Genomic DNA, 144179 nt, shown 5'->3' with positions numbered 1-144179 from the left:
TCACTCATAGGTGGGAATTGAACAATGAGAACACATGGACACAGGAAGGGGAACATCACACACTGTATTAAATGACGAGTTAATGGGTGCAGCACACCAACATGGCACATGTATACATATGTAACAAACCTGCACGTTGTGCATATGTACCCTAAAACTTAAAGTATAATAATAATAATAATAATGTCTTCAACATAAGGTAAAAAGAAATGAAAAGTTTGCGCTTGTGATTCTTTCCTTTAAAAAGTTCTGAGAAAGTTTACTAAAATTAAGAATTAAATGGAGAATTCATTCTAGATTCTTATTAAAGCCTATATCTTTACAAAGAGTAATGACTTTTATGCAAATACAAAATGAGTATAAATCAAAGATTTTACTTAACTCATTAATTAACAGAGGCAACAATAAGATGTTACAACTAGTTTAAAGAAGGAGTGAAAGAATCACAAATATATTGGTCATCAGGGAACGCTGAACGAATTTACAAATAGATGACAGAAAACTAGACAATTGCACTCCCTGCACAGAATTTATTTGCATTTCTACGAAAAAGAATCATTTGCATTAGTATCACTATTCTACAACTTACACAGTTGTAAAATAAAAGGAAGTGATAACTCGGAAAAGTGACCTAGATAATGCTCAGTTTTCTGTTGAAGGCACACAGTAATCTTTTTGTTCCATTTCAAAGTTTTTCACACTATTTCCTTTTGTTCTAAACAAAAGTGCTGAAAAAGAGTAAGAAAGATCTGCTCATGTCTTGTTTTGGATTGCTGCTTAAAAAAATCCAGAGGACTGCCTTGTACACATCTACATTTAGTGTTAAATGATTCTATTGTTTGTTTTTGCACAAATTTCAAATATCGGTCTATACATAAGTTATACATACAATGTTTCTCAGTTTCTTGTAGCTGCTATAACAAACTATCTCAAACAATGTAGCTTAAAACAGATGTTTATTCTTTCAGGACTAAAATAAAATTTAGAAATCTGAATTCAAGGTGTCAGCAGGGTTGGTTCCTTCTAGAGGCTCTAAGAAAAATTCTGTTTCCTGCCTCTATCCTAGTCTCTGGTGGTTGCCAGCACTCCTTGCCATTTGTTCCTTGGCTTGTAGACATACTACTCCAATCTCTGTTTCCACTGTCACGTGATATTCTCCCTGGACGTCTGTGCCTTTGTCTAAATTTCTCTCTCCTTTTAAGGACATCAGCTATATTGGATTTAGGGCCCACTCTCACCCAGCATAACCTCATCTTAACTTGGTTACATCTGCAAAGAACTTATTTCCAAGCAAGATCAGATTCACAGATTCTGGATAGAACTAAATTTGGGGGGGAAACTATTCAACACAGTATTACACATGATGATATCAAACATGGGGGCTGTAAAGTAAGGGTGTTTCTAGCAAGAGATTGCCAAGAAACTCAGAAAGGCACACTATTTTTAAAGGCAATAGGCTTAAATCAGAACAGTCCAATTAAATAGCAATTCTTGTTTATAACCGTGTCTGGATCATCTCCAGAAAGCAAACCAGGCAAGTAAATGTGATACCAGACTTCTGGGCCAATGTTTCAAAGGCAGCAATACACTTATATTCTCCAGAATTCAGGAGAACTAGCTTTTAATTCTAACTTTGCAGCTAATGAGCTGTGTGAACATGGGCATGTCTTCTATCTAATTGTGCCCTACTTATCTCTTTTGTCAAATGAGGGAAATAGACTAGAATATTTTTAAGTCTCCTTCTACCTCTAATGGGCAATGATTTATTACCTCTTTCTTATAAATGCAAAATGTCCAAATCAGTTATCAGGATATGAGCTAGATTGTCTTTTAAAATTGTTCTGACCTACTTGTATCTATCCATGCTTTGTAAAGTTAGAACAGAATCTTTGGGTTCTTTGTTTTTGGTTGTTGGTGTTATTTGTTTGTTTTCCATTGTAGTATACAAAGGTTGGGGTCTTTTGCTATCCTTTTATTTCTATGGCTGGAATGGGTCCCCTGTTTCCACATTTCTTCTATTCGCTTCTTTGCCCTTGGCCACAGCTGCAGGGCTTTCACTTTGTACAATCCCAAGGGGCATTTCCATTGCAGCTTTTGCCATGTTCCAAGAGGTGCTATTTTTAAGGAATAGAGTTATATAGACTGCATTTACAGAGACTCCATTATGAACAGTGCTCTTGGAGCTGCACAGTGGCAGGGATCCTGCATAGCTGATTTGATTAGGGTGGACAATTGGCCATACTGGAATAGCTAGTTCTCTTTCTTGAAAATTTAGAAGTGAGGATAAGATAGGATAACTCTGGGATCGTCTCATAAATTGAGAAATGTAAACCAGAAAGCTACTGAATGCATATATAAGCTAAGCCAGTAGACAGAAAGAGTAGAAAAAAATGCTTAATGTGTAGAGAGAGTGAGAGAAAAAAATACCTGAGATCCCAATGGCTTCTAACTTTTATGAGACTTAGATATATTCCTGTTTTCCTGTCCCAGGACTCTCTTTCCTAAGCTGCCGTGAAGGAATTTTGTTACTTGCAATTAATTTTCTTATTAAGAAATTTTCCTTGTTATGTTAGATTTAATTTATTGTAAATGTCCTTTCTCAATACAATCAAATATATATGAATTTAACTGCCTACAATAGGTAAGTATTGATTTATCAAAGAGGTCAATAAGTTTATTGATCATTTTAAACATGACCGAAATGATCATACTATGAACCATTATCTAACACAAAGTATTTAAATTGAAAGTGAATATATTCTAGGTAGTCCCCACTGCAAGGAACGTAACATTTTGAAGGATAATTAACATCTCTTGTTTAAAACTTTGAATGTCTAAGTTGACATTTGCAAATGATACTTCGGTATCTCCTTCCCATTATACATCTTTGAAATAGACATATTTGACCAAAGATCTATGAAAAGCTAATTTTCATACACCATGTTAGGTAGATATCCAAGAGTGGTGGTACACAAGTTCAAGAAAGATTGTTTCTCCATAGATCACAGGAGCAAACAGAAGAATCTGTGACGATCTCCTACCAAAAATATATTAGAAAAGAATAACAAGATCCCCCAAAATGTATTGGTTAGCCAAATGATGAAGTCAGTCCAAGTGAAGTCAATTGATTAAAACTCTGAACTTGGCAATGCATCATGGAAACCATCTTATGTGAAGAGTGTTGAATATCATGAGGCTCAGCCTGGTGCCTAATTTTACTCTCCAACAAGGTGAGTCCTGAGCAGGTCTCAATGCTCCTACCCATGTTTCCCTTATCCCTAGAGAACATCAGGGGGCTAAAGAAGAGCTGCATGCCTGCCTCAGTTTCTTGATGGTAACTTTCCACAGGTGTTTCTTGAAGTGATCAATGGGACAAGTTAAATATCTCTTAACCTAGGTCTTAATGCTCTTTTGACAGAACCATTCTAAAGGTCAAAAAAATTCCCAGGGTGAAACTTTAGGAACTCTATTCTAAAAAATGTTTCTATAGGAAGGATTCTGTATATTAAATACCTGTAGATAAGTGTTCAACCCTGGACTGCAAGAGCTGAGTGTGTAGAGCACTATGTTTGCTCCTGGGATCTATGGAAAAACCAGAAATTTAGAGGACATTGAGTGGTGGAAAGTGAAGTATTAGTTAAATATCACTAATAAATATCATGCTCCAAAATTTAAACTTTTTATTGAAAATATATATTGCATGCCTGTAATGCACTATATAACAATAAACAGTAGAAGTTAATATTATTTAGCACATACTATATGCTAGGCACTGTGTTAGGTATTTTATATATACATTAATTCTTTAAGCCTACACAAAAATCTTATTGAGTAGAAGAACCCACTGTGATTTAACCACTCCCCTTTCTTACTTTATATTACAAGCATCAAGATGATGTAACTGAACTACCTGTAGTTTTGCAAAACAAGACATTTGATACACAATATTCCTAAATGACTTTTCATCTACATTGCTGAATATATTGTGTTTTTGTTTTAATGTCTATAATGACTGTAAATCTATGACACCTCCCCAAACTCCCCCACATACATATTCATTATGAACCCATTCCTGTGTTCTCCTGGGCCATATTTAAAAGTTTATGGCCCAACCAGGATTGTATTCTCTTTTCACGGTTTCCTCAAACATTTAAAGTAATACAAGAACTAAGCTAGCTCTTAGCAATTCACTTGCCCCTCAAAACTCCCAAGAGTCTTCCCATCCTCTGCCCTAATGTAATGGACCTCTCTCCCTCATCCCACCTCTGTCCCATAGCCTTCTCTCTCTCCTGGGCCAGCTTATTTAGTCTTTTATAACCTGCCCCCAACATGTCAACTCTCCTTGCCATGAAAACACCCCTGGGCTTGAAGTTCTTTTCCTGCCCTGATTGCTTTCTGGAGAAAATTTGCCTTTATTGCTTTTGTGGTTTTTCTCTCTTGAAGAGAGTAAAGAAGGCAAAAAAGCTGACTAGGCAGAGGGAAAGGAGAACACATGAAAATAAACTTTACACTGTACTATGTTCCGTAGGAACATTTCTAGCAGTGCCAGTATAAAGCGACCTCTGACTTGAACTGAGCAGAATTGTAACAGAACATTTAAAAAATTTTTAAATAGGTATTTCAATAGCATGTTATAATTTTCAGAAGCTTTACTTCTAGAGCTAGAAATGAAAGAGCATATATAGGACAATATCTAAATATGATGTAAAAACAAAGGTATGAAAAAAGTATATACATACAATATTGATGACTAGATTTGTGCAAATACAGGTTCTGAGGTCAGATTGTTCAGGTTCAATTTTTGCTCCCTTCACTGATGGATATTCCTGCATCCTCATCTCTAAAATGGAGTAATACTAATTCCTTCTGCATAGGGATGGTGTAAAGGCCAAATGAATAAACAATACTGATTGTAATTATTAACTTAATAATGATATATAAAATGATAATGTATGAACCAACATTTTTAGCATTACTACATGCCCAATTCTGAGCTAAAGTACTTTACACATCATATTTAATTCGTACAATTACTTGTGAGATAGGAATAGTACATATTTAGTACTTAGTAGAGTACCTGTCCTATAATAAGCTTTCAGTAAAGAGTAACTAATATAATAATTATTACTTTAAATGTTATTGTTATGATTAGCCAATGTTATAATAAAACTTCTCCTTGTTGGAAGCATTTTTTACCACAGGTACTAATTATAGAGAATGGATACAGATGTATTTTAGAACTGCAGTTAATATATATTGTTTTCACTCGGGAAGAAATATCAAGATGATAAGGGGTAGGATTTTTAAAAAGAGCAAGAAGAGGTAGGGCCTGAGTCTGCCAAAAGAAGTGAAGAGGCAGGTCTGTGACTTGTACAACCACTGACTTATATCACATATTTATCAAGGTATCAGAGATAAACACTTCCTCGGGTGTTCAGGGTCAGTTTTACCAGCGGCCTTAGCCCAGTCCTCCTGCTGAGTCATTTCCCTGGATCCCTCCACCTCCATCTTCACCATCCCTCCAGGATTCTGGAGATATTTGATCAGAGAGACCAAGGACCGGCTCCTTTAACTCATTCATCACCATCTAGAAAATTCTACAAAGAAAACATTAGATGATTCTGCAGAGCTAGCTGTTGAGTGATTTCAGGGACCCCTTTTTCCTTTTCCCTTTTGCACTGCCTTTGAGTGAAGAAAAAAAAACACAACTATTTGCTAATGCTTGAAATTCATTTGACAAGGTGGGGGTGAGGCAGCATGTGGTCTAAAATTAGAAGAGGCCAATAAAAGAAAATGCATATGTCCGGTGGTGGGGTGGGGGGTGAAAATTTTAATGAGAGTAAGTTTCAGATAAAATGTAACCAATCAATCAAAGGTAAAGGAATGGTACTGGTCATTTTCCTATTTTGATAGGGGAGTTGGAGTGAGGAGAGCCGGAGGTATCAGGAGTTTAGTAGGTAGACCTAGGACAACAAAGGTGAGGAGTCCTTCATAAACTGACCCCACATTCCCCTGAGCTCAATCTGTGTGCATCCAACTAAGCCAGTGCCTGCAGAAGCCCTGCACTGGGCTGTCTTGACCTGTGTCTGGGAAAGCAAGCAGAGCTGCCCTAAGAAAGCCATCTTGTGGCTGCTTAATTTTAAAGCATAGTTTCCTTCTCCAAAGAAATACTAATTGAATGATAGTTGTAGTTTAAATGTAGGCAGGTGCGTATCTGTTTATTTTGGACTCAGAGTTGAAGAATTACCAATAATTTGATGCCAACTACACTTTAGTAATCCAGGAAGTTACAATGTACCAAGAAACAAACTTTTCCTCCACCAGGCACAAGTATTTAAGAGGGAAGAAACCAGGCACTGGGAAGGGAGATGAGTCATAGACGATAATTTGAGATACTTTGACACTACAGAAGATCTTAATTTAGGAAGGGAAAAAAGCTAAAATTTACCCCTTTTTTTTTTTCAGTATCTGGAAGGCAAGAACCAAGTGTTCCTAAATAATTTATCAAAACTTCCTTTAGGTAAAACACACTCCTATTGATACAGGGTTTGAAACTAGCCTCTCTAACAGTCATCGCTAAACTATTTCATATTCATGCTATGTGGGTTGGGATATTTTCTATAGACCATGTACTTCTGTTGTATGGGGCTTTGCTAAAGACCTTGACATATTTGCACCATGATGACAGGAGAGTAGAAAAAGTAGAATAAGTCCAAAAAAAAAAGGTTGCAGTATTGAGAATGAGATAGAGAGGAGAAGAATACGAAGCAAGAGCAATGTTGATGTATTAGTGTGTCAGGCAAGGAGAAAGTATTTTTAACTGAGCAGAGGAAGGAAGAGGAAGAAAAGGGAAGGGTATATTGGACATGCTGTTCGTCTCTCATAGCAGGGCAAAGGAGTTCTGAGAGCATTTCTCACTACTTAACACAGTCTCATGAGGGCTAAGAAAGAAAGTTGTCCTTTTACCCACTGTAAAGCCCATTCAAATGGAAAAAAGAAACTGCTGTCTCTAAGTATAGAGTTGGGGTGGAAAATAGGAGAAACAAAAATTAATCCTTCCAGACATCACACAGTGGCTTTTCTTTTCACCTTTCCCATTCAAGAGCCCATTTTAGCAGCCACTGGAACAAACATCAAGGAAGATACCGGAGTGAGAGAAGTTAAAGGTGGGTAATAGAACTGGTATTTCTGAACATACAAGAAGCATAAAAATTCACTTTAGTTTATTTTAAAATCTATCTCATTATGTGTATAACATTGTGAATGCAAATCCTTACTGTAAAGTGTAAACATATTGTATGCTCCATTTTGTTTTAATTAGGAGTGCAAGTAAACAATAAGCCTAACATAGCTAGGGGTACATTCAAAGGCAATCATGTTTTCACTTTCTCTCAGATATGTAAGATTATCACTTAATTTATAGGTTACATTCCCTGAGTGACTTCTGTGTATATCACAACAGAGGCCAGAATACTATTCTCAGTGAAAGGGCAGCATCTTGGGAGAAGGGGTGGGGGACATTTCCAAATTCTAAACCTGTGAAGTTTGTCAGCTGTAAGACTTGAGTATCCCAGCTCTTCTGCAGAGGATGATGAATGGGACACTGGTGAACTCAGCCTCCTTGCTGGGGATGTGTTTATAAGAAGGAGCATAGGTAATATCTTTTGCATAATAAGTCCACCAAGAAAAGGAACTATGGAACTGCTAAACCTGCTGCACAGAGTGTATTGTTGGTAAGTCTGAAAACAAAAATAAAATAGTTTCCACTGGGGCATGTAATTCTCCTTCGTAAAGAAGAGACTCTGAACGTAAGAACAATTTAAAAAGTTTGGACTAGAGTGGCGATTCCAGGATGCCGCTTGTCAAGTTAATTTATGGCTGCGTATAATTGGGTGGTTGCTTTTCCTCCAGAAAGATGAAATAGCCAAGCCAAGAGAGATGGGTATCTCACTATTTCTAATATAGAGATAAAGATCTTATTTTTAGTGTAAAGTGAAGAAACATGTGGGGGTGGTGAGCAGAGACTAGGCTTTTTCAGTGTTGCAAAGGTACTAAAAAGCAAAAGGAACAGGGATATGTTTTAAGAAATCAGGAGTTTAAGTACTCAAACTTTTAAGAGTTATCTCTTGAATTTCCACCAAATGAGAGGCACTGCTTGTGTTAAATTGTCTTAAGTTGTGTTGAGGTATTTCCTGCAACTAAAAATCAAGTGCTTTTCATTTAAACTGTAACCATGTGGAAGCTTTATTTTTATTATCCCTTTTAAAATGTGCTTTATTCTAGCACCATAATAAACTCTAAGTCCCAAATAATAGCCACAATTAATCAAAAGAGTTGGTTATACAATATTAGACTGATTTCAAATTAAGTCTTACTTCAGTGTCCATAGGAGAGGAAATACTTTTGGTTAAATCAAAATTTTACAGGAATGGGAGTCTGGGAGCTACACCAGCTTCCCAGGCTGAGCTCTTCTTCAGAAAAAGCGTCTGTTAATTCTGCTGTAAAAGGAACATCAGTGGCTAGAGCCCTGCTTGGCAAACTGTGACATGTGTTGTTTAAGCCAGAGAGCTTTGGTATATATAAAAGAAAATTAGCTCTCGGCAGTGGGAAAGCTGGGACTTTAGTGGCCCCAAATGTCAGCTGCCGGAGAGAGTTTCCAATCTATCCATGATATATTGGTCTTACATTAGATTCTTTATAAACTGAAAAGGTCTCGCTCAAAGACCAAATACAATATCGTGGGCGTTATGAAGAAAATGGCTGTGACACAATCACTGAGATTTCCTTATTGCTGTAGAGGAACTAACTTCCCTATGACATGCTGCCTCTTGGGGGTCTCCTGGTAACACTCCAGACATCCAGTTGAAATCAGATCCTGTGCCCCCCTCTAACTGAACTGTCAGATTAGGCTGGATATAAAATGGAAGCTTGCTTCGAACATTGGGAATCTCAACATTGCGAGGATTCTTTTACTTTAAAAATGTTCAAACAGAAAACAATAGACTAAATGACTGTTCTGGGGTCATTAAGACAGTTAAAAGCATAACCAAAACTAGAATCAAAACTATTACTGGATATTTATTGCAAATGAAGTTTCATAATAAATACTGTTTAGATGATCTCACACAAGGCATAAGAAAAATGAAGTTATGAGAAATGAAGACCATTTTTATTTGTCATATACTCTTGAATATTAAAAGAGCTACCTACATTCTCATTCTCATCAGTAGGTACTGCTTTTTATCTTTTTTTTAATTTTGTTAATATTTAATTTCCTAAAATAGATAACGCAACTGAGCAAATATAAAAAGAGGTCCCTACTTCTAAGAAGTCAGTTCTAGGATTCCTTTTACTTTCTCCTCTGCCCAGAAAAAGCAATTTAAATTAAGACTGTTTCTGGACCAGGACTATTGAAATATTCTTTCTCATTCAGATGGTATTTTGAGACCTGAAGACCCTCACTCACTTTTTGTTATTGTTCTTAAATATTTACCATATAAAGATGCTCAACAGCAGAAACATTATGACTCAAAGAGGCTGTGGTCCAAGGCATGACTAGCATTATTTTCAGCCCTAGCCACATCCATCCTGACACCATGGTAGCATCCCACCTTCAGATTAAGATGAGTAACTTAAAATGAATATAGAACAAGTGCCAATTTGCTTTGTTTTGTTTTGTCCTCAGGCCCTGTAATAATATTTTTTTAAAAGAAAAATAGCCTCTGCTTTAAGAATTTTGGTTTAATGAACACTAAATTCGGTTTAGTGGGATAGAAATAAAAGGTAGAAAAGGTGTTTTTATAGCTCGAGAAGTAAACAAATGAGTCAATCACCTGAACTCTCGAATTGTATCCTGAAGAGGCCAAGGCACATTGTCTTGAGCTCAACAGAGAGGAATCAATTATCATCAATTCCTATAGTGCCCCAGCATGCCAGGATATGTGTGTAAGACTTAATTCCTCAAGTTGAGCCAGTTGAAGCAAAGGCAGCAACCAGACTCTCTGATGACTCACATGACTTGTTACAATCTAGAAAAATCTCCTAGACCACCCAGATATTAACTAAACTTTGGCTACTATTACACAGAGATTCCTTCTATTATTCTTCTAATCATTTGAGAGCCATCAAGACAGTGATAAATTTATTATGCAAGTATTTAAAAGGGATTTTCCTTATCTAGAAATTGCCAAGTACACACATTTTTCTTTTCCAGTATTTTCCTATCACATGGGTAAAAGAAGAACAACAAATATAACCTCCTTATTACTGTCACCATATAGATCTCTAAAACCATTCTCTACAGTGATTTTAAAAAAGGAAAACTTAAATATTGTCTAAGAGTTAAGACATATCAAATTCCTATGACCTGGATCTGTTTTACAAAGCTTGAGTTAACTAATTTAGGGAATTTTATGGAATAATTGGGTGTCATAAGCCTCCATTTAGATTTTACAGTTAGATTCTATAAAAGAATTCTTACTAATCAGAAGAGACTTGCTGTGTTTGCACTAAAACCTAAATTAATGTTTAAAAGTAATGTTTTGTCTAATAAATATATTATTATAAAATACCATTTATGATTTAGCTTAACATTAAATATCAAGTTAACAAAAAGTAATAGTTAACATTTATTGAAGAATTACTACTATGTGGCAAGCATCATATTAAAAGCTTTACATGGATTATCACACACATAAACCACATAAAAGAGATATTACAATTTGATCACTTCATTATCAGAGAGGTATAGATGGATGAACACAGCCTTGGGCTTGAGTGCTCATCATTCTATGATGAAACCATGGTGGAGACTATGGATAATTGGTGCAATAGTGCCTGCGAATCATTCTGGAATTAAAAACTGGTTGTTTTTTCCTTTGATATGCAAGCCAAAAAGTTTCTGAGGTGCATCTCAATCAATTTAGAGGTTTATTTTGCCAAGGTTAAGGACCATGGCCAGTGAGACAGCTTCAGGAGGTCTCGAGAACATGTGTCCAAGGTAATTGCATTACAGCTCAATTTTATATATTTCAGGGAGACAGAAAGTACAGGCAAGGACATAAATCAATACAGGTTAACGTATACATTGATTTGAACCAGAAAGGTGGGACATTTCAAAGTGGTGGGCTTCCAGGTCAGAGGTGGATTCAAATATTTTCTGATTGATAATTGGTTGAAAGAGTTAAGCTCTGCCTGAAGAATTGAAGTCAGCTTGAGTTAAGGTAAGGGGCAGGGGTGGTAGGGGTTGTGGAAGCCAAAATTCTTGTCATGTAGATGAAGCATCCAGGTATCAGCCTGCAGAGAGAATAGATGTGAATGTCATTTATTAAACCTAAAATGGTGTCAGTCTTTCTGGAAAAGACCAAGTAAGGGAAGGAGATTCTCTACAGAACATAAATTTCCCCCACAAGAGACAGCTTTTCAGGACCATTTCAAAATATGTCAAAGAAACATATTTTGGGGTAAAATACTTTCTTTCTTTCAGGGCCTGCTGTCTGTCATGATATTATATCAGAGTCTGGCTGGAATTTGGTATCTTATTGTTACAGAGGGTCTATCTTGTCAGTCTCAAGATCTCTGTTTCAGTGTTAATGCTGGTCAGTTGTGTCTAAACTCCAAATGAAGGAGGGTAGAATGAGGCAGGTCTGATCCCTCACTTTTGCTGTCATGGCCTGAACTAGTTTTTCAGTTTTTTGGAGGGGCGGTCCCCTTGGCCAAGAGGGGCTTGATTCAGTCAGGTGGGGGGCTTAGAATTTTATTTTTGAGTTACAGACATGTAGATGAAAACCCACTCTGTTATTCTAAAATTCTTTTCTTAAAAATATTAGAATCATATTTGTTGAGTTTTTCTCTTATCTGCAGGCTGGCAGTGTTTGTTTTTTTCATCTCAGATACATTCTACATTGGTCTCTATTTAGTACGTCTGCTCTTGCAAGGCTTACAAGCATTTTTAATTGGGGCTTTTAAATCTTTTCCTTGCCCCATTGGTGATGGATATTTTCTGAACACAGTGAATGAAATAGCATGCAGGTCTTATAGCCTTTGAGGTTATTGTCATTTCCCCTCTTCCCATACATAATAAATAAATTAGAGAGTGTTGGAGCCTTTAAATTAACAAAAGGTTAAATAAAATTTTATAATCTCCCTTGCTGATATCCTGGCTAGTACAACATTTTGAGTAATACATTATTAGAAAAATCACCCCTGATGCATGATTATAATATTATGATGGGAGAGTTGTTACTTAGAGGCACCTCCTTAAATAGACTGTTAGCCCCAAGAGCCTTTAAAAAGGGAAGTGAATTTCTTCTTTCCAAGGTTGCTGAGAAAGATATTCAAAAGGTTCCAATAAATGCGACAAAGTTAATGGATTTAGGGGACCCTTTCCCATTAACTTAGTAAGCCTGAGGCATCAAATGCAAGACCTTGGCTTGTCAAATGATATCACTATTATCTTGCAAAACATTTCAATGAATTTAGTTCAGTTTAAAGAGCCAAGACGTATAAATAAGTAGAAAGAAGAGACTTGAGGTTTAAACTCATCATATGTATAAAAGCTGAATTCAAATCTCAACATCTGCCCTACCACCAGTGTAAAGGCCTTCAAATTAGCATAGGCTGTTTAAGTGAAAAGGGTTGTTGAGTAATATACAAGATAAAGATTTGAGACATTACTAACAGAACTCAAATATAAGAGAGTCACCTAACATAGTGAGGCAAACATCACTACCTTTTTTTAAATAAATATATTCTTTGGCAACATAGTCTATTTTTGGATTTGACTTTTACCTTCCCTCTGCCCATATAGGCAAAGAAAAAAACTATTTTATCCAATGTTTCCAAGATATTTCTACCTGAACATGAGCACCTGTGCCAAGGAAAGCAGAATTTGGAGCTCTGGGGGTTTGTTTCAGTCTAAGAATTTCTCTGCCCACAAAACAGTAAATTAGGAGACTTACCTTTATTATCAAATTCACATTTTTGCAGAAAGGGGAAGTAGAATTATTAATCACTTAAAAATGTTCTTGCACTAAAAGGATATGTATGAACGTACCCTAATTTTCAAAGTTCAGGTTTTTCAAAAAGAGAATCACTTGAAATATGTATTCTAGTAGCTCAAATGTATCACTGGGAATAATGAATTTTTTTTCCCAGAGCAACTGTAAAAGTCAGTCAACTTAACTCTCTTGCCTTGCTTTTATTAAGCTTTTAAAGTACTTATCAAAAATAGGGTGATATATTTCTTGTAACAACCCTGCGAGCCTTCTTTATTCACTCTCCACTGACAAGGAAAGGTGAAGACAAAAAGTTAAATGCTTTTGCTGAGGTCACAAGGCAAAACTGGGAAGGGCGAGCAAGGGTACAGCCAAATCCCTAAATTGTTTTCCAGTAATCCTTCCAAGAGAGCACAAAATCATATTCCTTTTGCCACAAAAATATCTGACTAATCATCAGACTGTGTAGACTTAACCAAAGACAAAAGATAGGGTCTGAAAAAGACAGGGATAACAGATAATTGCCTGCCTGACGTCACTTTTATTTGGTTCTAAAGATTTCAGTGAGACCACAGACCATGCCAAAGACAACACTTCAGCACAATCAGTAGGAATGGGAGGCAGTTTGATTTCCAGATTAAGATCAGTTAGGATTGTTCAGCCGTGGCAGATAGTACAAAGGTTTTCAATGTAATACATACGAACTACTCAACTTTTACTGCTTCCTTTGTTAATATCTTCACCACCAATAAAGCAGTGATGAATGGCATGACTCTGAAAGAAAGAGTTGTTGCAACTAAGAAAAATGGACAGAGGGGGGATAAAAGTAGTAGAGTAGGGAAGTAAAAGAAATGAGAACAGTTATAGGAGGTTGACTATAAGTGCACAAAGATGGAAGGGGTTTCATTCAATATTTTGGCATTGTTTCTACAAGTTCTGCCCTAATTTACAAATTTCCTCTGTCCTCACAAATGCCCTTTTGGTTTAGATTTTGATATTACACATCTATAATTCCATTAAGAGAGAAAAGATGTTATGAAACTACATTTGTAGTATATTTAAAGGGGGAAAAAGCAGTGGGTAGGAAAGGAAAGAGAGCAAGGGAGAGAATTAAAATGTGTTGGAATAATTTCTACTGTTTACTGAGGACCTACTATATACTAAACATCCTGCTAGACACTGTCCATCTATTATTTTTAATTCTCAAAAAGCCATGTACTAAACAAATTAATTCTTAATAATAACCCCAAGGGAAGGATATCTCCTCCCTCTTCCCCCAACCTCCTTTCCTGTCTTTGTTGAAGAACAAAAGATCAGGCAGATCAAATAACATTCAGTTATTGCATAGCTTACAAGTGGTAGAGCTGGGATTTCAAACTAAGTTCATCTTATGTTTTTCTTTCTATACCACTTAATGTTGAGTTTGTATTTAGATGAATATTAGTAGAAAGAATGAAGAATGGACTGTTAATAATAATGTATGTTACCCATGATCAAGCCAGATTGTTGTGTTTTCACTTTTAAATAGATACTTAGGAAAATACAATACAAAAGTGCTACTTCACTTTTTAATAGCATGGTTATTACATGAATAGCTTGCCAAGATCCTAATTCAAATGCTGGAACAGAAACATCAGTACAATATTAAGGATACATGGCTATAGTGCATATTGAAAACACAAACTCTCTATTTGAGATTTTATTCATAACTTAGTAAAACAATTCATTCCAGAGATGGTTGAATATTTAATCAATAAACAATTCTACCTCTCTGAAGAATAAAGGATTTATGAGCATCTGCCATTAGCTTCACTGACAAGAGTTACAGGTTACTTAGTATAAAGCAGGTGTTTAGTTCAATGCCTGACAAAACATAGGTCTCAGATACTTATTGAATGAAATAATTAATGAATATAGTTCAAAAAACATATTAAATGAAACTTCCTAACTTCATCTACAATCTGGATAAACACATGCTTCATTGATATTAAAATGCCGTTCTTAATACATTTTCCAACATTGGAATAACAAGTGATTCAGGAGAAACTATGTTAGGAATCGTAACTTTTCCAAAAACAGTAAACCAGAAACTCCAGACAAATGCCCTATTTTTAAATTTTTTATTACGTGTATTAGCACATTGAATTACATGCACAGAGTCTGTACATAAACTTATGGAAACATTACCTTTTCTGCTAAACTATCAAATATTTGAACACATAGAGTTTTGTAAATAAAGCAGGAAGACCCATGCAGAGGGAGTCAGTTGGGAAGGCAGTCATTCATCAAATTACCTATGTTCTTGATCAAGTCACTCTAGCTATATGTGGCCTTAGAATACACAGGAAAATAAAGAGTTTGCTCTAAAATAATTTCAATTTTCCATAAGTTTTCATCTTTTTTAAAGGGTATGGTTGAAAGAGAGACTGATACTCTCCATTCGAATCTTTGTTCATAGCCCCTCAATATTGTGTTCAAATGAAAGTAAAACTATATTCTTCAGCCCCTCCTGTGGATAGGGATAATCAGTTAAATCTAAGTGGTTTGTGGAGGGACATCCAAACATCTGATTTTGCCTCTTTGCATTCTCCCTATTTCTTGCCTAGAATATGATTATAAACGTTGATGCTCCAGAAACCATATCATGACCCTGAAGATAGGAACCCTGAAGACTAAGCAACAACAGATGAAACCTGGCTTCTTAAAGGCTTCTTGATATTATCATACCAGTTCTGAACTGATGTTTAATTTTTAATATTCGTGTTTATTAATTTTATTTTAACTGTGAACACAAGGTACTCTGGATCACAGACTGAGTTCTTATAAATTACCTCATAGTAAATAAGTTTATCACCTCACTCCCCTTGACCCTAGACCATATTCTGCGAGTGACTTGGCAAAAGCCAGGTCAAATGTTCTATGCTAGCAGCTGGATACTCCATAGGTGAGAAGCAGACAACATTTTTTTCTCCATTTATGTTCAGAAAAAAGGCAGCCATCACATTCCTCCTGAAAGAAGAGAAAAAAATTTTGCGGAGAGAATAATGATCCCTTTGAGATGAGGTAGAAAAGATCCTGACTTCTCACTCTAACCTTTCAAAATGTAAATACATCCTTCTGGGTGCTAGATAAACCACTGGATATCTTTTAAACTTCTAAGACACAAAGGTGTCTTCGAGGTCTGGGCTTCATCTTTCCTAAAATGGAAATACTTTAGAGAGATATTGTTCTAGTCTTCCTGACACCTTTAGTCTTAATGTAAAAACCTAGTCCAAACTATAACCATTTGGCACTCTCAGATCAGAGCAATCAAGTAGATAAATGGCTACAGATCTAATTCTCATAAGTGAAGAGTAAAATATTCCTAGGGAAAGTGAAAACATTGTATATACTGTAAAATGTCTATGAGTCAGGAAGCTAGGACATTATATAAGAGTACTGAGGAATACAGAGAGCTTTTATTTCTCCACAACAGGCTACATCTAGACCTCTACCAGAAAATGTTTAAGCCATTGTAATTACATATCTTTTATTAGCATCAAAATATAACTCCAAGTTCATAAAATGTTTGACTTTAAAGTAACAAAAATTTAGATAAAATCTAGCTTCCAGCTCAAAGGACTAGTGACTATTACAGTGCTAGAAACATATGAAACAATCAATACAGGATTATTGAATGCATGGAGAAATCAATGAATTCATAAAAAGCAAATAGAAGCCACCCAAAATAATCCACATTACACAGCCAGCAAAGGTAGAAGCACAGGACTCAATATAACTGTTGCCTGAATAAATGCTTCCACTTTTACTGTCCTGTTTGGATTGCCCCTACTGTCTTGGTTTTATTTCAATACTAATCCCACACATTTGCATTTCTCTTTGAAAACATTCAATACTACCATCCTCAATATTCACCTAATTCAGGAATCAGCTTAAATATAGCTTATTCAGGGACAAATTGCAAGGTCATCTTAACTAAGTTAAATTATTTTACTATTTATTGCTTTAATACTGTTCATTTAACTTTTAGCAGCACTTATCACATTAAAATTGCCTATTAAAATCAACTAACATTACAGCTGGGTTGAAAGCTTGGTAAGAACCAGGGACACATTCGTGTTACAATTGACTGAATTCCCAGCATTTAGCTCAGTCAGTGCCTAACTTCTTTATTTTTTAAAAAATTAATTCCTCTGTCTCTTTTATTTTTCTTTTACAAAATGTTATTCATTATTTCCTAACAACAGTCAGCAAATGATCTGCTGTAACTTTGGTGGCATTTTTAAAAGTGCATTATTTTCTAGCCATGAATCATTGTCCTACGGTTGTCTACTTTGTGACATAGCAGTGGACAAAATTACACTCCACAAAAAAAGAGACGAAAGCAGATGATACAGCCCTGGAGAACTGATTTCCTGCTTCAAATACGTTTCCTGATTGAAGATTGCACACCTAGGAGGTGAGATGAGAGAGCTATTCTATAAAAGTGTCCAGCAGATGTACTGCAGTAATTCCCACTGTATTCATCATTTACGGAATTGCTCACACACCAGAGGTATAATCCAATGGAAATGATCTCATCACCCATCAGTATGAGGGCTCAAAAATTCAACTTGGCCTCAAGCTAAAACTTGACATTTCAAGGTTTTCAAATCCACAGTAAGTAAGCAGTATGTTGATGACTTCCAAATGTCTCTTCTGAAACGGCACCAGCTTTTGAGAAATGCAGGTGTTTGGGATCTAGAAATAGAAGTGGCCAGCTGCCCTTGAGGTACTTGGGGCACAGTTCCATATTTCCTACCCCTGATTTGGCCCTGAGAAAGGAACATTTTGTGCAGAAAATAATAGAGTTGACACCATTTGCATTCTGCTCATACAAATACTGAAGAATGAAATTTAAAAGGTTCATTTTAAAAGTATCCCTTCTTGCAGTTTCACTGGCATTGCTCTATGTGGAAGACATAAGGCATTCTCATGCCGTGAAATCAGAAGAACACAGAGACTATTCAGATTGGCAGAGAATTTGAGAGACCAGGCATGCATGAACACACTCCAAATAAATGGGTATTGGACCTGAGGTAAGTTCACTAGCCCTTCTAAGTTGTGTTTCTTGAACTATGAGAGAACCAGGCTAAATCATTTTAAATATTCTTTCTGTATTTAACATTTTCTGATGTCATGATTCTGGCCAAGATTACACTCAGAATAATTTCACTCAGGAACATTATTGATCACCTCCTTCATTAATTCCATGTAAATTTTGTGGTATATTTATTGGACAAAACTTTGGCTTCTCATATATACCTGCAATCTAGGTTTTCTTGTACCATACTACTACCCAGCTGTGTGATCTTGATCAAAACACTTATTCTCCTAAAGTTTCAGATTTTTCTTTTACTGTAAAATGGAAACAAAAATAATGCCATAAGGTTAAAGACAAAACCAGATGATAAGTTCCTGGAGATAGCTGATTTTTCAAGAGATGTTCATTCTTTCTTTACCACAATCCCCTTAACAACTTGTATTTTCAAGCATCTAAAATATATATAAAAAATTACAATAAACACATTTTTATTATGTATTTAACTTATTTCTAGTGGCTCCTGGGTTTTTTCCATTGCAAGCTGCATTGTCTCACTTCCTTATCTACCCCCTGATTGTAATTTACAGCATTACTTTATTCTACAATGTTATGCCATAATGTTAAGCTCATCAGTCTTAGCTCCAAATGACAGATAATCAACTTAAATTACCTAAGAATAAAAGGGGTTAGGGTGTTTATTGAAACGACATTGTAGTGGCCTGACAAAGGAAAATCAATAGGTACTAAATAACTCAAAAACCTATGGTTTTAAAATCTCTCTTTCTCTTTCTGTCTCCCCTCCACTAGCAGTTATTTCTTATCTTCAGGATTATCCACATTACAGCAAATAAGGCTGCTGGCAATTCTTGTCACATTCTTATAACTAGTTAACAGGAAAAAAAATAGAACTTCTCTTTCCTAGTTTCAGTATTTAACAAAAAATGCAAATTATTCTGATTGGTCTAACTTTGATCCTATGTTTACTGCCTGGACCAATCACAGAAGTCAGAACTGTGATCTTATAAATGGCTCAACTTAAGCTACACACCCCTGTAGCAAGTGGAGATACAGTCTGTTTCAGTAAGAGGTGAGGTAAAATGTGCAAGATAAACAACACTGTCAGGTGTTCTTGGAGCTTTGTGAAGTGGCTAATTGCAATCCTAGCTGTGGACCTCTAGGAGAATAAAACTAAATATGTACCAAACAGAATTGCTTATAAAAAATCCTATATCCTACTATCTCCTTATGATTTGGAAATTATAATTGCGGGAGAGCATGGATATAAAATGTTTGTGTTTGTTATTGAATATTATTTTTCCTTTTTGATATGGTAAACAGGAAAAATAACTATAGATAGCCATTTGTAGAAACATGCCTTAATTTCAAGGACATAAAGAAAACATTTTACTTCTTCAAATGTTTCCTCACTAACATCTAAATTCCCTTTAGTGGGTAAACTCAACAGTCCTGATTTTACATGAAATAGATACTATCCTAGAGGATATAGCTCACTGAGAAATTCAAATAAAGGTAGAAATGATTGAGTCAACTTCTTTTCCAAAAAGGAAGTGTAGATGAAAAGAAGAGGAGAGTCTGTACAGGGTTACTTAAAAAGGAGTGGTGCGTGGTATACAATTAAAGATATGATTGAAGATTTGAATGGGAATAGAAAAAGACTGTCTTATTAATTGACTGAAAATAGTTCTGTCCATTAATATCCAAGGATGCACTGAGCTTTCTAAAACTATTGCTCATTTTCTAATTAAACCCAAAACTATTCTTGTGAAGTGTCTGAAAGCCAGCGGTAATTATCCCCATTTTGTGAATAAAGGAACACAGTGCCTGAAAGGTGAAGCAGTTTAAGTGTATAATCAAATCAGTAACACTTAAGAACAGACTCGGAAGGTGATGAATAGAGAATACCTTTTTATTTTATTTTATTTTATTTTTGCATGTAGAGATGCCAATACATAGGCAAGTCAGCTGGAGTATGGAAGACAGAAAGTTGGAAGTAGAAAACTTAGATTTAAGTGCAGTTTTCCAACGTGCAAAGACCAGAACTTGGGCAAGTCACTTTCACTTTATTTCATTATCTATGAACTGGAAATAACCGATCACTTTATAGCACTGTAGAGATAATTAAATGAGACATGGAGAAGAGGTGATGGGGAACTCATCGTTCCTCCTTTTCTTGCCAACTCTTCCTGCAATGACAGTGTTCCTCTTTGACCGGGGCCAAGAAGTTATTTCAGGCCTGAATCTTAGCAGGTGGCACTTCCCAAGGTTTCACAAGATGTAGTGCCCCTGCATGTTACAGTTTCTAGCCATGACCTGAGCACTCTAAAATGTGAAGTCTGCCTGTTTAAATATAAAGATCTTTTTCTTCCTATATCAGAACCTTTGGGACAGTTTAAAGAACATTCTGGGTAAGTTCTAAGTCAATTTTCTTGACCCTTTCATTTTACAGACATGGAGGCCCAGAGAGGGTACGTGTCATGTCATACCCAACTTAACAGTAAATTAATGAAAAAATTAAGGCCAATTAGATATCCCTTTATTCTAAGATCATAGTCCTACCACACATAGTTTTTATTTTTAAAGATAATCTTTCTCCAGGTATATGAAAGTATTTTATTCCATTTACATTACTAAAAAGGAATACTTGAGGCTGGGTAATGTATAAAGAAAACATGTTTTTTTGGCTCACAATTCTACAGACTGTACAAAAAGTGTGGCACTGGCATCTGCTTTTGGTGAGGGTCTCAGGAAGTTGACAATTATGGTGCAAGGTAAAGGAGGAGCAGGAGCATCACATGGCAAAAGGGGGAGTGAGAGAGAAAGTGGGGTGCTACACTCTTTTAAACAACCAGATCTCAAGTGGACTCAGAGTAAGAGCTCACCCGTTACTGTGAGAAGGGTACTAAGCCATTCATTCATGAGGGATCTGCCACCATGACCCAAACACACCCCAGTAGGCCCCACTCCAACACTGGGGATTACATTTCAACATGAGATTTGGAGGGGACACACATCCAAACAATCTCAGTAAGGAAGATAGGTTGAAGCACTTTTAGTAACACAAAAAATAAAAGTTCAGCATAGGCTCCCTGAGCCAATTATATTTCTCCTTGCTAGAAACTAAACTAGCAAGAAGTCTCACTATAGTATCTCAGCTCCATACTCTACAATACAAAAAATGGTAAAGACAGCTGGAATTGTGCCAAGATGCCAATAGAAAGTCTGGCACAAAAGCCAAGGGATGTATGTCATACACATAGATTCCTCTGCATGGTACAGTCCAGCTCATTAGAATTTCACTTGTGGTTTGAGGTCAGAACTTTGAGTATTAATGTTCATTTGTGTAGATTCTCTCTCATGTATCTTCTCTTCAGAGCCCTTGTAGAAGTGGGTCAATATCAAGAATCAGGTAATCCTTGATCCCAGGACTAATACCAACTTATAGCCCTAAATAGAACTAACATACACAAAAACCCCTTGTGAAACATAAGGCATAGCCTAAAACTTTACTCCTAAATCCAGGCTTTCCCTTAGGCTTTCTCAGCTTTAAGGAAGAAAGTGAAATGTTTTCATTTCCTGTAACATTTTCATAATGAGCCAATTACAGTTCCACCACTCAGGGAGTACTGGCTGAAGATATTCGCTCTTATAATGACACAAAGGAAAAAGGCTGGTGAACCTGTGTAGACCATAATAAACCAAACCTCCAAATAGGCTGATCCAACATCAAAATAATTTCCAAAAATGACCTAATGTTTTGAAAATTTAAAGTAATTCTTTTTCTGCTAATTTTCTGTTACTCTTTATTTTCATCTATTTAGTCCACACCATTTGGAAGAGTGATGATTAAGTAGAAGGACACAAATTGATGAGATAAATTCTTAGCCTTTGAATTTCAAAATATGAGTTTGAAATACATGACAGAGACAAATTTTTGAAGGAAAATAGCTCTTAAGTTGTAAGAAACTTAGCTTTGAATAAAAAGACCAGAATCCTGACAGATTCAAAGCATAAAGTCTATACAAAAACAATAGACATGGAAGAATAAGTGATCAGTATGATAGTGTTTTTTGCATGAACTCATGCTAAATGAAGAATTAGAATTTAGACAGAGCCAAAGGGAAGAGAATTAGATCTTTGTGTATGCCCAAAGAAAAGTACTTGCACTCTGTCTTTTTCTCATGTCTTCCCTAGACTGATTCCCAGGGTGATGCGGGCAATGAGACTTCTAATTGAATTTTAGGATGCAAGAACTCAAGGAGCCACTGAACTTCAACCTGGGTGAATTTCTGAGACTTTTAAAGTCTTGATAAGCATCCTTCTGCCAGCATGGTGTACAGACCTATAATGGTTTCCTAGAACTGTTCTGTCAAAATACCACAAACTGGGTGACTAAAAGCAATAGAAGGGTATTATATCACAGTTTTGGAGGCTAAAAGTCCAAAATCAAAGTGTTAGCATGGCCATGCTATCTCTGAGATTCTGAGTAGAATGCTTTCTTGCCTCTTCTTAGCATCTGGCAGCGGCCAGCATCCTCGGTGCTTCTTGTCTTTGTAGATTCATCACTCCAACAGCTACCTCTGTCATCACATGGCTGTCATCTACCTGTGTGTCTCAGTCTTCACATCATCTTCTTATAAAGACACTAGTTCTACTGGATTAAGGCCAATTCTAATGACCTCATCTTAATTGGATTACATCTATGAAGACACTATTTCCAAATAAGATGATACTCATAGATACCAGGCAGGGTCCGAGACTTATATCTTTTGTGGGGAATATAATTACAGGGTCATAGAATAAAAATGTTTGTCCTATATGTTTATACAAAGGTCCTTTCAAACCTGAAGAGAGTTTTTGTAGGCCAGAGGAAGACTTGAAAACAATTATTTCTGTACCCCCACCTCAACAGTAATATGGAAATAGCAACAGACAGGTTTGGAACTAGTAAGGACTCATTAACAGGATAAAGTACATGTGGCTGTCATTTACGCGCCCAAAGACCATTTGACAACATGAATTTCTCAGCAGATTAAAGCACACAGACACTGAGGCCCACAGATAAGATGGGATAATGTAAATTTAAGAGAATATCAGTATGGAAGATAACTAAGAATTATTAGATTCCGCTATACTTAATTTCTCTTAATGCCTTCATGATACTTGAAGCCCTCTAGAAAGTAGACCTTATATGGTCCCTAGAGAGAAAAAGCTTTCTTTTTTCTAAAAAAAAAAAAAAAAAAAAAAAAAAAAAACGGATACATGTGCAGAACGTGCAGGTTTGTTACATAGGTCTATGTGTGCCATTGTGATTTGCTGTACCTATTGACTCATCCTCTAAGTTCCCTCCCTCACTCACCACCGCCCAATAGGCCATGGTATGTGTTGTTCCCTTCTCTGTGTCCATGTGTTCTCAGTGTTCCCACTTTTAAGTGAGAACATGCAGTGTTTGGTTTTCTGTTCCTGTGTTAGTTTGCTGAGGATCATGGTTTCCAGCTTCATCCATGTCCCTCCAAAGGACATGATATCATCCTTTTTTATGGCTGCATAGTATTCCGTGGTGTATATGTGCCACATTTTCTTTATCCAGTCTATCATTGATGGGCATTTGGGTTGGTTCCATGTCTTTGCTATTGTAAATAGTGCTGCAATAAACATACATGTACAGGTATCTTTATAGCAGAATGATTTACAATCCTTTGGGTATATACCCACTAATGGAATGGCTGGGTAAAACAGTATTTCTGGTTCTAGATCCTGGAGGAATCGTCACACTGTCTTCCACAATGGTTGAACTAATTTACATTCCCACCAACAGTGTAAAAGCATTCCTATCTCTCCACATCTTCTCCAGCATCAGTTGTTTCTTGACTTTTTAATAATCACCATTCTGACTGACATGAGATGGTATCTCATTGTGGTTAAGATTGCATTTATCTGATGACCAGTGATGTTGAGCTTTTTTTTATATGTTTATTGGCCACATAAATGTCTTCTTTTGACAAGTATCTGTTCATATCCTTTCCTCACTTTTTGATGGGATTTTTTTTTCTTATAAATTTAAGTTCCTTGTAAATTCTGGATATTAGACCTTTGTCAGAGGGTAGATTGTAAAAATTTTTTCCCATTCTGTAGGTTGCCTGTTCACATTGATGATAGCTCCTTTTGCTGTGCAGAAGCTCTTTATTTTACTTAGATCCCATTTGTCAATTTTGGCTTTTGTTGCCATTGATTTTGGTGTTTTAGTCATGAAGTATTTGCCCATGCCTATGTCCTGAATGGTATTGCCTAGGTTTTCTTCTAGGGTTTTTATGGTTCTGGGTTTTAAATTTAAGTCTTCAATCCATCTTGAGTTAATTTCTGTGTAAGGTATAAAGAAGGGGTTCAGTTTCAGTTTTCTGCATATGGCTGGCCGCTATTCCCAACAGTATTTACTGAATAGGACATCCTTTCTTCATTGCTTCTTTTTGTCAGGTTTGTTAAAGACCAGATGGTTATAGATGTGTGGTGTTATTTCTGAGGTCTCTGTTCTGCTCCATTGGTCTGTATGTCTATTTTGGTACCAGTACCATGCTGTTTTGGTTACTGTAGCCTTGTAGTGTAGTTTGAATTTGGGTAGCTTGATACCTCCAGCTTTATTCTTTTTGCTTAGGATTTTCTTGGATACATGGTGTCTTCTTTGATTCCATATGAAATTTAAAATTTTTTTTCTAATTCTGTGAAGAATGTCAATGGTAGTTTAGTGGGAATAGCATTGAATCTATAAATTACTTTGGGCAGTATGGCCATTTTCATGATATTTACCCTTCCTATCCATGAGGTTGGAATGTTTTTCCATTTGTTTGTGTCCTCTCTTATTTCCTTGAGCAGTGGTTTATAGTTCTCCTTGAAGAGATCCTTCACATTCCTTGTTAGCTGTATTTCTAGATATTTTATTCCCTTTGTTGCAATTGCGAATGGGAGTTCATTCATGATTTTGCTCTCTGCTTGCCTATTGTTGGTGTAAAGAAATGCTTGTGATTTTTGCACATTGATTTTGTATCCTGAGACTTTGTTGAAGTAGCTTATCAGTCCAAGAAGTTTTTGGGCTGAGGTGATGGAGTTTTCTAAATATAAAACCATGACATCTGCAAACAGAAACAACTTGAATTCCTCTCTTCCTATTTGAATACTTTATTTCTTTCTCTTTCCTGATTGCCCTGTCCAGAACTTCCAATACTATGTTGAATCAGAGTAAGAGAGGGCATCCTTGTCTTGTACCAGTTTTCAAAGGGAATGCTTCCAGCTTTTGCCCATTCAATATGATATTGGCTGTGGGCTTGTCATAAGTAGCTCTTATTATTTTGATATATGTTCCATCAATACCCAGTTTATTGAGAGTTTTTAACATGAATGATGTTGAATTTTATCAAAGGCCTTTTCTGCATCTATTGAGACAATCATGTGCTTTTTGTCTTTGGTTCTGTTGATGTGATAGATTACACTTATTGATTTGCATATGTTGAATCAGCCTTGTATCCTAGGGATGAAGCTGATCATGGTGGATAAGTTTTTTGATGTGCTGCTGGATTTGGTTTGCCAGTATTTTTGAGGACTTTGTATCTGTGTTCATCAGGGATACTGGCCTGAAGTTTTCTTTTTTTGTTGTGTCTCCTCCCGGTTTTGTTATCAGGATAATGCTGGCTTCATAAAACGACTTAGGGAGGAGTCCCTTCAATTCTTTAAAATAGTTTTGGAAGGAATGGCACCAGCTCCTCTTTGTATTTCTGGTAGAATTCAGCTGTGAATCTGTCTGGTCCTGGGCTTCTTTTGGTTGGTAGGCTATTAATTATGCCTCAATTTCAGAGCTTGTTATTGGTCTACTCAGGGATTCAACTTCTTCCTTTAGTCTTCGTAGGGTGCAGGCATCCAGGAATTTATTCATTTCTTCTAGATTTTCTAGTTTATTTGCACAGAGGTGTCTATATTATTCTCTGATGGGAGTTCACATTGCTGTGGGGTCAGTGGTAATATCCCCATCCTCATTTTTTATTGTGTCTATTGGATTCTTCTCATTAGTTTAGCTAGCTATCTATCTATCTATCTATCTATCTATCTATCTATCTATCTATCTATACATATATTTTTTTTTCCAAAAAAGCAGCCCCTGGATTCATTGATTTTTTTTTTTTTTTGGAGGATTTTTCATGTCTCTATGTCTTTCAATTCTTCTCTGATCTTAGTCATTTTTTGTCTTCTGCTAGCTTTTGGATTTGTTTGCTCTTGCCTCTCTAGTTCTTTTAATTGTGAGCTTAGGGTATTGATTTGAGATCTTTCTAGCTTTCTGATCTGGGAATTTAGTGCTATAAATTTCCCTCTTAACACTGCTTTAGCTGTGTCCCAGAGATTCCGGTACATTGTCTCTTTGTTCTCATTGGTTTCAAAGAACTTCTTGATTTCTGCCTTAATTTTGTTATTTACCTAGGAGGCATTCAGGAGCAGGTTGTTCAATTGCCATGAAATTGTGTGGCTTTGAGTGAGTTTCTTAATCCTGAGTTCTAATTTGATTGCAGTGTGGTCTGAGAGAATGTTTTTTATGATTTCAGTTGTTTTGCATTTGCTGAGTAGTATTTTACTTCCAATTATGTGGTCGATTTTAGAATAACTGCTATGTGGCACTGAGAAGAATGTATATTCTGTTGATTTGGAGTGAAGAGTTCTGTAGACGTCTACTAGGTCTACTTGATCCAGAGCTGAGTTCAAGTCCTGAATATCCTTGTTAATTTTCTGTCTCATTGATCTGTCTAATACTTGTGGGGCATTAAAGTCTCCCACTATTATTGTGTGGGAATCTAATTCTCTTTGTAGGTCTCTAAGAACTTCTTTTATGAATATGGGTGCTCCTGTATTGGGTGCATATATATTTAGAATAGTTAGCTCTTCTTGTTAAATTGTTCTCTTTACCATTATGTAATGCCTTATTTGTCCTTTTTGATCTTTGTTGGCTTAAAATCTGTTTTGTAAGAGACCAAGATTACAACCTCAGCTTTTTTTGTTTTCCATTTGCTTGTAAGTTTTCCTCCATCCCTTTATTTTGAGACTTCTTGTGTCTTTGCACCTGAGATGGGTCTCCTGAATATAGCACACCAATGGGTCTTGACTCCTTATCCAATTTGCCAGTCTGTGTCTTTTAATTGGGGCATTTAGCCCATTTACATTTAAGGTTAGTATTGTTATGTGTGAATTTGATCCTGTCATCATGATGCTATTTGGTTATTTTCCACATTAGTTGATGCAATTTCTTCATAGTATCATTGGTCTTTATATTTTTGTGTGTTTTTGCAGTGACTGGTACAGGTTTTTCCTTTCCATATTTAGTGCTTCTTTCAGGAGCTCTTGCAGGGCAGGTGTGGTGGTAACAAAATCCCTCAGCGTTTGTTTGCCTGTAAAGGAATTTATCTCTCCTTCATTTATGAACTTAGTTTGGCTGGATATAAAATTCTGGGTTGAAAATTCTTTAAGAATGTTGAATATTGGCCCCCAACGTCTTTTGGCTTAATAGAGTTTCTGCTGAGGCATCTGCTGTTAGTCTGATAGGCTTCCCTTTGTAGGTGACCTGGCCTTTCTCTCTGGCTCCCGTTTACAGTTTTTCCTTCATTTCGACTTTGGAGAATCTGATGATTATGTGGCTTGGGGTTGATCTTCTCATGGAGCATCTTAATGGGTGCTCTCTGTATTTCCTGAATTTGCATACTGGCCTGTCTTCCTAGCTTTGTGAAGTTCTCCTGTATAATATCCTGAAATATGCTTTCCAGCTTCTTGCATTCTCCCTGTCTCCTTATGGTACTCCAATCAATTGTAGGTTCAGTCTTTTTATGAAGTCCCCTATTCCTCAGAGGCTGTCATTATTCCTTTTTATTCTTTTTTCTCTATTCTTGTCTGCATGTCTTATTTCAGTAAAGTGGTCTGCAAACTCTGATATCCTTTTTTCCACTTGGTCAATTCAGCTCCATCAGGTCATTTATGTTCCTCTCTAAACTGGTTATTCTAGTTAGCAATTCCTCTGTCCTTTTATCAAGGCTCTTGGCTTATTTGCTTTGGGTTAGAACATGCTCCTCTAGCTCAGCGTAGTTTTTTATTACCCATCTTCTGAAGCCTACTTCAGTCAATTTGTCCACCTGATACTCCATTCAGTTCTGCGCTCTTCATGGAGAGATGCTGCAGTCATTTGAAGGAGAAGAGGCACTCTGGCCTTTTGGGTTTTCAGCATGTTTTCATTGATTCTTTCTCATCTTCATGAGTTTGTCTAGTTTCGGTCTTCAACACTGCTGACCCTTGGATGAGGATTTTGTGGGGGGCCTTTTTTGTTGTTGTTATTTTTGATGCTGTTGTTGTCACTTTCTCCTTCTTTTTCTTTCAATAGTCAGGTCCCTCTTCTGTAGGGCTGCTGCAGTTTGCTGGGGATTCACTTTAGGCCCTATTCATCTGATTTGCTCCCGTGCCTGGAAATGTCATTCAAGAAGGCTGGAGAGAAGTAAAGATGGGTGCCTCCTCCTTCTTCTGGGACCTCTGACCTCAAGGGGCACCAACCTGATGCCAGTAGAATTGTTCCTGTATAGGGTGTCTGACAATCCCTGTTTGGGGATCTTACCCAGTTGGGTGGCACAGGGAGCAGGACCCATTTAACGAAGCACTTTGTCCCTTGGTGGAGAGGGTGTATTTTGCTGGGGGGAAAACCAATCATCTGGGCTGCCTGGAATTCCTCTGAACTACCAGGAGGAGAGGCTAAATCTGCTGGTCCACAGAGACTGCGGCCACCCCTCCCTGTAGGGGCTCAGGCCCAGGGAGATCTGAATTTTATCCCTGAGCCTCTGGCTGGAGTTATTGGAGATCCTGCAGGGAAGCACCACCCACTGAGGCAGGATGAGTCAGGGTTAGGCCTAAAGAGGCACTCTGGCGGCAGACTGCCACAGCCAGTGTGTTGGGCTGTGGGGACAAGTCTTGGGACAGAGCCGTCCAGCCTCCTGGCTCTAGCAGGGGAAAAGCACAGCCTGGAGCTATAGAAATGGGTGCTACCCTTTCCCTGTCCAGGGAGCTTAACATGTTATGCAGTTGGGAGTCCCAGTGCTGGCTGGTGCTCTGCCCCCAAGGAGCTCAAATGGCTTAGCTAGCAGGCAGCTGCAGCCAGTGCTGGTCACCCCTCCCCGCCCGGAGTTCTGTAGGCTTAATCAGAGTCCAGCTGAGAGGCTGTTAAGAATCTGCACATTCTGGAGTTGGGATGCTAGGCCCCAGTGGCATGGGTTCAAGAGTGGGATCTTCCAATCCATGGGTTGCAGAGTTCCATGGAAAAAGCACAGTTTCCCCGGCTGGGTAGTGTGCTCACTTGCTGCCTTTCTTGGCTCGGGGAATAGGGCTCTCCTTCCCTGTGTGGCTTGCAGGTGGGCTGCCGCACCACACTGTTCCTTCTCTCAATAGGTCACACCAGCCTTCTTGTTAATTTTTATGAGAACCTGGATACCTTGGTTGCCAGTGAAGGATTCACAGGCTTATTATGGTTTTTTTCAATGGGAGCCTCCAAACACGGCTGCTTCTAGTTGACATCCTGGCCCCACCCCTGAAAAGCTCTTAATTAAATGAATGAATTTATACCAGAATGACTAAGATTAAATATTTTCCCATTAGATTAAATAAGAAGCCCAAGAAAAAAACTGCGTTCTTACCGAGGAAACAAAGAAAGTGACATTTCTTGTCAACTTTAATTTGTGATCTGAGATTTATGTGTTACCAATATAATGAGAGGTGAAAAAACACTCTGGGACCCACTTAGGCAAAGCTACATCGATACAAAACTGTCTTACATAGGACACGCTGCCAATATAAAAATAAAGAACATATTAGACAGAAACACTGAAACATGGAGACCTATAATTTCATGGGAATCCTGTGGGCTCTAAAGTGTGTATCACAGAGGTAAAGACTATAATCAAACCTGGTTGCTTTTATTCTGGCAGTACCTATCATTTTCATTTTGACAAGGGAAGATCGTTTCACTACATTGATCACGATACGGTTTCCAAAGGCTGATTCATTGCACACACACAGCTTGTGCCCCATGAAATTGTCAACACTATATAATGATGCAAGAAAAGATGGCATGTTTGTGAGTTGAAACATTATGTAGATAAAACCACAATAGGTTTGTGGATACAGAGTTTAGATAATGAGAGTGACAGCTTTACATATGACAAATTTATGTTTCAGCCTCAGTCTCATGCTAGCTGATTGATCTTGGGCAAGTAACTTGATATTTATAAACTTCCGTTTCCTAAGGTGCCAAATGACCATGATAATAGTACAGATCTCACATAATCAAGAGATTTAAATGAGATAATACATATATAGCACTCAGCAGTGTCTGGCACATAGTATGCATCCAACAAATGAGTTATTATTTTATTCATTTTTTGCTCATCTAAATCAAGCATTGTCTTTAAAATGACATGTGAAATAAAGGATAAAGTTGCATTTTTGCCTGTTTTAGAATTTATCTAATTATGTAATATTGGGTTTATTAATGGAGCTATTTTTCATGTGCAATTTAACTAGATCAGATGCTGGGTGTAGATTAGATACTTGGTGACCTCTAATGCCCTTTCCATGTCTGAAATTGTGCAGTTTGTAGGGATAAACAGTTGATCTGATATAGCTGACTCCAAATCATACCATTTTCTACCTCTAAAATACTTTAACAAGTATCTGTTATTTAACCAAACCCAAGAATCGGTAAGAAAATAAGGCCCTGATCAGTCAACTAAGCTACCAATTACTTTCCTACTGTTTACTGACATTTTCCACAATCTCAGACGCACTGCTCTTGATTCTTATTTATTATTCTTTGGTATTAAATGCTAAATTAGAAGTCTCAAACTAATCATTTAGTTACTACATCTAGTTGTGCCAGAATGTCAATATATTTCCTGCTAGGTTAAATATCACAATTAATAAGTATAATTGTTGTCCCTTCATTCTGCTTTTAAACACATGGAGTGCAAGAATCTATCATTCTGAATTCTGTGGTCATCATGGTCTTCTTATGTATATTTTCTTTTACCTCTAAGACTCAGAGATATGAGACCAGGGCCCAGCATTTATTTATCCTTATCCCAGGTACTCAGCATAATACTTGCAGTATAATAATTAATGAATATTTGTAGGATCACTTAATAGGAATATGCGTGTGTGTGTGTGTGTGTGTGTGTGTGTGTAAAATAATGAATATTTGTATGCTCACTTAAAAGGTGTGTGTGGGTGTGTGTGTGTATTCAACTTATTTAGTTTATCAAGGTTTAATCAGATGAAATTGACTTTTTCCACTTAAAAAAATAGAATAAAAAATTTTAACCTAAATGGTAAATGCCCATTATAGACATAATTTCTAACTCTCATTTAAGTGAGGTAGTTATCAATGTTGATGAAAACAAGTTATTCAATTCATGGGTTTTTTTTTTCATCTCACTTAATCTCCTTCTTATTTCTATCTTAATCTGCTTTTAGGACTATGTCTTGATTAAGTTCTATTCTTTAGTTCACTCAACCATTCATTTGAAAAATATTTATTGAGCATATTTGCAACAGGAACACTAGGTTCTAGGGATAAATTTATGAGCAAAACTAGTTGGGGTTCGTGTTCTAATGAAGACTTTAGCCTAGTGAGGTAGACAGACATTAATCAAATAATCACACTTATATAAGCTGAAAATAAATATTGTTTTAGAAGACTGCATCAGAAAAGAATTGATCTTGCCAGGTGCATTACTCACACCAGCAATTACAGCACTTTGAGAGACCAAGGTGGGAGGAATGTTTGGGCCCAGGAGTTTGAGACTAGCCTGGGCAACATAGTGAAAAACCATTTCTACAAAAAATTAAAAAATTAGCTAGGCATCGTGGCACACATCTGTAACTCCAGCTACTCCAGGGGCTAAGGTGGAAGGATCCCTTGAGTCCGGGAGGTCAAGGCTGCAGTGAGCTGTGTCCACTCAAGAACAGATCCTAACTGGTAAGGGTAAATATTGGCTTCTCAGAGGAAGTGACCCTTATATTGAAAATTAAAGAATAAATATTAATAGATGCCACAACAACACTTCTGTTTATAAAAATTGAGCCACTAGATATTGATATTCTAAGCATAGCTCCAGTAAATCTAGCCATTATATATTTAAATATTTTATAATAGATTGAGAAAGAGAGAAAATAATTTTTGATAGTGAACAATATATACAAAGTAATGGAAAAGAAAAAGGCACATATGAGAAACTGAGAGAAATATGGTTGAAGGATATTTGATAAGACTAGAAATGCATGCAGAGACTAGACCATTAGGGATTTTCATCATAATCTTCAAAGAAGTGGAAGGATATTAAACGCTTTAATTATTGGTGCACTTTTATATCACTCTGGCTATAGCATATATGATAGCTGGGGGTGAGAAATGCAGAAATTCAGTTAAGTGGACTATTACAATAGTTAGAGAGATGAAGTAGTATTAACTACCATGGTGGTAATGGTGGTTATGAAGAGAACTGTATGAACTTGAGAACTTGTTTGGAATACACATTTAACAGAAGACAATAGTAGATTGATTTTGGTCATTAGGATGAAAAATAAGTCAGAAGTAACTGAAAAATATTTTGGGGGGAAAATGTTATGAGGTCACTTGGACACGTTTAAGTTTTGTTTTAAACTTCCTTATAGAGATGTTGAGTGTGCAATTAGGTAACCATATCAGGAACCCACAGTTGAGGTTTGATAAACTAAATAAGTTGAATACACACACACACACATAGTCCTTTCACTGTTTCACGACATATATATATATTGTGTATGTGTATTCACTATATAGTGAAATTGTGTGTGTACGTGTATTCACTATATAGTGAAATTGTGTGTGTACGTGTAGTGTAGTGTTTATGTGTGAGTAGTGTGTGTGTATGTGTAGTGAAATTGTGTGTGTATTCACTATATAAACAGTGAAATAGTGTCTCTGTATTCACTATATATGTGTATATATACATACGTATATATGCATATATATATACACACACATATGTGTATATATACACATATATATGTATATACACATATATACACATATATATGTATATACACATATATACACACATATATATACACATATATACATATGTATACATATACATATATAGTGAATACACGTGTGTGTGTGTATATATACGTATCTATATATATATCTCTATAGAGATATATAGAGAGAGATATATATATAGTGAAATAGTGAAAAGAATTGGGGAGAGATCATTATGAAGTAGATGACAGGTAATGCCTATAGTGTAGATGAAATTGCCTAGGCAGCAGGTTTCAAGTAAGACCTGGAGGAATTTAACATGTTATTAGTGTGAAAGAAAAATAAATAAGAAGCATTCATAGATAAATACGAAAGAAGAGAGAAGTTTCATGTTTCATAACCCAAGAGAAAACTAGGTTTTCAGAGGTAGAGTGCTTCCCTGTGTCAAGTTTTAATTTTTATTTTTTTTTTTTTTGAGACGGAGTCTCGCTCTGTCACCAGGCTGGAGTGCAGTGACATGATCTTGGCTCACTGCAACCTGTGCCTCCTTGGTTCAAGCAATTCTCGGGCCTCAGTCTCCCGAGTAGCTGGGATTAGAGGCATGCACCACCACACCCAGCTAATTTTTGTATTTTTAGTAGAGACGGAGTTTCACCACGTTGGCCAGGATGGTCTCAATCTCCTGACCTCATGATCCGTCTGCATCAGCCTCCCAAAGTGCTGGGATTACAGGCATGAGCAACTGTGCCTGGCCAAGTTTTTTGTGAGATCAAGTAAGGTAAAGACTTGTAATGTTCAGGGGTCTCCAGTGGTCCTAGTTGACCAGATTTCCCAGGAGCAACTTTCCCCCTTCAATCTCATTTGTGCCAAGTATGTGCTGTAAGCACCATCTCATGTTCAGTTTGTTTTGGCAGCGCTTTCACAAGATAAACAGCGGAAGCAGGTCAGTGGCATGAGCCAAATGCAGTCAGGGGGTCAGATGACCCAGTGACTGAAGTGTCTTCATCTGGAGACCATTCTAAGAGTTTATGGGATTCATCCCCTCTTCTTATACCTGTACTCAGTCTGGGTCCATTACCAGGTGTTTCTTTCATAAATGGAATTTAAGCACTTTTTATAAGGATAAACTTTTTAAGGTTTATGAAAGTTGCACCTGTCCTGAAGTGGCCTGGTCTCCTAAAATCCCCAGGCCAGGGTTGGAAATCCCAGGGCCAGGTTGCACGATACTGTAAGTGACATGTAGTGTCAATCTGGTGAGACACTTGAGTGGTCCTCATGGCTATCATTAATCTTAGAGCCATGATATGTCTCTTACAGTATACTACAACTATAAAATATTTATTGACTGATTAATTTAGGTCATGTGTCGGCATAGGGAGAGCAGTTTTGATAGTGTCAGTTTAGTAGATCAGGTTATGGAGGGAGTAAGCTGTGAGAAAATATACACTTCAAGTACAGGTAATTTACTGAGGAATTTTCCTTGGGAAACACTGAAGAGGGAAAAAAAGGACCTAGGTTGAAAAGATGTGCATAGAGAAGAAAGGGTTTTTTTTTTATAGAATAAACTTGTTTGAAGAGATGATACACGATAATACTTACAAACATACATATACAGATTGTAAGTATAACAATCCAACTGAAAATAAGAGAGGAGAAGGTCAAATGATAATATAAAATTTCTGAGCACTCAAGAGAGAATATGGTTGGAGATACAAGTGAAGGAATTGAGAAAAAGATGTTAGATAACAATATAAAATATATACAATAATGAAAACATTGATATATATAATAATGCTACTGTGATGGTATGGTAAAGATGACTGCTATTACTTAATGCTTATTATGTGCCTATCACTATTCCAATCACCTTTTGTGTTGGAGGCAGATATATGTAAGTTGTAGGGTTGCTGCCAAAAAGCTGAAAGCATTTATTTCTGATGATTTTATTATTCACTATATAGCAAAAAGCAAAGTTTTATACTAATAGTGATGGCGACAGTGGGCTTTATAGGGAAAGGTTGCTAGAGACCTAAGGAGCATGGGAAAGTTTGAAATTATTATTATAAAAATGAGAGAATGAATTGAAAACAAGAAATATAGTTAAATTGTCAGGCAACGTTTTGGACATACTTGAAGCAAGTGATCATGAATTTATAGTGATTATCAATCTGCTTTGTGGTATCATTTTCTCCAATATTGCTCAATTGCTCAGATTTAATTAACTTTAAATCAGCCAACATTCATTGATGCCTATAGCACAATAGGGCAGTTTCAGATGCTGTGGGGAAAGTCTAGGCCTATCTCATAGGCCTAAAGCTTGGTTTTACTTACCCAAGATAATTAAAACTCCACATCTTAAGATTCTGGTTCTAACTTCAGTGTAGCTGATGTTGGACAAATCCACTAACAAATAGTGATTGTAAACTCTGGACAAATATTAACACATGTATAATAACTCTTTAAAGGCACTGGAAAGCAAAGAATATCAGGGAGAAAGTACAAGAAATTCAATCTTTCCTAGAAGTAAATTGCACAAGGTGAGAGCTATACTAATTCAGCCTTTCTCTTTAAAGCACTCAGCAAACTACATAATAAGGGGTCTTTTGCACTCAAACAGAAACTCACAGTCTTATTCACTTGAGAGGTCAAACTACTGAGTTCAGGCCACAAAAGAAGCTAGCGATTGAGGTTTTAAATACTAGGAAGAGTGATCTGAGAGTTGGGGAGCAAGCCTAACTCTCCTAGAAATCTCTCACATATTTGAAAGACCCTTGAATTATATGTGGAAAAAGAATCTGAGGACCCCAGCTGAATCTGGACATAAGCTTCAGTTGTCATCCATCACAGAAGACTGTCTGGAACTTGCATATCACCAAGTTAGAGTGGCTTGGATATTACCTTAGAGTTTTTACTGATGGAAACTATATATACCACAGTCAAGAGAAAAAGCAATCAACACAAACAAATCTCAAGAGAATTTATATTCTAAAACAAAAGAACAAAAAAGAACACAACTCAAATTCTAGTATTTAAAAGGATAATATCTGAAATAGATACATTTCTGAATTAAATTTGTAAAAACTTGGAGACAGCAGAAGAGATGTTCAGTGAACTTGAAGACATGTAAACATAAATCATCCTATCTGAAGAGCAGAGAGGAAAATAAATAAAAAAAAAGAGGAACAGAACTTCAGTGACCTATAGGACAACATTAAACTAAATAATATACGTGGAATTGTAATTCCACAAAGACATATAAAGTGCAAATGAGACAGAAAATATATTTTTAAAAAGAATGGATAAACATGTATCAAATTGGATGAAACACAAACTGCATACCAAGGAAATTCAGCAAACCCCAAGTAGGATAACAATAAGGATAAGCATCCCCAGATGCATTAAGGTCAATAGGTAGGAAACCAAAAATTATTCAAAAGGTCTTGAAAATGGCCAGAGGAAAAACACACATAATATTAATCATAGCTAACTTCTCATAAGAAACTATAAAGACAGAAGACAATGAAATCATTTAGTAAATATAGGTTTCGACAAACCCACAATTCTATATACAACCTAATTATCTTTTAAATGAGCTGATGGAAAGAATTTTCAGCTAAGCCAAAGGTTAGAGAATGTGCTGCCAGCAAAAGTACATTATCAAAAAAACCGATAAAAATAATAATAAAAAATACACTAAAGGGTCCATATTGTATGATTCTTTTATATGAAGTTCAAAAATAGACAAAACTTACTCTGGTGATCAAGATCAGAATTATTGTTACCTTTGGGGTGATGGGCCTTGATTGGTAGGAAGCACTAGGAAATTTCAGATAGGCTGGAAATAGTCTACATTTGGATCTGGGTAGTGATTACCAGGATGTAAAAATGTATTGAGCTGCACATTTTAGATTAATGCATTTTACTAAATGTAAGTTGTACCTCCGTGAACCATGCTGCTTCCCCTATGTAAAAAAAAAAGAGTTCAGAAAATGACATATATAAAGCATACAATGCTTGGTGCGTCATTGGAACTCAGTGTTAGCTTCCTTTCTCTCTTTAAAGGTATCAAACCAGGTACCACATTTAACAGGACTATTAACAGACAAGAAGGCATCTAAATATAAATAAATGCCATTAAAAATAAATCAGTATTCACATATTCTTAAATGAAATTAATGAAAAGAACTGAAGATATTGCTTTAGAAAACACTTAAGATAAACTAACAACATTTTCCAAATAGTTGAGGCTCTCCATGTCAAAGAGGGAGTGGATTTCTTTTCAGTTTCTAGAGTGCCCAGAACTAGTGAAGGAAACAAATTGTCACCATCTACCTCTTAAAAAGTGATCTTCCCTCACTAGAGGCATTCAAGTAGCAGCTAGAAGACAATATCAAAGATATGATAAGAGGGTGCCAACTCAAGTTGTTTAACCCTATGTTTTCAAGATACTGAGTAATTAACAAAGAAGGTCAGGCAGGGTGGCTCAAACCCTTAATCCTAGCACTTTGGGAGGCTGAGGTGGTGGATAGCTTGGGCCCAGGAGTTTGAGACCAGCTCTGGCAAATGGTGAAACCTCTTTGCTACAAAAAGCAAAACAAAAACAAATAATTAGCTGGTTGTGGTGGCGCCTACCTGTTATCCCAACTACTTGGGACTACCTGAGCCTGGGAGGTTGAGGCTGTAGTGAGCTGTAATTGCACCACTGCACTCCAGCCTGGATGACAGAATGAGACTCCGTCTCAAAAAAAAGAAAGAAAAAAAAAAAAGAAAGAAAAGAAAAAAAATGAACATAGAACTCTCAGAAAGATGCAGAATATTCAGTGTCATCGAAGCATCCAAGGAAGCATATACTTGTACCCATTGCCTCCAATAACATAACCCAGTTTTCTGAATACAAAGAATTTTCAGGTTCGTGAATATACAATAGACAATTTACAATTGAAGGTAGATAACTTTTGTCCAGTGGGAGGGGAAGTTGACAGAAAATAAGTATGAAGGAAGCATCATTGCATTTGGTTCTGTCTGTCAGACTGCAAGGAAGCAGGGGGCTCATACTATCTTAGATGACAATGGTTTATTTTAAGGATTCCTGGAAAGTGAGAAAGCACAAAGAAATTATTTGAAGGTAGAATAATTAGCACTCATGGAGAATGAAATGCCATTCATAATCTTCCATAACATGGGTTCCATAAACTACTCAGAAATTCAATGAAAACTTTCTTCCATTTTGATTTAATCTTTTTAATTATTAAACCTTCCATGTCTTCTTCAATAAAGCTATATACCCTATAGTAAAACAAAAACAATAAACTAAGCTAAAGCGCAGTGAAGCAGAGGATAACCATTATGTGAACCAGTTAGAAAGATTAAATGTGAAAAATATATCAAGATCACAGAACAATCCTTCCAATAATAGCAATGAAGAGGAATAAACAGAATGTATGTTTGGTCTAAAGATGGGTATATGCTTTTGTGGCTCTGACCATACTGTCCTATAAAGTAAATTAATACAGCTATATATTTCCTATGATAACCAATGAGTTCACTTAAAATATTGGTTGGATTACCAGAGTCTGCCCAAAATACTCCATTCATGCTGCAAAATTCATCCACTGCCTCGGCATCAATTTTCAATGCTCTATCTCCCACAGTTTAAGGCAGTAAATGTGTCTTCATGTCTTTGATAGAGTATGGAAAAAGATAAGAGTTTTATAAACTCTCCTATAGTTTATGAAAGAAGAAAAGAGGAGGCAACAAAAATCTGTACTTTATTTGCTGATAGAAGAAACTTAGATTAGATAAAAAAGCGCAAGTGAAGAGCGTCAACATTTGGTCCAACTTTGTAACAGGAAGCAAATACTGGACTGCTTTCATTAATGGTTGATAAATTTCTTTCTATAAAGAATAAAACTTTTTATTCAGCAGGCATAATGAAATGCAAATATTCTTTGGAAGAAAACACAAGGACTTAATTTTCTACTGACATTTAATGCATAGACATATAAAAGCATATTTGGATGGATTCCAACAGGATACCTAAATGTTTCTACCTTGTACCCAGTTTGTCTTCATGCAGACATTGCTTTAAATCACTACTATCTGATTTATTCCAGAAAGCAGGCTTTAGTAAAGATTTCAGGGAAAGAAAAAATAAGGATGCAGAAGATCTGAAAGTGTTTAATGGAGTGCTTGGGTTAAATAAGAGGAAAAACAATACAAGAAGCTAGGATTTTCTGTTTCTCTATTTTGTTCTTACTACTGTCCCCCATTTAAGGAGTTTTAGAATCTATTTTAGAAGAAAGAAGCAACATTAACTCTTTTAATCTGGTAGGGTCTCACTTAGTAAATTAAGACCAAAACCACCAAATGGAATGTAATTTCATTACCTTCTTAAGTCAAACGTGTCTACTAAAATCTGTGAGTTAAAATAGTGTAAGCTACAGTTTGAACATCATGATTACATGCTGAAAATGTCTAAGAAATTCTTCCAACACCAATACAGTTACTATGTGAAAAAATACTTGTATACACATAGCATCAGACTTTTTATGATGACTCATTATAACTTCAAACTGCCCTTGAGCCAAAACTTTAAACTTTTTTTCATTTCTGAAATATCTACTGCCACTTTTAGCCTTCACACTTATCCTTCATGCCTGAAGAACATTTACTCTGCGTCTTTTCTTTAGGTATTCCCAGGAGCTATTGGGGTAATTGCTGCTCAATGTCATTTCAATTACTCTAGTACAAGATTTAATGAGAATAAAATAATATATTGCTATTGTTTCATGAGTTACCAGAATGGTTATTAGTTTTGGCATCCTTCAAGAATTCCCATGATGTTCTATGGAAAAAATAGGAATTAATTTTAAGACTTGATCATAGCCCAATATAAAAAAGGTTACTTTATTATATTGTTTTTCACTGAATGACTTACAAGTTCAGACGTGTCAATTCACCTTCTTGAAGATGAATAATAAATGTGTACGTCTATTTGCTTACTGAGAAAAAGACACAATAATTCTCTAAATTACATTTAAAATAGCTTGGAATGTTATATTTCTATTTCAGAATGTTTAGAAAGTTTTGAAATCATTATACTTGAATAACCTTCTTAATTGCATCATGAATTAATATGTCCTTATCAGATAATTTGAGCTAAACTAATATTCTCTCTATTAAGTACATACCATGATATTTCATGTGTTCTATTGTTAGGATGATAAATGTAATTATTATATTCATTACATTATGAAATATATAGGCAGTGCACAACCACTGTAATCATAAAAATCTTAAAGTAATTCCATCTCTATCCCATATCAACTGTAATCTAAATAGTCTAAATTCAGTATACTATATTCATAGACTGAAAGAGATTACAACTCTCCTCTATGCCTTTTCCAAGTAGATAGTAGACACAAATTTATATAGAGTTATCATAATATTACTGTTTCATGTAAAAACTTTCAGAAATAAATATTTCCTTTCCCATATGTAATAATAGGCATGCATCTAGTATACGTCTATATCACTAGAATAAAGCAGTTGACAGTTTTCATCTGCTGGACTCTGGGATTGCTTCTGCCTGGAAAGTCTTTTCCCACTCTGTCAACCTGGAAAACATCTACTTATTGATGAAGAATCAGCCTACCCAGAACATTTCCTGGGTATTGATCTCGAAGTAACAACTTAGAGCAAGGGTATACAAAAATGTAATATAGGGTATACAAAAATTGGTAAAACTCTATGCTCTCAAAATGATATCAGTTTGTCTGAGTTTGTTTGTGAACTTCAGCAAATTACTTATATTTTCAATGCCACAGTTTCATCAACTTAAAATGAGAATAAAATAGTACCCATATGAGAGGAGTGTTTGGGATGCTATTTAAGAATATATATAAATTATTTTAAAAGAAAATCAAATACATAATATCCAAAAAATGATAGATATCAATAATAACATAATCATAAAATTAATGCATAAATATATTTAAGAGAAAATATTAAATGTATAAAAAGAAAAGGACAAAGGAATTGCAGTGAGGATTTAAAAATAAGAAAAGGCTATGATAATCAATAATCAGTAACTAGAGTTTATATCTCCAAACATGACAACTTGAGATACCCGTAATTAGTATTAGTTAATATTAAAAGACTAAATTTTCCTCTTGAATACATTTCCCAAAGTGTCTTCTTTGGGTTTCTTACTGAAGTATGCCGGGGTGAGGCAACTTAGTGTTTGGTGAGCAAAATTTGCTAATATTGTTTCTCTAACATGCTAAATAACTTGCTCATCATGGCAGATAAGGAACTATGCCTATTCTAGCACTATCCTCATTCCATATCACAGCTAAGATGTATTCCTATTTTGTTATTCATGAATTTTTCTACATATTAGTGATCACTTGTATTGTAGATTGTTGGAAATAACAAACAATTGGTCAAATCATCAAACTTTGTGTATAGATGCAGCCAAAATCGGACTTTTTTTTTTTTTAGGTGCTTGGGTTGAGCAACTCAGAGTTCAAAGCTTACACCCATTTATTCTCAAAAGTTACTCTGTGAAGAAAAATCCATGCTATATTTTACAGATCTACTGTAAGACACATTCACTTTTTTTGCATATTTTTAAATTCTGTTTCCTATACTTTCTATTATTATCTGGATAGCATTTGAGGAAGAAAACTTTAATCATAAAATCAATACTTTAGATCCAAACTCATGAATTCATCACCATAGACCAGTGAAATGCATGTCTCAGGCCCTGGAAGTTTTCATTTCTGTCCCTGATACTGACCCATGCATCCATTAAAGTCTTCTTTTTCAGCCTTTACTAAATTAAGATATTTAAAATGGACTGATGTATGTGCTACATGAGAAAAGTACTATAAAGCCAAGGAGCCCAATCAAAGGAGTCTGCAAAATAGATAGCGACTATTAGACAGTCTTCTGCATTCAATTGTGCCACAGTGTTCACTACAAAATTTTATTAAAAACTGAATAATTGGCAAAGGTACATATGCTTCAGGAGGTAAATGTAATGCTAAATATGCTCTGTGTGCTAGGGCTATGGATTTATATAGTCAGAGTATACTTTTATAATGAAAATGCCAGAGCACACACATGGACACACACCTACTTGAGATTAAACTGATACAAAATTGGGACAATAAGCTTTACAACTATATTAGATCTATATCTCCTTTTTTCCACACTGAGAATCCTGGTTTTCTAGGTTAAAGTTAGAATAGATTAAAATTTCCCATGATTAATAATCTATATTAGATCTATATCTCCTTTTTTGCACAATGACAATCCTGTTTTTCTAGGTTAAAGTTACAATAGATTAAAATTTCCTGTGATTATTTGCTTTATTTCATTTTATGACTTGAACTGTGCCTCCCAAAAGATGTTGAAGTCATAACTGCCAATACCTGTGAATGTGGCCTTATTTGGAAATAGGGTCTCTGCAGATGATGAAGTTAAGATGAGGTCATTAGAGTGGGCTCTAATCAAATACGACTGTGTCCTTAAAAAAATATGAAATTTAGACACAAAGACAGAGAAACAGAGAGAGAAGACAATGTGAAGACACAGGAAGAACCCCATCTAAAAGCCAAAGAAAACCTGGGGCTAGCCAGACGCTAAGAGAAACCATGGAACAGTCTTCCTCAGAGACTTGAGAAGGAGCCAATCATGCTGACACCTAGATTTCAGGCTTCTAGACTGAAGAAATGTGAGGCAATGAATCTCTGTTGTTTAAGCCAACCAGTTTGTGGTATTTTGTTTTGGCAGCTCTAGCAAACTAACACATTCTGTAATACCAAAAAACAGATATGAAAGTTCAATATTGGCCAAAAAAACACATGAAAAAATGCTCATCATCACTGGCCATCAGAGAAATGCAAATCAAAACCACAGTGAGATACCATCTCACACCAGTTAGAATGGCCATCATTAAAAAGTCAGGAAACAACAGGTGCTGGAGAGGATGTGGAGAAATAGGAACACTTTTACACTGTTGGTGGGACTGTAAACTAGTTCAACCATTGTGGAAGTCAGTGTGGCGATTCCTCAGGGATCTAGAACTAGAAATACCGTTTGACCCAGCCATCCCATTACTGGGTATATATCCAAAGGACTATAAATCATGCTGCTATAAAGACACAGGCACACGTATGTTTATTGCGGCACTATTCACAATAGCAAAGACTTGGAACCAACCCAAATGTCCAACAACGATAGACTGGATTAAGAAAATGTGGCACATATACACCATGGAATACTATGCAGCCATAAAAAAAGGATGAGTTCATGTCCTTTGTAGGGACATGGATGAAACTGGAAAACATCATTCTCAGTAAACTATCACAAGGACAGAAAACCAAACACCGCATGTTCTCACTCATAGGTGGGAATTGAACAATGAGAACTCATGGACACAGGAAGGGGAACATCACACTCCAGGGACTGTTGTGGGGTGGGGGGAGGGGGAGGGACAGCATTAGGAGATATACCTAATGCTAAATGACGAGTTAATGGGTGCAGCAAAACAACATGGCACATGGATACATATGTAACAAACCTGCACATTGTGCACATGTACCCTAAAACCTAAAGTATAATAATAAAAAAAAAGAGAAAAAAAAGAAAGTTCAATATTAATATTACTATGTCTTTTATAATACCTGAAACTAGTTACATTTTTGTATACCTTCTTCCTCCCCCATTTGTAAATATATCATGATTTCTATATCATAAAAAATATATAGTCATCACATACTGTACTCTGTCTCTATTAATTTAACTTTCATTTATTAATAGTTTTATAAGTAACCATATAGTTGATACTCATGACCTATTCTTAAGTCTATCTCTCTCTATTATTTTGGTTGTCTGAAGCTTATTATCTAGTAGATTCCTGAGGAAGAGTTCATTGGGAAAATATTCCCTAATTCATTTTACTTTAATAATGTTTTGATTCTACTATACTAGAACATAGATTTTGTTAAATATAAAATCCTTGGCTCACATTTTTTTCTTTGAGTATTTTAAATGTGTTGGTTCCATGTCATCTGGAATTATTACTGTTAACAAGACTAAAAGTTACTAAATTTTCATTTTCTTATAAGTCACCTTTTCTTTTTGCCTAGATATCCAAAGGATATTTTTCCAGTTATTTTACTAGTTATTCACAGAATATCTCTTGATGTTGGTCATTGTGGGGCAATATTCTCAGGTATGGAGTATGCCATTTCATATGTATGTATATGTCTGTGTGTGTGTATATATATACATAAAATGTTTATATATATATCAAATGACATTTTAGTTTTTTATTGTACTTTAACTTTCTTCTGATACATCTATTATGTATATGAAGGGTCTTCTTAGCACATATATTCAATAATTGCCATTTTCTCTACTCCTTGTCTATTTATAAAAATTTAAAAAAAAACAAAAAAAATCAATGTACCCAGTATGTTTGAGCTTATTTCAGACCTATCTCCTCTTGAATCCTTAAGCCAAATATTAACATAAGTTGGCAACTATGTTCTTCTTTTCCCAGAAGTGTTTTCACTATCCTAGGTGACTTGCATTTTCATACAGATTTCAAAATAAGTTCATAAATAAATATCTTCAAGAAGGCTTGCTAGTATGTTTATTGAAATTGTGTTGTATCTATAGAATAATTTAACATCTGATATGGTTTGGCTTTGTGACCCCCACCCAAATCTAATCTCAAATTGTAATCCCCATGTGTCTAGGGAGGGACCTGCTGGGAGGTGATTGGATCTTAAGGGCAATTTCCCTCATGCTGTTCTGTGATAGTAAGGGAGTTCTCACAAGATCTGTTTTTTTGGTTTTTGTTTTTGTGGGGTTTTTTTGTTTTGTTTTTGTTTTTTTGTTTTTTTGGTAAGAGTCTGGTGCTTGCCCCTGCTCCCGCTCTCTCTCTTCTGCCGCCTTGTGAAGACGGTGCTTGCTTCTGCTTTGTCTTCCACCATGATTTTAAGTTTCCTGAGGCCTCCCAAGTCATGCAAAAGTGTGAGTTAACTAAACCTTTTTTATTTATAAATTACCAACTCTTACCTGAATGTGGTAAGTCTCAATTTATTTAGGTCTTTATTTTTCTGAGCAAAATTGTATAGTCTTAAGGGCTTTTAAATAATTTGCTAAATTTATGCCTAATTATTTCAGTTTTATTCCACTGAAACTGGTATCTTAAAAATTTAATTTCTGTTTATTCATTGCCAGCATAAATAAATACAACTGGACTTTCTCTCATTGACCTTGTACACCATGAGCTCAGTAAATTAATTTTTTAATTCTTGTAGCTTTTTGGCAGACTTTTTAGCACATATGCATATATGATCATGTCACCTAAAAATTTTTGAAAATTATTTTATTTCAAAATGGTTTGCTTTTTACTAACCCCCCTTCCAATTTTTAGTGGGCTAGGATGCTCAGTATAATGCTTAATAGAAAAATGAGAGAATATGTACTTATCTTGTTTATGATATTAGGAGGAAAACATTCCTTTTTTTTTAACTATTAAAGATGATGTTAGCTGTAGATGTTCTGTAGATTCTCTTTACCAGATTGAGGAAATTCTCTTCTATTCCTAGCATAAGGAAAGCTTTCCTCATGTATGGATATTAAGTTTTTCAAATACTTTTCCTGTCTTTATTGAGATGAACTTTTTTTTCTTTTTCAGTTAACATGATAATTGCACTGATTTTTCATTTAAAATAAAGCTAACTTTTGATGTTGGATGTAAACTCCACTTGAGCATGGTGTGATTTTTTAAATATATATTGCTGCAATTTGGTAATATTTTCTTAACAAATTTTAGTACTATGCTTGGAACAAAAATGATATATGGTTTCTTTCCTTTTGATTTTTTAAATCTATTTTTAGTATCAGGGTAATGCTGTCTTCCTAAAATGACATGGGAATTGGTCCCTCCTTTTTTATGTTTTGGAAGAGTTTGTGTGAAATCAGTATTATTTTTTATGTTTGGTAGAACTAGGAAAGCTAGAGGAACTCATAGTTCCTCCCCTTCTGAGATGCCAATTACCTACATTTTGGATTATTTGATAATTTTCCCACTGGTCACTGAGATGTTGCTTTTTTGTTGTTCTTAATTTTCCTCTGTGTACTTTATTTTAGATAGCTTATTTGCTTATATTTTAAAGTGCACTGATTTTTTCATTATTGTTTTAATCTCATAGAGAGATTTTTATTATAAATACTGCATTTCCATCTCTAAAGCTCTATTTTCTTTTATTTTGCAGTTCCATTTGGCTTTTCATTATATTCATATTTAATTTGGAGGATATTGATTATATTTATAACTACTGTTTTAAAATTATTGCCTGGGCTGGATTCAGTGGCTCATGCCCGTAATCCCAGCACTTGGGGAGGCCAAGGTGAGTGGATCACTTGAGTTCAGGAGTTCAAGACCAACCTGGGCAACATGCCAAAAGCCCCACCTACTGAAAATACAAAAATTAGCTGGGCATGGTGGTGTCCACCTATAGTCCCAGCTACTCGGGACATCGAGGTGGGAGGATGGCTTGAGCCCCAGAGGTAGAGGTTGCAGTGAGCCAAGATCGTGCCACTGTCCTGGGTGACAGGGCCAGACCCTGCCTAAAAATAAATAAATAATAATAATAATAAATAAAATAAAATTCTTATCTGAAATTCTATCATTTGTTACATCTGAGGCATGATTTATATCTCTCCCAGTTGGGGGTAACATTCTCCCACTTTTTGGCAAAACTATCAGTTTTGTCAAAAATAGTTTTGATTAGTCAATATTTGATTGGTGAGTGTTAAGCATTGCAAATATTACATTATAGAGTGTATCAATTTTGTTTTCTACTCTTAAAATGTCTTTGGCTTTGATCTCAAAAGCAGTTAAACTACTTGCAGCTCATCTTTATTAATTTAATGTTTGTTCTTAGTCTTTGTTGTAGAGTTTTGGCTATGCTCTACTTTAAGTCTAGTTGTAGTCCTAAAATAGGGCATGATGATTCTGGGAATCTGTCACAAACCCTGGTCGATCAGTGAGGATTGTAGATCCTGACTTACTGAAGCCCTAAGATTACATTAATTCCATATTTTGCAATAAGAGTTGAAAATTATTAAACTTATAGCTGCCCTGTCGATTTTTGTCCAACCTTGTGGCATTTCATGCTATTCATTCCTGAGTCTTAGTCCCAAGACGTCCCAGTGCAAATTTTAGGTTATTTTTTGTTTTTGGTTTTGTTTTAATGTGGTAGCTCCTTCTTTTCTGGAACTCTGATCTAAAATATTCAGCCAGTTCAACTTCTTAAAGTTTGATCTCTGTTTCCTCAACTGAGTAAAACTGCTGTGCTCTGTTTAGGATACCCCTTCATGCACTGTGGTCTAGAATGTACCTTAGGCAGGAATCCAAGTCAATTGTATGGCTACCTTGTTTGTTTTTCTTCTCTCAGGAATCATAGTTTTCTTTTTCCTGCTTTCTAATATCTAAAATGAATTTTTAATGTATCTTATTTTCTATCTACTTTTTATACTAAGAATGTAAGAATGTAAGTCCAATTCTTGTTAGTCCATCTTGGGTAGAAGAAGTTCTCTCTCCCATTTCTCTTTATTTTTTAGAAATTTCCCCCTTTTCACATTCTATTTCTCTTAAGTCACTCTCTGTTCTATTTATTTGGTCATGTGTTTTCTCTAGTTTAGTGCTCACTTATTAAAAATTTTTATTTCATTTCTAATTATTAATAGACTTTTGTTATCTCATTTCTGAGGATTTTTCTGGTTGATGTTGGTCTTTCCGGTTTTGTGTTATTTTCCTAATATCTTTTAGTTAACTTAACAAATGATAGGCTAGAGTATGGATTTCTTTTGGGTGTGCCTTGCTTTCTGTAGCACTTTCATGGTAGAAATGCCATTTTACTCTTAATTTTCTTTTTCCTTATGATGACTTCAAAGGAAATTTTACCTCAATACTTTCCTATTGTTCAATGTATTTCCTGAACTTTTAAGTGGTGACTTGTTAAGGATACCTTTTCCACTTTCACAAAGCTCCATTTTCTGTTGTTTTCACAGTGTTTAAAAAACAAACAAACAAAACTCCTTGCTTTCTAGCCTTCTAAAATTTCCTACCTTTGTAACCCTCCTTCAGTTTTACATGGTTGTTCTCTTTCCTTCATCTGTCCTGTCCCCATTCTACTTAATTTTGATACCATTTCAGCAACTACTCCTCAGTGTGGTCCTACATCATGTAAGAGAAACCAGGCTGGTTAAGGTTTAGGAATCATAGGGTCTGGTATGCTTTAGCCCCTTCAAATCTCTTCAGTGTCCCATGTAACCACCCTATATGAGATCGGACAAAATTCATCCCAAATTACCTCAAGATCTGGTAAGATTTCCTAAGACTCTGGCCTCAGATTCACCAATGAGGATTTCCATGGAATATCTGTTGATCCTTTTACAGATCTCCTGTTCTCAAGTCCTGCACAGACTCTAATATGACAAGAGTCATGTAGCCAGTAGTGTTTTATCCCTTATGTCTTATAATCTGTGATTCACAAGGATACTTTGTCACCTAATTGTGTTGCAAATGTTTTTCACTCGTTGTTGGTATTAATATCTGACTGACCTGTCTATTTTTATATGAGGATTTGAAGTCGTTCAAAATCTGTGTTGCTACTACCACCATACCCCTAGGATCCTCCAAATCAGTAATTTTTTGAATGAAAAGTGGTGATATTAAAAGTTACTCTATAACAAAAGGCATAGATTGGAACTGCTCTAGTCAAACTGAAATGTATGGCCATTCTATCCATAGCCAAAGGATAAAATTCACAAGCCTTAGAGTGGCCTGCAATATCCTTAAAGATTTGGTCTTTACTTACCTCTTCATTACATTTCCTTCCATCACTGACTCAAATATATTCTATGCATTAAACATAATAACCTATATACAAATAATAAAGTTTCACAAACAGTGTTTCACGGTTGTGGTGTTCTTAATTGCACCAAATTAACCAGAGTAATGGAGGAGTTTTAGTATGAGCCACTATCCCTGAAAGACCCTGAACAACTCATACATACCCCTTATGATACTGAGTCTTAAGCATTGTTGATGGAAGCAAGGGGCAGGGAGGGTGTTACAGTGTTACATTATCATCAGTTTCTTTTGGAGGGGCTTAAGACACCAAACCTCGCTCTCTCATCTTACATAGTATAGTATATAACCTTAGACCAAAAGCTGAACTCATGTGAGTTAATGGCTTAAGTAGTAGAAACAGCTTTTTTCTTATATCACTAACCAAATTTACCTTGGTGCAGGCAAACTAAATTTGTCACTCTGTATATTCAGGTGTTTAAAAGTGGAAGCTTATTTGTTAGGAGACATACTGTCTAATCTCCCAACTTGGATTCAAAATCAAAATACTCCCACCGTGTGGGAGACTCCAGTTGTCAGAGAATATAACATCAGTGACTTCTCTTTGACAATGCCTTGACTATTGCTTAGCCTCTGTCTCTCACAGCTGGTCCAAGGGGCTGAGCTGAGTTTCAGAGCATGAAATTAAAAAGTAAGATATACATTCCTCAGGCCAAGCTTATGATTATTGCTCAATTGATTAAGTTTCTTTGTGTGTGCTTCTGCCTATATAAAGAGGCTTTTCTCATTATTGGTCCTTCTTATTCAATTATAGTACAGAAGTCATAACTTATTTAGAATCAGTTTATCCACTCCTAAGACTAGTTTATTATCAAGATAGATATCTCAATCTTAGTGAAGCAGAGTTTATAAGCACTGAAGCAAAACAAGGAAGCACTTACTTAAAAGAATAAGAGTTTGTCTAATTTCTTCATTTAAAGGAAACATTTCAAGCCTTAATATTTTAACTTTATTGAAGATTATTTCTCCCTTTCCCAAGACAATAAAATATTATTTAAGAAATCTATCTATGCTGTCATAAACACTTCCATGTTTTCTGTAAATTTTATTCTATCCTTAAGATTCTTTAAAGACTCTCCACCTAGTCCTTCAAATTTGTAATAGATATTTCTTCTTTATCCACCAAGATTTCAATAATTTTTCCACCTTTTGTATGCCCATAGTACTTCATTAATACATCTGTATGTACATCTAATTTTATTGTGGTAAAGTAATTTGATCAGATTTTTTTCTTTCTTGCTAGCCTCTCTCTTACTTCCTTATGAATAGAGGCTGTACCTTATTCATCTTTGTATCTCTGAGCACAACACAGTTGCCAGACATACGGTTAGCATTCAAAATATATTTGTTGAATAATATATTATTTAATTAGTAAAAATGATAACTAAATTTTAATAAGCACATGTACTATTCTGGGGACACTGCTAAATTTAGAACAAATTTGCAAAGTACATGGTATTATTTAATCTACCTCAAACTGAAGAACATGAGGCCCAGCGAAGTTTAAAAAATTGCTTACCATAATATGGTTGATATAATCTCATATAATTGGCTACATAATCTTAACAAAGTTACTTAAGAAAAATATTTCAAGGAAATGAAAAAAAAAAATGTATGGGGGTAGGCATGCTTAGAAAAAGTAAGTAGACCTTGCATCCATCAGGGCCCATTCAAGAAAACTGAAACCTTACCAGCCATTTCCACAGAAAGAATTTAATATTGAGAATTGGTTACACAGGCATTGGGAAGCTGAAAGAGCCTAAAGGAAATACTGAGTAAATTCCAAGATAGCAATTGAAGATAATAGCTATTAACTGTATTATTTGGGGAACTAAAGAGAAGAAGTGAAATCACCAAAATTTAGAAGCTCAAAGAACAAACTCTATAGACAGAACTATTCTCAGACCTCTGAGGTGGAAATACCACTTAGCTGCTCCTACCTTTGAGGGGGCATTTGGTGCTGGCATTGGGAATCCTGAAAAAGCAGGAATCTGAAAAAGAAATGTCCTTTCTGCCTTGCTGCTGTCTTTCAATCTTCCTCTAGTGTCTCTTATTGACAGAACTCAAAAAACAGAAGCCACTGGGCAAGGAAATCTAAGAAATGTCATTTTCAGAGTTCCAGCCGCAGCATCATATAGCAGTCTAGAAGTGTGGGTTTGGAATTCAGACAATAGGAAAATAACTGACATGCCTAATTTAGATATAATTTGAATTTTTTGATGAGTTTATGTGCGAGGGAAAAATTCAAAAGGTAAAAATGACTCATTTTTTCAAATACCTGCTAAGCACCATACAACATGTTAAGCTCTTAAAAACGCTACTTATTCAATAAACATTTATTGACTGTATACTATTTCCAGCCACTGTAAAAGACCCTTTAGGTGCAATGGTGCATAGAATGACATTATAATTTTTTCATGGATTTAGAGACTTGAAGGAAAAATGGGCAAATAAATATGTGTTTATAACGTGTACCTATATAACTTGAATCATGTAACAATCTTGACAAGGAGTCAGATAAGAAATTAAGAATAAAGAAGTGATTTAAATTTTCAAGGGCTTTAAGGACTAAGGAGCACAGACAGGATCTGAACATTGAAATATAAGAGCTGAGGTCTATGTCTGTTCCCAAGGTACCACTCTTCTTGGTGAGTGAGAGGTCTAGAATGGCATCTTGACTGCTGAGTTCTGCAGGCTCATACAGGGAAAAGCTAAAAAATAAGTTAGTTGATTTTACTCTTATTCTTTAGCTTCCTCAAAAATTGCAAATGAATATCTTACATGGATACCATGCCAAGAGAAAATAAATTCTCATTAGTTTTATCAACATGTTTATACTTTACATTTGTAAAGCCACATTACATGTGTGTTTCTGCACTTCGGACTAACTAGACATCCTGTTGATCAATAGGGTTGGGAGAAAAAAAACCCTTTATTTCATCCTGCAGTATGATTTCCTGAAAAAGTATGGTACTAAAATTTCAACTACAAGAGGAAGAATTGCTACAGGTTATAAAAATTCTCTTTTGTGCTAGATAAATGATGTTGAGTGTTTTGGTTGTTTTGTTTTATCATTTAAAAACTCTATTAGTTATTTCTTATGACTGCCTAGTAGCTATGAGCTGTATGACCTGAGTCACTGGGAAAAGAGACAGAGCAGAATTCATTAGAGCTGAAAGAATCTTTAAACCATTTGATTTACACATAAAGAAACTGTGACACTGGAGAAGTTAAGTGACTTCTCTCAGTCTCCCATTATTAGCTTGTTAGGGGGAAAAATCTATTAAATATTGAGATCACGACCACAGGTCCCAGCCCTTTCCACAGTGTCATATGTGTTAAATATATTTAATTCTTCATAAAAGAAAAACAGCAGTTAAATGAACTGGTGCAAAAGGTTTAAGAGCACTTTCAGACTTCAGTAATGAAGATATTGTTTAGAAATTCCTGGGACCTAGGAAGTAACTCCCAGTAATCTCATCATTTGAAGCCACTGATTTGAAAGATAATTTTGGTTGGAAAGAGGATTCACTGTTAATAATTTAAAATGGAAAACACAAGTTGGTGGGATTGCAAGATGAGAACATTTTGGCAATGTAGATTTAGGTAGTTTCATAGAGCCCAAGGAAATTCATACCAGCATCTTGGCATAAAACTCTGACACTTGTTAAGTGCAGTACAAGAGATTGAGAATATTAGGGAAAGGTGGATGTGTCCAGGGTAGAACCACCTGATAGGATCTAAGTGACTTTAGGTGAGATCTTCATGAAAAGAGAAACATTGAAGCCTAAGTTTCATAGTCCTATATGTAGCTCCTGGAGGTTTTATTGACTGTAAATGCTATATTGACCAGTAGAATAAATTTGCCTGATATTTTCTCTTTGCATTTCCCAAATAGTCTCTGAGTGAACATGGAAAAATATAATCAGTTACTGAGATACTAATACCTGGCATAAGCAAACAAAACCTAAGCTTATGCCATAAAAGAAGATTCTGATAGGCTAAAAACAAACCAGGAAGCAGAAGCCCATTATGAGTCCTCCTATTCTAAAAATAGAGTGATGATCTCTACAAGTGGAGACCATGTGTTCTATAGTGTCTCCAAATTCAGCCCAATTTAAGGAGTATTGTTCTGTCTTTGGTTTTTGAATCAGAGCTAGGTTTCAATCCTGGAACCTACATTAAGCCAGTGTGACTTCAAAGAATTTACCTAATTTTCTGAGTCTTACTTTAAAATAGAAATAATTGGCCAGGCACAGTGGTTCATACCTGTAATCCCAGCACTTTGGGAGGCCAAGGCGGGCAGATAACTTGAGGTCAGGAGTTTGAGACCAGCCTGGCCAACATGGCAAAACCCTGTCTCTAATAAAAATACAAACATTATCTGGGCCAGGTGGTGCAGGTCTGTAATCCCAGCTACTCAGGAGGCTGAGGCAGGAGAATCACTTGAACCTGGGAGGCAGAAGTTGCAGTGAGTCAAGATCGCGCCACTGCACTCCAGTCTGGGAATAATCAATACGGTTCTTAAACAATTCCTATTACATTTTTTGAAATAAATGAAAAGAAAATTTTAGAAAGAATAGTGCCTGATATATAATAGAAATCTGACACACCAAAATTACTGAAGTTATTTCAATATGATGGAAAAGATACATATGCAGCAGGCAGTTTGCTGTCTAATGTTCAACATAATTTGATTACTTTTAGCACTATGACTGGACTTCCTAAATAGAAAGGAGAAAATCATAAATAGCTCTCATTCTGAAAAGAATAGATAAAAACGTACTGTCAGATAAGGAATGAGAGAAGATGAAGATTGTTGTGGAGATTGACCAGCTATAATATTTCACACATTAATTAGCTTTTGCTTGTTACTTACTGCTTCCCTAAGAATATAGGTCTTATCGGACACCTGAAGCCAAGTCAAAGAAAGGGCATTAAGTAGGTCAGGCGAAGAACATTTAATTGACTTTATTTAATCATTCCGCATCATATACACATATCAAAACATCATACTGTGCCCCATAGACGCAGACAACATAATTTGTCAATTAGAAATAAAAGAAAAAGAAAATATAAATCTTTTTAAACTTCGAGAAGAGAATAAAATGAGTTTTATTCATGCTTTCATTTATTCAATATTGTTAAGCAACTATTATATATACTGGAGATTTCATGGAAAACAAAAATAGTCATGTACCTGACTTTCTGGAGCTTATAGTTTAGCTTAGGAAACAAATAATAACCAAAATCCCACAAATGTGTAATTATAAACTAATGAATTCAATGATGAAAAAATACAGAAAATGTAGAGAGTATTTTTGAAAAACCTGAGTAAATCCAAAGGCCAGAAGGACTCCCATGAGGAAGAGACAAACTGGCTGATATCTGAGAGATATAGAGGAGTTAACCAGGTGAAATGGTAGGAAGAGAACTACCGAGGTCTAGAGGGAGGAAAGAACATGGGAACGTTTAAGGAACTACACAAGAGGTATTAGGCTGGAGCACAAACAAAGAGGGGCATGGAGGCAAAATAGGGTCTTGGATGCAAAGAGAGAAGCCAGATAATTTAGATCATGTAGATATTGGCAAAGATTTTATTTCTTATATTAATTAATGAAAGGCTCAAACAGAGTAGTGACATTATTGAAATTGCGTTTTTAAGTGCTGACTATTCTTAAAGAATGACCTGGAGAAAGATAAAAGTTGTTGCTGAGAGAATTATGAAGCTCATGCCATTGTTCAGTAAACAGATATGATAGCTTCATCTAAGACAACAATAAAAACAGAAAGAAGTAGAGAGATTCAAGTTGGGAAGCTGGTTTATGTGCTTAAACTTCTTGGTAGACTAGATATGGAGGATACAGATATGGAGGGCAGGAGGAGGTGGAGTGACAGCTGAAGGTTTGATCTGGGTTAGAAGAAGGGAGATAGAAAAGGCAGGTATAAGTGTAAAATTACCCTTACCAGTTGACATTATGCTCTGACTGAGATGTCCTCATTGCTTCAAGGAATCCCTACTGGGAGAAAGTAGGAAAGCATATATGTAAGCAGGATGAGTTTGGCCCAAATACACTGCCCTTCTTGTCTTTTTCGGATGAATATGAAGAATCTGATGGTCTAGATAATCTTCTGAGTATACAGATGCAGTTTGTGGTGGCCAGCCTACACAACATCCCCAAAGGCCCTGTAGCAGGAGAATCTAATACTTGAGACCCTATAGAACAGATGGTCTCCTCTTGTAGAGATCATCACTCTACTTTTAGAATAGGAGGACTCATAATGGGCTCCTGCTTCCTGATTTGTTTTTAGCCTATTAGAATCTTTTTTTATGGCATAAGCCTAGTTTTTGTTTGCTTATGCCAGGTATTAGTATCTCAGATATCTGGGTGATGGTTAATACTCAGTGTCAACTTCACTGGATTGAAGGATGCAAAGTATTGATCCTGGGTGTGTCTGTGAGGGTGTTGCCAAAGGAGATTAACATTTGAATCAGTGGGCTGGGAAAAGCAGACCCACCCTTAATCTGGGTGGGCACAATCTAACCAGCTGCCAGCATGGTCAGAGTAAAAAGCAGGCAGAAGAACATGAAAAGATCAGACTGGCTTAGCCTCCCAGCTTACATCTTTCTTTTGTGCTTGATGCTTCCTACTCTTGAACATCAGACTTCAAGTTCTTCAACTTTGGGACTTGGACTGGCTTCCTTGCTCCTCAGCTTACAGATGATTTATTATGGAACCATGTGATCATGTGAGTTAATATTCCTTAATAAACTCCTCTCTCTCTCTCTGCCTAAACTCCTTGCCTCTCATGAGCGGTGAATCAGGAGTGTTAAATGCATTTATTTTGCATAACTTTCTAAACAGTTAATACCAAGGACTATCAGTGTTCTGTGTGTGTGTGTGTGTATGTGTATATATATATATATATACACATACACACACACACACACATATATATATATATATTCTATTAGTTCTGTCCCTCTAGAGAATCCTGACTAATACAGATTTAAGTACCAAGAGTGGTTCTAGAGGAACAGAATATTAAAGGTGGAGTTCCTTTGTGGTTTAGGGGTTTCTAGAGTTGGCTGCTTAGTATGATTAGACCCAAAAATGCTAAGGACTCTACTTCTAATAGTCTGGAGAACACTGATAGTCCTTGGTATTAACTGTTTAGAAATATATGCAAAATAAATGCATTTAACACTCCTGATTCACCACTCACGAGAGGCAAGGAGTTTAGTGACTCTATACATAATACCTTTGGCTATATGTGGAGAACCAAGGAACACAATGAAGCTGGTTGGTTGCTCCTAAGTTCACTGGACCGTGATGAAAGAAAATGATGAACTCAGGGATTCTAACTCCTGGCCTCAGAAGCAGATATTGAGTGTCAAATCTGCTAAGATTGCCCTGAGTGAGAATCTTATCTCCTGTAGAGAAAGAGCTGAAATTGTGGAAAATCAGACACTAGTTCTTATCCTGCAAGTGGCTGACCTGCAATGAAAGGTGCATGCACAGCCTCACCAAGTGTCTACTATTAAAGTGAGGGCGTTGATTGGAAAAGAATGGAACCCTACAACTTGGAATGGGGATGTGTGGGAGGACCCTGATGAAGCTAGGGACACTGAGCTTGTAAACTCTGATGTACCTTCTTTTGCCAAAAGAAACAGCTTCCCCGTCCCCAGTAGCGGCAACATCCCCTCTAAACCCATGCTGCCATCAACGTTTCTACCTTTGTCTGAGGAGATAAACCATGTGCTGCCTGAGGTAACAGTGATGGCCTCTCCTGAGGCAGTTTCCAGGCAAGATAATGTTGATTCTCCTCAGGAGCCACCCCTAACACCTCTGTTTGCTTCTAGACCTATAACTAAAGTCCTAGCAGGCCCCTAGAGGTGAGGTTCAGGGTGTGACCAATGAGGAGATATGCTACACTCAAAGAGAACTGCTTGAGTTTTCTAATTTAGATAAGGAGAAATCTAGAGAACACGCATGGGAATGGATACTAAGGGTGTGGGATAATGGTGGAAGGAACATAGTGTTGGATCAGGCTGAATTTATTGATTTGGGCCCACTAAGCAGGGATTCTGCATTCAATGTTGCAGCTTGGAGAGTTAAAAAAAAGTTCCGATAGTTTATTTGCTTGGTTAGCTGAAATGTGGATTAAAAGATGAACCACTGTGAGTGAGTTAAAAATGCCGGATCTCCCTTAGTTTAATGTAGAGGAAGGCATCCAAAGGTTTGAGGAGATTGGGATGCTAGAATTAGTCACTTGAGACCTACTCATCCCAACTGGGAGGGTCCAGAAGATATACCCTTAACCAGTGCTTTGTGAAATAGATTTGTGAGGGCAGCACCTGCACCTTCAAAAAGCTCTGTGATTGCTCTTCTCTGTATGCCAGATCTAACAGTGGGAACCACAGTCACTCAACTACAAAATTTAAATGCAATGGGAATAATTGGATCCTGTGGTGGCACTCAACCTTCAAAGGCAAGGTGGGTGTAGCTACCATAATGGACAGCAGAGGCAAAGCGGCACTCAGAATAGTCTGCCTTATGTAGAGCTCTGGCCTTGGCTAATTAATCACAGTGTTCCTAGAAGTGAAATTGATAGGAAGCCTACTGCATTTCTCCTTAATTTATGTAGGCAGAAAACTTCCAAGTTGTTTGGACAAAAGACTAATTTGAATTATAAAGGCAAAGAATCATGGCCTCTCAATTAATTTCCAGACTTGAGCCAGTTTACAGATCCTGAACTCCCAGAGTGAAGGGGAGGCCAGGTCCCCCTGAGGAAGGACCCCACTAAACTACCAACAATTTATGCTACTAATCTTTCTCCCATCCTTCTGCAAGGAGACCTCCAGCCTTTTACCAGGGTAACTGTGCAATGGGGAAAGGGAAATGATCAGACGTTTTTGGGACTACTGGACACTGGCTCTGAGCTGACGTTGATTCTAGGGGACCCAAAACATCATTGTGGTCCTCCAGTTAGAGTAGAGGCTTATGGAGGTCAGGTAATTAATGGTGTTTTAGCTCAGTTTCAACTTACAGTGGGTCCAGTGGCTCCCCAGACTCATCCTGTGGTCTTTTCCCCAGTGCCAGAATGCATAATTGACACAGACATACTTAGCAGCTGGGAGAACCCCCACATTGGCTCCCTGACCAGTTGGCTGAGGACTATTATGATGGGAAAGGCCAAATGGAAACCATTAGAGCTGCCTCCACCTAGAAAAACTAGTAAATCAAAAACAGTATCACATCCCTGGAGAGATTGTGGAGATTAGTTCCACCATCAAGGACTTGAAAGATACACGGGTGGTGATTCCCACCACATCCCCGTTCAGCTCTCCAATTTGGCCTGTGCGGAAGACAGATGGATCTTGGAGAACGATAGGGGATTATCATAAGCTTAGCCAAGTGATGACTCCAACTGCAGCTGCTATACCAGATGTGCTTTCACTACTTGAGCAAATTAACACATTTCCTGGTACCTTTATGCAGCCATTGACTACTTGGCAAATGTCTTTTTCTCTATTCCTGTCCCTAGGGCCCACCCAATGTAATTAGCCTTCAGCTGACAAGGCCAGCAATATACATTTACTGTCCTACCACAGGGGTATATCAACTCTCCAGCTTTGTGTCATAATCTTGTTCGAAGAGACCTTGATCGCTTTTCGCTTCCACAAGATATCTCACTGGTCTGTTACATTGATGACATTGTGCTGATTAGATCCAGTGAGCAAGCAGTAGCAAACACAATGTAGTTATTAGTGAGACATTTGCGTGGCAGAGGATGGGAAATAAAGTCAGCTAAGATTGAGAGAACTTCTACCTCAGTAAAATTTCTAAGGGGCCACTGGTGTGAGGCCTGTCAAGCTATTCCTTCTAAGGTGAAGGATAAGTTGCTGCATTTGGCCCCTCCTACAACAAAGAAAGAGGCACAATTCCTAGTAGGCATATTTGGATATTGGAGGCAACACATTCCTCATTTATTATTCACTCAGCCCATTTATCATGCAACCTGAAAGGCTGCCAGTTTTGACTGGGGTCCAGAACCAGGAGAAGGCTCTTGGAAGCAAAATATCCAGGCTGCTGTGCAAGCTGCTCTGCACTTGGGCCATATGACCTAGCAGATCCAATGGTGCTTGAGGTGTCAGTGGCAAACAGGGATGCTGTTTGGAGCATCTGGAAGGCCTCCATAGGTGAATCATTGCAGAGGTATCTAGGATTTTGGAGCAAGGTTCTGCCATCTTCTGCAGATAACTACTCTCCTTTTGAGAAACAGCTCTTGGCCTGTTACTGGGATTTGGTGGAAACTGAACTTTTGATTATAGGTCATCAAATCACCATGAGACCTGAATTGCCTGTCATGAACTGGGTGCTTTCTGACCTATCTAGCCATAATGTGGGTCATGCACAGCAGCATTCCATCATCAAAAAGAAGTGGTATATACATGATTGGGCTCGAGCAGGTCGTGAAGGCACAAGTAAGTTACACAGGGAAGTGGCTCAAATGCCCATGGTCTCCACTCCTGCCACACTGTCTTCTCTCTCCCAGCCTGCACCAACGGTCTCATGAGGAGTTCCCTATGATCAGTTGACAGAGGCAGAGAAGACTAGGGCCTGGTTCACAGATGGTTCTGCACAATATGCAAGCACCACCCAAAAGTGGACAGCTACAGCACTACAGCCCCTTTCTAGGACATCTCTGAAGGACAGAGGTGAAATCTTCCCAGTGGGCAGAATTTTGAGCAGTGCACATGGTTGTGCACTTTGCATGGAAGGAGAAATGGCCAGATGTGTGATTATATACTCATTCATGGGCTGTAGCCAACGGTTTGGCTGGATGGTCAGGGACTTGGAAGAAGCACGATTGGAAAATCGGTGACAAGGAAATTTGGGGAAGAGGTATGTGGATGGACCTCTCTGAGTGGTCAAAAACTGTGAAGATATTTGTATCCCATGTGAGTGCTCACCAAAGGGTGACTTCAGCAGAAGAAGATTTTAATAATCAAGTGGATAGGATTACCCGTTCTGTGGACTCCACTCAGTCTCTTTCCCCAGCCACCTCTGACATTGACCAACAGGCCCATGAACAAAGTGGCCATGGTGGCTGGGGTGGAGGTTATGCACGGCCTCAGCAACATGGACTTCCACTCACCAAGGCTGACCTGGCTACAGCCACTGCTGAATGCCCAATTTGCCAGCAGCAGAGACCAACACTGAGCCCTCAATATGGGACCATTCTTCAAGGTGATCAGCCAGCTACTTGGGGGAAAGTTGATTATATTGGACCTCTTCTATCTTGGAAAGGGATGAGGTTAGTCCTCACTGGAATAGATACTTGCTCCGGGTATGGGTTTACCTATCCTGCATTCAATGCTTCTGCCAAGACTACCATGCATGGACTCACAGAATGCCTTATCTACCATCATGATATTCCACACAGCATTGCCTCTGACCAAGGCTCTCACTTTACTGCTAAAGAAGTGTGGAAGTGGGCTTGTGCTCAAGGAATTCATTGATCTTACTATGTTCTCCATCATCCTGAAGCAGCTGGATTGACAGAACAGTGGAATGGCCTTTTGAAGTCACAATTACAACACCAACTAGGTGATAATACTTTGCAGGGCTGGGGCAAAATTGTCCAGAAGGGTATGTATGCTCTGAATCAGCATCCAATATATGGTACTGTTTCTCCCATAGCCAGGATACACAGGTCCAAGAATCAAGGGGTGGAACTGGAAGTGGCACCACTAACCATCACCCCTAGTAACCCACTAGCAAAATTTTTGCTTCCTGTTCCCAAGACATTATGTTCTGCTGGCCTAGAGGTCTTTGTTCCACAGGGAGAAACGCTGCCACCAGGACACACAATGACAATTCCAGTAAACTGGATGTTAAAATCACCACCTGGACACTTCAGGCTCCTCCTACTATTACGTCAACAGGCCAGGAATGGAGTTACAGTGTTGGCTGGGGTAACTGACCCAGAGTATCAAGATGAAATCAGTCTAATACTCCACAATAAAGGTAAGGAAGAGTATGCATGGAATACAGGAGATCCATTAGGGCATCTCTTAGTATTACCATGCTCTGTGATTAAGGTCAATGGGAAACTACAACAACCCAATCCAGGCTGGACTACAAATGGCCCACACCTTTCAGGAATGAAGGTTGGGGTCACTCCACCAGGAAAAAAAAAAACATGACCTGCTGAGGTGCTTGCTGAAGGCAAAGGGAATACAGAATTGGTAGTCATTAATACCAGCTATGACCATGTAACCAGCTGCAAAAAGCAGACTGTAATTGTCATGAGTATTTACTCCTTTTGTTAAAAACATGTTTGTGCATGTATACACTCGTACTAAGCAAATAGCTTCATTTTATTTCCTTTTTCCTTTATCACATGACATAGGATTTATTGACTTCATATCAGCATTTCAATGTTGTTAACTTTATAATAGCATTTGGATTGGGGCTTGGTTCATTTCTGGTTGTAGGAAGGATAATTATATTATGTTAGGTGTAATTATGACATTATTGTCTTTATTTGAAGATTATATATGATCTCAGGGGATGTGTATGGGTTCAAGTTGACAAGGGGTGGATTTGTGATGATTAATCCCGAGTGTCTACTCGATTGGATTGAAGGAAGCAAAGTATTGATCCTGGATGTGTCTGTGAAGGTGTTGCCAAAGAAGATTAATATTTGAGTCAGCGGGCTGGGAAAGGCAGACCCACCCTTAATCTGGGTGGGCCCCATCTAATCAGCTGCCAGTGAATATAAAGCAGGCAGAAGAACATAAAAAGGCTAGACTGGCTTAACCTCCCTGCCTACATCTTTCTCCCATGCTAGATGCTTCCTGCCCTCAAACACTGAACTCCAAGTTCTTCAGCTTTGGGGCTCGGACTGGCTTCCTTGCTCCTCAGCTTGTAGACAGCCTATTGCAGGACCTCGTGATCATGTGAGTTAATACTCCTTAATAAAATCCCCTTTACATATATATTTATCTTATTAGTTCTGTTCCTCTAGAGAACCCTGGCTAATATAGGCCCTCACTTCTTTGTATTTCACACACACATATAATTAACACTGAATGTGGGCTGGCACCCATGTGACCAATAGAACACAGTGGAAGTGATGAGTTTATTCAATGAATTGGTAAACACCTAGTATATTCCAGGAACTCTTAAAACCAATGAGGAGACCGTAATGAAATACACCATGAATTGGTAAGTGTAGAAGTAGGAATGGTAACATATTACATTTTATCATGTGACAATTTTGATGAGATGTACATTGCTGGGGAAAATTTTTAAATCTGATATATCTTTAATATGAACAATACTCATTACTTCTCACCCAGAATAATGCGCTATACCTAGCAGGCACTCTGTAAATGTTCATTGAATTAAATTGATTTCGCCATAGACATCTTTCTAAATATGTCAATTAAATTACAAATAGGATAAATGAAAAAGAAGAATTATATTCTTCATTGAGCATTTGGATTTATGCACTGCACTTTATTTACTTAATGCCAATAAATTCATAACTTCCTGGTCTTTGTAGACTTCTATGATTTCACACCTGTATAGAGTAAATGGAAGCAGGCCAGTACCTCGGATGTCAGGTTGATAACAACTCCTTGGAATACTACTAATTCTGGAACTAGTCAAGTAGTTTCTCACATTTGGGTATAGATAATTCCTATCATATATCATGTTGGTTGACTATTATTTGCTGACAATGATATGTCCTTTTCTAAAAAGGACAATAATAATAATGGCAATTAGTATTGGGTGGAGAAATCAATAAAAGTATTATACACATACACACACACTACAGGGTTTAAATGATCTAATTAAAGAATTGCATTAATAAATCATAAATTTCCTACATAGGTAAATTTGAACAAGTTAAATCAGTTTCCTTAGATGTATATTAAACTCAAGAGCTGAAGAAAATGTTCTGGTCCCAATTTAACTAGTTTGTCCTACCTTGAGAAATTAACGCACTGTGTGCCTTGTTAATATATAAGTATGCCCTACAGAATTTTATGTATATATAATCCATATATATATACACATATATGGACTAGAAGCCTACAGTAGCAAGGACTTGCAAAATATTAAGTGACTGAAAAAGTCATAGAAGTGAAAATTAATGTATGCTATTTTTAAGCACTTAGTAATGATATACATGAAGAGGTAAAGAGAAATGTTTTAAATTACAGAACATACTAAATTAGAAGTGTTACCAGTGCCAAGAAGGAAAGAGCAATCATAAAGAAGGAAAAATAAACATTAGACATATGGGGCAAGAAATAACAAGATGAGATGAAGTTGAGAAGTACAAAGTAATGCATAAAAAATAATAATTTACAATATGAACCTACTACAGTGTAGAGAGATAATAAGGAAGCTGCAAGAAAGAAAAGATTGGGCAACAAAATGGACAATGAATGGAATGAGAACAATAAGGTAACATTAGAAAACATTGGAAAAGTGTCATTGGCTTGCATATGAAATAACTCATTATAGATTATTAAATTATAGCATGTGATTCTATATAGTATGTGCCATCTTTCTGTATGTACAGGTAACTGTGCTTTACATATATTGTAATCTCCATAGACAGCATGCAGATTATTAGGGAGAAAACCAAAAAATAAAAATGAAAATTTAGAAAATCATTTTTTTAAGTATTTTAAGTCTGGGATATAAAAATAGCAAAATCTTGAAATTCATGAGTCTCGAGAACTTTTCAAGCATTAGGAAAGCATATAATTTACCTCTTAAATGCAGTACAGCAGCTTCTTCAGCGTTAATGTAGAAAGCGACAATGATACAGTGAGATTCAGAGAGTAACCACACCTCCACCCACACTCACTAATGACTCAATCCCTAAATCCAGTGCCATGATTCTAATCTGTGACTCAGTAAAGTGGTAAATTATAAATTACAATATGTGATCCACCTCTAGGGTCATATGCAGATAGTTTTACCCGGTAAATATCAACATTTATACTAAAATATTCTGGTGTAATTATCGAAATACAAACTTGCAGCTCTGGACTTTGTATTTTAATAAACATCCAAGAATATTTGGGTACAAATAGCCCTTCGCCTACACAAGGGGTTAATATTAACTGTATAATTATAACGGGATATGCTATACTTTGATCCAATGATAGCAAATAGAATGATACATCACCTTCCAGGGATAACAAATTGGCCATTCAATTACACGTGAGCTGAAAACAAAACTAGCATGTTGCATAATAAAGACATTCCTAAAGGTTTTAGTGTAACTGTAAGACAAGGAAAGAGAATAATGGCCTCTCAAGTTGACTTCTAAATCAGGATTTTCATAATAGTACAGATTATCTGTGTAAGAGAGTTCAGACTTCTTTTTTTACTTTTTTAACTGAAAAGCAAAAATGCTTTATATGTATTATAATATAGGAAACCATACTTCTTTAGCAGAACTAGTAGTAATTATGGTTCTAAAGATTGACTTGTAGGGTTTCATCAATTATAAAATCAAACCCCTTCATTTCTCATTGTTATTGTTACAATGCATAAATCAAAATACAGCTTTCATTATATTGACTATGTTAGAAAAAATTTACCTAGTAGATACTTGGATAAACGTCTCAGTGTTTTGTGGTTTTTCCAGAAGAATTGTTTCTGTTGTTAAAGAATATAAGATGAGTTTGCATTGCTTTCTGCATTCCCTGCCTTGTGTCTCAACATTAGATACAAATCTGCTCTAACCTTGGGACTCAGTGGTAATGAATAAGCTATTAACTATACTGAGGGTGGGTGTAGCAATGTATAATCTCAATAATTCTGTAGCATAGGCTATTAAAGTTACAACTGAGAAAAGAAACCAGCCAAAGTAGCAAAAAAAAAAAAATACCATAAAATTAAATAAAAACAAGGCCCATTTCTCCTGATGCTGAAAGATTGAGAAGACTCATAGTGCAGGACAAGCAATTTAATTGAAGAAAATCAGTGTATTCATTCACAATTACCCCACTTTTCTTATAGTTCTGTTTTAGGTCATAGTTTGATGTCAACATTACCTTAGCTAGTGCTACTCTATCTTTCATGTTCTAGAAATTATCATACATGGGGATTTCTATTTTTTTTTTGTCCAAAAATGGCACCAGCAAAAGGTGAAGCATTCCAAACCTGCTACTTCAGCTCACTGTAAGGTTTGTCTGTAAGGTGAGATCTTTTTCATTGCTCTTCCAAATAGGGTAGGTGGCCTGGTTGCTAGCCAAATGGTCAAAATCGAAGCAGAATCTTAGGGTATTTGCACTAACATAAGCTCTGCTACCTCAGGTCATCTGAAAGAGGAGAAGATGGAAGGAGCACGTCTAGGTCTTCCAGGAAGAGGTGAGAGTCTTGAACACCGAGTGCAAAGGTAAAGATAGAATCTGAGTGGTAAGAATAAAGATGTAAAACAGAAGTGGGGTTATAGCCAGACAATAATAGGCAGAGTTTATTCCAGATGTTTACTGCTAATAGCTTTAGGGTATCTTTCATTAATAGAGTGACTTTATCACTTCAGTTTACCATCCATTATGATTTACAGAATATGAGAGGGAGGAGAACAAACCAAATTTTTCTGACTCCCGTTAAAAGACATCTTGCAAGATAGAGTACATGAGAAATTTGCAATGTGCTTACTTAGTGCCTCTGCTTTCCAAGGAATAAGAAGGACCTGACCAATGGTCCTGTCCACACTCTAGAAATCAGAAGCTATGTTGCTCCTTTGCTTTATGAGAGTATATTTTACAATTTAAAAAGATGTCTGTGGTTATCCTGGCATACCATATTTAGTGATTGCTTTTTTCATGCTGGGCTATCAGGCTGTCTTAGTTGTCTCCGTTTATGGTCAAGAGTTTTAAAGGAAATTAAGTAAGAAATCTGCTCTGAGATTCCTTAAGTGTCTTTGAGGAGCTTAATGCGAGGAGGAGGATAAGAAAGGCAGAATCCAACCAGTCACCTTTGCTTGTGGCAAGGTTTGTTTTTAAAACCACAACTTTTAATTCCTTATCTTCCCAATCCTCGTTTAAAAGTATTATGCAAAATAGAAGATAATAAAACAGAAGAAAGTTAAGATATTAGTTTATGCATGGGGAAAAATCAAATTATAAAAATAGACAGCTATGCTCAAACATACAAATTGATCCAAATATCAAACAACCTTAAATAATCAAGCAAAGACTTTTATCTGAATTTTTAGAATTTTTTGGAGCAATGGTAAGTGGAAATATAAAGACAAAGATAATGGAAATTCTTAAGTCCCATAAAGGGGCAATTTTGGATAGGCAATACTGCATGTAAAATTTTTATCAAACTTAAGATTTCAGATTAAAAACTAGAGGCAGAGGGATCCTTTCAATGCACTTTCAGGACATGATAGAGTGTCATTTTTAAATGCATAGTTCTTCTGAGTTCTGGCCTGCTTCTTAGCTCTTTGGGCTCAGGTAAGTCCTTCTGAGCTTTTTTTTCATCTATAAGGTAACAAAGAACTACCTACATGCTTTTAGACCAGTGCTGTGAAGGTATAAGGGAAAAAAGAAACACACAAAAGTGTTACAAAACTGAAATGTGCCACACAAATATGAGTTGTTACCGCTTACCTGAGGAGACAGTCTTGCTTCTGTGCTCTGCAGGACTCTGGCTATTGCTTTCTACAGCAGCATTAAATAGTCTGGTACTGGCAACATCTTCTAGATATCACCTCCTTATCCTTTGACCACTTCACCTTTAGTCTGTCCACTTAAGCAAATGCCATGCTCATTAGCACTCCTTCACAAACTAACAAGGCTTAAGAGGCAAAAATATACGAGCAGGTGATTATATGAGTAATTTATGTTTTTCTTGGAAAGTGATCTCATCTCTGGTGTCTTTTGAGATATTGTGAGTGTCTTGTTGGTCGCTGAATTCCATAATACTCAGGAGACCTAAATGCTGGGATTGATCCCTTTCCACCCCTCTATCATCTTTGGCCAATTAAGTTTTCTCAGTTTCATAGTTACAGATGTCTCTTCTGACCCCAACCAGCCATCACAACATGATTGCCCAGAGTCAAAAGACATTCCAGAAGAAAGGTGCTGGAAAAGCCATTATTCTCAGCAAACTAACACAGGAACAGAAAACCAAACACTTCATGTTCTCACTTATAAGTGGAAGCTGAACAATGAGCACACATGGACACACAGGGAGGAGAACAACACACACTGGGGCCTTTAGGGGGTGGAAGGGGAAGAGAGAGCATCAGGATAAATAGCTAATGCATGCAGGACTTAATACCTAGGTGATAGGCTGATAGGTGCAGCAAACCACCATGTAACAAACCTACGCATCCTGCACATGTATCCCAGAGCTTAAAATAAAGTAATATAAACTAAGATTTAAAAAAAGAAAGACACAGGAAAAATCCAGTTTCCAAGGGCAAAAGAACAATACTAGAGAATCAAGTTGATTGATTGGTTGATTGATTGTAGAGATGAGGCCTGCCTATGTTGCCCAGGCTGGTCTTGAACTGCTGGGTTCAAGTGATCCTCCCACCTCGGCCTCCCAAAGTGCTGGGGTTACAGGCATAAGCCACCATATCTGGCCTGAGGGTCAAATTTAAATGTCAGTATTAACTTCAATTTCTTGAGCACCTATAGTGGGAAAGGCATTGTGACAGTGCTTTAATAATGCAGGACAATACTTTGAAATATTAATTTAAGTCTTTTCTTTCTCTTTATTTTGCTCCTTTTAATCCCCACTCCTCCCAACCTCCATTCAGTACTGAAGACAGAATTTCTGTTTGCTTTCTTCAAAAAAAGTTTGGGAAAGAGTCATTTATTTTCAGAATTTCATACCTACCAGGGAACTAATACTACAGAGAAACATAGGGAAAGGGGTATTTGTACTTTATATAGACTAAATATCTGGTAGAAGCAGGATTCTATCCATATGTGTAATAGTAAAAGCTTTTCTTTGGCTTGAGTCAGGAACAAAAGAAGAAAGAAAATTCTACGGATCCTGAGAGCAGAGAAAACCTATCCCCTGGTTTTCAGAGACAAAGGCAACAGAACTGGAGAAGGGGCACTTAATAGACGATCCTCTGGGAACCACATCAAAGATTCTTCACTCAAGCTTTGCAAAGGAGAGAAAATTAGAGATCCTTGGGATCTGAAGGGGCCAGGCACACCGATGCAGTGAATATCTCAGGGGCCATCAGTATTGACTTATGACTTCAGATCAGACTTGTTTCTCCCCAACCAAGACCTGACAGCCAAAATCTTAGCACTGTATAATATCCTCAAGTAGTAGATACTACTCCCCAAAGAGATTGTGTGTAAAATTTCAGGTACAAATTATATTGAGTTTTTATCTTTTATCCCTACCAGCCTAATAGAAGATTTCAGTCAGAAATTACAATGAGTTAAAGAAAATGAAGAAAGCTTGTTTGCTTCCATACCTGGATACATCTGTATTCATACCCAATACGTATTTGATGCCTCAATTAATTCCTACAACAGAACTACAAAAAAAGAAATTCCTCTACCCCTTATTACAGATAGAAAACCTGGATAGAAAAATTTAAGTAGTTTCTTAAGATAGCATAGCTAGTTTATGATGGTGCTGGGATTCAGCCCTAAGTCTTTTCAAATCTAAAACTATTGTATCTGTTATCCCATAGTACCCTATCACAAGGTTGAGTAGACTGGGAAAAATCTGCTATTGGCCAATTATAATACTGACTCTTTTTAAAGTTACTATGAATCTGGGATGCACTCTTGCCTCTTCATATGAGTACAGAGACAAAGCAGGAGATCTTTTGTGTTCAGTCTCAAAAGTAAACCCTACTAAATAATATATTTCATAAGCACAACAAAACACCAAACTGGACTCCTCATAAGCATTTCATAGCCTAATTTCTTCACATAGTTCTGCTTAGCAGCGGTTCCAAAAGGACAAATCCCATGAGGAATAAAGATCTGTAGTCATTGAGAAATTTTCTGAAGATTAGAGACTTAGCTGCTTTGAAGAAAACTTTGGCCAGCCCCAGGAGTCAAGAAAGCAGCTGGGAATAGTTCAGGGCCACTCACTGGGGCTCCACATTGATTGGGAGGTGGCTGGCACCAAATGGTTGCCCAAAGAGCTGCCAGTCGAGATTGGCATTTGTGCACCAAGACTAAGGGGGAAGCAAGTTGCAAGACAGTGGTGCCAGCTGGAAAAATACTGCCTGTGAAAAGAAGGAGATGAGCTTCTATGGAGGTACCAAACAATACTTTCTGAAGTGTACAAGGATGGCTGAAGTGTCGACACGGGACTGGAAACAGAGGCAGGGCAATGACGCAAATAAGCAAAATGGAAGGCAGGACAAAAGGAAGGAAGTGAGAAAGGGGACGAAAGGAGAAACAGCCTTAGTTAAGAAAGCCAGGTAGGTAATAAATTTCTGAAAAGGCAGCTTGGTTTAATTCATGCTGTATTAATTACATTGAAGTATCAGGTACAAAAAAGAATAAAAGTAGAGAGACAAAATCATTACCTGAGGAAGGGAACAGTAATACATGAATACATATTGAAAATCAGGTCAATATGATGTTTTATATCAGATTAGATATTATAAAATATATGACTTTGTGGGTCCTTCTGTAATCATTTTTAAACATCAGTTTAGTTTTCTCATTTGTAATAAGCAGCTGATAATAAATTATAGTTGATATTATTACTATTAAAAGATGTGCTCTAATAAGCACATAATACATGCTGCATGCTGTGCTAAGCATGTTAACTGAATTCTCTCACATAATTACTCTATAATAACTCACATAATAACCGAATGAGTTACCATAATAAAAGAGTTTTGTAGGGTACCAGAAAGGCTCCCTGATGTATTGACCTATAATAACTAGGGAAGATAATTCTAGGTAAAGATAATTCATACTGGGTACTCAATAAATGATGGCTGTTAATAATGCTATTAATATTAATTAATTATTAATTCCTAATCTCAAATATTCTTTTAATGGATGTCTATTACAATTCTGATGCCCAATGGGGTTGAGGGTCATGTAGTGGAAAGGAAGGATTTTATTTCTATTCCCTACATAAATTTCAGATAGCCTCCTTCCCAAAGGCATGCAAAACATGTAGAACGGATGTAAACACCTTGAGCTCAGATAAGGTTTATAATTGTTGTGTATCTCAAGCTACAATTTTCCCTTTATGCATGCAGTCCTCTCTCTGATGTCCAGACAGAATCTTCTTTCTACCATCCACTGAGAGGAAAGCATGCTCTTTACTCTTCTCTTTTCACAGACATTTCTACTGAAAGCTATGTGCACATGTGCTGTGAGAAGGTTATTGATTGGATGTTCATAATAACTACACTTTCTGCATCTGCAGGAAATAGAATACTCTCCCTTTAACTCAGGAATGGTTCACTCCTTTTCATCATGAAATGTCACCTTTTTAGAAAAGCCCCGGCCGGGCGCGGTGGCTCACGCCTGTAATCCCAGCACTTTGGGAGGCCGAGGTGGGCATATCACGAGGTCAGGAGATCGAGACCATCCTGGCTAACACAATGAAAGCCCATCACTACTAAAAACACAAAAAATTAGCCAGGTGTGGTGGCGGGCGCCTGTAGTCCCAGCTACTCGGGAGGCTGAGGCAGGAAAATGGTGTGAACTCGGGAGGCAGAGCTTGCAGTGAGCCAAGATAACGCCACTGCACTCCAGCCTGGTGACAGAGCGAGACTCTGTCTCAAAATAAAAATAAAAGCCCCTTCAACTAACCAATCTAAATTATTTTTCCCTGTTAATTTCCATCTGATTGCCTTGGGCATTGCTTTTAAAGCACTTCCTAAAATTACTCCTCACGATTTGTATACTATTTTATTTGTTTGTCTGCTCACTTGTATTTGCCTTTACTCCTTACTACAAAGTAAATTTTGTGAGGGCAGAAACCACTTCTGTATTCTTCTGCATTCAGAAATATTCATTAAGCACCTACTAGGCACCAGGCATTGTTCTAGGCACTAGGATACAGCAAAGAACTGACATTCTAGCAGTGAGGAACAAACAGCCAAAAAAAAAAAAAAAAATGCAGGTGGTGATGTTATGAACCACACAGCAATACAAAGGCATAAAGAGAGCACCAAGGCTGCAGCAATGAGAAGTTATTGGAATTCCATTTCATCAAAGATAATCAGGAAAGGATCCCTGATGTATTGACCTATAATAACTAGGGAAGATAATTCTAGGTAAAGGGAACAATAAGTACAAAGACCAAGAACTTGTTGGGTATGTTCATGAAACAACAATCAGGCTTTGTAACTAGAGTCTGGTGAACAAGTAGGAGAGAAGGAAGAGATGATATTTGAAGGATTGTCAGGCATCATGAAGCTGTAATAAGACCTTTGATTTTATCTTGGGAGAGGGGGCAACAACAATGTACTTTTAAGCACAGAGTGACAAAATCTGACTTATGTATTAAAAGGATTGCTTTTCCCATTATGTAGAGAATAGCCTGGGAGCGGTTTGTCAAGGGAGACTAGTTGAGACTATTGCAGTAGTTTAAGTGAAAGATCCTGGTGGCATAGAATATAGTGGTTGTTGCCAAGGTGAAGAGATGTCAGATTCTGTATAAATTTTCAAAGTAGAGATGACTGAATTTGCTGAGGAATTGGATGGGGGCATAACAAAATGAAAAGTACCAAGGATGATTCCAACTTTTATGGCATCTGAAGTTTAAAGATTGGAGTTGCACTGACCAGGTTAGGAAATACTTGGAGAAAAAAAAAGTTTAGGAGGTAGAAATTGAGAGTTCAGTTTGAGATAGGTGAAACTTCAACTACAGAAAAGCCAAGTAAGCAGTTGACTATACACGTCAAAAAGTGTGGAATTAAGGAAAGAGTTTTGAGGCTGGAAATATACATTTGGAAGTTATCAGAATATAGATGGCATTTAAAATCATTAGAGTGGATGGATTCACTTATGAGGAAGATAAACAAAGTAAGGATCTGAGGACGGACTATAGGGCACTCCAACATTTAGTTCTAGGGAGGATGATGAGAAAATAGCAGAGCAGGCCGATAGGGATTCCTCTCTGAGGTAGGAGGAAAACCAGGAGAATGTGGGGTCCTGGAAACCAAGGGTCTGTAGCAGCTCATTAGTTAAGTAATAGAACTGTGAATGGAGTACTGGGTTTGGCAATATGGCAGTGCCTGACAACCTTGATCTGAGCAGTTTTGTAGGGTTGAATGGGTAAATGGAACAGTTTCAAGAAAGTCTGTAAGGAATGAAAGTGGAATACACACAACTTTTTCAAGGGACCTTGCCAAAAAAGAGATTAGAGAGCTGGGGCTGCAGTGGAGAGGGCTACCAGATTACTGGTATATATTTCATAATAAGCCTGTTTACAAAAGGAAATAAAATTGATGTTATAGGGAGAAGGAGACAATCACCAGAGTGAAGTCTTTGAACAGGACAGAGGATGGGACACATTGTCCAAGTGAAGGAGGAGATTATGGGTAGGAACTGGAAGAGTTATTTCACTGTAACAGGAAAAAGGGAAGGTGTTTGGGTATGGGTGCACTTGTACTGGTAGTTTCAGCATGTGAGCACAAAGAACGTTTCCCCCAATTCCTTGATTGAATAGTCAGTAACTTTAACACTGCCTGACACATAGTAAGTGCTCAAACCAGGTATTGAATGAATGGATGTGCATTATTAAACCTGCTTCCAGAAAACTTCCTAAGAAAATTTTCTGTGTTGGGACTCTCCTTGCATTTTAGCTTCAGCCTGCACTATAAAATGGAATAGTGAGAGAAAAAGAGACAAGCTTTTCAAATAAGTTTTAAAGATTTACTTCATAGCCTCCACCCCTAGCCCTTCCTTCTAAAACAAAGATGTGGACAGAAAGGTGTAAGATGCTGTAATTTTATTATAGAAGTAATTGGACAGCTGTGACTCCTCTTACCCTCTCGTAATATCTATTGGATATAACTCTTGACTTTCTCATTTTGGCTACATTCCCAGAACCGTATGTAAAATGTTTTCCTGAAATGTTGAAAAGGAACCTACATTTTAAGTTCACCATCTCTTTGCCTGAAAAGTGGCTTATTCTTCTCCTGCTGAGATTGCATTTTACATGATTTTTTTTCTTTCTTTACTGTTAAGATTGTATTTAGCATGGGCTTTTCTGTTCCTTTACTATTAAGGTTAAAAATTGGAAAATTCACGTTGCATGCAAGCTAAGCATATTATCATAGACAGTAAAGATATACACACAAATAAGGAAAAAAATGAAGATGACTAGAATTCATTTTAATGTGAATTATGAGAAGAGAAGAGAAGGGGTCTAATGTTCACAGAGACTCTACCAGGTGCTAGGCTGTCTACATTTATTATTTATATTTAGTCATTATAAAAAAACCCAGAAAGTAGTTATTATTTGTTATAAGATATAAGTATCCAAGAAAAAGTCACAAAAAGTGGAACAGAAGTTCAAGGTTAAAAAAACAATATTTTTCACTTTTTAAGTACCTTATTAAAAATATATCTGTACCAAATATATTACTAAGTACTGCATATGCAATATCAGCTTTAACTTTAGAATAACTATAAAATATATATTTTTACCCCATCTTAGAAGATGAGAAATCTGAAGCATAAAGAAGTTTAATAATTTGCTGAAAGTAACACAACTATTAGGGGCTTAAATCCAGACTTGACCCTTGCATGAAAACATGCCGCTTCTGCTGTACCACATTGTCCCTTGAGGGAGCCAGAACTGCCAGGGAATTGGCCAGTACATGAAGATAAAGCAAAACATAATTACTGGATAATTTTGATAAAACAGCATCACTGGTTCAACAGTTTAGTTGATTATACTCACTAGCTAAGTCACAATCAGTTATATGTACTTACATCTCTCCAGAAATAAAGAGATACTTGTATTTCCAAGTCTCTCTCAATATATTCTGATTTGAACATTAGCAAAAATGTACCAGTATAGAATAGATTCTTAAAACTCAATCAAAAATGGGAAAGATTTTTTTTCGGTCTCATAACAAGTGGACAGCTAAATTATAATGAAAAATAAACAAGAAAAACCTTATTTATCCTATGTAAATGTATACACATATGAATACACTGTGTGTTTTTTTTCAAGAGTAATTCCTTCACAGGCAACCTAGGAAATACAGTAATTAAGAATGCATTCTTGGGCCGGGCGCGGTGGCTCACGCTTGTAATCCCAGCACTTTGGGAGGCCAAGGCGGGCGGATCACGAGGTCAGGAGATCGAAACCACAGTGAAACCCCGTCTCTACTAAGCATGGTGGCGGGCGCCTGTAGTCCCAGCTACTCTGAGAGGCTGAGGCAGGAGAATGGCGTGAACCCGGGAGGCAGAGCTTGCAGTGAGCCGAGATCGCGCCACTGCACTCCAGCCTGGGCGACAGAGCGAGACTCCATCTCAAAAAAAAAAAAGAATGCATTCTTTAAAATCAGAATTTTCAATCCTGCCCTTGCCAGTTTTTGGTACGAGACTTGAACAAGTTACTTTGACAAGCTAGAGAATTTTGAAAGACCTTTTTTCTTTTTTTTTTTTTTTTTGAGATGGAGTCTTGCTCTGTCACCCAGGCTGGAGTGCAGTGGCACAATCTTGGCTCACTGCAAGCTCCACCTCCTGGGTTCACGCCATTCTCCTGCCTCAGCCTCCCAAGTAGCTGGGACCACAGGCGCCTGCCACCACACCCAGTTGATTTTTTTTTTTTCTTTTGTATTTTTAGTAGAGATGGGGTTTCACCGTGTTAGCCAGGAAGGCCTCGATCTCCTGACCTTGTGATCTGTCCGCCTCGGCCTCCCAAAGTGCTGGGATTACAGGCGTGAGCCACCGTGCCCAGCCCAAAAGACATTTTTTAATGTTGGTTTTAATTTTCCTAACTAAAGTTCATAAAAGTCCTAGCCAACTCCCCAGATTTGTGTAATTGCCACAACTATTGCACTTAGGTGAGGAACTCATGCGAATTCTTAGAAATATTTATTTCCTTCCAGGTGTCATAACTATGTACACCTTCAGCTGAAGGCAGAACCCTGGGAAAAATCTTCACTCTCTCAGGGTGTTATTTCCACAAATACAAATACTATTCTTTTTTTTCATGTTTCCATTCAAAGTAATCCCCTTCGTGAAATTTTCCCTGTAGCTTCACCCAGATGTGTGAACTGGTTCTCCTTTCCTAAATTCATACAGTATTTTATTTCTCTTTCCCCACCCTCTACCTTTACTTATTTGTATTCCATCACTCTCATAGTACAAGTTTCAAGAAGGCAGGGGCTATTTTTTTATGCATCTTATTTCTACACAGACGTTAACATAAACTCCTCACATGAGTAGCTTCTTCCTTAGAGTTTATTAAGCATTTGATGTGTTCTAGACTCTAGCATAATAATCTCTTATATTTTATTGAGTGCTTCCTCTTTGCCACAAGTATCTGATAAGGGCTTTTAGAATATGATCTCATTCAATTCTCGAAACTACCCAAAATCGGTCACATTATTAAACCCGTTTTGTAAATTGGGAGGCTGAGAGGTAGAGAGTATGGCCCATGGACCTAGGGTCCCGCAGTGGCAACATCCTACTTGGTCTCTGTGACCTCAGAGCCCACATGCTTGACCACTGTGTAAACACCACCCCTGTAGACATTCAGGAAATACTCAATGAACAAACAGATAAAAGTCAAGGACCATTTTTGTTGTCCTTTTCTCCAGCTTTAACATAAGATGTAAGCAAGTGATCATATTTTTTTCAAAAGATCAAGAAATTTCTTCATATAAAGGGTATTCAGGCCAGGCACGGTGGCTCATGCCTATAATCCCAGGACTTTGGGAGGCTGAGGGTAAGGGACACTTGAGGCCAGGAATTTAAGGCTGCAGTGAGCTATGATCATGCTTCTGCACCCAGCCTGGGTGACAGAGTGAGACCCTGTCACTAGAAAAGAGAGTATTCAAAGACACATATGTAAATATTTATTTGTCCTTTGAGTAAATGCAGTCACACATAATATATCTTGAGTGCTACAGAGAACATTCAAGTTTATTCTTGGTGACTTGTAAACTGCCAGTTACTTAGACTTAATGAGTTATGAAAGTCTTGGCCTTGCATTGAAAGTTGCAAAGTGAAGAAATAATTGTTTTGTATTACCTTTGGGTAGTCAGACCCATTACTTAAGCAATTAACCTTCACTTTCTGTTCCACTTCAAGAGAGGTAAAAGCAATGGTTTTAAACATTTCCTAATAATTATTAATCCTTACATACATTGATCCATATTATGAACAGCTGTCATTGCTTACCAATACTGTAGACTAAAACTTTTAACCATATTGGAAAAAAAATAGAGGATAGATGTAAGACTTAAATAGGTCAATTGTGAAGAAGAGGCTATGGCTAATTTGATGAGTAAATACATCCAAGCTGCTCTCTAAGTACAGTGGACTCTGAATTATTTTCTCATTTTGACCTTCTAAGGGGGAATTTAATGAGACACTATTGTTGTTACTTCAAAGACGGAATAAATCTAGAATAAGACAGACATTTTTCTACTAACACTGGCTGAGCTCGGTTATCTGAAAATTGGGATTCATATTCTGTAAGAAATATGTGAAAAGCCTATGCTTAACAAAGGAAAAAAAATTGAAAGCGAGATTACTCCTTGGAATATAAAATACACATGTTAACTTCCTCAGATATACACATGGTTAAAATATGCAAAAAAAAAAAAAAGTCTGTCAATGTTAGAGTCCTAGCAATCTCTAAAGACTCTTAGAAGTATACATGGTCAAACATCCTAGGAACCATAGTTGCTTGGTGGGCTCTGGAGTCAGACTACCTGGCTTCCAGTTTAAGCTCAGCATTTATTATTAGCTGTACATCTTTAATGTGACTTAGCCTCAGTTTCTCAAATTACAGTTCTGGGAGCACAGTTATCTGGAAAATAGTACGTGATCCAAATGTTAGCTAGTATTCATCTTATTGCCTATTTTTAACTGATCAAATGTTTCTAAAACTTTACAAATAAGAAACCCAAACTGCATAAGAAAAATGAAAAACCACAGCTATTGCTTGTAGAGCTCATAATATGATGCCATATTCATTTTAAGCCAAGCAAAGCCAGTTGTTTATGGGTAAGTGGGGAGTGTGTTAATGCTGTTGCTTTTTGTATTTTTCGTTTCTCCTCTTTTCTTCTTAGAGGCCTTCAATATGTGTGAAGAGGAATCTATTATAACAAATCAGCCAGATGCAGTGGCTCACACCTTTAATTCCAGCACTTTGGGAGGCCGAGGTGAGCAGATCACTTGAGGTCAGGAGTTCGAGACAAGCCTGGCCAACATGGTAAAATCCCGTCTCTACTAAAAATACAAAAATTAGCCAGGCCTGGTGGCAGGTGCCTGTAGTCCCAGCTACTTGGGAGGTTGAGGCAGGAGAATTGCTTGAACCCAGGAAGGGGAGGTTGCAGTGAGCCGAGATCATGCCACTGCACTCCAGTTTGGGCAACAGAGCAAGACTCCATCTCAAAGAAAAAAAAAAAGAATCTATTATAACAAATCTCAGTGTTGTATGAGTGACAAAATTACTACCATAAGAACGTGCCAAAAGGCAAGAAAAATATCCAGTCTAGAAACAACTGTCTACAAGATATGTTGCCTGACAGGATTAGTGCATATCTTTTCTGTTTAAATGCTCTAGGAGAGTTTATTATTTTTAAGAGATTATTCTAATAAGATCATGCTCTCCTTTTCTTGTTTTCCTCCTCCTCCTTCTCTTTCTCTTTCTCCCACCCTCTCTTCAATGATCTATGGTCAAAAGCACTGGGTTATACAGCCTATTACCCACTCAACAAAGATGAGTAACAGGAGCAAGTTTCTGAGAAGGAGGTTCAAATGGGACAGACATTCTAAAGCATTCCATCCCTTACTTAGCAAGCATTCTTGTCACTGTAAGTAAATCAGAAGTTGCCTCTGTGTAGCATCAACATCATATATACAACTCTTGCCAATCTCAATGTTTAAAAATATTTGTTTTCTAAATAATCTGAAATCTATAAGAATTTGTTTTCCAAAGTTTTCTTAATCACATCTACAACTTCTAATCAGAGACTTTTGTCAAATAACTAGGTTTATGAAGTTTAATATAATTCTAACTTAAAGCAAATGAACTTGACATTTTTATTAGTATGTTTAACTTTATCTCAGGTAAATGTGACAATTTTTTAAAGTTTTTACAAATATTAAGGAGACTAGTACTAAAATCTACTCCAAAGATTGCCTTAAGGGACTGAGGTTTGAAAAAGGATAAAGTCAATTCTAAAATTCATGCAATAATGGGATTATTTTATAGGATAAAAGTCAGATAGAAAATGGTCTTAAGTAACAGCACTGATATGGACTATACCAATCTGTGTTTCATCTGAAGACGAAAAGGGGAAAGAAATCACACTTGAGAAAGCTATGAAGCTTTCTGAGATAGAATGTTGTTAGAACGCTCTGTAATTGATGATAATGTCCCTTGGATGAGTCTGTTTATACGTGATTTGTGCACCATGATTAGACAAGCAGGAAAAACAAGCCATCATTTTATGAAAGATGGGTGGAGATTTTCCAATCATTTTCCAAGGTTAAACTCAGACTCTATCTATATAGTATCAGAATTTTTAGTTGACTTTTTTTTCTATAATATCTATTATGGCAATGTATGTGGGACTTGCCCAAGATTTGTCTGTTGTTGTTGTTTTCTCTTGAGATTTGAAGCCAGAAACTGGAAAATTACCTAAATTACCCAGCTGACCCCACAGTAACTGACATCATTCCCAAGGGTGGCTGATCTGAAGCCTGGGTTCTGAAATGAAATTAATGCTGAATAAGGTTCAAAACAGATTGATGATAAATATGTAGCATGAGCAAGAAATAAACTTTTAATGTTTTAGCCATCTGAAATCTGGGGATTTTTGTTACTGCAGCATAACATAAACTATCTTGACTTGTATGGGACATATAGAAGGTGCACTTAATCCAAACATTGGAGGGGGGCAGGAAATGTTCCCTTATGTATTACATATACATGCACATGTTATTTCCATAATTATCTTATCACCTACTCAAGTGTAAACCCTGAGGACATAGCACCCTGCACAAAATACTTGCCCAGTAAATTCTGGTTTAAGTGAAATTGGTCAAAAATAAAGCTAGAGTCTTAGAAATTCAACTGTAGTGCTCTTTTGCAGGGCATATTAACCAGAATACTGGTTCTAGATAAATCTTGGCTCTGCTACACTATATAATTGGGAAATTTCTTATTTCTTTATTGAGATGGATATCATATCCCTCATCAGTTAAACTGAAATGATAATTGCATGAAAATATGTATTGTAATTTCAGTTCAAAGCAGATGATCTACAAAAATGCTATTTGTCTCTCAGAATCACTGTTCTCTATCTCTTTCACATTCCAATGATGATAAATTCTAAACTAGGTTTTGAAACCAAAAAATCAATTTGTTTCCACAAGATTAGAACAAGGACTGTTTAAAAGATTGAAAACATGATCACTTTTTGTTAAAATTAACATACATCAAATGCCTTTCCCTTAAAATAAATTGCTATTGATACAATATTGGTAAAATGAAAGACTATGTTGCAAATTTGACTTCAAAAACACTTTTAGATTTTCCATTGTGAGATTTGCCATGTGTCTTGCCTAGAAATCTCTACGTTTGTTTTCTCTCATCATTATCATCAGCATCTGAGGGATCAAAAAATATACATGCAGGCCTAAATCAAATTTAAATCTATGCAATACCTCAGACAGTTTAATAGGAATTTTGCATTGTAATTTTACCACAATTGGGTACTTAATGAAGAAATTTTTTTTATTTTTTAAGTATCCTATGTGCCTTAGCACTCTCCTGAGTGCTACTTCAATTCCTACTACTCTTTGCAAAGCTAAACTCTGACTGCTTGTCTCCCATGAGATGATTTACAAAGAAATCTTACATTATCCTTGCTGATAAGAATGCTTCCCAATGCACACTGCTGCATTTTCAAATAGATATTCATCTGAACGAGGAAAAAATCTTTTTTAATGATTATAGTGCCATGATTTACAGTCGTTAGCCGAAAGAAGATTAATCCAAAGAGACTTGATGAGGTCTATGTCAAAAAACACAGTAACAAGTATTCAAACAAAACAAAATACTTTAGAGCTGTGTTTTACCTTTGATGGACCCAGGCATACTCCCAAAGATCAAACCAACTGAAGAAACAGACTGAATCTTTGTAAGTTCCCTACATCAACTTCCTATTGAATCATCAAATGTAAAAACAGAGAAAAAAAAACCCTCAAAAAATGACTGAAAACTTCTTCAAATGTGTGTTTGAAAGAGACAAGGAAGCTCTTCCTAAAATTTGTTCAGTTAATCTGAGGCCATTTTAAAATGTACCAATCAGCTTATATGTTAAATATCTGAGAAACTGCATTTAGGTTTTTCTCAACCTGAATCTGCAGACTCAAGCTATCCACATACAATTTGTATGAGCACAAGATTAGCAGCCATACTGCTCTGATTCATCTGATTTTAATGGAACCCTTGGGGATTGACTCAATGCAGCTGACGGGTTTCTTCCTATATTAAATTGTCCCTAATCTGATTGGCTACATCGTAATATTATAGACTATGGACTATTTGTCATAGATGTTTCTATGTTTCGTTCTCTGCAAATTTAAGAAAGTTAACTATTTTCTTAAAGTTTTGATTTCTAATTTCTCGATTTGGGCATACGACCACCACTTGCAAATGTCATCAGAGTACAAAAAATGGAAATAGAGGCTATCATTAATAATACATTACTTCACTATTGATGGGATGACCATGGGTTTTGAAGCTTATGACTTCAAAACTCCTCTTTAAAGTATTTTTCAATTCTGCTCCCGAAGTGGGTGAGTGTGTGTGTGCATAATGTGTCTGTGCGCATCTGTATAGAGGTTTCAGCCTGGCTTACATTTAGCACAGTAGCTTCCTTTACAGGAGACTTTTTGTGGGCATCAGTGTTTCATTTCACAACTCATCATGTGTACTAATGCTAAAGATACAGATTACAGTGTGAGAACTGGAGTAATTATAGCCTTCCAAATCCTAAACTCTCAAACCTCCTCATTTCACAGGGCACCATTAGTTTACTTTCCCAAAGCTGATTTCAGCATTTTAGCAGATGTTTTATGAATGTTGTAAATGGGTACAAAATGGAGAATATCCTAATGTGGAGAGTAGTAAATATCATTGTCATGAGCCTAAGCCTTCTCTATACACATTAGAAGAAACTACTCTCTAAAGGGAATGGTTAGAAGTTAAGAGGGAATAAATCACTATTGTAATAATCATAAAAAAAGCAATTGCATGCCAGTGTTAGATATTCCCTGGGTAACCAGGTGCTAATAATTTTACTATATTAATGAAGACTTAAAGTGATATTGGTCTACTCATTTGGACAGTATTTGCTTCAGCATGAGGAAGGCTGATGTCTTCCTTTTAAACTCAAGTTATTAACTTGACCCTGCTATTGAGAGACTGCAATCCTTAATTTAAGGGTAATTTACAATAGCATCTATAACAGTACATACAAATGGTACATCAGCTAAGGATGAAATGGAGAACATTCATGAATTTTTATGCTCTGTTATGCCTGACAATGGATCAGGCCTGTGGCACAGGCGGTAGGCATCCTGCCTTTTCCTGCCCCTCATCAACTCACAAAACCTACACCATGCAGACCGAGCAGAGAAATACAAATGCAGAAGGCTGAATTGCTTTACATGAAGTGCAAAGATCTGAAGCATTATTTTTCCACAACGTTAAATAAATAAGTTCCTGCAGAAGTCTGTCTACTCCTGAATTATATATATACACGTATATATTATATGTATATGTATAATTTTTAAAGATCATCTAACTAGAGCCTTTTAGTTCAGTAATTCATCAAATACTTACAACACAGTCTTTTTTTTTTTTAGATTTGAGTCCATTCTATTTTGATTTTAACAAAAAAAAAAAAAGCCAATATCAATAAAAGGTTGGTAAGGATGGAAGGATGGGATCACCGAACTATATAATCCATAATGGGTATTCAATATCTTCAAACCACAGCAAATATTGGCATGACAGGTCAGTAGAAATTCCAAGGAAAACTGTCATTGCTTATTTGTCACTACGGTACATAATAAGGAAGCTCCTGCTATTCCTCAATTTGTCCCAATCCTTGGCACTCGTCATAACAAGGTTAAGAATTGGTTCTATTCACCTCAGTGCCTCAGTGATTCCCAGCCTTGGCTACATATTAGAAACATCTGCTACCATCAGAGTGAACAGGCAACCTACAGAATGGGAGAAAATTTTCACAACCTACTCATCTGACAAAGGGCTAATATCCAGAATCTACAATGAACTCAAACAAATTTACAAGAAAAAAACAAACAACCCCATCAAAAAGTGGGCAAAGGACATGAACAGACACTTCTCAAAAGAAGACATTTATGCAGCCAAAAAACACATGAAAAAATGCTCATCATCACTGGCCATCAGAGAAATGCAAATCAAAACCACAATGAGATACCATCTCACACCAGTTAGAATGGCCATCATTAAAAAGTCAGGAAACAACAGATGCTAGAGAGGATGTGGAGAAATAGGAACACTTTTACACTGTTGGTGGGACTGTAAACTAGTTCAACCATTGTGGAAGTCAGTGTGGCGATTCCTCAGGGATCTAGAACTACAAATACCATTTGACCCAGCCATCCCATTACTGGGTATATACCCAAAGGACTATAAATCATGCTGCTATAAAGACACATGCACACGTATGTTTATTGCGGCACTATTCACAATAGCAAAGACTTGGAACCAACCCAAATGTCCAACAACGATAGACTGGATTAAGAAAATGTGGCACATATACACCATGGAATACTATGCAGCCATAAAAAAAGGATGAGTTCATGTCCTTTGTAGGGACATGGATGAAACTGGAAAACATCATTCTCAGTAAACTATCACAAGGACAGAAAACCAAACACCGCATGTTCTCACTCATAGGTGGGAATTGAACAGTGAGAATTCATGGACACAGGAAGGAGAACATCACACTCCAGGGACTGTTGTGGGGTGGGGCAAGGGGGGAGGGACAGCATTAGGAGATACACCTAATGCTAAATGATGAGTTAATGGGTGCAGCAAACCAACATGGCACATGGATACATATGTAACAAACCTGCACATTGTGCACATGTACCCTAAAACCTAAAGTATAATAATAAAATTTTAAAAAAGAAAAAGAAAAAATAAAAAGAAAAAAAGAAAGAAAACACATTTATGTTTGAATCCCACCCTAGGCCAGCCAAATGTGAACTTCAGTGGGAACCTTGGACTTTTCAGCTTCCCAAGTAATTCTAAAGTTCAGCTAAGGCTGAAAGCCTTAACTACTTAACTTGAGATGTGAAAAGCAAGAAAAGCACTCCATGCCAAAAGTATCCCTTCCACTAGCTTGCTCTAGCGCTTTATATTACACTATTAAAACAACTCATTTTGTGTTTCCTACAGGCTGTATTCATTGACAAATACAGTAATGTCACTCAACATATTTTAATTAGTCACATGCCTCATAACAATATTTTAGTTGATGACAGACCACATATAGGACAGTAGTCCCATAAGATTATAATATTGTATTTTTATTGTACCTTTTCTATGCTTAGATATGTCTAGATACACAAATGTACATGTACAGAAATGTGGCTACTCCAAATTGAGAGGTGCTGTGAGAGTAAAGTATACACTAGACTTCAAAGACTTTAAGTAGGAAATAAAGTATGTATAAATACCACAATAATAACTTTAATGTTGATTTCATGCTGGAATGATAATACTTGGGATATAGATTAAATAAAATCTATTAATAAAATTAATTTGGCCTTTTAAACTTTTGTATTGTAGCAAATAGAAATTTACATATGTGACTGGAAATTGCTATTCTGGGAAAATGATTTTGATATGGAAAAGATATTAGCTTGAGAAATTTGTGCTGATCCTGATTTGTTTAAAGATTAGCCTATTTAAAACTTTTAGTTCCATTACTATAGTGGCAGAGCAACAGATTTTGAGAAAATGGAAAACATGACAGGCGAATGCTTCCACTGAAGGCAACACTTAAGACTCTAGATCGTGGAACATTTCTTTGGTTTGGAACATGCCTGCAATGCTGGGCCACTGTAACTAGTGACATGAATTAGATACACTCTGACTGCTTCACATCTGAGTCATTCTTGTTCTTGTTTTCCTCTTTCAGTTAAAGTTAAACAATACTTGGAAAAATGATATTCCCTTCTTCAGGATATCATAGTGGAAATACTATGAACCTCTTGATTTTGGAGGCTTGGTAATATGTTTTGGCTCTTAACAGCACTGCCTGTATTATCTTAAGAACGTCACTTCACCTCTCTGATTCTGTATTTTGTCATTTATAAAATGGAGATAATAATACTCTTCCCAGGTTAACTGTTATCTTATGTTAAATGAAATTCAATCCAGTGTCTATCATAAAAAGAGTTTAATCAATGACTTTCATTCTTTCTTTTCCTTCTCTACATAAAGAATACCTATTTATTCTTCATAACTCAAATAAAAGGTCACCTTTCTTGTGAATCATAGCTAGGCACTTCCCCCCTCCTCTATTTTCCATGAAACATCATCCACATTTTAATTATTTGATGTCATATCTGTTTCTCCCAGTGGACTCTTGTGAACTTCTTGAGGTCAGGGCCTTTCCAATTGAAACCCCAGTATTTAGCACAAAATCTGAAAAACAGAGGGTACTCAAGATGTGTTGGATGGATAGAATAAGAGAATGGCTGGGTGTTTATGGGTCAGCCCTTGAAATCTTTGGGGCTGGAATACAACGAAAGCATTTCAATGATTCTCTAAATAGTACTATTCCAGAAAGGTGAAGAAAGGGAAGTAAAACATCTGCTTTTATGTTCCATTTTTGTATGGCTTCCCACCTGGCAAGCAGTCCGTAAGGGACTGTGCTATCATTGCTGGAAAAACATAGAAAATCAAATACTCTTGGCACGGTATCACTCCATGGCCTTACGTAAAAAAGATAACCCAAGAAGCCACTACACCACTGTCTCTAAGCCTTGCCTCCCTTTGCTAAGCATTGGCTCCACTCCCAACCATACTCCACAAGCCTTTCCCCAGCCAATCCTGTGCACTTTCTTTTTCTGTGCCTTTGCTCATGCAAATGTTCCACCTGAAGTAATCCTTCTCTCCCTACTCACACTTCTCTACTCTGCCCCCCAACTTGAGCCTTAGTAAATGCCATGTCCTTTAAGATACATTTCCAAGCCTGCTTCTGCTGTCTTCCCTATTCAGACCAATGTAAATGATCTCTATAGCCTTTCTCCTTATACAGCATATTGTTTGCAGTTCCATCTGGCAATTGAAAAGCTTTTCTTGATCCACCAGTTGTTTTTGTCAAACCCTTTAAAATATAAGCTCCAGGCTGGAAGGAACTAGATTCTATTAATTGTATCCATTGTGATGCCTGGTTCAGGGACTTGTACTTTACAGGCATTAAGAAATTTGTAGTAGGACTGAAGTGAATCCCAGGATAAAATATTTAAGCTAGCGGATAGTATGACTTTCTAAAACTTCTTAGCATTTTGTTTTTACAGACATTAATTCTGATTCTATTTGCACATTATTTAGCTGAGTCTAATACCTCATATCTTCTGATTATTTTCAAATAGGGAATTCTAAGTTTCCCTTCAACAAGAAAGAACATAACCTGGACTCCACATATCTTGCAGCCAGTGGGCATCACTGAACCGTGTGAGGAATGAGAGAGGGTGGAACAAATTCATTGTTACCAAGAGCAGCATCTGGTGAAGATGTCAAGGCCTACTGGGCAAGGTAATACTTTAATGACCTACAAAATAAATGTTTTAAATTATATATTCAAAATTTGTCTGTTGAGGTATAGAAAAAAATAGCTATTTTAATAAAAGGTTGAATCCATTTATGTTTAAAAGGAATATGTTATAAACACTCAACATAACATTTTTAAATACAGTCATACACCTCATAATGATGTTTTAGTTGATGACATATCACACGTAAGACAATGGTCCCATAAAATTAAAATACTGTTTTTCTATGCTTAGGTATGTCTAGATACACAAATACTTACCATTGCTTTACAGATGCCTACAATATTCAGTACCGTAACCTAGGAACATTAGGCTATACCGTATAGCCTAGGTGTCTAGGTGTATAATGGGCTATATCATCTAGATTTGTGTAAGAACACACTATTTTATGTTCATACAACGACAAAATCACCTATCAACATATTTATCAGAACATACCTCATCATTAAGCAACACATGACTATATTTGGAGTTGTCATTCAGTATTTATTAACTCCTAATTAGCTAACTCTAACTCAGGATAGATATAACTATAGAAATGAAATTTTAAAATCTCACTCTATGTAAACAGCATTATGTCATTCATTATTCAGTTTCAAAATTTTATTTCATGCAATTATCAGATGACTGTCATTTATCTACTGTGACTTTTGTGGCATAGCTTGTAGCAATCAAAGGTAGAAACCTGAGTTAATTGGCAACAGTTATTTTTCTGGTTTATCTCAGCAATGTTTTAACGTTGCTTGAAGATTAAGTCCAAGGCTACTTGCTGCCTGGCTGGCCAACCTCTTCAGCCCTCATCGGGAGCCAAAGATAATGCAGTCAAGGCCCCAAACCTATTGATCTAAATCGTGATCAATGTAATTATTTGATTCTGTATGTGGGCCTGAACACCTAGCATTAGTTTAAAAAACTTCCACTATAAAATAGTCATGATAACAGTATTTACTTCTCAGGGTTGTTGTCAGTATTAAATGAGACAATTGTTTAGGACTTTGAATATAATCAATACTCACTAAACGTTAGGCGATTACTTCACCAAGCAGGAGAATAAATGAGAAGTAGGAAAAAAAGCAAAGGCCACTTTATAAATGTGAAAGTGTCTAAGAAAACATCACATGAACCTCAAAATGAAAACCAAGCACTGACACTCAGTGAAAAGGATTTTCAATCAGCCAGTTCTGGTTCTAAATCCCAGATTTACAATTTACAAGCTGAATGATATTAAACAGATTGCTTAAGTTTTCTGAGCCTCCATGTTCTTATCTATAAAAAGGACCTGATAAGGACTGCCCCATAGGTTGTGAGAATTAAGGGAGATAGCATATGTAAAGCCCTGAAATTTAATAAACCCCAAGAGGAAAATGTAAAAGGGTAAAATTAGTGCAACGTTTGTGTATGGGCTGGCCCACCATAGCTGTTGATATGAAAGATGCTCTGTTTATTTTGTGATTCTCCCTGAAATAAAAATAGCTTCCCAGACTATTTTAAAGTAATCTGGCCAAGCTACAGCCATGCCACCTTGTTATCGCTGTTTGGGCCAGGAATATGTTTACCTGTTGAATTTTTTAGACAGGACATCAATAAACAGGCAGAGCACCTAGAAAAGCCAATTGTACCAGGAGCAGTCCTCAGGGAGAAACAGTAGGCTGGACGGATTACCGGAATGCTGCGTAGAGGTCAATGTTGTCTGGAACCAGACTTTAAAGAGATCATGTCTCAATGCCTCACCGTGATAGAGTTTGTGAAATGTCTTTTCTAAAACACTCACAGATTCTTCCTCCTGTGTCCTCACGATTCTTTTATGGCTCCGAAAAGCCTTTATTCTTTATTTTGTCCCACCCCTTCAGATAATCCCAAAGACATAATTAGCTTTAAATCTCACTAATTTGTTCAACCCCAGACCTTGGACATACTAAGTATCCAGAGAATGTTTATTGAGTAAAAGAAATAATTTATTCAAAATACAGTAACTATATAGTCATGATGGCAGAGTAAATTGGTATAACTTCTTTAAAAAACAACAGACAATTTATAACAAGAGATATTAAAATGCTTACTCTCCATGACCCTGTAATTTAACTTCTGTGAAATAGTTCAATAGAAAAATAAAGCTGTATTCATGATGATGTTCTGTACTGGACAATATTATTAGGAAAAGTGTAAATATTTAACAAAACAGAATTGCTCAAGTAGATTATGGCATCCCTCATAATGTAATATTATGTCCACACTAAAAGAAATAATTACAAAGATATTATTACACTATTTTATGAAAAGAATTGGCAAAAGCAGTAGCATATAAAAATTTCAATTATGCTATGTTAATAACTATATAAAATAAATATAACCTCATATAGCTCCTACAAAAGGAAGCAAAAACATGAAAAGTTGTTAATTCAGGGTAGTCCAACTACTGATATTTTCCTTGATGGAAATATTCTTTACTATTGTTTTATTTTTTAACATTAAACAGAGGAGAAGAGCCTTATAACTTCTCTTGTTATACAAAATATTACCAGGAAAATAGAATCATTAAGTATCATTGTGTGTGTTCCTGTATCAGACCATCACAGAAGCCATATACCCAGCATGGAAGTCATTATGCTTTGTGATGATGACTTACTTCACTCTTTCTTCTTCACTGGATAGTAAGATTTTTGAGGCCATGTGAAGGCAAGGACTGTATATGTCTTATTTAGTGCTTATCTCCAGCATTTTTACAACACACACATTGTAAGTCATATGCAATTTGTATAATTAATAAAAATAAGGAAGGTACATTGCCCAAAACGTCATTTTCATACATTGGCTGTTACCAGAAAATACACTGCAAATTCATTTTTTTGTTTTAAGAAATGAAATGGTTTAAACTGTTGTCATCTACAGCTGGTATTTTGCTGAGAGCTAACTTTGATAATTCATAAGTGGAGTGACAAATACACTAAAGGTCAGTAGAAAGCATACCAAAGATATAACTTGTTTATTTTACAGCCATGTGTAGGTATAGGCCCTTTGATTTGAACTTGTACTACTGCTAACTAGATCTAATATAATATATAATAAACAAGCTACGATAAAACAAGCATTAAAATCAACAAATCTTCAATTACTCAAATATGCATTTTACATTGTTTGTGACATTATGCATATAGATGAAAAGTAAACCATCAGAATATCAATTAATATTGAGTAGTTACTTAGAAAAAAGTTTTCCAAAGGATGTCCAAACCTGTCACAATCTTTCAAATACTTGATTTCCTACAAATTAACAATATAAACAATTATAGTCTTAGGAAATTTGAGTTTAGAGAGGGCTTCAGAGATGAATAATCTAAGTTTACAAATGAATAAGTGGAGGATCAAAGAGGTGAAGTGGTCACCAACTGGTGATCTAATTCAGAACTCAAGGCCAATCACCAGTCACTGGCTAATCCAAAACTCAAATATTAGACTCGACTTCAAGTCAAAGACATTTACATCATCAATGAATTCCTGAGTGATGTCTCTAAAATATCACAAAATTTAATGTTATCAAGGAAATATTTGATTCTGCTCATGAAATTATATGTACTGAAGCAAGGAAAATGCGTTCTGAGTAAAGAGACAAAATCCACACAAATCCCAATCATGGCTTTATAGTTATGTCAATGAATATTTTTGGAAATAGGAGTAATAACAAAAATATGCTTTTTAAAATCTTAACCAAAAAAAAAAGACATTCTGGCCAGGCGCGGTGGCTCACGCCTGTAATCCCAGCACTTTGGGAGGCCGAGGCGGGCAGATCACGAGGCCAGGAAATCGAGACCACCCTGGCTAACACGGTGAAACCTCGTCTCTCCTAAAAATACAAAAAAATTAGCAGGGCATGGTGGTGGGCGCCTGTAGTCCCAGCTACTTGGAGGCTGAGGCAGGAGAATGGCGTGAACCCAGGAGGCGGAGCTTGCAGTGAGCCGAGATCACGCCGCTGCACTCCAGCCTGGGCGATAGAGCAAGACTCCGTCTCAAAAAAAAAAAAAAAAAAGACATTTCCTCAGAATTTAATTGCAGATTTATTTACATAAGGTTTCACTTGGGAAATTCAAACTTTTATAAAGTCTGTTCCCAATGTTATGCTGCTACAAACATAAGTTAAAGAAAATGAAAAAGCTGATTTAAAAAAACTGAAATGTAATTTTAATAACATCACATCTTTTAAAACCTTTGTGTCTGGGAAGATAAAACTAATTTCTAGGTGATTTTTCAAGCAGTGAGCTTTGAAAATTATCCTTCTAATATACAAATTCTTTGATTTCTAGTGGTCACTGTTTGATTGGAAATAGTACATGTTGTGTAATTTACAAACTAAAGACATAGCTAACTCATTTCAAAAGATTACTTTGAAGACATTTACTTAGAATCATTTCTAATGTTCAAAGAAATAATATCCACATGGAACTTGGATACACATTTCTCTATCAATAGGATAATTTGCCACAAGCAATTACAAAGCATACATTTAATGTAATACTGTCTTCAGAATTTTCAGACCACTAAACCAGTTTCCCTTGTCAGTTCCAAAGGTGTGAGGTACAGGGACGTTTAAGACCTATTAAGCTTAATGACCCTTCCATCTTGTTAAAGAAAATTAAAGGACAGATTTCTCAATGAGACTTTTACATTTAAAATGATGAAGGACCACTAAAGACAAATGATTTGCAGAAAGAATAGTGCATGAACATAAAAATTTTTAAATTCTTAGAGCTCTCTATAAACACCCAGTTACAACTCTTTTTCAGGTAATTTGTATAGGTAATATTAAACTATGTTTGGATGTTTCAGCTGGCTTTAAATGAAAGTATAGATTTGATATTTAAAAGCTTGATTTTGAAATAATTTGGAAATAAATTGTTATTGTTTTTATGCAAATTATTATTTAAATAAAATAAAAATTTTGATATAAAACCAAGCAGTTATTTTCTACTTTGTATTCTGTATCTTCAACAATAGCATATTAGAGAAATATTTATATAATTAAACACAAAAATATGGCTACTATGTTTTTTAAACTATACTTTTTTAAGTTTATGAATTTAATAATTTATTCTTTAATCTGAATTCTAGTTTGGTTTTACTAGCTCAATGTTTTCCAAAACATAAATATGCAAAGATAGGAATTTACATAAGAAAAACTGGGTTCCATGATCCATTTAAAATATTCTGGCTAACATTAAGTAAGCTAATTTACTGCAGAAACTTCCCATGACTTTTAACATGCTAATGTGCATTATGATCTGTACTGGGGGCTATTGTATAAAGTATTTCTTTAGAAGAGTTGACCACCCTCTCCTTTTTATGATGCATCACTCTAGACCAGAATTTGCAGTAAACATATTGATAAATACGGATTTAATTACAAATCATGAAGTGACTTTTTTCAGTCTTTATGTTTTCTGGTAAAACCAGATATTTATGCATGTGTATGTGTGTTTATGTGTCTCTGTATATGCATATACGGAAATTTACTTTCCCAGGTATGGCAGAAACTGTCAGTTCTTTATGTCAATTATCAATTCTATCCTTCTTCTTTAGTAATGAGTGTCCAATTTTTAGCAGTGTACACTGTCACCTAGAATAAAGCCTATGTTTACCAGCCAGCTATGTGATATGTAAGAACTATGACATGACAGCTTTTGAGAAATCTTAAAAGATACATAGTATGTGCTCTTTGACACCCCTGTGTTTTTTCTTCCACGCCACTACTGTAAACCTAGATGTACTGTGTACCCAGAGCAGGTACATGCTGCTGTGGCATTTCCTTTCCATTCACCATTCCACCATCTCTAGCATGTGATCGTCATTCTAACAGCTCAAAATGCCTTCTTGTTCTGAAAATTACCTTCTCCCCTGAAGACGGATTCGATTTTCAGCAGGACAGTAATAATGCCATGTGTCTATATTATAATGCAGTTTTGTGGACTCCACTGAGTTAGTAAGAGTCTTGCTCTCTGAATTTGATAACCAATTGTATGGAAAGAGTAGTCTTCAGAGCTGAGGGATTAGAATGGAAGCATGCTAAGGGGTTGACTCACCAAATCACATGCTTGAGCATCCCAGAGATGGCCTGTTTTTCTACTTTCTGAGGCTTGGCTATGCCATATGTTTTTGGATTTTCTGTTCCTGCCTAAAGCAGCCAGAACTGGTTTCTGTTACTTCCAGCCAAAAAAACCAATTACCCCTATCAGCTTTGATTAAGATACAGTGAGTTTGAAGGAAATACAACATAAAGAGATTGCATTTGTAATGGTTAATTTTATGTGTCAACTTGAGTGGGCCACAGAGTGCCCAGGTTAAACATTATCTCTGGTTATGTCTGTGAAGATGTTTCCAGATAAGATTAGCATTTGAATCAGTAGACTCAGTAAAGTAGATGCCCTCTTCAATGTGGTTGAGTATCATTCAATCCATTGAGGTATAGAATAGAAAAAAAAAAAAGTTAAAGATGGAGAAATTTGCCCCCTTTTATTTCTGCCTCACTGCTGAGCTGGGACATCTCATCTCATCTCATCTCCTCCAGCCCTCAGACTGTAATCTACACAATGGGCTTCCCTTGTTTTTCGGCCTTTGGACTTGTACCAAACTACGACACTGTATTTTTCTGGGTCTTCAACTTGCAGACAACAGATCATGAGACTTCTTAGCCTGTATAACTGTGTCAGCCAATTGTGCATCATAAATGTCCTTTTATACATTTCTCATATTGATTCTGTTTATGTGGAGAAACTTGACTGATACAACAGCTAACAAACCATTGGTTAAACAAAAACAAAATTTAAGAAATCAGACCAGAAAACATAATTAGGGGGGTATTTGTACTGACACTGCAATTCAAATCCCTTCCTACTCCCATTACCAATACTTTCCAGTAATCCTTGAACTCATAAATAAAGAACTCTATTATTTCCAGTGCATACTAGCAGGTTTTCATGTCCTCATGCTCTCTCTCTTCATGAGCACCTGCCAGGTTACCTCCCCCAAACTTGGTGTTCCTTATTTTAGTCAGAAAACATCAATGTTTCTTTCTTGCCCATCAAATCACTTTCAAACTCACTTCCCTGATTTTCAGTATTTTCATTACCTATTCCTGTCTTAACTGTCTATTCAAAAAGATTTTTCATCAAATTCCTGTTGATAGGCATGAAGAACCTTGATTATCACAGTATTTTTAACTTTTTTAATCCTTGGCAAAAAAATAGAAATAATTTGACTATGAAAAATTATTCCTAAGTCACATAAAAATGTGCACACTTTTGTTTAAAAGATACATTCCACATATTTGCAGTAAGTTAACTATGTAATTATTGTAAAATCTTTGCGAGAAATCACTGTTAAAAATTTCTTGTAGTTAAGGTAATAACTGAAAATAGAGAGTCACCTGCTCATTGAAATTTCCTTATGTGAAGTAATGGCCTGTGTTTTCGATGTCATCACTGTTGATCATTTCTACCAAAGAAAAGGTTATAGACAGGAGAGATAACATCTCTCCTTTTCTTTAAAACAGCAAAGCTCTTTGTATCAACTCTCCCAAAAATGTGATGGTCCCAACTCTCCCACTTGAAAAGCAGAGAGCTAGAGCTGAAACCAATTTGATCTGAAAGCTGCATAGTAAACTTTTATGGATCGGATAAAAAGTTGGTAAAAAAAGTACCTGACTGGTCTCCAGGTCCTTTTTATTTTAAATTTTTGCCCCATTTATATTTTAAAAAACTGAAGTTAGTCTCAGTTTAATAAAGAGAATCACCCCAATTTTGACCAGTACCTAATACACCACCCCACTTTCATTCCGAGTCAACTCTGGGAGAAAAGCAATTAAGGTAATTGCTCTGCACTTCAAGCTTTTCAGTATTAGGATCTCAGTATTAGGATCTTACCTAAAAAAAGGATAGAAACTTTTATGGATTCATTCAGCCCACTGATCTATCAACTTCACTAAGACGGTACTGTAGAGATTCTACCATTGTTCCAGCTTTCTAATATAGCAGCTATTTTAGTTTTTTGTTTTGTTTTGTTTCCTCCCCATTCACTGCTAACCTTCATTATCAGTTTTAATCTGTTTCTAAAATGATGAAACAAATCAGGTCATATTCTCCTGGCCATGAAATAGATAGGGCTGGCTTTGGAAACTCAAAACTTCCAGAATTTCTAACAATTTCTGAAATTAGTTGTGTCCTTGACCAGTTTATAAATTCATTTGCCCCTCCAGTCATTCTTTACATTGTTCCTGTCCTACTAAACACCCTCATTCCACCACCCAGTTGTGACAGTCAGACTAGTCCTTCAAGCAGAAATTTTTATCACAACCCTTCCTAATCTCCCCAGCGCATATTGGCTTCTTTCTGTTTCATTATCCCATTGCACTTAGAGGAAGTACCTCACAAATTACCTTTGATTATTACTCAGTTTTATCTTGTTGTTGTTGATGTCATTTCTGCTTTCTTTACCAGATTGTAAGCTCCTAGGTAAAAAATCTAGACATCATCATCTTAAAGTCTACTAGGAGACCACTGCTCAGTCAGCATTTCTTGATTGCACAATAAAAGGAGATTGCTTTTGTCATCCTAGTCATTAACATTGCTTTCTTGGCAAGCCACATTTGCCTTCCCACTTCATGGCCAGTGCACGTTCTATGTATTACATCTGTTTGGAATATTCCTTATCCTATGTTTGATGTAGCTAACCACTCCTTCCTCTTCAGGTCGCCAACTGGGTCTTAATTCCTCAGACAAGCATTTCTTAAGCCCAAAATCGGTTTCTTTATTTCTTGACTGTTGCATTTTTTACAATTGTAATTGAATAACTGGAAATTAGTTAATTACTGCTGTTCAGTGGTCCTCAATTATGGGTGATTTTGCCCCCTACAGGACATTTGGCAATGTGTGAAGACATGTTCGCTTATCACAACAGGGGTTGAGGGAGGCTTGCTACTGGCATACAGTGAGTAGAGGCCAGGAATGTTGCCAAACATCCTACAATGCACAGGACAGCCCTGTACAACAATCATCCAGCCCAAAATGTCATTAGAGCTAATGCATAGAAATCCTGTCTAGCTCAATGGTATAATGTCACACCAAATGAGTGCTTTTACATTCACTGTCAAGCTGTTGAAAATATTATGAGACTCACTAGTATAAAATTCTGAGATATTGAGGATGTTATCTACCATATTGAACACTGTTCTCTTTGAGGAAAAAAAGCTTTTTTCCTCAGGAAAAGTCATACCTTTTTATTCAATAAGTCTTTTAAATTATTGTTTTTCTCTATGTCATTGGCTGCTGGAAAATTAGAGCCGAATTTGCTGCCCACCTGTAACAATAATATATGAATATACGGTATTAATTCATACTGATTTTATTCCTGGTTTTATTACTTTTTATTTTCTTTTATCTAAATTTATTCAACTGTTTCTTTCCTTCTGCCAGGTGTATACAAATCCATTTTTTAGATTTAGACTTAGACATAAATAACCCCCTATCAAACTCAAAGGGGAACAGCTTGTCAGTAAACAATATGCTTGGGTCAGTATAGCTTTCAGAGAAATAAGCAAGAGGATAAATTTATTAATATTTACAGAGTCACAGAACAGTAACAATAGCCTAAATATGAAGTCATCTGGGAGGTGATATATCTAAATTTTTCATTTTATAGTTGAGAAAAACTGATTCAAAGAGATTAAATGCATTGTCTATGTTTACACAGCAGCACCAAAATTGTATTCAAGTACCTTGACTTCTATTATTCTAAAAGGTATTTGTATGAATAAACAATAATAAAAATCTCTGCTCCCATGTACTTCAGGTACCATAGGCTTGTGGGCAGTATAAGCAACTAGCACTTAGGAAGTCAAAAGTTTTAACTTGAAAATACCTGTGATTTGTGTAGGAAGAACATGACACCAACCACTTTAGAGTTCTGATGCCTTAACCACCTACTTCCTCAGCAGAAAATTACAAATTACAATGCTACTAACTTCTATAACATCCTTGGAGAAATAATTTCTTTAAATTTATAGATTAATGTCTGATCCTGAGAAATAAGCAGATGCAAGTGTCTCTTAGAAGTCTTCTGTGAGCAGCTCACATATGTCTAAAACGCACGTCTCCTTACTTAAGACATGCAGAGCATGGATTACTACCTTCAGTAAAATGTGATTAGTTATTCCACTTTCACAATGTCTCTCACACAACTTCATGTTTAGTGTTTCTTTTCACTAACTTGTAAGATTTTTTTTTTCCACTTTTGGTTTCCATCACTGAATTAGTCTTCTCGTTAATTTCTTCTTTAGTTTTGCATTAGAAAACAAAGAGTTCAAGACTTGTCCTTGCCACTATTCTAGGCTTTAATTTACAAATATGTTACAAAGGCAGGAACTGGATCATTTTTCTTCTCTACTGTATTTCCAACACAGAGTCTTATAAAATAGGCACTCGGTGAATAGGCACTCTGTCTACAATGTTTTTTTTTTTTTTGGTTTTTTGTTTGTTGTTTTTTGAGATGGAGTTTCATTCTTGTTGCCCAGGCGCTAGAGTGCAATGGCACAATCTCGGCTCACTGCAACCTCCGCCTCCTGGGTTCAAGCAATTCTCCTGCGTCAGCCTCCCGAGTAGCTGGGATTACAGGTGCATGCCACCATACCTGGCTAATTTTATATTTTTAGTAGAGATGGGGTTTTGTCATGTTGGCCAGGCTGGTCTGGAACTCCTGGCCCCAGGTGATCCACCGGCCTCAGCCTCCCAAAGTGCTAGGATTACGGGTGTGAGCCACCATGCCTGGCCTACATTTTTAAGTATTGAGTGAAACACTTAAAAACGTAGACAGAATTCCCATCAGTATTTTTTATTCCATTATAAAGTAAGCAAGCTTGAGTTAGGTTTCTTCCAAAAGTTTGTCCACAGTTGGGGAAATCACCCAGCTATTTGGATGCAAATAGCTTTTGCATCCAAGCTATGAATCAAATTTCTCAAAGAATGAAGTGCCAAGAAAAATTATTTTTAAGACATATATTTATGTCTATATAAACCATATGCTTTATGATTAATTATATGTTTATATACAGTGTTAGTAACTATCTTTTAAATTCATAGTATTATTTATATTCAAAAAATTTCAATATACCTTTTAAATCTTAATGGAATAAAATGATCTATAAATGTATTTTTTAGTTTTGCCTTACTGATTTTTCAAAATTTTGCCCTGAATTATTTCCTATTTTGTGATATTAAAGATGTTTTAAGTGGCAATATATTCTAAGCAGTTTATTTTTAGTCCTATAAAAAAGGAAACTGGATATTTCCTATTTTTTATGTTTTATTTCAAGCATAAGATATTTGAACAAATCAGAAGTAAACAGAATATAGAGGGTTCTTTCCCTATTTATAAGGCTGTATCCTTCAAAAATGTGCCTTGGCTCTAAGAACCTGTGGAACCAGTGGGCTTTTGGTGCCTAAATTTTACCATATATCCTCTAAGGCACTGAAAATGTGAGAGCAGGTTGCCTAATGGGGAGCATTTCGTTGATTTATTAGTAGCTGAACACATGCCAAGACATCCCTAGGATGCTCCTCACCTAACCCAAGGTGCTTAAATAAAAGCTGGACTGGAGAATGTGGCTTAGAACAAAAGATTCTGTGTTCTCTCAAAACTAAGATGATCAGAGCTGCTTAACGTAAAAATTCAGAAAGGAAATGAGCATTCCCTCATAAGTCTGAACTTTGGTTTGAAATTTGAGGCACACTAATCCCAATCACTAATAAAATGGAGCTAATTAATGCCCATCTTACGACAATCAGACTGGCCAATTCTTCTAGAATAGGCTTGGAGGAGGGAAGGTGGCCAAGAAGAGGGATTAGCAGAGAGGTAGAAGACTAGGAAGAGGGCTGAAAGTGTCAGAAAAGGAGCTAAAATATCCCTTACACCAAAAGAGATGAAACAACTTATGGAGAAAACTGGTAATCATGAGATGGTAAGTTTTTTAAAAGATGTAAACAACTTTAACTTGCTTTCACTTCAAAATAGGCAGCCTATGTAACAAACCCCACAAATTGATACTAAATAATGTTGCAGGACTTTCCCTTAGTTCATCTAAAGATGGGGTCCTTGTCCCACAGCCATGAAAATTTAGGCTTCCAGACAACTGAAGGTGAGAATAATGTGATTTATTGTGCAAAAAAGAAAAAAGAGGGAACAGGGACTCTCCACAAGGCCAGAGCTCCTGCTAGTGCGCTTCTCACCTCGTAGTTTGAATTCCAGGTTCCACACAGGAAGAGGAAGGACCGGGCTCCTCCCAACTGCAAACAGTGCAAACTTTTGTGGTTCCACCCCAGTGTAAGTTCCTTCCAGTGCGCAGCCTGGTTGGAGTTTTTCCGGGGACCCCCTCCCACCCAGCTGCCTCAATAATAAGTTGATGATAGGACTTGTATGCAAGATTCTAAATAAAATGTCACTATCCTAGTATCTTATTAGCAAGTATTCTTTTTTAAATTCCTATTACAAAACTTGTATTAAGGAAAATTGAATCACTCTTTTATTAAACAAAACTAAAGCATTTATCTAATTTCACATTTCTTGATGGTTTGATTCAGAAGCATGGTTTTTTGATAAAAAGAAAATAATAACCCACTTTTTAAATTTATCCACCTAAACTGACCGTATGAAAAATACTTCCAAACCTCCATTGGTCATATAGAAATAAAAAAGACATTTAAAAGATGGATTTAATCCAAAATGAAATCAGTTCAACAAGCTTCTCCATGTAAGCACAGGATCAAAATACAGACTGAATAAATTATTTTTTTCTGCCAAAAATAATCAAATCTCTTATTGCAAATAGTAACTTTCAGGAGGCCAAAATTTGTTGCAAAAATCAAACACAATTTTAAATGTTTATATCTCACCATTATCCGGTTTTAATTGTTTTCCTTTCAGAAATGTAGACACAAATTGTATATATTCCATCTTCCCAATATAATTTTCCAATCATGCTGTCTCTAAGAAAAATACTCTTTAAGACATAATTCTGAATATATAAGGTCTTGCCATAGCCATGTATTTACATCTTTAATTCATAAAAAAAAAGAATCCGCTTAGAATGTCTACTAAGCAAACTAGAGCTAAAACTATTAGGCAAAAAAATAAAGCTAAATAGCTAAAACTAAATGTTACTGCTCTAAATAAACTGCTTTTCTTATATAAGCAATGCATTACAAATATTTGGCTTTCTAGAAAATATAACAAAAAGTTTTCCTTTCATTTCTACTTCAGCTATGTTTCCATGTAAGATTTTATTGCATAGTTTAAGAGTAGGTTAGCACTTTCGTTATTAACCACATTTTTCAAGAGTTTATAACAGTGCTGAAATTTCTTTTCCACCTTTCTTACTTGATATTGCAAGAAAATTCAATTATATGTTTGGAAATTCAAGGAGACTCATTTTAAGTGTTTTTATATTTCTCTTTTACCATTTTACATTGAAACTGAAACAAACTTCTTCCAGTAACACAAGGACTGAAATTTCAAGATGACAGGAACAATCAGGCTTATTTTATTCTCATTACATAATCTAAGTTTTCTGTTTTGAAGAAATAATTTAAGCAAAGAAGGTTGAAGAGTGATCTCAAGAATTATGTTTTTAAGTTTTTAGGAAATAAAAATTTTCCTATCATCCTTTCTTTTCCCTTTCAGCTAGAATGACAAGATTGTTGAATCAACAGAGCAGTACAAAAAAGAGTAACTGCCAGGTGCAGTGGCTCAGGCCTGTAATCCCAGCACTTTGGGACGCCAAAGCAGGAGGATCACTTGAGCTTAGGAGTTCGAGACCAGCATGTGAGACCTCCTTTCCACTAAAAATTTGAAAAAGTAGCCAAGCATGGTGGCACGTGTCTGAAGTCCCAGCTACTTGGAAGGCTAAGGCCAGAAGATCGCTTGAGCCTGAGAGACAGGGCTATCCTGTGCTATGATTATGCTACTGCATTTCAGCCTGGGTGACAGAGTGACACCGTCTCCAAAAAAAAAAAAAAAAAGTATAGACATTATTTTGTACATTTATAAATAAAGTTATTATTTATAGAAATATGATATGGATAGTTTGTGAAATATCCTCAGCATATTTCAAAAATATTTACTGATTGCATTTGACACTTTGGAAATATAAAATCTAATTTCTATGAATACATAACGTTGCATATTCTTAATATCCATCAGAGTTTATGCCCCAAATGTGTAAATATCACTTTCTAATAACTATATTTGATTATTATGACTACAGAACCCTTTATCTCTTTATTGAGTTACTGTTAATATCATTAGATATTACCAATATGCACCTTAAAAAGGTAAAATGCTCATGTATCCATTTCAACTGAAAAAATAGATTAAAAATAGAAGTAAATGCTTTGAACATTTATTTGTGCAACGCTTTATGCTCCATAAGGTCACTATGGACAGTGTCTAAAGTTTCACAATGTGGAATGTGAAGAATAAGCCTAGGTATTTGGCCCTTAGTAATTCTATACTACAAATAATTTTTGGTTCTGTGTGGTGCAACAAACACAAATCCTATTAATTATATCAAAATTAGTATTTGTTTAGCAAATATTTCTTCATTTCTTAGATGTTATGAGATTACATACTAGAACACTGACTTTGAAAACTGTGCTATAATTATAATTGGTTTAGTTAATATAGCACTATTATTTTTGTTATTATTTGAAATATCAGCTCTTGTAACTACAGTGTTTTGCTTGGAGCATTAGTGACTTCCGTATCAAGAACAGCACTTGGAGTAGATTTCTAATGATTACACCTGAATTTCAACATATTTATATTTTGTCATTTATAATTAACAACTAATATCTGAAAGAAAGCTCATCTAACCTAGGTCATGAATATTTTTGATGCATATAATATTTTGTACTTGTTTGTGGTTTAAGAAAAGTTTCAGGATAGAATGTGAGTTAAAAGCATATTCCATTAGTGTTTTCATTTTTTCAACAAGGGCTTCAGAGTTAGACATAGAAGGCAGATGATATTATTATTTCTTTTCCATGTTACAGAAGTTACTGATTGAGCTGAGTGTGCCTGAGAAAAACTAGAAATAAACTTTAGTTTAAGAAAACAAAATTGATATCATAGAACAAAATAGTTTTCACTAGTGAGCTGAAGATATTTCATGTATGTTTCTTCTGTGGACTACCCCCTCAGACTGCAGGAGTAAAACTCACCATGAAATTCAAAGATCAATTTAAATTATGTTATGACATAATAGAATCTCTTTGCATCTGTCATTTAAAACTTAGAAGTGATAAATCTTTTGTCTCAATTATATGTCTAAGTTGAGTTTGTATAGCACAAACACATAGCAAGTACTCTTTCTTTAGTACCATTAAAAGCTGACAAAATTATCTCTGGGGTAAAAAACTTGTTTTAATGATAAGCCTCTCAAGTTATATATGCTTGAAAAAACTGTAGATTTTTAAAAATCCAATAACAAATTGAGAAAGTACAAAAATCAGCAACAGACTCACATCAAAATCTGTCAGAAATAATGATTACAGTGAAATTTTTTATTGAGCTACTTTCAAGGATGAGTTTTCAATAAAAATCACTAATTTAATCTTTAATCAGTAATAGGATAAAATGATTTAACAAAGAAAAGTCTAAAAGTGGTTGACCCTTTCACACGTATGTTTTGGATATAGTTAATACATTCAGCTTTATGGGTTTTTATAGTTACTACAATGTTTAATAAAAATACGTGGTAAATATTTCTAGCAAGATCTAAATTACACTAAATTATAATTTTAATGTTCTAACCTCAATTTTCTTGACCGCTGTTAATATGAAGCTATGAAATTTCATAATTCTTATAATAGCCAAGTTCATCTAGTAGTCTTGAATTACTCTTAGTTATGATTCTGTTGATAAACAAAATTTGAAATCTGAACTATAATCAGCTCTAACAAGTGCAATTGAATTGACATTTGCCAGTCAGAGGTGGAGGCCAGACAATACTTCATATTTAAGAATGTCTTACCTATGCATCAACCATTGGCAATATATGTCATAAAACTATGGCCATGAAGTTTCAATTACCCTATGGCTTTTGGACAATATATAAACTAAAACATGTAGAAGATGACTTTTTGGCCTATCTTTACTATCTCCAGAAATCTAAAACCTTCTCCATAAACTGTTTCAACATTTGCCAAAGTGTTTTTTTTTTTTAATGGCTTATTCTTACACTTCACTTGGTTTGTTTTCTTGACCATAGCAGTACATAGCGGTGCAAAAATTACAAAAACTTAGAAATGAATATAAAACCCTCACATAGCTCTCTCAGCTATTTACCTTTCTTGCCACATTTTCAAACCATTTCTTTGATTCCTCTTTTTATTTTAGTTCAAATGTCAATGCAAACTGAATCCTCCTGGTCAAAATCTGTCCCGTATATTTAAACAGATATATCACATTGTTCATAGGTTTTCCTTTAGATATAAAATATGCAGGATTGTTTAAATTATAGGTCTTCATGTCTAAGGACATTCTTAGAGAACCATCCCTGTATTGGATTTTGCTATTATGGTGGTACTATGAATGCTCTCCTTACATCTTTACTCTTATAATAATCTCCCAATGTGCTCCCCTTGTCTCCTGTCCCAGAATGGCAAATTGCTTTCATCCCCTGTGCCAACTCCAATTAATTGGTAATGGAAGCCCAGAATGCTACCTTGGGAAAGATTCTGAGAACACACCTGGGCTCAGTAGGGAGTTCTGTGTTGGATTAGTGAAGTCAGCTCTGTGGCACTGCTCCAGCTCTTCCTCTGTGCTGTCAGAGTGATCTTTCTAAAAGCACAGTCAGATGATATCAGCTCCCTGCTTAAAAGTCTTCATTTTTTCCCAACTGTCTGGCAAATAAAGTCCAAGCTTTTTGAAGATTGCCATTAAAAATTTGCCAATGCTGGCTCCAAACATCCCTTACTGTTTCTCTGCCATTCCATGCTCCTAGATGTAATTACAGTACTGACTATTTCTTATATTATACAATATTGCATTTTCCCTTCTCTATACCTTTATTCATAAATAGTCATTGGTCCAAATCTTACTTGAATATCAAAGTCCAGCTCAAATGCTATTTCCTCTATCTGAGTATGCTAGATTTCTTCAGGTATTCTTGATAAGTCCCCTCTTAACCCTCCCACAGTCTTTTAAAATATATCTATATTTCTTTGGCAAACATCTCATTCTCCAATAGTTATTCAGCACTTTGTGCAACATTTCTTTTTTACCTATGAATCTTTCTCCAACTTAGGGGATGTCAGCACAGTAGGGATTCAACATCTTTGTTTAATAATGAATTCTCATAAAGCATCCATACATTAATCAGCTTGGATTTACAAATATAACTTCAGCAACCTAGCACAAGTGTTCTCCATTGCATTTTTTTCTTTGTATAAATGGCACATACCGTGACAGCTAAATATCTAAGTGTGAGATATCACACGGAGTAGTTCTATAGACAAAGGAGTACAGAGCAATAGGTAAATTTCTGTGTTTTAACTGATAAAGTAGGTATTAGAGAGTATGGCTGTTTTGAGACCAAATACTACAGTGTGCTTTCCAAGATGGTAGAATGTATTTGAATTAAAAAAAAGTGTGTAAACGCATATGTATGCATGCAACTGTGTACCACACACACAATTAAACTTATTGCCACCTCTAAGCTTTGCTTAAATTTTAAACGAAGTCTCCTGATAACTCTTAATGCTGGAGTTATAATTCGGCACATTAGATTTCCAATTTTGCTAAAAAGGAAATATTCACAGAAACCCTAGCAGTGTTTCTGGATAATACAGAACGTTAAAATATGCGATAGTCTTGTTAATCAAAGTGTGATCTCTCTCTGGGCTAGTGGCACACGGGGCATGAAATAGAAACTTGACAGAAATGCAGTATCTCTAGGTCTATGTTCTCAGGATCACCTGGAGGCTGTGTCACGGGTCATTGGTCACTCATATTTGGCTCAGAATAAATCTCTATAATACTAAAAAAAAAAAAAAAAAAGAAGAAGAAATGCAGTATCTCACTAGCCACCAACGTACTACTGAATCAGAGCCTAAATTTTAACAAGATCCTCAGGTCATTTATATATGGATTAACATTTGAGAAGCACTGGTCTAGAAAACTAAATCCCTTAGAGCTTTAGAAAATACTGAAACATGGATCACCACCTATAGAGACTGTGATTTGATTGGTCTGGGTGTATCCTGTGACTTGGGGTTTTTAAAAGCTCCCCAAGTATTTGTATCTCTCAACCAAGGTTGAGCAAACTTTGGTGGGTATTGGAATCACCAGGGAAACTTGGTAAAAATATGAACGGCCAGGCCTTCTGCTACATTAAAAACTTGGGCCTCTGAGCCCAAAATTCTCTAGGTTTTTCTGACACCCACTGTAGTTTGAGAGTAACTGGTCTAGAGAAATTCTACTGTAGGAAATCTGGAAGTCTCTACTGTTCAGATGATGAATAATGATGACATATGAATATATGCGAGTACATTTCCAAAGATACCCACCTCAAGAATCTCGCTCTATGGTTATTTTAATAAAATACTAATTTGGGTAGTACTATCTATGAAAGGGCTTTGAAGATGAAATTAACATTACAATCAGCTGACCTTAAAGATTATCTAAGTGAGCTCAATTTAATTACATGAGCCTTTAAAAGTATGAGAGTCAACCAGAGAGAAGACAAGAGGAAAACAGGAGATAAATAAAATAATCTCTGTTCAAACGAATCAACATCAGACTAGTTAACAACCTTAAAAGAAAGATCACAGAAAATGGAGATAAAGGAAAGAAATAACATGAGAGACTTTCCCGGAACTAAAAGGCATTTGTTTCCATATTGAAAAAGCCAACTGAAGAAAATAAAAGGAATACAAATAACAACATACCCACACAAAGAAGCATCACTGATACTTCAGAACACCAAACAATCATAATTTGCAGGAAGAAAAACAATCCCATCACATACAAAAGGTTGAGTATTAGAATGCTATCAGTCTCTTCAGTGGCACTCTGGAAGTTAAAAATCAATGCCATTAAAATTAAATGGAAATGATATTGAACTCAGAATTCTGTCCCTAGCCAAAGCAGCAATTGTGTATTAGGATAAATTCAATGTTTACCTTCAAAGCACTGTGTCTTAAGAAACCGTTAGAAATATGAGGCAAAAAAAAAGAGCAAAAAAGGGCAAGGCAGGAGTTCTGGAAAAAGAAAAAGTAGATTCACATAACAATGAGAGGTGGAAGAAATTTCCAGCATCAGAAAACGAGTGTTATTGGAATACAGCTGTGCAGAAGGCCTAGGAATCAGTCAATCTAGATTGGAGGAAGGGGACAAAGAACCCTGAAAGATATGTCTGCAATTTAAAGAAATAGAGAGAGGAAAGAGAGAAAAAGAAAAAGAAAAGAATGAAGAAATAAGGAAGGAAGGAAGGAAGGAAGGAAGGAAGGAAGGAGAGGGGAAGGGAAAGAAAGAAGGAAAGAAGGAAGGGAGGGAGGGAGAAGCAGATAGTCACCATGGGTTTGACCAAGAGTCAGCTGGTTTTTATGCTCAGCTTTGTAGGTCTGTTTAATTCAAAACTCTGGACATGTTCTACATTTATCATTTGAAATAAGTCCATACAGTTCAATTAACAAAAGCTTAAATTAACCCCCCTTTACTCAAATGAAAATCCTTCCCTTCTTGAAATATTTTTGTTTGTTTCTGTAAATTAAGGAACAAATTAGTAAGAGTAGAATAATATATTTTCATGAACTGATTCCTTAGGGATTTTTCCAGGAATTTCCCTCAGCTAAGAGAGATTCGCTTTATATTTAGTAGTTCTTGACATTTCTATAGTTATTCCTAAACTATTAATTTGATAAAGAAAATTAATTTGAAATTAAGTACAGTTATAAATACATAGAGAAACAAATCAAAATTGTGACAGGGAAAAAGGAAAATCTTCTTCAACAAAGTCACCTCTTGCTTAGGAAATGTAATGTTATTTCACATTGTATTAATCCATTCAGTAACCTCATTACCAAAATAATCATTAATAAATAAACCTGTATTTCCATAAGTCACTTTGATTGAAATGAGTGCACCATTTCATCCTCATTTACTTGATGTGAAAACTTGTTTTCACCTGCAAGTCTCTTGAGATGAGAAACAACACATTATCAAGTTGGCTTGATAAGGTTGCTACTCACTTACCTTCACATCAAAACAATGAGGATCAGCCCATTTTCTTGAGGAAGTCATGCTAAATAAAGCCTCCTGGAGCATTACGTTGTCCATGACCAAATAAGGAATAGTGGCAAAAATCAAATATATCTAATACTCAAAGGTTGCTTAAAAGTAAACTTGATTCTCTCTTTTGGCTTTTTGTGACATTTAATACCTATCTTATTTTGTCAAGAGAACATTCCCAAGTTACACTGTAAGACATGGAACAGCCTAAGTCCTGAAAATATATTTCAAAAGTGATAAAATGAAGAAACTGTATTATTTTTCTATAGGTTATAGTAGAAAAATAGGTTAACTCATACCTAAACAATTTATATTTAAAAGCACATTTAGTTAGAAAATTTTGATTTCTGGTATCAAACAATCCATTCTAATCTGTGAACAAAATACTTTGCTAGCCTTTGATCAGACCTACCTTATTGATCCAAATCACTGAGCTGAATTCAAATGACACATATTCAGTTGTTTTTTTTTTTTTTAGAAAAGTAGGAAAATTGGAGTTGGATAACATATTAGAAACTCTAATAATTTCATTTTGTAAATGACAAAACTAAAGTCTAGAGAAAAATGGATGACTTTATCATACACTTTTTAGTAGGTGCTATTCTATTCTTTTTAATCAGTGGAATTGTTTCTCTCTACATGACAATAAATAATAATATTACTGATCAGTATGTGCAAAATACTAGAATATTTTATGTGCATTACTAATAACAATTATAATACTCCATGTTTTATTTTTATACATGAAGAATCTGATTCTGAGAGAGAGACTACATTCCCAAGCCCCACATAGCAGTAAATGTTAGGACAGGACCTTCAAAGGCTGTACTGTTTTGCTGTGCCATGCTAGGTCCCACTTCAATTGGCCATATCATTTGATCCAGACATAATTAAAAAGGAGGGAAAATCCATCTGGGAAGTTTTCCCACATGGACTAAAATTTTACTAATAGATGCAGAGTGAAATTATCATTTGCTCCAACATATGGTTGCATTTTTTTTTTGATGACTAAACTAATACTACTGGTATTAAATGGTGAACCGAATTAATAGGAAATTACTGAAGCCTAAAGTTTGTGTTGTTTTAACAAATCCAGGTGGGCCATAATTTCAATAATGTTTCTCAATACATTAATAACTTCATACTCTAATTGCCTGATATCCTATGGTTATGTTTTACTTTAATTATAAAGATGCACATTAACACAATCATAAAAATTCTGCTACCATAACTTTATACAAAGTCTTGGTAAAAATAGAAAATAGAATATACTGTTACAGAAAAAATTTAAATCACCTAATTTCAATTATAAGAAGGAACAGAGAAGAAAATGGTAAACATATACCATCCAGTAACAGGTTAATGCAATGTTAGAATTAATTTATTACTATAATACAATGATACTATTCTCAAGGTAAGAAATACAGAAAAATTACTTTTTCTTAACTATTGAGCCATCAGTAGAAGGAAAATTTTTGTTAGTCTCACAGCTGCTGAACAGTAAGTTAAACTATAGGTTTGTTCTATTATTTTTAATAAAAGGTATAAGAGTCAAAAAATAAAAATTATCTCATTCTGTTACTTTTGGGGGAAAACAGATTGGGACTAGTGGAAAACTTGACTTACTAGATTTATCAATCACTACAACTTCATGTACTCCATACTCCAGATCATTTTTTCTTAAAATGTAAAATTAATGATGGAAATTAATACTCAACTTTTAATAGTGACACATATGGGTTGCCAAATTATCTAGGTCAAAAATTCTTAACCTTATAAACTCGCTAGAGACTCTGATCTAAGCTGTGGACCCTTTACCCATAAAAACGCTCTTCAGCTTATGTATACAGTTTGTTACCTGCCATTTTAAGGAATTTATGAATACCCTAATCAAGAACTTCTCGAAGGAGAGATTTCATCTGCAGTTATTCCTGACATTTCCTGAAATTTTAAATTACCATCTTATGAATTCGGAGTTATGTCAATAAATCTCTTTATCCAGGTTCTTGAGTTGTTGCATGATCTAATAACTGGCATTATTTCCCCTTAATTATTATTTTTCATGCAAGGCTTAACTTACTGAGATTCAGCCCAGGTGAACTTTCCTCTTCTTGCTGCATTTTGTCAATCTTTTCTACTTTTCACCTTTTCGACTTCTATTTCAGCACCTATCAAAAATTCCAAACCTTATATTTGCATTTTTATCTCCCTCACTATTCTACAAGCTTCTCAAAAACAGGAACAAAATCTTAGTCACTTTTTATTCACATTGCCAGTCTAGCACCTTATACATAGAAAGCATTTAGTAAGTATTTTACTAAGAGAATAAATGTGCTAATAAAGTAGAATCTTTAGTGAATTTTATCAATGTTTTTCATTTTCAACATCAAGCACTTCTGCCAGGTTCCGGAATCATTTTCAAGGAAAATTCTTCTGATTGAACATTAAGTTTTATATTTTAAAATCAGGTTATTCAGTCATGAGAAGCAATTAATATTTTTATAAAAATTTTCAAGTTTTTAACTATTTTTGTGCTTACAAACTCACCTACTACTCTCATATTTAAAGAGTTAGCCAGATGCATTGCACCATACTGGCACATATTAATGCCAGTATTGTAAATATTAATTTATAACATCCATAAAGAACATCACATCACACTGTGATTCAGAATTTTTTCTGAGTTAAACTCTTTGTGGTTAGAATTTTTATACTCTATGCTTTTAATATAGTACTTTTTTAAAAGCACTCTTTCTAAATCTTTAGAAATATTTAATAATGACAATTTTTCACATCCTGGGAAAAATGTCAGGGGATGTTCCTGAAATTTGCACAAGGTTTCAGCAAGAATCACTGAGCCAGATTGAAAACTTTCTAATTTGGAAGACAATAGTCTAGAAATGGTAAAACAGAAAACTATATTAAGTTTTAAGAATAGTTTTCTGAAAAAATATTATTAATTTGGGGAATAAACCCAAGTGAAACAACATACATAAATATGAAGTTTCTTAGGAAAAGAGTCAGCTATAAAAAAATGTAAAAGTTTTATCAGTTTTGTTTTCTACTTCTTGTTCATGGTTTAGTAGAGTGAGAAAGGCTGTGATATGATTTGGCTGTGACCCCACCCAAATCTCATCTTGAATTGGGGCTTCCATAATTCCCACTTGTTGTGGGAGGGACCTGGTGGGAGGTAATTGAATCATGCGGACAAGTTTGTACCATGCTGTTCTTATAATAGTGAATAAGTCCACGAGATCTGATGGTTTTATAAAGGGGAGTTCCCCTGCACACATTCTCTTTCCTGCTATCATATAAGATGTGACTTTGCTTCTTCCTCTGCCATGATTGTGAGGCCTCCCCAGCCATGCAGAACTGTGAGTCAGTTAGACCTCTTTCCTTTCTAAATTACTCAGTTTGAGGTATGTCTTTATTAGCAGCATGAGAACAGACTAATACAGGCTGCTACTGCTCTGACTCTGCACCTGGCTTCAGAGCCAGGTCAGTGCTCTTTCTGGCAGTCGTCTAATCCAGACAAAAATAAGCATCTTGTTTAGAAATGAAATGACAGAGTACATAAGTCAGCCAAAAAAGAAATAAAGTCCTCAGTTAATAAGTCTAACATAGTTTGGATGTGTGTCACTGCCCAAATCTCATATTGAAATGTAATCTCCAATGTTGGAGGTGGGGCCTGGTGGGAGGTGATTGGATCATGGGGGCAGATTTCTCCTGAATGGTTTAACACCATCTCCCTTGGCACTGTCCTCATGATAGTGAGTGGGTTCTCATGAGATCTCATCGTTTAAAAGTGTGTTAATGCCTCCTCTCTCGCTGTCTTGCTCCTGCTCTTGGCAAGTGATGAACTTGCTCCTGCTTTGCCTTCTGCCACAAGTAAAAGCTCCCTGAAGCCTCCCTAAGAAGGTGCTGATGCTATGTTCCTGTGCAGCCTGCACAACAGTGAACCAATTAAACCTCTTTTCTTTATAAATTACCCAGTCTCAGGAATATCTTTATAACAATGTGAGAACCAACTAATACAAAGTCCGTATTTTTTATATTGGCAAAGTAACAATATTATAACACTCACCTCCCAAACAGTCATATAGTGAAGCAAATTGTAGGGTCTTAGTAATCACTTTGTTCATTGAGGAAAGGAAGATATGAGTGAGAAAAGAAAGTAAACCAACACTTGCAAAGAACATCCAGTTTCTTAGGCTTTTCACAAATGTTTTCTCATTCAGTGTTCACAATGTGTCCTTAACACAGACATAATTAATTTTGCCTTATCAGTGAAGAAAATGACATTCAGGTAGCTAGTGTATTGTCACAAGAATCCCAGATACTAAGTGTCAGAGGCAAAACCCAATCAAGATCTGTCTGAATCAAAGAACCTTTCTCTTTTCACTGACTGTATGACACCATCTACTAGACGGAGGAAATGAGGAGTCAGTAAAATAGATGGAACATTTGTGATAAAATATTTTGGTTAAGATTGACAGTGATAGAGACAGACTTCAGGGAAGGAGATAAAAATCTACCATATTTGTTTCTCGTCTTACCATGGATATTGGATTTTAGTTCCTCAGTGGATATGTGGCAATCATAAAAGGGAAATGAGTTGTATAGAATTAAATGGTAGGAGAGGTTTCAACATGAACCTAAAGCCCTGTATTTGAAGCCCAGTAAGAAGACAAAAATATCCAGAGGGCAGAGTTAAAAATGAGGAGGCTGCATCAGAAGTTAAAGATGTAAAAGCTAGAGGTTATATTTAGTTAAGACATGTGAGTCAGCAGCAATAATTGAGGCATGAATTTTTAATATAGTTGACCATGAGATGTCTGATTTGTTATACTTTTTATACTTAAATAAATTATATTTTGATTTCAGTGGCTGAGAATCACCTTTGGGTATGCATTGGGTCGAAAGACCAATTCTCTGCTTTTCTTTTATGGAAAGAAAAAAAAATCTCATCTAAAGGCCATTATTCTTGGCCCCAGTGTTTGGCTTTTCATTACTTCTTTAATAATGACTCTTTTTCCTATGTTGTCAAATATAGTTGAGCACATTCAGAGTAGTTCAATGCATGACCAAATTTGACATTGACATGAAGGAATCTTTGGAGGTAAACTACACTGAAGTTCTCCACCCATTCCCCAACCTAAAGTGTCATTTTTGCTCAGCTAATCCCTACTGGAGTTTGACAATATACATCTGAATGCTAATGACAACTTCTTGCTTTCCTGAGTAGTTCTACTGTGAGGTATACTGACTGACATTAATTTAATACAAGTTTGAAAGAGATAATCAACAAACTTTACCACAAAATAATGGCCAGTCTTGATGATTATGATTGGTCAGTCTTAATGGATATGTCCTTTAGGTGGAATTGTCTAAGCAGGCTGCATCTCAGAAGCTAAATGAAATCAATAAATACAGAATTTAGAATACAAAACCAGAGGAGAAAATAGTGAATATAATCTCCCAAAAAGGAAAGCATAGCCTGATGCCTAGTGTCTGGCAGAGAATAAGTATTCATAACTCTCTGAGATACGCTCTCAAGTTGAACTCAACTCTTTGACAATCCCTGAACAAGTCTGCAAATTTCTCATCTTTGTTAGTACAGTTTCTATTAGGATCAGGTCACAAGAAGTGATAAGAGTGACCACTCTGTGAAAATGTCCAGGCCCAGAACCTAGATAGATAATAAAAGTAATTAGATATTTCAGTAAAAATGAGCAGCAGAGAAGGAAAGAAGTTCCAACATCAGTTTCAGTAGTATCCACCACGTGGTAATAATCAAGCATATTAGAGATACACATGGGTGCATAGCCACAGAGAAGGTAAGTAGCTGGTCACAGAACCTTGTTAAAATTCAAAGCACTTATTTCCTCAGAAAAGGGGAAAAGCAAGTCAGCCAGGAACTGAACACTCTCTCATGAGCTAGGCACTGTTTATTCATTCTTTCAAAAACTATTTGAGTGTCTGTTACACATCAAGCCCTCGTCAGAAAAGTAGGATGGAAAAGTATGGGGAAACGTAGACCATTGTACTCTGTGTAAGAGGTTCCGGTTCACAGAAAAAGGATGCTTTCATCAGGGGAAGATGGATGGGGACACAGTAAGAGTTCCAGTAAACTTTAAGCTGGTTAGTTTAAGCTTCTTGTGTCAGTAAACCAATAGGCACAAAAGAAGAGTTATAATACTGGGAGGGGTAATTAACCCTGCTCATCAGGAGAGAATAGAAATGCTGCTACGTACTAGCAGCATACAGCAATGTATCCGGGACTCAAGTGATCCATTCAGGCTTAATACTCTCTGGTCCAGATTAAGCTCTAAATGGTAAGAGGGAATGAGACTTCTCAGACATCTCAAATCTGAGAACATTCCTGCAACAAATCATGTGACACCAAATTCATTTCTCGCCTTTGTTAATAGAGTTTCTATTAGAATCAGGTCTCAACAAGTAATGGGAGTGACCACTCTGTGAAAATCCTGCCAGAACCTAGATAGATAATGAAAGTAATTGGATATTTTGGTAAAAATGAGCAGCAGACAAGGACAGAAGTTCCATTGTCAGTTTCATTAGTTTGGGATTCAAGTGATCCATTAGGGTCTTTTCTCTTCCTTTCAGCAAACCTAATCTAAGATAGCAAGGAATAAAAAGCAAATGGCAGAGCAGAAAGGGGAAAGGCAAAGTGACAGCAGAATGGAAATTTCAAATGGATCTTCACTGAAGCTTTACTGAGCATGTTACATTTGAGAATCCATTCGCAGCAGCCGAGAGCAAAAGAAAAGGTATTAAGGATGAAGGCAGAGAGGTAGCAGGGAGCTAGGTTCTATAGAATCTTGTAAGATTCTTAAAATTACTATTGGATATTATATGAAAAATATAAAAGTTATTATCTATCGGAAGGTTTAGCAGTAGACTGACATGCTACAACTTAATTTTTTTTTTTTTTTTTTTTGAGATGGAGTCTCACTCTGTTGCCCAGGCTGGAGTGCAATGGTGTGATCTTGGCTCACTACAACCTCCGCCTCCCAGGATCAAGCAATTCTCCTGCCTCAGCCTCCCAAGTAGCTGGGATTACAGGCGTGTGTCACCAGGCCTGGCTAATTTGCTACAACTAAAATGTAACAGGATTACTGTGGTTGCCACGTTGCTAGGACAAGTGGGGAATAATAAGCTGGGGAAAGTGGGGCAAGAATGGAAACAGGAATGTCAGTTAATTCATGAGGTTCCTGCAATCATCTAGAAAGAGGGTGCTAGCAGCAGGGAAAAAGTGCTTGAAATCTGGAAAGAAAAGAACTTTGTGGCATATAAGAAGGAAAAGGTATATTCTGAAGATCTGGAGTGTAGGATCAACGGGAATTACCAGAGAGCCTGATCCTCCCTCTTGGGCAACATGGAATAGAGGAACTGAGTACTTTGTCAGGCCATCCACTTAAAACTGACAGGGGTGTATATTACTCTGCCCACTGACTACACAATGACTTTTGTTTGTTTGCTTCTTGGTTTGGGGGTTTTGTTTCGGGTTTTATTGTGAGACAGGGTCTCACTTTGTCACCTAGGTTAGAGTGGAGTGGCATGCATCCTCTGCACTGCATCCTCGACTTCCTGGGCTCAAGCAATCCTCCCACTTTAGCCCCCAAAGTAGATAAAACTACAGGCATGTGCATCATGCCCAGATAATTTTTGTATTCTCTTTAGAGATAGGTTTTTGTCCTACTGCTCAGGCTGGTCTGGAACTCCTGAGCTCAAGCAATCCACCAACCTTGGCTTCCTAAAATGCTGGGATTACAAGAGTGAGCCACTGTGCTAAGTCTCACAGTGACTTTTTAGGCAAGACATTTCATATCTACTCTCTTAGAATCCAATATCTCTTTTCTTCCATTTCCTTCTATTTGAATCCTACTCATCCCTTAATGTATACACAACAGAAAGATTTGCTCTTCTTCCTATAAGATACTTCAATACTTTTTAACAACCACATTTTCCATTGATTTCATACCTTCTTACTTATGACATTATTCACCAGACACTGAGTGTGCACCTATTCTGTGTCAGGTTCCATATTATATGGTAAACTCTGTGACAGACTCTTGTCATATGACTTGAACATGTTAAGCCCTTGAATAAATAAAAGAATAATAAAGAATTTGGCTGAAGATGGAAGGATAATTCAATTGCTCCTTTCTAAGCAAATGTTCTTTCTCAGCAACCTCAAATGTCATATCCTCCATAGATGTAGCAAATTAGCTTTTTTAAATATGCCATAAAATAATGAACATACATCACTTTGGATAATTACATCTACTTCATGCATCAATTTTTTAGAGTAAGGCAATTCTTGCTAACTGGACACCTTTTAGACCATTTAGTTTATAGAAGGGTGAATTATGCCTACATTAATTCAGTTGTCTTTATGGGTTCTTCTGAAAAAAAACACAGTTGTAATTAAACTACCGAGGGCACAATAGAAATGATTCCCACATCACCTTACCTTGACCCCATTCTTTATTTCTGAGAATCTCCTGATTTTCAGTTTCTTAACAATTCAAAAGAAAAAAAATCCTCTAAAGAAATAATACGATTTATTATTTAGCATTCACCAGTGTTTTATATGTATTCGCTCTATCCTTAAATAATCCACTGAGATAGCTAACATTTTTCACATTTTACTAGTTGCAGAAACAGAGCCTAGAAATTTTTAATGATTTTGCAAAGATCACACAGCTAATAAATGATAAAACATGAAACAGCTTCATGTCTATATTCTTCTTAGTTGTAGACATGAAATTCCAAAGATCTAATTTACTGGTCCTTATGAAATAAAGCATATTACATTAGCGGCAACAGTAAATTCTCATTCAAAAATTAGCTAGTTCCTTTCTTTTCTGGCCTTAATAACTAAAAATACTTGGAAAGTGTTACCTTTGTATTAATACTTTAGGTCTTAAATTGAAAACAATAAATCAAAAATAAACTTGCTTTATGCAAAAGACTTGAATTGGATTAAATTACTAAAAGCATAAATGTCAAGTGAAGTTGATTTCCATGAAAAATAAATAAGAAGGCCGGGCGCGGTGGCTCACGCCTGTAATCCCAGCACTTTGGGAAGCCGAGGCAGGTGGATCACAAGGTCAGGAGATCGAGACCATCCTGGCTAACATGGTGAAACCCCGTCTCTACTAAAAAATACAAAATATTAGCTGGGTGTGGTGGCGGGCGCCTGTAGTCCCAGCTACTTCGGAGGCTGAGGCAGGAGAATGGCATGAACTTGGGAGGCGGAGCTTGCAGTGAGCTGATATCGTGCCACTGCACTCCAGCCTGGGCGACAGAGCGAGACTCCATCTCAAAAAAAAAAAAAAAAAAGAAAGAAAAAGAAAAAGAAATAAGAAAAAAAAAACTACATATCTCAAAAAATGCATTACAAACTAAAAGCAATACCAAAAAGATCCAAAAAGTGGACTATTATTTGTCATTTATAGGAGAAAAGGTATGCATTATTCATTCACTTTAATTACCTTAGAGTAATTTACCAGAAATTCCTAATTTTTGATAACCATAACATAAAAGGACATTTTAGAAGCATTTTGTGTGGAAATTTTGAGAACTGTTTCAATGAAATATGGGTGATGTCACACTAATGGATAGCAAATGAGGTTACAAGAAACTCATAGAGAAAGTCCTAAAGTCAAAACCCTAAGAATTTATCATCTCATCCCTCCTTATTTTCATGAATTTGTACACTTTATAGGAAAATCTGAGATTAACCTAGACTAATTCTCTCTACTTTACTTATGGTATAAAGGAGGAAGAGAGAGTTTATGTAACTGGCTCAAGGTCACAGGTTTACTTACTACTTTAGGTAGAATTAAACTAGAAAATTCTCCAAATGGAATCACTCAGTGACAGGATCTGCTAGTTTTGATGAGTTCAAACATGACTCAGAGGATCATTCATGCTGTAGTCCTTCAATATTTCAAATTTAAACTTGTGTGTAATTTTCCATTCTGTGTTCATGCACTCAATTTCAAATTTAGAACACTTCTCAGAGTTCCTGACTTTCATTTTATTGTTAATAAGGTGGAGAATTTTAATTATCTAGAAATTACTTGGAAAACATTTTGTGAAAAAAAAAGCAAGCAGAAAAAACTACCTAGTGATACAGACAGGAGGCAGGGAAATAGTGGGTAGAAGAGGGCAGTTCCCCAGCAAAGACCCCACCCTCAAGCCTGGAAACCACGGCCCTAAATGAGAAAAGTTATCCCTGTTTTCCCACCCAAATGTTGCTTTTTCCAAAATCACCCTGGCCTGCCAAGACCCCTATCCTGTACCCGTAAAAACCCCAAACTCCACTGGTAGAGGAGCATAGCCACGTGGCAGAAGAGGAGAGAAAAGCAGCAGCATCTGAAGGATGAAAGGAGTTTGGCTGGGGACAGTCAGAGAGGAGTTCAACTTGGGACAGCAGAACTCCAGGGGAAGACTATCTTCCCACTCCCTCTCCTCTCTAGTTCCCTGTCCGGCCAAAAGCCACCTTCATCATTCAATAAAATCTCTGCATTCACCATCTCTCAAGTTCATGTGAACTGATTTTTCCTGGACACCAGACAAGGACCCAAGTACGAAGGGGGCAGGGTATAAAAGGCTGTCACCCTGACTCTCCGCTAAGCTGGTTAACACCTTAGCTGTCCACAGACAGCAACTGCTAAAAGAGCATTAATGGTAACACACCCCTAGATGCTGCCATGGGGCCAGAGCCCAAAAGCGCTTGCCCTGGCCCCAGTACCTGCTCACTTGTGTACTCCCTCCCATGAAGGGTTGAGCCCAGTGGGTTTGAGTGAGTGAAATTCATCCCTGCTGGCACCAAAGTGGCCACCTGGACCCTGAGCCAGTGCACTCCAGTTCTGCCTGCAAAAACGTCAAGGGAACTGTCTCATCTCACTAGGATTTCTGTGCATTATGGTTTGGGGGAGCAAATGAATTCTCTGTATCCTTTGGTCATCCTAGATGATTCAATACTACCAGTAGTAAGTTGCTTAAAACCTGGCAGCCTCTTCCAGGTAAGAAGCAAAGGGTACAAAGTAGGGTAGGGAAAGGGTAAGTGAACGGGAGAGGCACTTTCACAGTGTTGAGGTAAATATTCAGGATTCAGAGGTTGAGAGCCTCTGCTGAAGTTTTGGATCATGAGAGAATTGGGAAGGAGAAACCAGAGACTTTAAGAATTGGTGCTGTGGTTTATAATTCAGTTCACCTTTATGAACTTCAGGATATGCAATCAAAGTTTAGAAACAGTTTGCTTTTTAGTTGCTGAAATAGACTTCTTTGAATGTGATAATACTGAAAATCAGATCTACCTGGGACCTAGCTAATATTCAGTCCCTATGATGACCCCAAATGATGACATCACTATCATGATATCTACTGTCATATGTGATTTTTTTCATTCTTCTAGCATGAAAAGTTAACCCATACTCTAAGAATTCTATCATTTCAATGTATTATACTACTGTGTAACTGAGATATTATTCCAGATGAATGGCCCTTAAGGTATTAGTGGAATTAGTGGAAAAAGGGACAAGTAGAACTATAGAGGGTTGGGGTGGGGCATAGGTAGGAAAGAACAGCCTGCGTCTTCACCATTCTTAACCCTACCCTCTATAGCGAAAAGCCCCACTTGTTAGACTCAGAACTTCTGGCCTCAAATCTTCCCCTTGGGACACTAAAGTCCAAGTGTCAATTCAGAATCTGGGGATATCCCTTCATCACAGAGAGGGAGTAAAAGATCTTAGGCCATCACATTCTGACTTACCAGAAGGCAATCTTGCTGTGTATTCTTTATGATTACATACCAGATCCCAGCACCTGTGTTCTAGCCTTGTTCAGTGAGGCTAACATCCTGCCTTACAACTCATCTCCAGTTCTTAGGTTATTGTTTAGGCCTGCTGAGCCTAGGCCTAGCCATTGTTGCCGCATTTGACAATATCCTTGAATCCTACCCCTAATTCTAACTTAACCTAAATTCTTCTGGAGTCTGAAATTTAGGCACTAACCTTTGGGGCCTTACTTCTAGATGAGTAATATTTTCTCCTCTCTACAATCAGAGATTTGAAAGAAATGATTTCTAAAGTCCTTGCAAATCTCAGAGCCTATTGTGTTGCCAGATGTCAGCAGTTCACCTAGACAACCACTGACTTCTCAAATTTTGGGTTCCAATAAAAATAATAGTTTCATTATTACAGTCCCAGATCTAGACTCTCCTTTGGCTAAAACAAAATTATAATAGAAAGAGAGAAATATGTTTGAACTACAATGCAGGACTTGTGACAATCAATGGATTAACATAAGATGTGTGAATTTCTTTGAGTCATGTGAAAAAAGAACTATTGTTTCATTATTATTGTGAAATTATAATTTCTTATATTTTGCCATCTGAATTAGAAGCACCTGAGCCCTAAGCGGGGAAAATCTCATTAAGATTTATATGTTATCAATAATAGAAAAAGTCTGAAAAAATAATGACCTTGCTAATTTCTGCATAAATATCATGTACTTTCCAGTTTCCCCGCTATAAAGTTCTATCTAGCACCAAGGACACTTTTGAGTTTTGCAATTAGTATAGTGCAAGAAGTTAGAAACATAAGAAAGCATTAAGATCACTTTCTATATTGTGCAGACCTCTTTAGGAAGTGATTCTCTCCTGTGGTGGATTCATTATAAGAAGAACATGACTTACTTTACAGAAGAAAGAGCTAGAGTGTGACTATAAACTGTCCTTGATGGTGGAGGTTAGGGATAAATGAAAAAATTAAAATCTGCCAATAAGTTAACAAGTAATAATTTAATCCATTACTTCCCTATTTCCTTTTACAATATCCTCCATGAGGGGCTCAAGGAAGTGGCCCTATTATCTGATTGACCTTCATGTTCAGAAACTGTCCACACAACTATGATGGGAAAGCTAATGAGAAGTCAGACAACTCAAAAGGAGACACTGGACAAGCAAAGAATTTTAAAATATCTAAATGGCTTTCCAGGCCTTAAGTAATGGAACTATTTCAAGGTAATATAAAGTTAGGGGAAATTCTGTTCTGGGGCTTTCAGAGTACTGGTTAGATCGCCATGAAATCAAGCTTAATTAGCACTTTATAATTCTTTTTTTTTTTTTTTTTTTTTTTTTTGCGATGGAGTCTTACTCTGTCGCCTAGGCTGGAGGGCAATGGCATGATCTTGGCTTACTGCAACCTCCGCCTCCTGGGTTCAAGCAATGCTCCTGCCTCAGCCTCCTGAGTAGCTGGGACTACAGGGGCCCGCCACCATGCCCAGCTAATTTTTTGTATTTTTAGTAGAGGTGAGGTTTCACCATGTTAGCCAGGATGGTCTTGATCTCCTGACCTCGTGATCCACCCACCTCAGCCTCCCAAAGTGCTGGGATTACAGGCGTGAGCCACCGCGCCCAGCCCGATTTTGATAGATTTTTAAAATCAGATTGAAGAAATTTCATTTTCTCCCTAGATTTTCATAGGTTGTATTACGAATGGGTATTGAATTTTGCCAAATGATTTTTCTGCCTTGAGACAGTCATATAACTTTTTCCTCTTTAACGTGTTAGTATGACTTATTAGATTGTATTTAAATTATTAAAACAACTTTGCACTCATAGGATAAACCTCACTTGGAGTGATGCATTCAAGTGTTATATATAGTATTGCTAGATTTGATTTGTTTATACTTCCTTAAAGACTTTTACACCTATGTTCATGAGGGACATTGAGCTGTATGTTTTAGAATGAATCCATCTGGTTTTGGTATCAGAATTACAGACTTCACAAAACAAGTTGGAAAATGTTTCTTCTTCATCTTTTTTTTTGAAAGTTTTTTTGTACAATTGGTAATTTTTCTTCATTAAATCTTTGATGGAATTCACCAATGAAGCCATCTGGGCCTGGAGATTTTTTGAGGAGAGAGTTTTAATGACTAATTCCATGTCCTTAAGAGATATAAGGGCTATTCTGATTTATTATTGCAATATGTAGGAGGGTCAGCTTCCTAAAAGGTATCTGCCTTACTAAAACTACACCTTCAGAGCCATCTGCCTTACTAAAACTAGACCTTCAGAACACATACCTAATCATTTTATGTCTCTCATTTAACTCATTCAGTAGTTTTCTACCATTCTTAGGCAAAAATCCAAAAGCTATAATTAATCAACAGTATTCTCTATGGCTCCTACTCTCTCTCCCTCAGCAAAAGAAAAAAATGCTCTTATCTGATCTCTGCATTCTGTGCACTTCTCTTCTTTCAGTTCTTCAAACTAGCATATTTCCTACTAACTCAGGTCATTTTCATATGCTTTTCCTCTGCCAGGAATGAATGAATCCCTCCTAATTCTCTTCACCTTGCAGATTCAACTTCAGACTTCACATATCCTATCCTATCCTTCCTCAGAGAAGCTACCTCAATAGCTCTGACTAAATCAGGTGCCTCTGTTCTCCACTTTCATAGGTTCTCAATAATTTTCTTTCCTTGCTTCTAGAACAGTTTATAACTACATACTCACATAAGTTAATGCCTGTTTCCCTCATTAGACTAAAATCTCAATGATGGCTGGGATCCTATCTGTTTTGTTTATGATGGTAACTTGAAATTTAATATAATAATAACTGGCAAATAAAGCCTAATTATTTGTTGAAAAAGTGAAAAAAATGAATTAATGAACGCAATATGCATTTTGGATATTCCTTTCTGTTTTTAATCCTCCACCATTATGTTCTGCTGGCTACTGTGATGAGCTCATTTATTTTAACATTTCAGTACAGTATAACGATTTTATGCTTTTCTCACTTTAGCTTAGTTTTTTTAGTGTTCTTACATTAATACAGTGGACTGCACTATAATGAGAATATTATATTCTAAATGTGAAGATTTTTTGGACCTGTGTACTTCATGACATCCTATATAGCCAAAGACCTGCATTGGCCACTAGTATTTATAAGCTGTGTGATTTGGGTCTTGCCATTAGCCATGTAATTAATCTTAGTTCTTCATTTGAATCTGGGATGAATAATGTTACATTTCTCTGCTAGTAATATGTGAAAATGTTTGATAAACCATAAGATGCTACAAAAATCTAGGGAGTTTGTTAATGCTCATCTTTATCATCATGAAATTAAGAATGTTTACCTTGGAAACATGCATTTGCTCTTCCTTTAAGTACTAATTCAAGGCGTGTGTTCAATAAACTGTAGAAAAATATTCTTATGCCTAGAAAAAATACTGGATGAAAATATTTCCAAATTTTCTCTAGGGTGAATGGGTTTGCATTTATAGTGAGAAAAATACATTTTTAAAGAGAACAAAAAAAAGAGAACACTACGTAGATTGCTATGACAGCGTCATTAGTTTCTCTTAGTATTCTGCCATTTCTATGAGTTATCTTACCTACCTGTATTAATTCATAAAACTCTGATCAGTGTCCTGAGAAATGTCCTTAACACACCCCCATGAGAGTTTCTTTTTTATCTGGAAATCAAGCCACCATAGCTGGGAATGTAACAGAGGATTCTATCCAGAGATAGGAAAAGGACAAGATACAACATTTCCCAGTCAGTCCTTCCAAGTTCTGGAATTCTGTGAGACACCAGCAAATAAAGTGACTCAGCACAGAATCCAGAATAGGTGATTCAGAAATCAAGAGGCTGCTTTGACACAGGTTGAGCAGGATAATAAAACCATTCACCAATTTCACCAGCAAACAGGCAGCAATGACCTTAGAAAAAGACCATACTGATGACCAGAAATACTTTCAGCTGCCATCAGCAACATTATCTATCCATGAAGTTATGTTTATTTGTTTTTTGCTTCAAACATACAAATTAACCAGGTACTTAAGTTGTCTTTGCCTTCTTTGACATCAGCATGAATAGCAACAATACATATTACACATCTTTTAACAACACAGAAAAGAGCTGGTTTGTAAAATATAAAATGCGATGACAAAACTTCTGCCATTCTCCTCCTCCCCCCACCATGAAGTGAGCCCTGCACAGTCTTCTCACAGTTTTCAATGTATTAGTATAAACATTGCTTAACCCCAGTTAACTCCAGAAGCAGGATTTACATAAAAGAAAAATGAGAGGAGAAAGAAAAGAAAAAAACCCATCTCTGCATTTAGCTGGAAGGAGACAAACGTCCTGCAACAGAACACATTTTTATGTGTTGAGTTCTCTTCTAATTATAAATGTGGAATTTCAAAATAAAAGAACACAGTAAAGAGACAGTGTCCCCAGGGAAGCAGGCAGGCTGGTTTCCAGGAGGCTTGGAAGAGAACATTTCCTTTATTGAATTCATCCTGTCCGAGGTCTGTCCTTCAGTTACATAGGCTCAGAAACCTAATTTATCAAATCTGGAGAGAAGAGGGCAGTCCATATTAATCGAATTGCATGTAAAATGATCAATTCATTAACCAACAATGAAAACTCTAACAGTCATACAAAATCACATGGCCAGAATAGTCTGTTTCTTTTGAACAAATCTACATTGGATGCTGAATCATAATCATAAAAATGCTTGGAAAACAGAGACTCAAAGACAAGAGAATTGCTGGCTGATTTGCATATTTGACGCCTTCAAGACAAAATAACCAACTTCATGTGTCTATGCTTCCTACAGGAATCTGTGTGTGAACTTGGTCAATCAACTGTCATCAGAACTTTCCTCTTACATTTTTTTAAATCTGGTTTCCTACCAGGACTTACACCGTAACACTTCAAGGGTGGTTTTAGTTTACTAGTTAGTTAGGTAGATTTTTGTTAAAATCTCAGTGACTGATCCAATTGTTAAAGACTAATTTAAAAAAAAATGCCTTGTGTGTGTGTATATATATATTATATATATATATAATTTTAAGCCTCTTTCACATATTTTTTATTCTTAGGATTTCTTCAACACAGAACAAAACCTCTAATATTTAAAGTTTTAAAATACAAAAGTCACTGGGAAAGAGGACAGACGGATGGATATATAGATAGATAGACAGATAGATAGACAGAGATATAAATATATAACTTCCTGTTATAAGCATTTCAAAGAACTTACATGCACAATTAAAGCAGTGTGATGATTTCTCTCCCTCCTTGACTCTGCTCTCCTCCTCACTATCCTGGAACTATGGAACTAAGTTTTATTCTACTCTCTTTCAGAATTCACATCCCAATACCTAGATACCTAGATCCAGAATCTGTTTATTCACTGGTTGTTTAAAGGAGCAAATATATAGAGTGACATATTTTCCTACAAGTGGGAAATTCTCATTCCTGCTTCATAGGAATGAGACTTTGGGTGGATCCTAAGAACGTTTTCAGAGTGATAGGGTGATAGACTGAGGAGGGTGGAAAATAGAAGCAAATGTGGAACACAGAAAAGACTGGGAATCTCAAAGACATGTTTTTACTACTTAAAAATTTTGCCCAAGATTGATCTTCAATTATATATTTTATTGCTTTCCTCTCTAGCTCTGCTCAGGGAATATTCCTAAATTAGATTTTAGAAAAAAATCCGGGGAAGCAGCCCCTCCCTACCCTTTGTTTTTTCTTCCTTCTAGTCTCCTTCCTCTCTGCACATTTCAGGAACATTCGGATTTCAAGGATGACTGGAGAGAAGGGAAGCAGCAAAAATGAGGTAAGAGTTAAAAGGAATGGAGAGAGGCAAAAAGAATGTTCTCCATGTTTACAAATTGAATTATTACTTTGGTAAATTCTCTTCCTTTTATAGGAATGGAAGTAAACCAGAATTTACTAAGATTCAACAGAAATGTTCCCACTTTTGAAGGATAAAAATGGCCAACTAATAAACCATATCCTAAAGGACTTTACTAAATTAAATAACAGAAACTGAAAGAAAACATTTTATATTAATCATAGAACAAAGTATATATATAGACACCATAAGACAGAAAAAAAATCCAGAAACTCAGCTATAAGTTCAGTAACAGAAAGGGATACAAATTACAAAGTTTAAGCTGCCAAACACTGCACAGTAAACAGATTCCATCTTGCCTTCATGAGATTTCAGCACAATTGCTGGTTAATTTCTTCTTTAATTTTTTTTTAAGAACAATGTAACTAATTCCTTCTCACTGCAATTTAAGAAACTAGGTAAAAGCAATGTACACACAATAGGAATTCTGATGATATCTAATTTGAGCTGTGCCAGGACTATAGTCTGTTCCAGTTCCAAGCCAGCCTATGAAAACCTGACTCACCTTTTGTTAGTCCAGTAGGCACAGTCTATCTGCTCTATTCTAATTGCAAAATTGCTACAACTCATAATAATGAAAGTCAGATCAGAACGGCATTTTCAAATCCAGTTAAGTTTGCATATTTAACTTACAGCAAAAAAATGTTCATGGAAGTCATGGAGATCACTATATGGCAGAGTAGAAATCATTGTCATGAAGCCAGACTTTACACTCAGATACAGATTTACAACTAAGTATTATTCAAGTAATTTTCTGTAAGTTGCTCAGATTAGAACTCTGAAAACTATACAAAAGTTTGAGTAACAAATTTCTTCTTGGCAAGACTTTAGAATTTTCAGGATGGAAGAATTTGGGGTGGTGGTTGAATCTGATTTCCTTTTGCCTAGTAAAGTGATATAATAGTCAAGGGCATTGGCAGTACAGTCATGTTCCCTAACCCTGAGTCCTGGATGTACTAGTGGGACACTGAAGAAGTTATTAAGCTTTCTAAGCCTCGGTCTTCTCATCTGTAAGATAGTGATAATAGTAGTACTCAAGTCAGAGGGCTGTTATGTGGTTTAAACAACAATTCATGAAAAAGTAGAACATGGTAAGTTGTTTATAAGGTATAAATAGAAATATCCTCGAATATATTTGGGATGCTCTAAATAACTTTTTTTTTTTTTTTTTTTTTTTTTTCAGACAGGGTCTCACTCCGTTGCCCAGGCTGGAGTACAGTGGTACAATCACTGCTCACTGTAGCCTCAACTTCCTGGGTTCAAGAGATCCTCCCCACTCAGACTTCTAAGTAGCTAGACCATAAGCACATGCCACCACATCAGGCTAATGTGTTTTTTTGTTTGTTTTTTGTTTTGTTTTTTTTCTTTTTTGTAAAGATTGAGGTCTCACTGTGTACCTAGGATGGTCTTGAACTCCTGGGCCCAAAAAATCTTCCTGCCTCAGCCTCCTAAAGTGCTGGGATTATAGGCATGAGCCAGTGCACCTGGTTAAATGACTTTAGAGATTTTGAATGTTAAATAACTAATGAAAGTGAAGTACTACTTATGTATTTCTCTCCCAAAAAGGATAAGTTGATATTGATACAAACAATTTACATATCTTAAAAGAATAAACACATTCTCATATTTTGGGCCATCTTCCTGAATGAAACTCAAAGCCATGGCACTTGAAGTAAACAAAGATGTCTTCTAGAGATCATACACTTATTTCCCGAAAAGGTAGTCAATAAATGATTTCCTCATTTTATCTACAGGATAGAATCTCCTACGACATGAGAGGCATGATTGGTTAATAGCTATTAATAGATATTTCTACTTGGACTTGAGTTTCTTAAATCTACATGGAATCTATGTGGTGGATAACAGAAATAAATAAAGGAAATCCCTCCTCATTTTATTTACCTGTAAGTGTTGAGTCAATTTTGTATGCTGTCATAATCCTCAGTCTAGACCACGGTCTCTCCATCATGCCACTCAGCTGGCATGAGAGGAAGGGAGACAAAGACCACACAGCTAGCAATGTGAGTGCAGAGACACACATGAGAAGACACATACAAAGAACAAGGAACATCTCCACAAAACAGCAAAAGCAAATCACATATTCGGGAAAGACAAATGTATCTTATCTTTGTAAGAAGTCGATGTTGTGATTATTTGCAGTGAGAGATGTCAACTAACGGTGTTTCAGATTTAAGGCATGGGAGGTTAAAGGCATGCTTTGGCTTGACAGTCTTTATGAGAGTCACACACACTATTTGACCTTGAATTTTTTTCAAATCTTAGTATACTCACAAGTAAAATAAGTAATAATGTCTCTATCTCTGGGTTATTTTGATAAGTAACTGAGATAATGTATGCAAAATATAGCACAAAGCTTGGCACATAGCATGTTACCAGAATGTGGTAGCTATTATTATTGCTATTATTGTTTGCTGATTAAAACATTTAAAAGAATAGTTTTATTTTTTATTTTTCAATGCTAAAGACTAGCCCTCTACTAGATTTTTAAATTAAAACAAAACAAAAACAAAAAGAAATCCCAGCCAGCGACAACCTAAAAGCAAAACAATGCTCAAAGGGGGAAAGCAATGCTAAGACTCTCTTTAGAAGGCTTGTTTTCATTTAAACGACATTCAAAACAAGGACAGTGTTCCTATGAAGCTTAAAAGATATGTATGTAAAATAGAGCAAGTGGAGACATGAATTCATATAATTTATTGCTGGAAAGAAACAGACAAGATCTAATTCTATACACTCATCTTTGAAATTAGTAAATTCATGCCTAGAAAATGAGTGTTTCTTTATTTTTTCACCACCATGCCCAGCTAATTTTTGTATTTTTAGTAGAGACGGGGTTTCACCATGTTGGCCAGGATGGTCCCAATCTCTTGACCTTGTGATCTGCCCACCTCGGGCTCCCAAAGTGTTTTTTTTTTTTTTTTTTTTTTTTTTTTTTTTTTTTTTTTTTTTTTTTTTTTTTTTTTTTTTTTTTTTTTTTTTTTTTTTTTCTGTTGCCCAGGCTGGAGTGCAGTGACACAATCTCAGCTCACTGCGGCCTCTGCCTCCCAGGTTCAAGCGATTCTTCTGCCTCAGCCTCCAGAGTAGCTGGTATAACAGGCACACATCACTACACCCAGCTAATTTTTGTATTTTTAGTAGAGACAGCGTTTTACCATGTTGGCCAGGCTGCTCTAGAACTCCTGGCCTCAAGTGATCTGCCTGCCTTGGCCTCCCAAAGTGCTGGGATTACAGGCTTGAGCCACCACATCTGGCCAGAAAACGAGTATTTCAAGATCACTAGATGGTTAGTTACCAACACTAGAACCCAAGTTTCTGCCAGTCTTTCTATAAAGACCAACAGCTTTCCATACAATTCATTCCTGTTCTTAATTATCAGCTACAGTAGAGTTTCTTGTGAGGAAAATCAGACTTCTGAAGCAATTCTGGAATGCCCTTGGCCACTGACAAAGGGAGAGAGTTAGGATAATGACACTTTTATATTAGATTTTTGGGATGCTTTAGATGATGTCATTTCCCAATTTCATTGCAAGAAAATATTTCGGTTTTATTCCCATGACTCAGAGCAACGAAAGAAAGTCAAACACAGAAGGTAGTATTTACCTAAATAATTGGAATAGCTTCTTATGAGCTGTTTTATTTACTTTTTGGGTAAATGTATTTATTATTCAGGCAGTTTATTTTTATGCACTACATATTTGTATAACATTTTAAATGCATATGGTTTTATAAACCCTGTCTAAAATACATTGTATGCTGACAATAATTATCAGAAATTGAAGTATATCATAAAAAATTCTATGAAACTTCAGAGAATTATAAGCATCTTCTATTTTACTACTGGTATAACCACTGTTGGATTTACAGAATGCCATTGCCAAACTATCTCAAAGACTGATCATTTTTCTATAATTATATATTTGTAGTCAAACACAGATATTGATAGTAAACTTACAAAATCGGGGTTGATTAATAAATTCATAATTGCAAAATATGATCAGGCTGTTATTTAAGCCCATTTAATAATACTGTATATGACAAACATTTATTTTTCTCTCACCAAGTGCCCAAACTTGGGGTATGTAAGCACTTTGCTTTAGCTCAGTGTTTCTCAATTGCAGAACTCTTAATATTTGGAGCCAGAAAATGATTTATTGTGGGGGACAGTCCTGTGGATTGTAGAATATTTTACAGCATCCCAGGCCTCTACCCTCTAGATGACAGTAGTACTCTCTGCTCCGTTGAAGCAATCAGAAATGCTTCCTGTCATTTTCACATTTCCCCTGGTGGCAAAATTGCCTCCACTGAGGACCACTGTTTTAGATTATTAAATTCTCTCAATAATCCCATGAGTCAATGCATTACCATCTCTATTTTCTAGGTGAGGTGACGGATGCTTAAGAAATTTGGTAATTTGCTTGATTTGCTCAATGTCACACAGATAAAAATGGAAATCAAATAAACTGCAGATCTCAATAATATAATCATTGAATCCAACTGCCTCACTCCAAGATCCAGGTGAATGGAATATCAAGTTCTGTGTATCCATAGATATCTTCTCAGAGCCAGACTGAAATGGAGAGGCTCTGCCCCTTTGAGAAAGCACATATTCCATTTCCCAGGGAAGTTTTTATGTTCATAGACAATGTGTCAGCCATTTTGAGTTATGCTACAGCCACAGACAATATGAATATTTCAGGGACTTAAAACACTCAAAGTTTTTTTCTGGCTCACACTGTATTGTCATTGTGAAGTGACATGGGCTCTGCTCCACCATCCCAAGATGCAGATCATCCTGCTGGGACATGCCAGTCTCTGGCAGAGTGATAACAGAACCATATGATGGCTCCTACAGTTTGCACTCAGGAGTGACACAGACCTCTTGCACTCGGTTTATATGGTTGAAGCAAGTCAAGTGGCCAAGTATGACATCAGTGGGCAGAAAATATAGCCCTTCTTCAGGAAGAAACCAAGTAAAGAAGGGCCAGGGAAAGAGCATCCTGGTAGGAAAAACAATAAACATTTTTGAAAAATAATTCTACCTTTTTACAATTACAAAGAAAAATGATCCAAGTGATTCATTTGTCACATGAAAGACAAATAGCTTTTTATTCAAAATGTGCATAACTGTATGTTCTCTGGAGGTACCTGTTTGAGAAAGAAATCCTAATGTGGCAGCCAAATGCCAGAAATGGAAGAGTTACACATTCAATATTTTAGAACCTCAAAACAGTAACATATCAGAGACATCACGAGGCAAATGCATTCGGTGTCCCAATTGTTTCCTAACAGGATTTCTTCTGGAGACAGCACAGGTTCCTTTCCTTTTCAATAAATCTGTTCCATGATCTCTTAAATGGGAGCTCTAGAAACTATTCAATTTCTACCTGATCTAGGCTATTGTGAGTAAAGAGCAGATCAACTTCTAGAAATAAAACGCTTGTACTTGGTATTTGGTGAGAAGGCATTTCATCAATCATGGGGATCTGTGGGAGGATCCAACATAGGCTATTCATTTTAATGCTTTTACTACATAAACTTTTCTTTCCCCATTTTAGCTTACCTTCCTCTGTCTGTCTCTTTCTCCCTTCCTCCCACCTCCTCTCTCATACACACAGTAATATACCCCACAATCTCTCAGGAAAACTTTTGATTAAAAATCATAGAAACATTCTAAAACAAAAAGGATTTTTTCAAATGTTTTTATCAGTCTTTTAGTGGAGCTGCATAATAAATGCATTTAACTTAAAGAATTAAAGTACACCAGAGAGAGAGAGAAGAGAACAGGAAAAAAGAATAGGAAAAAGTAAAAAGGGAGCAAAATAGGTGTAAGACAGTGGTAATTCTTTAGCCCTCCTCTCATGGAGATATAAAATCTAATTTTCCTACACTTGAATTTGAACTACAAGTAGTGACTTTCATGATAAATAGAATGTAGCAGAAGTGACAGTCTAGACCTTCAAGGGTAGTTGGTTATATAAAGCCTTGCAGCTTTAGGTCCGGCCTTTTATATCACTTAATGTTGTGGGTAATGTGTCCCCAGAAGGTATGTTGAAGTTTTTTTTTTTTTTTTTTAGAAGAAGTCTTGCTCTGTTGCCCAGGCTGGAGTGCAGTGGCACAATCTCGGCTCACTGCAACCTCTGCCGCCCAGGTTCAAACGATCCCCCTGCCTCAGCCTCCCGAGTAGCTGGGACTACAGGCACGTGTCACCACGCCTGGCTAATTTTTTGTATTTTAGTAGAGATGGGGTTTCACCATGTTGGCCAGGATGGTCTCCATCTCCTGACCTTGTGATCCGCCCACCTCAACCTCCCAAAGTGCTGGGATTACAGGCATGAGCCACTGCACCCAGCCAATATGTTGAAGTTTTAGCCCCCAGTCTCTGTGAATGTAAACTTATTGGAAAGTTGGGTTTTTGCACTTATAATCAAGTTGAGATGAAGTTATATTGGATTAAGAAGGGCCCTAAATTCAATGACTGATATTCTTATATGGGGAGAGACATTTGGATACACAAAGATACACACAGAGGGGAGACAGAAATGTAAAGACAGTGGCAGAAATTAGTGTTGCAGCCACAGGCCAAGGACTGCTTAAGATTTTCAGGAGCCATCAAAGTTAGGAAGAGACAAGAAAGAATTCTTTCCTAGGGACTTCAAAGGGAACATGGCTCCACAGATACCTTGATTTCAGACTACTAGCCTCCAAAACTGTAAGAGAATAAATTCATGTCATTTTACACTGCCCAGTTTTTGGAAATGTGTTATGGTAGTCACAGGAAACAAGTGCATTTCTTCTTAGGATGCTCCCTGTGGGAATCCATGCTCCATCTTGAATCATAAGCCACATGGAGAGTTTACATGTGAACACTCTGGTCACCAGCCCTAGCTGAGCTCCTGGTCAACAGCCAGCATCAGCTGCCAGACATCCCAGTTGAGGCAACAAGGTGTGGGTAAAGAAGTAGTCTTGGAACCTGACACCCTGTAGATATAAGATAATCTGCCTAGACAACACCTTCTAGAATTCCTGATCCACAAAATTGGAAGCAAAGTAAAATTATCGTTTGAAGCTACTTAGTTTGGGAGTAATTTGTTACATGGCCATAAATAAATGGTACAGAATCCAATACCTGGAAGTGAATAGTTACAACAATAGAAAACTAAAATATTTAGCCTTGGCAGCTGGCTGGTAGAAATTGGAAGATCAGGCAGCTGGTAGAAACTGGAAGGACTCCAAAGAGTCTGCTGGTGAAGACTTGAAGGACAATGAGGAAAATATTATTGTATACCAAAGAAAAAGGAATCCTGATTACGTAGTGACAAAAAATTTGGCAACATGGTTGCTTGCCATAGCGTGGGAACAAAAAAAGTTTGCATCATGAATTTGGGGAGATTTCTGGACATAATATATAGATGTCAACTGGTCCAGCAAAACCTTTCTCATATTTCTGACCGGGAAAATAATGAACAAAGTAAATTATGTTTTAAGCTACTAAGTTGAGTATAAATAAATGGAGGAAAGGAAGGTAGAAGAAATAGAAAACAGAATGTGATAGTTTAGGGGTAATAACAAATACTTAATATTCTTCCAATTGAGAGCTGAAGTCTAATTTCCCTACCTTTGACTGTTGACTAGTGACACAGCAATTTATTATGCAGCAGTGAATAAGCAGAAGTGGGGAAAAGGGAGAAAGGGAACAAGATCAGTTTAAATAGTGCATGTTCTGGGATGAAAAGAAAATGGAGATATAATTCTGCCTCTTAATGCCAGAACAATTCACCTGCTGAATGTTTTCAAACGTTTAAAGATTATACATACAGTCACAATATGATCACTAACACAAACCAACTACTTTACGTGATATTTGACCAAAGAAACAGCTCCCTGTTTAATCCTGTGTTGTATTCATTGAGAAAAGGCATTTTCTTACACGGTACTTCCTTAAAAGATTTTCACGGGTAACCTTCTTGCCTTAGACCCTTACGTCAGAACCTCAATTTCTCCTAAAATGTGACTTCACTATTTATTTTCAAATAGAAAATATTCACATGAAACAAAACACTCCTGATACAAGTGTTTGAGTAGGTGTTAAACGATAAAGACACAATATAATACGTAGGCATTTCTTTATAGATAAATCTTATTCTACAAATATTTAAAGTGACTCACAAGTAATATATTCCACACTCTATAAAAATATGAAAAAATCCAGGATCAGAGAAAAATTAAAGTAAAATAAAAGTAACAAATCATGAAGAAATTGTTAAATTAATGCCACATAGTTATTAAGTTGAATTTGATTCTGAGCTTCCAGACAGATAAAGAAAAACAAGAAATGTCTGGCACATATTTCTCATTGGCAGTGGGAAGGACATATTTCATTGCACAGAGAAGCAAGATTATTTATGTCATACAATTATGAAAATAATTTTCCTTAAGGAATTGCCACTGAGGACACTATGATCCCTACATCTCTCCAGTTAATACCTTACACAGAAATATGTTTCTATTAACATGTTTCCTCAGGCTTTTCTCAATGAATGAGAATCTAATTCCAAAGCTCAACTCAGTCACAACAGTACACAAGATCAAGAAAACGTATCCAATGATATAACTCTGCTTTTTTCTCCTCTATTAGACTATGAGCTCTTTAAGCAAAAAACAAAACAAAACAAAAAACACCAAACCACACCTTTGTTTTTCTTCTTTTCTTTTCATAACTCTATATCTATACTTGGTGCTATGCCTATATAGCATTTGTAGTACATGGTATCTTGCAGATATGCCATAGTTCTGTTTTCTGGGAGCGCATCTGAGGCAAGAGTCCTGATTGTATAAATAAACAAAATTCATTTCCTTTTAAAGCTGTTGAACTACCTCATCTTTAGACTGACTAGAATGACAATGTGACTTTTTAATTTTGTATTGGAATACATAATAATACACAAAAATAAGGGTTTGTATAGAAAATTCTGGCAAACAAAAAGTTAATATTTACTATGGGGGTAATCTAGATGAACTTCTCTTTCCTTTTCCACAATACATTATAGTGTGAAGTGTTTATAGCCTGTAGCTGATACAGAACTGAAGCAGAGCCTCACTTGCTGAAATACTGAAGAACAAGTAGTTCATACTGGTTAAACACTAAAATATCCCCAAAGAGTTAGAAAAAAATCAAGATCACCAGCACTATTTAAAAAAAATAGGCATTATCATTAGCAACTACAGTATTAAAGCTAAGTTGGGAGGTGGAAAGAGAAAGTCATTGCACACATTTGGTGGAGATTTGCAAGGAGAGCTTCACAAGGCTATTTAATGCTTAGGCAGCTAACTTTTATTACTATCTCAAGGGCCAGATCTAACTAAAACTCTCCCTAGTCTTCACTCCACATTTTGCTAAAATGGAATGGAGCATCTAGGCAAAGAGACTTAATGTTATTATCATTTGCAAAAACACACACATGTGCACACACACTCCCACTCCACACATACACACACACACACACACACACACACACCTCGATAGAGCAGCCTGGTAAATAGCATATTCCTCTACAGCAAAGAGTAATTTGTGCCTGTTGAGCGGGAGAAAAAAAGCTGATTGCATCTATCTTACAGCTTTATGAGCACTTTGGGTTCCAAAGAGGGGCAGATTCGACTGGAAAAAATATTCAGGGGTTAACATTGTGGAAAAACAGGTGTATAACCATGAAAATAACTGACACCTTTATGAGTGTATACTGAGATCAGTAACAAGGGAACATGGAGCTCAAAAGCAAAGACTGAGTACTTTCCCACAGGGAGCTTATGACCTAGTCAAGAAGGGATGGTAATAATAGAACGTTCTGTTTACAAGTCTCCTGAGAGATCATCTGGTCTAATGCCTTTCAAATTCTCCTCCTGTAAATCCTAGAAGACTCACTCAGAGGCACTACCAAGGGAGATGAAGAAAAACCAGCTCAGCAGGTATGTCTCCAGCACTACTCCAGCTGTAAACAGACTCGACTCTAATATGGCTTATACATTGTATTTCTTTAAGACATCTCCTTTTGTGTTGGGCCCACTGACTATAAAAATGGAAGGCCTTTTAAGAAAATAATTGTTGGCCAGGCACAGTGGCTCACACCTGTAATCCCAGTAAGTGCTTGGGAGGCCAGAGCAGGAGGATCACTTGAGCTCGGGTGTTCAAGACCAGCCTGGGCAACATGGTGAAACCCCGTCTCTACAAAAAATACAGGAATATTAGCTGGGTGTTGTGGCGTACATCTGTAGTCCCAGCTACTGGGAAGGCTGAGGTGGGAGGATCATTTGAGCCTGGGAGGTCAAGGCTGCAGTGAGCTATGATCATGCCACTGCACTCCAGCCTGGGCAACACAGTGAGACCTTATTTCAAAAAAAAAAAAAAGGAAAAAAGAAAGAAAGAAAGATGACTGGTCATTTGTGATGGATATCTGTTGCTTTGCTTTCCCAAAATCTATTTTCCTTTCTTTGGGTCTGTGATTTGCCTGCAGGCACCACAATTCTTGCACTGTCTGTAACTCAGGAAGAACTGTCCCTACCATTGGCTACAGTAGTAAAGATAGCTGATCTTTTTTTTTTTTAATCAGTCACTCTGGCCACAATAACTAGTAGAGAAAGTATGTGATCAAGGCTGACCAATTAAAGCCAGAAATGCTGAGGGGATTTTAATTGGGAGCTCTCAGGATACAGACAGCCTCATCCATTAGGATTACTAAGAAGAGAGAATGGAGCCTGACAATGCCGGAAAACACCTAAGAATGGTGCCAAACCCGGAAAAACAGGCTTTGTCTAAAGCTAGCTCTAAAACACAGTATCTCAATCACTTCTTAGCCTTTTGGCTACGATCAAGTGTAAAACACATTATCCCTGGGGTTTTCATTATCTTAATAAAACAAGCGAATAAACTGCATTTTCCTTTATGAGTTTTCTTTCCTTTTCAACCTAAAAACCATGCTTTATACCCCATGTTGATTTTTTTTTTAATAATGAGTGTTGAGGTCCCCATTAGGTAAAGGGATTTGCCCAGAGTCTCAAACATACCCAAGAGGGTCCCAAGGATTCTGACTCTTTGCCTTGTGCTTCATCCACTAGTCTTTGAATAGAGTTTGTATCTTTAAGACTCGGCTAAATATCTAAAATCAACTTCTTATTTTATATTCACTAGAATAAAATATAATCTAAAGAAACCCGGTAGTGGTTCCTTTCATTGTGTTTGTGAGTTCCTTTCATTGTTTCATATATGCTAACTTGAGTATTTGATTTCATTCTACTGGAGTCTCATTAACTCAAGACTATGGTTTAGGCACCCTCAGAAGAAGAAAGCCTGTCTGAAGTATCAGCCCCTCGTGAGCACGTTTTGGCATTTTGAGAGCCTGCTTTTGCCCTCTGAGTCAATGAGTACTTGGCTCTCACCCTCAAAGGAACAGAGATACAGTAGTAGCACTGTGTCAGAGTGAGACAAATTACTTTGTGGCAATCATATACAGTTAGGAACCTAAATTTGCACATCTCAGGGAAAATAGTTCAGAACTACCTCCCTCATTTTGTATTTTCACTTTTTTAGGTAGGAAAATTTTAAATTTATATGCTAATACAACGTAGTTCATTTTGTTCTATGATAATCCAGTTGCCTCACCTTGGGCAAGAAAGTTTATCTCTCTGAGTCTATTTTCTAGGTGTTTTGGCTAGAATAAATCCTCTCTAATGTCCCTTTCAGATCTAGTGATTTCTGAAACTATGAACTTAAAGTACATTATAAACTGCACAGATATAAAGTGTGGTGAAGCCTTGCCTTCAACTCTTTAGTAGAAAGAAAGAAGGAGCTGCATGCAAGGGGCTGAAACAGGGCATCCCAGTGCAGGAGTCCCTTGAAGACAAATCTGTTTTATAAATGTTTTTGTCTGTTATTCCAAAAGACATGTAGAAATGTTCAAGGTAGATTAACACATTCTACTGAAAAAGCAGTTTTTATAAGTGTTAGAAAAATGAGAGCAAAATTTCAGACTAAAAAAAATCTCTATAAAAATATATTTATCTGCAAGAAATATATTCATGCAAACCCAGGGGCCATTTCCATTCTACACTTGATGCAAAGTTCTAGGAAGCCTATAAAAATAAGGTATTAACTTTTGGATGGAAATGTAATTCCCAAATAGACATTTAGTACAATAAATAGATGGAATATGATGTTGCCTTTTTTGATAAATTTGTCACTGTTTTCATAATTTCATATAAAATGGAAGTGTAGTTTGACGAAAAACAGTTTGAACTTTGGTCACAGATTTGGCCTTACATTGGAGTTCAACTGGAAATTTACTGGACATATCAAGCAAGATCCCTCAACTCTCTGAAGCTCAATATGTAATTTAATATATAAAATGTATTTTTATATGTACTCTACAGTGAGCAGAATATATATAAAATATCTAACTGATATATACAATATCTAATTGATGGAATTGTTTATAGATTTAGATGCCAAGTAGCATGTTGTAAACATCACTAAACATCAGTTTCCTTTTGCTGCACTATAATGCAGCTCTTTTTCCCAATGTTCCAGGTGCAATCAAATATCCTAGAGATGATTGTTACATGACAAATACTGATGTGGTTATTGTTGGCCGCCACACTCCTTCCATACCTTAATAAAATGACTGGCCTCTTTTGGAAGGGATATTGAGTTCTTACTATGTACCAGATACTGTGCAAGGAGCATTCACATGTGTGATTGTATATAACCTTCACAACATCCTGCAAGTTCTTAACACTGCAGTGTTTACATGGTGCCCAAGGACCTGCTAATGACCACTCTACTCATTACCCTGTGACCACATTCATCCCCTATTATTCCATCCAGCTTTCTTGTTTGTCACCTCATTCCTTTTTGTATTTTTTCTAGGTTATTGATAGTACTAAAAATATCAACCCCTAGTAAGTGAGGGAATCTCTGTGGTAAAAAAAAAAAAAAATCCAACATTACAATCTCAACTATATAGCTAACTACAGAGAGAACCGTATTGCACACCAAATTCATTTTTGGCATCTTTCATGCCCTTCCCAGAGAACCCTTCATTCCTTACTCCAAGTTTCAAATGCCTGACTAGATTGAGTTGCCTTTCATGGCCTTCTCCTAAATGTTTTCCTTTTTCTAAATCCAGTAGAAACCTCTTTCCTCTGTCTCAGTGTCCTGATTCACATGCTTTCTTCTCTCCCTCCCTCTCTCTTTCACCTCTGTAACTTTTTCTGAGCCCAGGTCTTTATCCTCCTATTAAACTGGCTTACATGTAATTCCTTTTCTATCCCTCATTCTTGACAGCTTTTTTTAAGCCCAGTGTTGTTTGCATATTACCCAGTGCTTCATGCTATACTTCAACTTTAGCATCAGAATTTATCTCACAAGGAAGAACTCAGCAAAGGAAAATAGGGGTAGAGTATAACCAAATAAAAACTGTCATAATGGTATTAGATAATGAAGAAATAAACAGAAACATTTGGAAGAACAGAAGAGAGACATTGGTAAAGAGAAATAACTTTAGAAACTGTAAGAAATAATTATCTTATTCTAGTTTTTATCTATTTTCTCTGAAGAACCCATAAATCCTCAAGGGTAACTGGCAACAGGCTTGTGGGTGACAGTTGGAAACCCTCGGCTGAAATGAGCAGTGAAAAGAGAGAAAACCTTCTTTATTGGAGTTATTTTGAATACCCTCCTCCAAATACTCTTCAAAGATTACAAAAGTTTGTGTTATATTTTCAAATTACAACAGAAATGTAGAAACACTTTTTATTTCTTATTAGGTAAAGTTAACAGTCTATTTATTTAGAATTTGAGAGTTGAGAGGGTTAAACCTAAAAACCAAACTCAGAAGATTATCATTCTTGAGTCGAGTTTTTGATACAATCCATTCAGAGAAAATAATATTCACTTTGCCCATTATTTATTATTAATTAGAGATCACATTAAAATTACAGAATCATGCAAGCACGGTGGCTCACGCCTATAATCCCAACCCTTTGGGAGGCCAAGGCGGGCGGATTATGAGCTCAGGAGATCGAGATCATCCTAGATAACATGGTGAAACCCCGTCTCTACAAAAAAACACAAAAAATTAGCCTGGTGTGGTGGCATGTGCCTGTAGTCCCAGCTACACGGCAGGCTGAGGCAGAAGAATTGCTTGAACCTGGGAGGCAAAGGTTGCAATGAGCCGAGATCGCCACAGCACTCCAGCCTGTGTAACAGAGAGAGACTCCGTGGCAAAAAAAAAAAAATTACAGAATCAAACATATTGTATTTTCAGTTGGTGAAGAGAAGATAGATTTTTTTTTCTTTCCACTCATTGGAAAGTTTTATTTAATTAAATTCACTGGAATGTTAAGAAAAGTTATCATCAATCTTTTATTTTAATTTTCTATAATTTCCTTCTACAACGTGATTTTAGAGGCCAAATACAATCAGGATATGCACAGTTATGCTATAATAACAAATAACCCCCAAATCTCAGTAGCTTCCAAAATCGATAACTTATTATTCATGCTATCCATTTACCCTGGATAAGCCAAGGGTTTGGCTATGAGACTGATTAAGCAATTACCATTTTAAATATTTTAGGATTTCAAGATTGAAGGAAAGAATGCTTTAGAAAGTCTTGTGTCAACAATTTAGAAATCTGGCCACTAGAAAAAAGAAAAATAATTCATTTACTCATTTCCTCATGCAATAACTATTTTTTAGCACCTAATAAGTAGGCAAGCACTATTTTAGGTTCTTAGAAAACACCACAAAAAATTACAATGAAAACTGTCAAAGCAAAAATTGCATTGTACCAAAATAAACAAGCAAGGAAGACTTTATTCAAGGCTGCTGCAATCTTCTGATCTCTGAGAGAGAGAGATCAAAACTCAGTCTGAGCTCAACTCTGCTGATACAAAGGGCAGGAGAATTTTTAGGAGCTGGGATTAAAAGGATCACAGGCTATCTCTGTTTCCTTTGACATTACCCAAAGGAAAAATTAATTTAATAACTTAAAGCAAGGTGCTTGCCTCCTGAGTTTAGGTCTCTACCATCCTACAGAGACTGGGAAATAGAGACTCTATCTTGTGCTATGATTACATTTCAAAGGGATGGCTTTCAGTTCCTTAAACAGTTCTGGGTTACAAAAGTGACAAAAAGCTTTTTAAACGATTTACATCTCAAAAGTGGAGACAGCACGATTATAATTCTAGGTTTTCTAGGGTAAATGCTCCAAAAACCTAGGGGAGGGAGCTTTGTGTTTAGACCATCCAGACTCTATAAAGGCTGGGGTGAGCGGTGGATCAAAATCCTTAACACAGGAAGAAATCTGTCTAAAACTGAGTCAATCTGAGGGAAAAATTAAGACAATCTTTGCCAAAACAAAAAGCATGATGACTCTAGTAAATGATCTAATTTATACTTGAAAATTGCTAAGAGGACAAACCTTAAGTGGTCTCATTTGCAAAGGATAAATATCAACAAGATGGCAGACTAGGACCTTCCAACATTCACCTCCCTCCCCACAGAAATATTCATGTGAATATCTATCCACTTGTGGAAATACCTTCACAAGAATTAAGGAAACCAAGTGACAGATGACAGCACCTGGTGTGGAACATAAATAAGAAAAGATGAAGCAGGTTCAAGAAGGAGAGTTTATATTATACACATCACCCCTGTCCCAACCACATGGGGGGATGGAGAAGGAAGTGAGCACTGGACATCACCTTGGACTCTAAAAACGGGCCAATTCTAGTAAAACTCAGCACCAGGCAGGACCCTGTAGCCCCAAACTCCAGATCAATACTTGTGAATTGAGTCTCTGGGTTCATCACACCACCAGACTGACCACAACAATGGTTCTGGGCTTCAGGCTACCCCAGTGCCAGGACCCACCCCGACAGACTCAGACTCCAGGCCTGCTCTAGGGCCAGTCAGGCTCTGGTGGCCCCAGGCTCCAGTCTGCCCCCAGAAACTGGCTGGCCCTGCAGTACCAGGCTCAGCCCCAACCCAGCATCATGCTGACCTCCACTGCCCTAGTCATCAAGTGGCACTCATGAACACAGCTTTATGTGGATACAGACTCTAGAGCCACACAGGACTAGGACATCACATGTGACCACAGGCTCTAGGTTCACTTCAGGTTTCAGAACTGCCCAGAGCCAGGTAGGTATCCACATAGCCTCAGGCTTCAGGCCCCCTCTAGTACTAGGTCAGCACTATGCCACAGGGACCAGGCTGGCACCTATGGTGAACACAGACTCCAGACCTGCCCAGTGCCAAGCTGGTTTCTGCCACTCCACCCTCCAGGCCAGCCCATATGTTGGGCAAACCCAAGGTCCAGGCCCTTTCCAGTAGACCCCAGCACTGGGCCTGGCCCCATGGATCTAAGCTCTAGGACCACTCCTGTGGACCCAGATTCCAGCTCTGTTCCTGCAACCCTAGGACCCAGGTCAGTCCTCATAGATCTAGCCTTCAGGTCAATATCTATACACATAGGCTCCAGGCAAGACCCCAAGGCCCCATGCTCCAGGGCAGCCCCCATTTCTCCAGATACTACTACAACATGCATGATACCAGGCTCCAGACTAGCCCCCATGGGCCCAGGCCCCATGCTTACTCCAAAACCAGGCCAATTCCAGGCTCTAAGATAGTCCCTATGGCCCCAGATTCCAGTGGACCCATAGTCCAGGCCATGCCAGTAGACCTCGGTGCCAGGTTGGCCCCGAAGGGCTGAGGCTCTGGCAGCATTCCTGCAAATCCAGGCTCCAGGCCACCCCCTGTGGACACAAGACCCATGACCCAGGCTTGCCCCATGGACTAAGGCTATTGGCCCACTCCAGTACCAGATCAGTCCCCATGGATAAAGGGTTCAGGCCACCTTTACATACCCAGGCTACAGGGTCAACACTGGGGACCCGATAAACAAGTCCACTACAGTGTATCCATGATTTAGGCTCAATTCTACAGACTCAGGCACCAGGCCTGCCCACCTGCTGACCCAGGTACCAGGTCAGCCGGCCTGAGAACTCTAGCAGAAAAGCCACTCACAGACCACACCAGATGGCCTGCCCAGAATCTCTGGATGACTTGAATGTTGAAGGGCTTTCTTGGACAAACCCAGTTTGCAAAGACTGGAATAAGTCCCTAGTTTTTCAGATATGCAGACACCAATGCAAAGCCACAAGGATCATGGACAATCAGGAAAACATGGTACCACTAAAGGCACAAAATGAAGAGCCAGTAAGCAGCCCTAAAGAAATAGATATTTATGAGCCATTTGGCAAATAATTCAAAATAATTGTTTTAAAGAAGCTCAGCAAACTTCCAGAAAATGTGGAGAAACAATTCACCAAAAGCAGGAAAACAATGTATGACCAAAATGGGTAATTTAACGGAAAAATTGAAATTCTAAAAAAAATTATATAAAAATTAGGGGGTAGAAAAATATAATGAATGAAATTAAAAATAAAATAGAGAGCATAGACAACAGAAATGATCAAGAAAAAGGTTACTTGAAAATATGCAATCAGAGTAAAAAAAAAAAGGAATTGAGAAGGTGTATGGGATTTATAAGACAGCATCAAAACAACAACTTTTTCAGGTTATAGCAAATTAAAAAGTAGAAGAGAGATACATATGAACAGAAAGTTTGTTTTTAAATAATGGCAGAAACTTTCCATATCTAGGGAATGATATAAATATACAGGTGAAGTCCAAGCTCTCCAACCAGATTCAATCTGAATAAAAATACATCAAGACATAATCAAACTGTCAAAAATTTACAGACAAAGAGAGGATTCTGAAAGCAGTAAAATTAAAAAAAAAATCACATATAAGAAAGTTTTAATAAGGCTGCCAGTGGATTTCTCAACAGAAATTTTACAGCCGGTTAAGAGTGGAATGATATATTCAAAGTGCTGAGGGGAAAAAAATAAAAACTGGCAACTAGAAACACTATACTCAGCAATGTCATCTTTAAGAAATGAGATATAAAGCTTTTCCCAGGCAAACACTGAGAAAGTCCATCACAACAAGGCCTGTCTTACAAAAAAAAAAAAATGTTAAAGAGAGTCCTTAAAGGTAAAAGACAATGATGTAAATTTGTAACACAAAAACCTATGAAAGTATGAAACTCAGTAAAAACAAACACAGTCAAATTTAGAATACTTTAACACTGTAATCATGGTGTGTTAATCACTTATAGCTTCAGCATGAAGTTTAAGAAACAAAGCTATTACAATAATAATACCTACAAAATTTGTTAAGGGATACATAATATAAAATGTAAATTGTGACATCAAAATTATAAAATGTGGGGAAGGTGGAATAAAACTGTAGTGGGTTTCTGTGTCATCAAAGTTAATTAATTATTAGTTTAAAATAGCCTGCTATAACTATAAGATGCTTTAAGTAATCACCATGGTAACCACGAAATAAAAATCTATAGTAGATACACAAAAGGCAAAAAGTAAGAAATCAAAGCATACCACTAGGGAAAATAACCCAATCATAAAGGAAGACAGTAAAAGGAAAAAAGAAACAGAAGAGCTACAATACAACTAGAAAACAACAAAATGGCCATAGTAACTCCTTACTTACCAATAACTACTAGGTTGGAACAAAAGTAATTGTGGCTTTGGCATTGAAAGTAATAGCAAAAACCTAATACCTTGAATGTAAATTGATTAAATTGTCCAATCAATACTAAATAGATATGGAAAAAACATGACCTAACTATATGCTGCCTTCAAGAGACTCACTTTACCTTTAAGGACATATATAGAGTGAAAGTGAAGAAATGAAAGAAAATATTCCATGAAAATAGAAACTGAAAGGGAGCAGGAGTAGCTATTTTTACAACAGACAAAAAAGACTTTTTAGTCTAAAACTACAAAATGAGACAAAGAAGGTCATTATATAATAATAGTGGTCAATTCATCAAAAGAACAATTATAAATATATATGCACCCAAATCAGAGCACCTAAATATATAAGGCAAATAATAATAGAGCTGAAGGGAGAGATAGACTATAATACAATAATAGTAGGAGACTTTAGTACCCCACTTACGGATCACATGTTAGGCCACAAAACAAGTCTTAACAAATTTAAGAAGACTGAAATCATATCAAGTATCTTTTCAGACCACAATGGTATGAAATGAAAATCAGAGGAAAGGCTGAAAAATTCAGTGTCTGGTGAAGTTTACTTCCTGGTTCATAGAGAGCTATCTTTTCACTCTATCCTCCTATGACAAAAGGGCAAGGGAGCTCTCTAGGGCCTCTTTTATAAGGCACAAATTCCATTCAAGAGGGCTCTGCCTTCATGACCTAATCACCTTTCAAAGGCACCATCTCCTAATACCATCACTTTAGGAGTTATGATTTCAACATGTAGAAATTTTAGAGAATCACAAATATTTAGACTACAGCAAGAGGAGATGGTAGGTATATGCAATGACCTGAAAGTTGTGTTCTCAGAAAATTCACATGTCAAATCACAGTCACTAAGGTGATGATGATAAGAAGTGAGGCCTTTGGGAGGTGATTAGGTCATCATGGTGGAGTCCTCATGAATGGGAAGAGTGATCTTATTAAAGATGCCCCAGAGAGCTGCCTTGTCCCTGCCACTATGTGAGGACACAGCTGGGGGGTGTCATCTGTGACCCAGAGAGCCAGCGCTCACCAGGCACTGAATCTACCAGAGCCTTGATCTTGGATTTTTCAACCTCCAGACTGTGAGAAATAAATTTCTGTTGTTTATAAATCCAGTTTATGGTATTTTGTTATAGCAGCCCAAATAATTTAAGACAGTATTTGAATTTTGAATTTGTATTTTAGATGAT

At 36.5% G+C, this 144179-nt stretch overlaps 1 long non-coding RNA gene and 1 pseudogene across 1 annotated transcript in view; both read left to right on the top strand.

Moving 5' to 3' along the window:
* Window positions 1-57590: 57590 nt before the first annotated feature.
* On the top strand, window positions 57591-113908 carry LOC131381934 (uncharacterized; annotated as a pseudogene).
* A 20251-nt stretch (window positions 113909-134159) lies between these two features.
* LOC131382046 (uncharacterized) overlaps window positions 134160-144179 on the top strand; it is a 10581-nt gene continuing 561 nt past the window's right edge. Inside the window, exons 1-2 of the long non-coding RNA XR_009211196.1 lie at window positions 134160-134265; window positions 144175-144179. The exon at window positions 144175-144179 is cut by the window's right edge and continues 164 nt beyond it. This is a non-coding gene — a long non-coding RNA (uncharacterized LOC131382046). The remainder of the gene's footprint in view (window positions 134266-144174) is intronic.

The sequence above is a fragment of the Hylobates moloch genome, unplaced genomic scaffold, assembly GCF_009828535.3.
Source record: "Hylobates moloch isolate HMO894 unplaced genomic scaffold, HMol_V3 SCAFFOLD_19, whole genome shotgun sequence".
In the NCBI taxonomy this organism is placed as follows: Eukaryota; Metazoa; Chordata; class Mammalia; order Primates; family Hylobatidae; genus Hylobates; species Hylobates moloch.
Note: the sequence above shows the minus strand (reverse complement) of the source record. Positions and strands in the feature narration are given on the sequence as shown.